General features: G+C 42.4%; 1 protein-coding gene across 1 annotated transcript; it reads left to right on the forward strand.

Annotated features, from left to right (window-relative positions):
• The first annotated feature begins 21,293 nt into the window (after positions 1-21,293).
• On the forward strand, positions 21,294-117,110 carry LOC124775431. The gene is made up of 8 exons (XM_047250263.1): positions 21,294-21,508; positions 59,589-59,875; positions 66,933-67,248; positions 76,340-76,552; positions 82,292-82,547; positions 107,530-108,101; positions 113,255-113,285; positions 116,643-117,110. The coding sequence occupies exons 1-8, from the start codon at positions 21,309-21,311 to the stop codon at positions 117,108-117,110; spliced, it is 2,343 nt and encodes a 780-aa protein (XP_047106219.1). The 5' UTR covers positions 21,294-21,308.
• Positions 117,111-144,179: the final 27,069 nt, after the last annotated feature.

The raw sequence follows: 144,179 nt of genomic DNA on the forward strand, positions 1-144,179 counted from the left end.
AGCGAGACGGAACAGTTAAAGTTCCTAGGCGTACGGATAGATAGTAAGCTGTTGTGGAAAGCCCATGTTCAGGATCTTGTTCAGAAACTAAATGCCGCTTTATTTACCATTAGAACAGTATCTGAAATAAGTGACATTTCAACACGAAAAGTAGTATACTTCGCATATTTTCATACGCTTATGTCATATGGTATTATTTTTTGGGGTAATTCTTCTGATTCAAAAAGGGTATTTTTGGCTCAAAAACGGGCTGTTCGAGCTATGTATGGTGTAAGTTCGAAAACCTCTTGTCGACCCCTATTCAATAGTCTGGGAATTTTGACATTGCCCTCACAGTATGTATTTTCTTTAATGTCGTTTGTTGTTAGCAATATTAGCTTATTCCCAAGAGTTAGCAGCTTTCACTCAGTTAATACTAGGCAGAAATCAAATCTGCATGTGGAATGCACTTCCTTGACTCTTGTGCAGAAAGGAGTGCAGTATTCTGCTGCATCCATTTTCAATAAGCTACCACAAGAACTCAAAAATCTTAGCAGTAGCCCAAACACTTTTAAGTCTAAACTGAAGAGTTTCCTCATGGCTCACTCCTTCTATTCTGTCGAGGAGCTCCTGGAAGAGCTAAAAAATTAAGCAAATTCCAGTGTTACATTCTTGATTTTCTTTATTTAAACTAACGACTTGTCGCCTGAATATGTTTCTTATATTTCATTTTATCTGTTTCTACAATCGTGTTATAATTTCATGTATTGACTCGTTCCATGACCATGGAGACTTCTCCTAAATGTGGTCCCACGGAACAATAAAAAAAAAAAAAAAATGGAAGTACGCGAAGCCATACAACTGAGTGCTATGCTATATACAGATGATGTAATCTTCATACAGAAAAAGGAATCAGACATACAATATTCGTTATATTGAAGTACATAAACTAGGAAGCTAATGTTACAACCTAAAAATAGCCACGACTAACACTCGTGACTCTTTATGGAAAACACCCACAACGACCAAAAATTGTTATTGAAGACAAGACACTGGAACAAATGTGCAGATTTAGTTATTTAGGTCGATACAAACTGAAATAACGATAACGATTTACGGAATAAAATCAATATATTCCAGCTCATGTTTGGAACTGTAAATAAAACCTTAAAGGACAAGACGAGAGAAGACACATAACTAAAGTTTATGGAAAAAGTTCAAGGCAATCGTAAAATGCGTTTTAGACAGGTACGTGCCGAGTAAAACTGTGAGGGACGGGAAAAACCCACCGTGGTACAACAACAAAGTTAGGAAACTACTGCGAAAGCAAAGAGAGCTCCACTCCAAGCTTAAACGCAGCCAAAACCTCTCAGACAAACAGAAGCTAAACGATGTCAAAGTTAGCGTAAGGAGGGCTATGCGTGAAGCGTTCATTGAATTCGAAAGTAAAATTCTATGTACCGACTTGACAGAAAATCCTAGGAAGTTCTGGTCTTACGTTAAATCAGTAAGTGGCTCGAAACAGCATATCCAGACACTACGGGATGATGATGGCATTGAAATAGAGGATGACACGCGTAAAGCTGAAATGCTAAACACCTTTTTCCAAAGCTGTTTCACAGAGGAAGACCGCACTGCAGTTCCTTCTCTAAATCCTCGCACAAACGAAAAAATGGCTGACATCGAAATAAGTGTCCAAGGAATAGAAAAGCAACTGGAATCACTCAATAGAGGAAAGTCCACTGGACCTGACGGGATACCAATTCGATTCTACACAGAGTACGCGAAAGAACTTGCCCCCCTTCTAACAGCCGTGTACCGCAAGTCTCTAGAGGAACGGAGGGTTCCAAATGATTGGAAAAGAGCACAGATAGTCCCAGTCTTCAAGAAGGATCGTCGAGCAGATGCGCAAAACTATAGACCTATATCTCTTACGTCGATCTCTTGTAGAATTTTAGAACATGTTTTTTGCTCGCGTATCATGTCATTTCTGGAAACCCAGAATCTACTATGTAGGAATCAACATGGATTCCGAAAACAGCGATCGTGTGAGACCCAACTCGCTTTATTTGTTCATGAGACCCAGAAAATATTAGATACAGGCTTGACTTCCGGAAGGCGTTCGATACAGTTCCGCACTGTCGCCTGATAAACAAAGTAAGAGCCTACGGAATATCAGACCAGCTGTGTGGCTGGATTGAAGAGTTTTTAGCAAACAGAACACAGCATGTTGTTATCAATGGAGAGACGTCTACAGACGTTAAAGTAACCTCTGGCGTGCCACAGGGGAGTGTTATGGGACCATTGCTTTTCACAATATATATAAATGACTTAGTAGATAGTGTCGGAAGTTCCATGCGGCTTTTCGCGGATGATGCTGTAGTATACAGAGAAGTTGCAGCATTAGAAAATTGTAGCGAAATGCAGGAAGATCTGCAGCGGATAGGCACTTGGTGCAGGGAGTGGCAACTGACCCTTAACATAGACAAATGTAATGTATTGCGAATACATAGAAAGAAGGATCCTTTATTGTATGATTATATGATAGCGGAACAAACACTGGTAGCAGTTACGTCTGTAAAATATCTGGGAGTATGCGTGCGGAACGATTTGAAGTGGAATGATCATATAAAATTAATTGTTGGTAAGGCGGGTACCAGGTTGAGATTCATTGGGAGAGTGCTTAGAAAATGTAGTCCATCAACAAAGGAGGTGGCTTACAAAACACTCGTTCGACCTATACTTGAGTATTGCTCATCAGTGTCGGATCCGTACCAGGTCGGGTTGACGGAGGAGATAGAGAAGATCCAAAGAAGAGCGGCGCGTTTCGTCACCGGGTTATTTGGTAACCGTGATAGCGTTACGGAGATGTTTAATAAACTCAAGTGGCAGACTCTGCAAGAGAGGCGCTCTGCATCGCGGTGTAGCTTGCTCGCCAGGTTTCGAGAGGGTGCGTTTCTGGATGAGGTATCGAATATATTGCTTCCCCCTACTTATACCTCCCGAGGAGATCACGAATGTAAAATTAGAGAGATTAGAGCGCGCACGGAGGCTTTCAGACAGTCGTTCTTCCCGCGAACCATACGCGACTGGAACAGGAAAGGGAGGTAATGACAGTGGCACGTAAAGTGCCCTCCGCCACACACCGTTGGGTGACTTGCGGAGTATCGATGTAGATGTAGATGAAAGTTTTACGAGGGAATGACTGTGCTTGTCTCTCTATGGCAGTGAAGCTTGGACCAAAAAAAAAAAAAAAAATAAAATAAAATAAAAATAAAGCAGTAAACAACCTCCCGAAATGAAATCTTTAAGGTATGTCATAGGCTGATCAAGAGGGGATCTTGTAAGAAATGAAAAAGTGTAATAATGCAAGGAGAAATTGAAGCAACGTCCTAACTGTACAGAAGAACACAGAATTCAAGTCTTTGTAAACAAGTGCAAACAGCGAGGAGAAAAGATAAATTGGAGGACCAAGAAAAATATGGTCTTAAAATTGTGAAGCTGGACCAGGCACATTACCTAAACACTGAAGTGAATCGTAATAATAGGAGGAGGACGCTGTTTCGTACTTTTCCTGATACAGTCTCAGTACATTGTCTGTTACCAGGCTTTGCAAAATGAAGTATTTTCAAGCAGAATATTACTTCAATGTTATGATGAAGCGTTTTGTCTTCCGGAGAAAACATAGTGCTTAAAGACTGTGGTTAGTCTGTTTCCTTTCTTCTCCTCAGAACTTCATACGTTGACTTAAGGCCTTTGTTCGTCTGACACACTGGCTTAGATTGTCGTTTAGGCGTTGTTGTTGTTGTTGTTGTGGTCTTCAGTCCTGAGACTGGTTTGATGCAGCTCTCCATGCTACTCTATCCTGTGCAAGCTTTTTCATCTCCCAGTACCTACTGCAACCTACATCCTTCTGAATCTGCTTAGTGTATTCATCTCTTGGTCTCCCTCTACGATTTTTACCCTCCACGCTGCCCTCCAATACTAAATTGGTGATCCCTTGATGCCTCAGAACATGTCCTACCAACCGATCCCTTCTTCTGGTCACGTTGTGCCACAAACTTCTCTTCTCCCCAATCCTATTCAATTCTTCCTCATTAGTTATGTGATCTACCCATCTAATCTTCAGCATTCTTCTGTAGCACCACATTTCGAAAGCTTCTATTCTCTTCTTGTCCAAACTATTTATCGTCCATGTTTCACTTCCATACATGGCTACACTCCATACGAATACTTTCAGAAATGACTTCCTGACACTTAAATCAATACTGGATGTTAACAAATTTCTCTTCTTCAGAAACGCTTTCCTTGCCATTGTCAGCCTACATTTTATATCCTCTCTACTTCGACCATCATCAGTTATTTTGCTCCCCAAATAGCAAAACTCCTTTACTACTTTAAGTGCCTCATTTCCTAATCTAATTTCCTCAGCATCACCCGACTTAATTCGACTACATTCCATTATCCTTGTTTTGCTTTTGTTGATGTTCATCTTATATCCTCCTTTCAAGACACTGTCCATTCCATTCAACTGCTCTTCCAAGTCCTTTGCTGTCTCTGACAGAATTACAATGTCATCGGCGAACCTCAAAGTTTTTATTCCTTCTCCATGAATTTTAATACCTACTCCGAATTTTTCTTTTGTTTCCTTTACTGCTTGCTCAATATACAGATTGAACAACATCGGGGAGAGGCTACAACCCTGTCTCACTCCTTTCCCAACCACTGCTTCCCTTTCATGCCCCTCGACTCTTATAACTGCCATCTGGTTTCTGTACAAATTGTAAATAGCCTTTCGCTCCCTGTATTTTACCCCTGCCACCTTTAGAATTTGAAAGAGAGTATTCCAGTCAACATTGTCAAAAGCTTTCTCTAAGTCTACAAATGCTAGAAACGTAGGTTTGCCTTTCCTTAATCTTTCTTCTAAGATAAGTCGTAAGGTCAGTATTGCCTCACGTGTTCCAGTGTTTCTACGTTTAGGCGTAAGGGTTGGAAATATCGCAGAAGTGATCCGTTCCCGGAAGCCATTTCTGTTCATATCAATATATTCCGTTATCTTGAATATTCTTGTATATTATCCCTTCACTTAACCCCTCATTGTGTGTGTGTGTGTGTGTGTGTGTGTGTGTGTGTGTGTGTGAGTGAGTGTGTTAATTCGGAGATGTGATATCAGATTTGACTAGTGCGTCTTTTACTATTCAATCTACGAAAATACCCCGTTAAATTTCAACCTTTTTTTCATATTGTTTATATAAATTTCTGTTCAGAACACTATCTCCTTTCTTCGATTTTTTTAATTTAGTTATTTTGTTTTCTCACAACTTTTCAGTGCATTCTCCTATAATTTTCTTTGTAGTTTATACTGGTAAGCTGTTGTGCTTCGTGTAACTCATTCGAATCCATGGAATGCACCTGGATTTTATTTATATACAGTCTTTAGGCTTTTTGATTCCGTCATACATCTTTTCCTATTTTGCACTTCGTCTCTACGTGCCTGCTCCATCCAATATCTTCTGCAATATGTTTTACATTTTCTAGTCTTTCTGTCTTTCTTCGTGTCTACAATTTTTCGCCTCTCCCATCCCATAATTACTATTGAATAATGATAAACTTTTAATTGGGAACATATAGATTTTGTTGCTGGAATTTTGTATCACATTTCCTTTTCTCTTTATCTCGCTGCGTTTATCATTTAGTCCGTCTCTTTGGTTATATTCTTCTTCTTATTTATATCTGTCAACTCACATGAGCGACCCATATAGTTCTAAAACCCGCTTTTCCACTGTGACTAAAATCACCGAATATCTGTAGTCTGTTTTCACCTGCAATGTAAGGCTTTTCGCAATTGCTTCTGGTTTCACTTTGTTTCAGAAAATTACGGCAATGTCATTGAGAGAAACGAGTCAGAAACCTGAAACCTTTCTTGTCCTTCTTACAGCTGAGTTCGCTTGATGTGCTTCTCTCGCATCATTTTTCTCATTCTTCTCTTGTACCTAGCACGAAATTAATGAGAGAGGGACCGTCACGTTGCAGAAAGTTTGTTGTATTTTGAACGATCCCGAAATTTCCCTTACAAGCTTCACTCTTTATATCATATTTACGAGGATGCTTTCTCTCATTTTGTATTGATATTTCTCGATCTTTATAACTTGGAGTTAAGTATGTAGTCGATCAATCTACGGAAACTTAGGCCATTCTTCAATTCAACAAAGTTGACATTCGTGTTGGTTTTTCCTGTTATTGTACGGGGTGGCTATAATTAAACTTCCTTTATTTGAGAGGACTGCCGTGAAAAACGAGTGATCGTAGGACAATGAAACGTTGTAGAAATATTTGTAATAGCATGTAGAAGACAAATAACGAATAAATCACTGAAGGAAACGCATTTTAATATCCACATCAGAGTTTAGCGTTTGTTAAGCGCTTACCATGCTTACTTTCCAGGCTACTAAAGTTGCTCTACATGACCACCAACTGCACCCTCAACAGCCTGTAACCGCCCAGAGATACCATTTCACAACTGTTGGCAGCTCTTTTCAAATAGTGGACCATGGAATGTTTGTTTAGCTGTCGTGACAAAACTTGTGTGCTCCTTGAAGATCGCACATTGCGCCTAGCATCGTCAGACATGGCAACAGTAACTTGTTCAACAATTCGCGGCATAACTAGCTGTCGAACTCTCACCATACCAAAATCGCCAGTTAAACGGAACTTCCGAACCGTGTTCTTCAACCGCGAAGCGAAAGTTGACCTCTTCGTATGCATTTAATGCGTCAATACTCGCAAAGATCAACAGCACTGTTGATATTGTTTTGATAAAACAGCTTTCGAATAAGGTCTATTTTACTTTTCTGGATTCATGTTGACTGTTTACAACTATAATGCACACTGATGGTTCAAATGGCTCTGAGCACTATGGGACTTAACTTCTGAGGTCATCAGTCCCCTAGAACGTAGAACAACTTAAACCTAACTAACCTAAACATCACACACATCCATGCCCGAGGTAGGATTCGAACCTGCGACCGTAGCGGTCGCGCGGTTCCAGACTGTAGCGCCTAGAACCGTTCGGCCACTCCGGCCGACTTCACACTGATGCTTGTGTTTCAACCAACGTCGCCATTTCGGTACCTGCACCTAATGGCAAGTCTTGTCACTAACACTACGAAAATAGCAAATCACGCAGCGCACAGTCATTCCTATAAAATTGGGTAACCAAACGTTAAATAGTTTGCCATGTACATTGGCTTAAGTGGCGAAAGTTTGATTAAAATCACGCTGAAAATCTCAGAGTCGTTTTTAGGTGGAAGATTACTTCCGGCGTCATCTACATTTTGTTTTTGTTTTTAAATGACAGGTAGGAAGGAGATGCCTCTCTGGTTGTTGGCGTCTATCTTGGAGTGAATGAGAGTTTCCAGACCCAGGCATCCCCGTATCTTTCTTTCTTCCAGAGTTATTCCATTACACTGCTGCCAGTTTACCGCCTAGTTTCCACATATGTCTTCTTCATCTAGTGCCTTGCATTTTCAGTATATCAACATAGTGTTGTGTTTCACTTGTAAAAAAAAGTCTCCATAATGTTTGTCGGTCAGTTCTAAGTTGGCTTTATCATTGATAAATTCGAAGTGTATATTTGTGGGTCTGAACCCTCTGTCCTCGTTACTGAAGACATTAGAAAGGTATTCTAATTATTCTTCTTGAATGTATTTTTTACCCTTTCCTTTGCTTGTACTTACGTTACTTCACTCTTAATATCGAAACATTTATTCCGTAGTCTTTATAAAACGGTTCTAATGCGTTTTAAGAGAGAATTCCATATCCATCAGGGTGACAGTCTATGTTATATCATTGCATTTCTTCATGTTCCATCTTCCTGCTTGTCAGCGGCTTTAGTTCTTTCGCCGATTTTACATATCTTTTGTGATCACATCCCAATACATCATTTCTATTCGAATATTGGAAACAAATATTGAAAGTTCACTGATAAACAGCATATGTCAGTTCAGTGATGCTTCTGATTTTTCCTTGATACTTTAGTGTAACCTTTAAAAAAATAATCCTAATCTCTATGTTGAAAGCAATTTCGACAATTACTACATTATTCCTCTTTGCTTTGGCTGCCTGTTTATAAATGATATAACTCATATGAATAAAAATATGTGCCGTATGTTATTATCTGTTCTTGGTAATTTCGGACAAGAATTCTCGTTATAGCTGGAAAATAATTCGGAATTGTTTTGTGTTTTACTTCTTTGTCTGTTTGTTCGCTTAAGTCCCCATCTGTTTCATACAGTATTGTAGTAACTTTATCACTCATGCTTCAACGTCTTTTGCAATATTGTCTCATTTGTTCGGACTGTTATTCTTGGCAATGTTGATGCAGGCTTGTGCATTGGCAGTATATATCCATAGTTTCCTTAACTAAATAAGAAAAAAGAGATCTTTTCTGATGGAGATGTAAAATCTGTAAGTGACTGTAAAATTTTATTTGATTATGGACGCAGTTACAAGTATTGTGGACTTTGTGTGTTTTTTATATCTAGATTCCTATAATAAATCTGTATTTCCGCATTAGATTGTATAACTGGTATCCTGTAACATCACTATGAGAAATATTCACCTTTTCAGTAAATTTGTCAGATGAATTAGTCTGAGATGTGTCGTGAGAACGATGAATTTTAGTGTTTCTGGTAAATGGATCTGCTTAAGGGTTATGTGCGAAACTCTAGGAACCTTCCATAGATGATATCCTATACTCTTCGTACTTAGTTGGCCTAGTTGTTCTACTTTTTTCAGTGGGGGAGAATTTTCTGCCTCACAGGCTTGAAGTTATTTGCGAAGGTGCTGTAATCTCTTTCTGTGATGTTACATTTGAGGCCAAATAATCTTACAGAGTTCGGCTACAGGACCGGACACGTTTGATAGCTGGGCATTATGATAACAGGCAGATTGTGTTATGCTGCTATTGTCTTCATTTAGACATTTCACGGTTCAGCGCTTTGATGTGTGTGACGTTAATGAATTAGATCCAGTGTAGTCCTTTTTTTAGTTCTGAGCCTTTTATCTTAAACGGCAATGAAGGTAAAAGGGAAACATCTGAAGCGGAATAGTAAACAAGAGAAGAATAAATGTTTTGAGACACAAGCAGTACTGTATCCATATAAATTAGGATTCGTGAGATACAGCCTACCTGACAGGAATCAGTTAAATGGTAAATTTGTATATCTATTCTATTTGTTCCATTCTGCGCGTCAATGATAATTCGGAAAATGCAGGACAGATTGCAATAAGTGAGAAGTCCACGCACTGACACTTTAACAAAATTATTTCCCATTCAATAATGAATTTTATTAACCAGAAGACCTATCACCAGTGAGATCCAAAGTTTCAGGAGCCTAAGCAAATATTTTTGGAAACCACATTTAACAAATCATTTTTACAAAAATAGTAGCAAAAGCATACAACATATTATATTGGTTCAGGTATACAGATGACATCCTTTGCTTACTAGTTGAACCACAAACAAAAATTGTAAAACTACAAACTGACATCAAGAAAATACATGAAAATATAAAATTCACAATGGAAAGAGAACAGAATACCAAATTAATTTTCTGGATATAACAATTAAAAAAACAAAAACAATACGCATATGTTTGAAATCAACCGTAAACCCACAGCAACGGACATTATCATTTCCCAATCCTCGAACCACCACAGTCACAAAAGCAAGTAGAATTTTGATAAAATCTCCACAGACTCAACACTGTGCCACTCGGCAAAGAAAGCTACCGAAAAGAACTGGACATAATAATACAGATAGCATGAAACAATGGTTACAATAGTGACACAATCACAAAGCTAAACAACAAAATGAAAGTAAAATAAAAGCAGAAAGCAACAAACCACAGAGAACAACACAACAGAACCAAACACAAACACTCAGTCCCATAACAACTACGCGGGATAGTCAGAAAAAGAGGAAAGAAAACACAAAATGGTACACAATGACACACACAAACTCACACATAAAGAAAGGGAATAAACGCAGCATATACAACAGACAATTCTATACAAAAATACACCCCAAACCTGACAAAAAACTGAGACATATGCCAGAAAGCCGGTACATAACAACTACAGTGTAACACTTGTGAAAGCAGATACATAGGACAAACAGATAGAACATTTGATTTCAGATACAAGGAACACGTGAGAGCCAGGAAATATGGGACAAACCACTCCACATTTGCACATTTGCAGAACAGCCAGGAGAACATGACCACAAACCAACCACTAGAGAAGAAGACATGAAAATAATTAGAATTAACAATAAAAAGCACCTCCTAACCCTGCAAGAAAATTACCACATACAGAAAACAAAAGCAGAAAGGAAAATCCTGTTGAATGATCAAGTACATATGCCAAACAATTCATTGTTTGCGCTAATAGGTAACATAATAGAATATCTCTCCCAAAGAGGATTAATATAATAATACCACCCAACATCTTCACATTCACTTATCCATGAACCACTCCACAAAACATTGAAACAAAAAGTCAGATCAGTGGCTTTCAACCACTGACTAACAGATTGTCTATTCATATTTCATACCCTACAACCCAAACCGCCCGCCAATTACCCTCCGCCCCCCCAGGGCGCGCGCACACACACACACACACACACACACACACACACACACAGACAAACAAAGAAATATACACATTCTTTAGCTCACTCTCTCTCTCTCATAAACACGCACTATGTAAACATCATTAAAGGAAGTTAGTTTTGAACACATATTTCGTTGCGTTGGCAACGTGTAGGCAAACACACCAAAGAGGAGGAAACACGTAATGAAGTTAAAATATTTACATTGTTAAAAGCACAGTATCCGAAGAAATAGTTATATCGAGTGGCAAAAGAATAATAGTATAGCACAAAAAGAAGGAGGAACATGGTGAACAGTGTGAAAAAGGTTGGAACTCAGAATTGTGCTTATACAGGCTGTTACAAAAAGGTACGGCCAAACTTTCAGGAAACATTCCTAACACACAAAGAAAGAAAATGTGTTATGTGGACATGTGTCCGGAAACGCTTACTTTCCATGTTAGAGCTCATTTTATTACTTCTCTTCAAATCACATTATCATGGAATGGAAACACACAGCAACAGAACGTACCAGCGTGACTTCAAACACTTTGTTACAGGAAATGTTCAAAATGTCCTCCGTTATCGAGGATACTTGCATCCACACTCCGTCGCATGGAATCCCTGATGCACTGATGCAGCCCTGGAGAATGGCGTATTGTATCGCAGCCGTCCACAATACGACCACGAAGAGTCTCTACATTTGGTACCAGGGTTGCGTAGACAAGAGCTTTCAAGTGCCCCCATAAATGAAAGTCAAGAGGGTTGAGGTCAGGAGAGCGTGGAGGCCATGGAATTGGTCCGCTTCTACCAATCCATCGGTCACCGAATCTGTTGTTGAGAAGCGTACTAACGCTTCGACTGAAATGTGTAGGAGCTCCATCGTTCATGAACCACATGTTGTGTCGTACTTGTAAAGGCACATGTTCTAGCAGCACAGGTAGAGTATCCCGTATGAAATCATGATAACGTGCTCCATTGAGCGTAGCTGGAAGAACATGAGGCCCAATCAAGAGATCACCAACAATGCCTGCCCAAACGTTCACAGAAAATCGTGTTGATGACGTAATTGCACAACTGCGTGCGGATTATCGTCAGCCCACACATGTTGATTGTGAAAATTTACAATCTGATCACGTTGGAATGAAGCCTCATCCGTAAAGAGAACATTTGCACTGAAATGAGGATTGACACATTGTTGGATGAACCATTCGCAGGAGTGTACCCGTGGGGGTCAATCAGCTGCTGATAGTGCCTGCGCACGCTGTATATGGTACGGAAACAACTGGTTCTCCCGTAGCACTACATCTAAATCTACATACAGTGACGTGGTCAACGTTACCTTGTTCAGCAGCAACTTCTCTGACGCCGACATTAGGGTTATCGTCAACTGCACGAAGAATTGCCTCGTCCATTGCAGGTGTCCTCGTCGTTCTAGGTCTTCCCCAGTCGCGAGTCATAGGCTGGAATGTTCCGTGCTCCCTAAGACGCCGATCAATTGCTTCGAACGTCTTCCTGTCGGGACACCTTCGTTCTGGACATCTGTCTCGATACAAACGTACCGCGCCACGGCTAGTGCCCCGTGCTAATCCATACATCAAATGGGCATCTGCCAACTCCGCATTTGTAAACATTGCACTGACTGCAAAACCACGTTCGTGATGAACACTAACTTGTTGATGCTATGTACTGATGTGCTTGATGCTAGTACTGTAGAGCAATGAGTCGCATGTCAACACAAGCACCGAAGTCAACATTACCTTCCTTCAATTGGGCAGTGAATCGAGGAAGTAAAGTACATACTGACGAAACTAAAATGAGCTCTAACATGGAAATTAAGCATTTCCGGACACATGTCCACATATAATCTTTTCTTTATTTGTGTGTGAGGAATGTTTCCTGAAAGTTTGGTCGTACCTTTTTGCAACACCTTGTACACCGGTAACAAAGTTGTAGTGCGACCTCCAGACCAGTTGAGAGGAAACGTAGATCACAGCAAATTGTAAGTAATTACTTTTTGCATAAAAAGCCACGACGTGAAAAATAACAAAACTGTATCGTTATAGATCCCACTGATGTCTTATAGCAGGAAAAAGGCGAAACGCTTCTGGGAAAAATAAATTAAGTGGCAGCAGGAAAATGCGGTTGTGTTTACAAAACAAGTATTTCTGTGCTGGCTGCAGGGGCTGACCACGCAAACAAACTTGCCACTCCTCGTCTTTTTTTCTCCTATCCTCAGCATAGCTATCTATAGTCACCTTGTAGGAGTGCAATAAAAACGCATTGCGTGATTAACTTCTCGGACCTGGAGACGCCTGCTATCCTCTCGCAGTCCGTCCGCTAAAATTCCTAGTAGTAGGTTTGGTGGCAATAGTTGTTAAGAAATCACTTTATGCAATCTGATTGATGATTAGTTGCGTATGAAACTGGCATTAAATATACAACATGCTTGGATACACACGAGGGGCATTCAATAAGTAAGGCAACACATTTTCTGAGAAAACATGTTGGTTTCATTCAGGATTCCAACACACCATATTATCCCCCACCCTTTCCCTTACAAAACCCTGTTTTTAAACATAATATGTATTTATTGCGACCGCCATACGCCACCTTATTGGAAGGGCCTGAATCCCGCATCTACATCTAAATCTACATATTTACATGGATACTCTGCAAATCACATTTAAATGCCTGGCAGAGGGTTCATCGAACCACATTCACAATTCTCTATTATTCCAATCTCGTACAGTGCGCGGAAAGAATGAACACCTATATCTTTCCGTACGAGCTCATATTCACCCCCCCCCCCCTATTTTTTTTATGACCATTCCTCCATATGTAGGTCGGAGTCAACAAAATATTTTCGCATTCGGAGGAGAAGTTTCCGTCGCAACGGAAAACGCCTTTCTTTTAATGATTTCCAACCGAAATCCTGTATCATTTCTGTGACACTCTCTCCCGTATTTCGCGATAATACAAAACGTGCTACCTTTCTTTGAACTTTTTCGATATACTCCGTCAGTCCTATCTGGTAAGGATCCCACACCGCGCAGCATTATTCTAAAAGAGAACGGACAAGCGTAGTGTAGGCAGTCTCCTTAGTAGGTCTGTTACATTTTCTAAGTGTCCTGCCAATAAAACGTAGTCTTTGGTTAGCCTTCTCCACAACATTTTCTATGTGTTCCTTCCAGTTTAAGTTGTTCGTAATTGTAATACCTACATATTTAGTTGAATTTACGGCTTTTAGGTTAGACTGATTTATAATGAAACCGAAGTTCCTCTTAGCACTCATGTGGATGGCCTCACACTTTTCGTTATTCAGGGTCAACTGCCACTTTCCGCACCATTCAGATATCTTTTCTGAATCGTTTTGCAGTTTGTTTTGATCTTCTGATGACTTTATTAGTCGATAAACGACAGCGTCATCTGCAAACAACCGAAGACGGCTGCTCAGATTGTCTCCAAATCGTTTATATAGATAAGGAACAGCAAAGGGCCTATAACACTACCTTGGAGAATGCCAGAAATCACTTCTGTTTCACACGATGACTTTCCGTCAATTACTACAAAATGTGACCTCTCTGACAGGAAATCACAAATCCAGTCACATAACTGAGACGATATTCCATAAGCACGCAATTTCAATACGAGCCGCTTGTGTGGTACAGTGTCAAAAGCTTTCCGGAAATCCAGAAATACAGAATCGATTTGAAATCCCTTGTCAACACTTCATGTGAATGAAGAGCTAGTTGTGTCTCACAGGAACTATGTTTTCTAAACCCATGTTGACTGTGTGTCAATAGACAGTTTTCTTCGAGGTAATTCATAGTGTTCGAACACAATGTATGTTCCAAAATCCTGCTACGTATCGACGTTAACGATATGGGCCTGTAATTTAGTGGATTACTCATACTACCTTTCTTGAATATTGGTGTGACCTGTGCAACTTTCCAGTCTTTGGGTACGGATCTTTCGTCGAGCGAACGGTTCTATATGATTGTTAAGTATGGAGCTAATGCATCAGCATACTCCGAAAGGAACCTAATTGGTATACAGTCTGGACCAGAAGACTTGCTTTTATTAAGTGATTTAAGTTGCTTCACTACTTAGAGGACATTTACTTCTACATTACTCATGTTGGCAGCTGTTCTTGATTCGAATTCTAGAATATTTACTTCGTTTTCTTTTGTGAAGGCATTTCGGAAAACTGTGTTTAGTAACTCTGCTTTGGCAGCATTGTCTTCGATAGTATCTCCATTGGTATCGCGCAGACATGGCATAGATTGTTTCTCGCCGCTAACATACTTCACATATGACCAGAATCTCTTTGGATTTTCTGCCAGGTTTCGAGACATAGTTTCGTTGTGGAAACTGTTATATGATCGCCCATTAAAGTCCGCGCTAAATTTCGAGCTTCTGTAAGAGATCGCCAATCTTCGGGATTTCGCGTCTGTTTAAATGTGGCATGTTTATTTCGTTGTTTCTGCAACAGTGTTCTAACCCGTTTTGTGTACCAAGGAGGATCAGCTCCGTCGTTTGTTAATTTATTTGGTATAAATGTCTCAATTGCTGCCGATACTATTACTCTGAATCTAAGCCACATCTGGTCTACACTTATATTATTAATTTGTAATGAGTGGAGATTGTCTCTCAGGAATGCGTCAAGTGAATTTTTATCTGCTTTTTTGAGTAAGTATATTTTTCGCTTATTTTTGGGGGGGTTTGGGGATTACAATATTCAATATCGCTACGACAACCCTGTGTTCACTAATCCCTGAATCGGTTTCCATGCTCGTTATTAACTCAGGATTATTTGTTGCTAAGAGGTCAAGTGTGTTTACACAACCGTTTACTATTCGCGTGTGCTCATGAACTAACTACTCGAAATAATGTTCGGAGTATGCGTTTAGCACAATTTCGGATGATATTTTATTCATACCTCCGGAATTAAACATGTATTTCGGCCAACATATCGCGGGTAAATTAAAGTCACCACCAACTATTATCGTATGAGTCGGGTACGTGTTTGAAATCAAACTCAAGTTTTCTTTGAACCTTTCAGCAACTGTAACATCTGAACTGGAAGGTCGGTAAAAGGATCCAATTATTATTTTATTCCGCTTGCCAACAATTACCTCTGCCCATGCTAACTCACAGGAAGTATCTACTTCAATTTCGCGACAAGTTAAACTACTTTTAACAGCAACAAACACGCCACCGCCAACCATGTTTAGCCTATCCTTTCGGAACACCGTTAGGTTCTTCGCAAAAATTTCGGCTGAGCTTATGTCCGGCTTTAGCCAGCTTTCAGTGCCTATAACGATTTGAACATCAGTGCTTTCTATTAGCGCTTGGAGCTCTGGTACATTCCCAACACAACTACGTCAATTTACAACTGTTATACCAATGGTTCATTTATCTAGGTTCTTTCTGTGTTCAGCCCTTTGTGACTGAAGCCCTTCTTTGGTTTTCCCGAGACCCTCTAACCTAAAAAAGCGCACGTCCACGCCACACAGCCCCTGCTACCCGTGTAGCCACCTCCTGCGAATAGTGGACATCTGACCTATCCAGCGGAACCCAAAACCCAACCACCGTTTGGCGCAAGTCGACGAATCTGTAGCCTACACGGTCGCAGAACCGTCTGACCCTCTGATTCAGACCCTACACCCGGCGCTGTACCAGAGGTCCGCAATCGGTCCTGTCGACTATGCTGCTTTTGGTCGGCTCTGCTTTCATCTTGCAAGCAAGACTGGCAGCCTTTACCACTTCTGTTAGCCGCTCGAAACCAGAGAGAATCTCTTCTGATCCAAAGTGACACACATCATTGGTACCGACGTGAGCAACCACCTGCAGTTGGCTGCACCCTGTGCTCTTCATGGCATCCGGGAGGACCCTTCCACATCTGGAATGACTCCACCCGGTATGTACACGGAGTGCACATTGGATTTCGTACCCTCCTTGTACCCTCCTTGTCGGCCAGGTTCCTAAGGGGCCCCACAACGCGCCTAACGTTGGAGCTCCCAACTACCGATAGTACCATTCCCCTTGTCGGCGGCGGTTCCAACATCCTGCTGCATGTGTAATCTCCCCATCATTCGTGTACTGCTTTCCCCGGAGCGCATCCTTCAATGGACCAAACATATGGCCGGGTGAACGTGCGATATCCGAGCTGTAGGGTGGATGAGGGGCTCCGCTCGGGTGCGCCGACTTGTGCGAGGGACTGCGTTGTCATGGAGAAGGAGAAGTTTTTATGCAACTTTGTGGCGGCGAACAAGCTGAAGTCGTTTCATCAATTTCCTTGGGGTAGCACAATACACTTCAATGCTGATCTTGGCACCACTAGAGAATACATCAAACAAAATTACCCCTTTCGACTCAGAAGACCGTCGCCATTACTGTACCGACTGAGGGTGTGGCTTTGAACTTTTGTTTTTTCGGAGGAGTGGCGGTGTGGCGCCTCTCCATGGATCGCCGTTTTGCTTTCGGTTCGAAGTTATGAACTCATGTTTCACCACCCGTGACGATGTTAGATTCAAAATTACCAACATCAGCCTCGCCACGTGCAAGCAATTCCGCATAGGCGAGGAATCCAGCGGGCACACACCTCTGAGCACCTTAACTGGTGGACGAGAGTGTCAGCACTACCAACAGAGGCGTCCAGTTGCGCAACTGGGTGTTTGATTGTCTTTCATCGTCACCTCGAATAAGAGTGTCCGCACGTTTCAACATTGTGCGGCCGGTCGGCAAGGGGGGGATCGGACATGTTTTCGCTACCTTGTTGCGATGATGACAGACGCCTCACCCAACGACTTACTGTGCTTTTGTTCACAGCCAAGTCTCTCTAGACATTCGGGAAGCACCTATGATTATCTGCGAGGTTCTGGTTTTCCGCCAGAAGAAACTCACTGACAGCTCTCTCCTTGGAACGTACTTCCGTTACAGACGCAGTTTTGAAAGCTACGTATAGCACCGCCACACATCGTAACTCCGTGAAACTATATGGACTGAATCAGATATACTACACGCTGTCACTCAACAAATTCCGAATTTTTTGAACCGAAACTGGCTGAGAAAGAAATGTGTTGCATTACTTATAGGACGCCCTTCGTAAATTAGGACTTCAGCCCAATCGTACAAAGTGGTTAACAGTAACACCGACTACATTCTGTACATCAGGAAAGATTACCCAGTGGCTTTCTCATTCCGAAATCGCTTATCAATATTGTCTTCGAGAGGTTCGTATTGTGTGTCGTACAAGGAGAAACGTCTTCCAGCGCACGTCGTAATTCGGCAGCTGCAAAGTCGTTGCCTATCGAGACAGCCGTTTACCGTTTCGAGACATTGCCATTCGCGTTCGTCGGATTACCACGAATGTCATGGGATACACAATCGGTGGCTACAGGAAAGGCTCCACTCAAAATCATACACGATCTTGAGAAAACAAATTTACTGTTCGCTCGGTCTAGCAAGATCGTACAGCTACGCCGTGTATCTTGAGTTAAGAGACGGGTAACTTTGCAGTAAGACATGTATCAATAGCTCGACTCAGTATGAAGCACCATGCATTGTCTCCACGGCTACGATTATTGGGGCTTCCGTTGACGCGGCAGTAGAGTGAGAAGCACCGACAATGGTGCGCTGAACGACAACGGTGCACACAGAGGTCGCACTGTTTGGCCTTTTGAGGCGAATCCAGATTCTGCGTAGAGCCTCGTAATGGAACGTACGAGTGCATGGAGCACGAAGGGGAATAAAGGTTGTCGAACTGCATTCGCCGTCATCATATGGGTCCACCATCTGGCTTGATAGTACGGCGTGCCATCTGGTACTCAAAACGATCATCTTTGTTTCGCATAGCCGGTGTTTCGGACAACAGGAGCTACATTTCTGACGGGTCAAGGACTGCGGCTGTGCCTTAAAAAAATGGCTCTGAGCACTATGGGACTTAACTACTGTGGTCATCAGTCCCCTAGATCTTAGAACTACTTAAACCTAACGACATCACACACATCCATGCCCGAGGCAGGATTCGAACCTGCGACCATAGCAGTCGCGCGGTTCTGGACTCCGCGCCTAGAACCGCTAGACCACCGTGGCCGGCGCTGTGCCTTATGTTCCGACAAAATAACTCCAGACCAGAAGTTATCCTTTGCAGTCCTCACCTGCCTCGATATAGAAGCTTTCCGACTGATGCCCTAACAAGCACGACCTCCAGCCTTTTCACAATATGAAAACATGTCGTTGTGGGTTGACTAAAATCTGTCACCCCGTCACTCACAAGTAATCGCGATGCATGAACTTTGGCGTAGAGATGAAGCAGCATGCAGTCCTACCGTTATTTATCATTCGAAATACGTTTCTGGCAGTGCTCAACCAGAGACCAGAGGTGTCTGCTATGTTTAGTACATTTCACACTCTGTACAGCCGCAAATCACGTACCAATTAAATCATCTACTCTTTCTACTATAATACACTGTCTGAACTACCCAGGCATTCCCGTGTAAGGCGGGAGATTGGAGGGAGTGAGGAGGGGGGGGGGGGAAGGGTCCGCCAGTTGTTAACAGAGAAGCAGCAACAGCAATTATATCGCTCATGGTAATTGTGTGACTTCGAACGTGGACTAGTCATTGGATGTCACATGAGTAACAAATCCATCAACGGCATTTCAACCCTTCGAAAGCAGCCCCGCTGGACTGTTGGTGGTGAGAATGTGAAGCGGAAAAGCGAAGGAAGAACCACAGCTAGACCAAGAACAGGTAGACCTCATGTAAGAACAGACGTACAAGGCACGCCGATCATTACTGAGGGTGGTTGTAAAAATATCACGCGAAATAAGCGGGAACAATCACTCGTGGGGTCCAAAGTGGCACCTGGAGCCCAGCAACCATAATAAATATGAAAAGGGACAAAATTTTGAAAAACACAGCCCTCTGTCGCGAACACAATTAATTTGTGACCTAGGTTTCGGTGTCACAAGGGATACCTTCTTCGGAGAAAATTAAAACTAAATGTTACAGCATGCTGCATGATATAAAATACAACTAATGAATGACTGGCTGTAGTACAAAAATTCCGGAATAAATGCATAAAGAAGACATATACGAAATAATCCATTAAATGACATTACTGCTTGCTACAATAGAAGCGTTATGAAAACCAAAAAAGGTTTTTTTATTTTACGTATATGAGCCGTAAAAATTAGAAAGAAAAGGTATCTTTGAATCTGCAAGAAGTAGTTGGTACATCACAGTGTTAGATCTCGTCAAGCAGTGGCATTTTACCATTGAAATAGCTTCTTCCGCGCAACTGCACCTGCTCGTTAAGAAAAAGTCCGTCATTCGAAAGGAAATGCTTGAAAATTTCCAGCTCTTCCAAAATATCAAGTTTAAACCCTTTTTTTTCAATATGCAAAATTTCCAACTTCTTAACCCCTTTAGGAGAGTGCCCTGTGATTAACAGGTGATATGCAAAAGAAGAATTAGGGGCACATGAACTGTTTTTCCTCAGAAAATGTTCTTTACAGCGAATTGAAAAGGCACGTCCTGTTTGACCAATATAATAGACACCGCAAGTGTCACATGAAATCTTATAGACACCAGAAATCTGCAGAGGGCTAGTATTTAACTTTAAATTATGGATGACATTTTTTCTCAAGTTGTTATTTGTAGAGAAGGCAATATTACATTTGTATTTAATCCGAAGCAACTTTTGAATCTGGTATGACACTGTACCCAAAAATGGTATTGAGAAGACATTTTTCTCCGATTCTTCTGGGACGCTGGTGAAAGAACCAAGTGTAGTACCATTCTTCCCAATCTTCTTTCTGAGGATATCATCTACCAACCGAGCTTCGTAACCATTATTGTACTACAGCCAGTCATTCATTAGTTGTATTTTATATCATGCAGCATCCCGCTACTGTAATTACTTCATGTACACCGTTCACGTGTTTGCTTATTTCCCTCTCTGCAGTTACGAGAAATGTTTATAAAATAGCTTGTCTTACCAATCAGCCACCAGATGGCGGTATTGTCTTGAAGTTGCCGTGACGCACAAGCCACATGATGTTTCAGTTTTGTGTTGACTCTAGCAGAGGACACATGGTAGCCCCTAGTGGCTTGGGCCTCTGTTGCATTTTATTTTAATTATATCTGACGCTGTTAGGTATGACCGCAGCTTTCGTATTTTTTTGGTACGTTATGCTGTAACATTCAGTTTTAATTTCATCCGAAGAAGGTGTCCCTTGTGACACCGAAACCTAAGTCACAGTTGTGTTCGCGACAGAGGGCTGTGTTTTTCAAAATTTTGTATTATACAACAGTCGCTGATTGACAGCCATGTTAAAAACCTTATGAAAAGGTAGTTGCAAAGAATGGGATACAATGGTTGAGCAGCTCCTCATAGGCCACATATTTCTGTAGTCAGTGCTAAAATAGATTGAGGTGATCTAAAGAGTGATGACACTGCACAGTGTATTCCACTAAAACTGATACTATGATGTGATTGCACAGCACTAGCATGTTACTTCTACGCCAAAGCTTTCAGTCACATTTAATATTCGTCGTCTTGCTAGTTGACAGAAGAGAAATTATTCAATTACCTGTTCTTCTTCTTCTTCTTTCAGATCGTGGACGGCAATGCGAAGACGGAGCTGAGTAACCGTAAGGATCCGGGCATGTTCTGCGGCGAGACGGAGCAGCCGCAGACGTTCATCTCGGAGACAAGCTTCGTCAAGGTGGTGTTCCACGTGGAAAACTTCACGGACCAGACCTACTTCAGCTTCGAATCCCGCGTGGAGCAGCAGCTGGAGGTGTACGCGCGCTACGGCCACCACCCCGAGCTCTACCCCAACAGGCGCGGCCAGGTTGTGCCAGGGTGAGGCGTTTTGCCACGCGGCCATCTGTAGTCTTTGGATGTGCAGTTGCTACCCGCTTACAACAGACGGTGTCCCCTGTTTTGAACTTCATAGCGTGCGTTAGAACTTCATTTCTGATACCTCTACCTGAGAATTTCATACAAAATTAATTGTTGGTAAGGCGGGTGCTGAGATTCATTGGGAGAGTCCTTAGAAAATGTAGTCCATCATCAAAGGAGGTGGCTTACAAAACACTCGTTCGACTTGTACTTGAGTATTGCTCATCAGTGTGGGATCCGTACCAGATCGGATTGACAGAGGAGATAGAGAAGATCCAAAGAAGAGCGGCGCGTTTCGTCACAGGGTTATTTGGTAACCGTGATAGCGTTACGGAGATGTTTAATAAACTCAAATGGCAGACTCTGCAAGAGAGGCGCTCTGCATCGCGGTGTAGACTGCTCGCCAGGTTTCGAGAGGGTCCGTTTCTGGATGAGATATCGAATATACTGCTTCCCCCTACTTATACCTCCCGAGGAGATCGAGCGCGCACAGAGGCTTTCCGACAGTCGTTCTTCCCGCGAACCACACGCGACTTGAACAGGAAAAGAAGGAGGTAATGACAGTGGCACATAATGTGCCCTCCGCCACACACCGCTGGGTGGCTTACGCAGTATAAATGTAGATATAAATGTAGATGTAGAAGATTTTAGCTCCCTTACAATGAATCGAAAAGTCGAGAGAAATAGGTAAAACATCTGAAACGCGAGTGCAGTATACATTTTGTATTCTATGTCGTTGATTAGGGACACTGATTAGTCAATAAAGAGAACGTGCAGTGACTCGGTCAGAAAGCTTCACAACTCTCGTCAACGGTACGTCAGATTACGGTTTCAGAGAGCTTGTATTCCCACAAATCTTCATCACGTAAAAATTCTTAAAATGTACGCTGTAACTCTAAAAATAAGTAGAACGATTCAACGGTCCCAATTCTAAGGAATACGCTGAGGAAAAGCCAATACTGAACTACCATTGGTTGGTTACTGAGTCATCATATTGGGAATTACGTATGGGCAAAAATACATAAAATTATGTCGATATGAAAATACCTAAAATGTATGATGAAAAATATCCAGTAGTCGCATTTTTGAAAACTATTAATTCATCATTGATGTCAAGATTGTATGATCTCTTTACTAGATGTAAGCAGAAACCATGTGACATATTATTGTCAAAGTAAGCTATGTGAAGGTTGTTTCGATTACTATGAGCATAGGACACACAGTTTTTGTTGGATTTGGTACGTAAACATGCCTTAAATGAGAGTTTAATGTACAGTGACTAATTGTAAATTCGCTTCTTTAAGTTACATAATTCTAACCCACAGACCCAAATATACTTTATTACGATGAATAAAATATTGCAACATGTGATATACACTGGATTGGGGCGTTCGGCTGGAGACGTTAATTGATCATATGCTCGGAAAACAATTAGGGAAAAAGGCGTCTAGTTGTACTGGATTTGAATCTGAGAAGGAGTTGGTCGTTAAGTCTCTCCTGATGACGCGAACTAACAATAGACGCGCGAACTACAGTCTGTAGCCCTTGTTTCAGTAGACACACTTTTTTTTGGGGGGGGGGGGGGGGGCGGGGGATATTGAAACTGAATTTTACTGAAGTTTTTCCCCATTCTCGGCCACCGAGACGTAGAGTTTCTCCTGAAGGATGAACCGCTGCAAGAACCTTTCCCTGCGCTATAGTTCTTCGCATTCTCTAGAGATTTCTTTCAGAGACAAGATCAGACAAGACTCTTTTCGGTATGAGGTACCGATCAGCTGCACTATTGGACAAGTAGTAGGCGGCATTAGCCGATCTGTTCATATTTCGTAGTGGCTAGTTGGGAATGTGTCAACGAAGTTCACGAGTAGCGATGCTAGCAAGACTGCAGATTTTATGTACAGGTTTTGACGTGGGATGGCCTGAAATTAGCGGGTTGGATAGTTTAGTTCACTTTCGTGGCTTTCAAAGAACTTTGTTACACTAGAATCGTGTATTCTACAGCAGATTACCAAAACAGAAGTTATCGCGCAAATCACTTACTTTTACGACTTAGTCACACGAATATAACATTGAACTGCTGTGTTGCGCCAATGCCTTTGGTTCACCAGTGTCAAAGTTGTTACATGGATGTGAAGGTACCTTTTTTTGGAACACAGTCCACAAACTAGGAGATCATCATATGAAATAAGAGGGCATGAATTAGCATCACTAATAGACGTCCAGCAAATTCTCTGATGTGAACGTGTAGAGATCAGTTAGCAATGGTAATAATAATCGGATGGACGCACGTGAAGAGTTTGTAGCCACACCGACCACAGACGAGGAATAACTGTAGATTGGGCAGTAAAGGTTTCCTGTTTCGTGCACATCGATTAGAGGTGCAGATTTTCGCTTTAGGATCACGTTTTTATTGTATAAATCTTCAGTAATTTACAATGTTAAACCACGGACCAACTGCACCACTCGCGAAGTGACCTCCAAGTGGTCGGCCGCAGATACTGCCTCCGAAGATGGCGCTTGGAGTATTTAACTTCACTGTGAAGCGATTTCTCTTTTCTTTTTCATGATTAACCTTAGGGCTAAATTCTCCACAGCCCCATCAACAACGGAATGCTTAAATGTAGCTGTAGTTGTAAGTTGCAAATATTCTGCATATATAGATAGTAGTTTTGCCGCGTTGGTGTAAAAGATAGATTTCAACATTTTTATCAACAAATAAGTCATTAGTGTTGGACTAAGAGCCTTCTTAAGTGAAGTATGGAAATGAATTGACCGTGTTCTATTTAAACAACCATTCTGGTAATGTACCGTTTTTATTTGGAATCGCCATGAGAATCGCAATCAGGGTGGCCGAACAGCGACCAAAATGTAGTTCCTTGTCTCTATTATAATGTTTTCAGATTTTTAAAGTGTACTTCTGGAATGCATTGTAGAAACCAATTTTTTCCATCGAGACTGCGGGCACAGGTTGAATTTTGGGTTTCTTGTAAGCACCTGTTTCGAGAGGCAATATATTTTGTAAAGTGTTATGGTGTTCAAAATGTTTCAGCTATCTCTTAAACGCAGCGGTAAGGTACTTCAGTTTCTACTTTCATGTTTTGTAATTGAAAATTAAGATAGGAGATCCACATCGTCGATGTGAGCAAGAATACAGGTATATGCATATGCGCCTCACTGTTTTGTATATGTCTTAACTGAGATCCTACCATACTGTCAGTGTTTTCCATATATAGCTTTCATCGTCGATTCTGCGGAGAACATCCTCGTTCCTTACGTTATCATTCCACCCAATTTTCAACATTCGTCTGGAGTACCACATCTCAAATGCTTCGAGGCCGGCCGTTGTGGCCGTGCGGTTCTAAGCGCTTCAGTCTGGAACCGCGTGACCGCTCCGGTCGCAGGTTCGAATCCTGCCTCGGGCATGGATGTGTGTGATGTCCTTAGGTTAGTTAGGTTTAATTAGTTCTAAGTTCTGGGCGACTGATGACCTCAGACGTTAAGTCGCATAGTGCTCAGAGCCATTTGAACCAAGCCAAATGCTTCGAATCTCTTCTTTACCAGTTTTCCAACAGTCCCTGGTTGACTACCATACAATTCTGTGCTCCAGGTTTACATTCCCAGGAATTTTTCTTTCTATGACTTCTTTTGGCCAGGAATACCCTTTCTACCAGTGCTAGTCGGCTCTTTATATTCTCCTTGCACCGTCCGTCATGGTTTATTTTTCTGCCTAGTTAGCAAAATTCCTTAACTTCATCTACTTTGTAACCACCAATCTTGATGTTTCTCGCTGTTCTCATTTCTACTTCTTCGATTTACTCGCAAGCCGTATTTTGTACTAATTAGACTGTACATTTCATTCAGCAGTTCCTTCTAATTGTTCTTCACTTTCACTGAGGACAGCAATTTCGTCAGCGAATCTTATCATTTATATTCTTTCACCATGAGGTTTAATTCCATTCATGAACCTTTATTTCCGTCATTCCTTCTTTGACATATAGCTTGTACAATATGGGAGAAAGAATACATCCCTATCTTACACTCCTTTTATTCCTTTTAATCTTCGTCTTCCAAGCTTATTATTCCCTCTTGGGTTTTTGTACATATTGTATATTACCCGTTTTCTCCTACAGCTTACCCCTATTTTTCTCAAAATCTCGAATATCTTGCACCATTTTACGGTGTTGAACGGTTTCTCCAAGTCGACGAATCCCATGACCCTGTCTTGATTTTTCTTTTGTCTTACTTCTATTACAAACTGCAACGTCGGAAATGCCTTTCTGGTGGTTCCACCTTTCCTAAAGCCAAACTGATCGTCATCTAACCTGTTCTCAATTTTCTTTTCCGTTCTTCTGTATATTATTCATGTCAGCAACTTTGATGCATAAGCTGTTAAGAAGATTGTGCAATAATTCTCTCAACTGTCGGCTCTTGCAATCTTCGGAATTGTCTAGCTCATGTCTCTCCGAAAGTCAGATGGAATATCGCCCGACTCAAACATTCTACACACCAACGTGAACAATCGTTTTGTTGCCACTTTCCTCAGTGATTGTAGAAATTCTGATGGAATGTTATCTATCACTTCAGCCCTATTTGATTTCAAGTCTTCCAAAGCTCTTCTAAACACGGACCTAATCTCTTCTATATCGAGTCCTGTTTCTTCTTCTATCACGTCATGGGATAAGTCCTCTCCGAGGCCATCAATGTACTCTTTCCACCTATCCGCTCTCTCGTTTGCATTTAACATTGGAATTCCCGTTGCATTCTTAATGTTATCGTCCTTGCTTTTAATTTCTCTTTTCTGTTTGCTGAGTCAGTCCTTCCGACCATAATTTTTTTTCTATTTCTTCACATTTCTTTTGCAGCCATCCTGCCGCAGCTTCCAGGCGCTTCCTGTTTATTTCATTCCGTAGTGACTTGTATTTCTGTATTCCTTAATTCCCCTAAACATTTTTGCATTTTCGTCTTTCATCGATCAACTGAAATGTTTCTTCTGGGCGCTACAGTCTAGAACTGCACGACCACTACGGTCGCAGGTTCGAATCCTGCCTCGGGCATGGATGTGTGTGATGTCCTTAGGTTGGTTAGGTTTAAGTAGTTCTAAGTTCTAGGGGACTTATGACCACAGCAGTTGAGTCCCGTAGTACTCAGAGCCATTTGAACCATTTTTTTGTTTCTTCTGTTACCCATGATTTCTCGGAAGCTAATCTCTTTGTACCTACGGCTTTCTCTCCAATTTCTGTGATGACCCTTTTCAGGAAAGTCCATTCCTTTGCAACTGAACTGCCTACTCAGCTATTCGCTATCGCAGTATCTATAGCCTCTTCAGCCTCAGAGAATTCAAGCGTACCTCTTCATTCCTTAGTACTTCCGTATCCAACTTCTTTGCACATTGATTCTTTCTGATTAGTTTCTTTATCTTCAGCCTACTCTTCACCATTAGTTAATTATGATCTGAGTCTACATCGGCTATATCTGCTTCAGAGTACCCCTTCAATCCAGTATCCGTTTTGGGAGTTTCTGCCTGACCATGATGTAATTTAACTGAAATCTTCCTGTATCTCCCGGCTTTGTCCATGTATACCTCCTCCTCTTGTGATTCTTGAACAGAGTATTCGCTATTAATAGCTGAAATTTACTGCAAAACTCAATTAATCTTTCTCCTCTCTCATTCCTAGTACCAAGGCATATTCTCCATTAACACTTCCTTCTATTGCTTCCCCTACAACCGCATTCCTATCTTCCATGACTATTTGATTTTCATCTCCGCTTACATACTGAATTACCCGTTTAACATCCTAATGTACTCCACCTATGTCTTCATCTTCGGCTTGTGAAGTCGGCGTATATATATCTGAACTATTGTTGATAGTGACGTTTTGCTGTCGATTCTGACGAGGATACTCCGTCGCTGAATTAACAGTAACTCTCTGCTCTACCTTTCTAATCATAACGAATCCTACTCGTGTTATGCCATTCCCGCTCATCTGGCCAGATATCCTTGTCTCCCTTGCACTGTACTCCACTGACCCTCACGACATCTTGACTGAGCCTTAGTGTTTCCCTTTTTAGATATTCAAACTTCCCTACCATGTTCAAAATTATGACATTCCACGCTCCTATTAAAACGGTTAAACGTAGCCTCTGAGCCACCGAGCTGCTTGTGTAGCAAACCCCCAGGCATTCTGTTAATTCAGTTTCCACACCAAAAGACAGTTTCCGGGTCCTCCTGAAAGAACACCTACAGTTTAAAATCTCCTTGTGTTTTAATAGCTGATGTAAGAGTATAATCGGTGCTGTGTGATGCATGTTGAATCCCTTTTGTCAAGACCAGTTTAATATAACTCTTCAGTCGATGTCGAGGTTTAACCTCGCCACTATTCGGCGAGAAATCGCTTTCAATCTATTCCTTCATGTTAGTCTTAATTACTGAAAGAGCATTCTGGATTGGAAAAAGTTGATGGGCGTCCAATAACATATGCAGAAAGTTAATTTTAACTTCTGCGTAAGTTAACCTTCCATCCAGAACGTCTACATCTGAAACAAAAATAGACACAAAATTGTGCTTTGTGCGTCCTTTTATGAAAATGTAACGCACTGTTTTTAATGAGCGCTCTTCCATTAGAGACGTGAAACTGGGTGTCTCCTGCGTCACAATGGAGGTATTTCCCCATTACCTTCGTCCTGTGGTCACTTGAATATTACGGGGATTCCGTAGCTTTTCCAAAAATAACTTAATGACAACGAAATTTGTCGACATCAAGTATTGTTTGCTCATTTCGTTTTAACGAAGCTGTTTGAAGGAACGTTTCTCTCAATTGTCTTCTTACGAGAGAAGTTCCGTAATTTCCAATGTGCTATTTCATGTTTACCCATTTAAGGTATCGGAAATTTCGTGCCGTATCCAGGTGGGTACAGCCAGCCATAGTAGACTTGTTAATTGTTTTCAACTCACTCTTTCACAAGGTGTGATACGATGTGCAAGACATTGGAATGGTCAATGGGGAAGGCAGTAAAATAATGCTTATACCTGTTGATCTGTCTTTTCATCACGATTTCGAAATTTAATGAGAAACACTTTGGCGTCAAGGAAGCCTGCAGCGTATTTTTCCACTTTTCCATTTTTACAAATGACCATGCTGTTCACAGACTGAGGGTCATGTTGCCACACTCCAGTTGTAACATATTTTTAAATTTTCAGTAACTTTCTTTTTAATCTGTGTCATATTTACTCAATGGTTAATAGCAGTGCCCTTTGTTGATTGCTTTGCGGCTCGTGCATGATCTTTCTACCTACGTTTCACTTTTTTTAAGGACTCTTAAATTTGGAAGCAAATATATACTTATTTTGGGTGTACCAGAAATACTACTACAAACTTTGGGGGGAGTATGCTAGTAGCGTTCAATAAGTAATGCAACACATTCTTTTCTCGACCGAATTCGTTTGAAACAATATGAAATTTGTTGTGAAACATCGTGAAATATTCCCGCTTCAGCCCCTATAGTTTCTAGAAGCTCCGACAGATGGCAGCGATTTACATAGCCTTCTGGCGTCTGTAAAGGTGGTCGCTTCCAAGCGGAGAGGTGTCATTGAATTTCTTTCGGCGGAAAACCAAGTGCATCGCAGATATACATAGGTGCTTGTAGTGTGTCTACGCAGATTTGGCACGGTCTATTAGTGGCCAGGTGTCTGCCATCATCGCAACAAGGTCGCGCAAACCTTCCCATCTCCTGCGTGCGGGCCGGCCGCGCACAGCTGTGTCTCCAGCAATGTAGGAACATGCGGACACTTATTCAAGGTACTCGGCGCACCTCGTTCCTCAAATGGACGTCTCTGTTAGTATTGTTGACACACTCGTCTATCTTTTTGGGGACTCAAATGTACACTCCTGGAAATGGAAAAAAGAACACATTGACACCGGTGTGTCAGACCCACCATACTTGCTCCGGACACTGCGAGAGGGCTGTACAAGCAATGATCACACGCACGTCACAGCGGACACACCAGGAACCGCGGTGTTGGCCGTCGAATGGCGCTAGCTGCGCAGCATTTGTGCACCGCCGCCGTCAGTGTCAGCCAGTTTGCCGTGGCATACGGAGCTCCATCGCAGTCTTTAACACTGGTAGCATGCCGCGACAGCGTGGACGTGAACCGTATGTGCAGTTGACGGACTTTCAGCGAGGGCGTATAGTGAGCATGCGGGAGGCCGGGTGGACGTACCGCCGAATTGCTCAACACGTGGGGCGTGAGGTCTCCACAGAACATCGATGTTGTCGCCAGTGGTCGGCGGAAGGTGCACGTGCCCGTCGACCTGGGACCGGACCGCAGCGACGCACGGATGCACGCCAAGACCGTAGGATCCTACGCAGTGCCGTAGGGGACCGCACCGCCACTTCCCAGCAAATTAGGGACACTGTTGCTCCTGGGGTATCGGCGAGGACCATTCGCAACCGTCTCCATGAAGCTGGGCTGCGGTCCCGCACACCGTTAGGCCGTCTTCCGCTCACGCCCCAACATCGTGCAGCCCGCCTCCAGTGGTGTCGCGACAGGCGTGAATGGAGGGACGAATGGAGACGTGTCGTCTTCAGCGATGAGAGTCGCTTCTGCCTTGGTGCCAATGATGGTCGTATGCGTGTTTGGTGCCGTGCAGGTGAGCGCCACAATCAGGACTGCATACGACCGAGGCACACAGGGCCAACACCCGGCATCATGGTGTGGAGAGCGATCTCCTACACTGGCCGTACACCACTGGTGGTCGTCGAGGGGACACTGAATAGTGCACGGTACATCCAAACCGTCATCGAACCCATCGTTCTACCATTCCTAGACCGGCAAGGGAACTTGCTGTTCCAACAGGACAATGCACGTCCGCGTGTATCCCGTGCCACCCAACGTGCTCTAGAAGGTGTAAGTCAACTACCCTGGCCAGCAAGATCTCCGGATCTGTCCCCCATTGAGCATGTTTGGGACTGGATGAAGCGTCGTCTCACGCGGTCTGCACGTCCAGCACGAACGCTGGTCCAACTGAGGCGCCAGGTGGAAATGGCATGGCAAGCCGTTCCACAGGACTACATCCAGCATCTCTACGATCGTCTCCATGGGAGAATAGCAGCCTGCATTGCTGCGAAAGGTGGATATACACTGTACTAGTGCCGACATTGTGCATGCTCTGTTGCCTGTGTCTATGTGCCTGTGGTTCTGTCAGTGTGATCATGTGATGTATCTGACCCCAGGAATGTGTCAATAAAGTTTCCCCTTCCTGGGACAATGAATTCGCGGTATTCTTATTTCAATTTCCAGGAGTGTATGTGCCCGCTGGGTTCCTGGCCTATGCGGAATTGCTAGCACGTGACGAAGCTGATGGTGACAGTTTTGTGTCGAACATCGTCACAGGCGATGAAGCCTTTAGCAACGTGTCCCGGGAGTCCACAGGACATTTTGATACCATCCGAGGGTATCTAAAATGGAATCACATTCTCCAATATGTCGACAGAATGCGTTGAGAGTCCAGCATAATGCTTTTAAATAATAACTCAAGATATGAAGGTATTCGCTACTGTCCACCACAGCTGTAGACAGTGATTAAAAGAATGTTACGAAGTGCAGTACGACTTGAAATTGATTATTGCTTGGCGGGAAAGAAAAGATAATTGTAACGTAGTACCCGTATAGTCGAAAGACCTGATACCTTTCAACTCTACCATCGACATGTAGTCACTGTAATGGGTCTTCTTTGACTCTTTGGGGAAAAAAACCCTCACATCACGTAAATCCAATTGTGTGAAAGGTAGATAACAGACAGAATATTATTAGAAGAACAATGAGAATAACTTCGTCGGTCTGGGAATGGTCCTAAATTTGTTAAACGGGTTAGTAAAAGAGAGATAGCGAGCAAGAGAAAAAGAGAGTTGCCGTGCAAGAGAGAGGTGAAGGAGAAACTTCAAACACAGCAGCGCGCTTTGTAACGGATTTGCTTACCCAATGCAGCACGAGTTAAGAACGTCATTACTTTCTCCGTCGTATTTTACGCAACCACTAATAAAGAATGAAATACAGAAGCACAAAAAAGGCTGTGACACACACCGTAGTTTCTGCCACACTTACGGTTGCTTGCGGAGTAAAGACGTAGATAATGGTTCAAATGGCTCTGAGCACTATGGGACTTAACATCTGAGGTCATTAGTCCCCTAGAACTTAGAACTAATTAAACCTAACTAACCTAAGGACATCACACACATCCATGCTCGAGGCAGGATTCGAACCTGCGACCGTAGCAGTCGCGCTGTTCCGGACTGAAGCGCCAGAACCATTCGGCCACCGCGGCCGGCAAAGACGTAGATACAAAACAGATTAAAGAACTTTTGTGTGCCAAATGTAGCCCCCACCACGATTGAGGTTTTACGTAAGAAACATATTCAAACAGCAACAGTTCGACGATTAACTGTTTACTAAGGCGATTCTTGAACAGTTTCATGAAAATACGTTCTAAATAAACATACATGTTTTACTCTCCAGGAAGAGCCTATAAATGGGTAAGCGGTAATAGTAATTGAACAGAGTTCGAATAAAGAAATGAAAAAAAAGACCTACGGAGCTGATTACAATATAGGCGGAATGCAAGCCTGTCTTGGGTTAGGCAAGGTTGCTTAATCGACTCTGCACATATGTCGAGAACTTGCTGCCGTTTACATCCAATGGTTTATTCTAACCACAGGAAGTTTAAATCCGGATGAGAGGGCACTTTCAATCCAGGAGTCTTGCCAGCGTTCCACCTCGCTTGTTGTACGGAGGCGAGAGTGGCATCCCTCTGTGTTATGTCATACGTCGCAGGTCAAAGCCAGGTAAATATACGTAACGCAACGCTTCACTCTCTACATGCGTTACGTTACTACTTGGCTGTAGATTCATCAAAATGTGATAAAATTAATTGTTCTCTGTCAACGAAGTTCTCAGATCGTCTTATGGAATGTAGACGTGCAAGTTCAAAACACTCTCTCCTTTGCAAAAATGTGTGTGCAGGAAATTTAGTTCCTTGTATCTCTTTTTAAATACGAAGGGTTCCTTGTGACTTACGAGAATACGTATTTACGTCTTAGCTACGTGATCCTGAACAACGTGGCGCAAGCCGCTGGATGGGGGTCAAGGAATCGCTTGCACCCGCAAATGTGTTCGTCTCGTTCGCGACAGGCTGTGGGCGCTCTCGTGAGGGAACCAGAAGTACACGTTTGCCAGCTACATTCATACAGTGAATGTAACTGCGATTTTAAAACATACAGGGGCATTACCAGTCAAGTCCTCATTCTTAGTGAGAGCCACACTTGAAATGCGCTACCCTTAGCTGTGACGGCGATATCACCAGAAAATTAGTCGTGTCTGTGGCTAATTGAGAGATAACTGTTGGATCAGAGCATCCGATGACTCGGACGACATAATATGAAATATCATGACCAGTAGGCAAGGTGCTTTGCGAAGGCGTCGCAGACTTATTTCGTGAGCTCTGGGGGTGACCCATCTTTTACCTCTGTCTTTCCAAAAGACTGCTCGAATGATTAGTTTACAAGGCTACTTCGAACATCCTTCCCCATCCCGATTACCACTGATCTTTCTTCCTATCTTAAATTATGTAAGTGTATACCATACGAGCGGTTCTAAGCTCTACAGTCTGTAACCGCGCGACCGCTACGGTCGCAGGTTCGAATCCTGCCTCGGGCATGGATGTGTGTGATGTCCTTAGGTTAGTTAGGTTTAAGTAGTTCTAAGTTCTAAGGGACTGATGACCACAGCAGTAAGTCCCATAGTGCTCAGAGCCATTTCAACCATTTTTTTTTTGTATACTATATACATACCAAACAACGCTACATCACATATTGGACAAGAAGGAGCAAAGTATTTAATAATGCTGTGAAAACGAAATTTAAACTGTATATAGTTCACCTAGAATACAATGGAAAGTACATATGATATGTTTCAAAAAAGATTAACAAAATGTATTTACCGTTATGGGCAGTGTAAATATGAAACTGTAGTGGAAGTTCTTACCAAGGAGGCTTTAAGGAAACGTAAATAGAATTGAAAAATTGGAACGGAGGCACAGAAAACTAATAAAAACAAAACAGATAGTCTGTAATAAATCTCTTAAAACAACGACAAATCAAGCTTATGCATCACTTTAGCAAAATCGGAATTTTGTCTAGAACACTGTATAAATTTGTGGGAGTCGTGGGACGGATTCGTTAGTAAATTAGACAGCCAATGGCATGTAATATAATAAAACATTTTAATCAAGTGGAAAGTGAAACATGCAAGCTACATTTTATGGCCATGGCTTACTCGGTTGAGTGTTATAAAAAGCTATGGTCTGATGGCAAAGTCCAAGAGGAAACAGAAGACAGAAGTGTAGATAATGTAACATATACAGAAATATAAAATGCATTTAACTCCATTGAAGACAGAAGAAATACCTGCTGAAGAAATTTATGTCAACCAAGGAGTATACCAGAGATGTAAAATACAGATAAAAATTTCCTGAAATCCGTGACACGCTGTACAAGACTAGATATATTTAAAAATGACAATGTTCAGAGAGAACAGAACATTTTTTTAACAGAAGGTGGAGTCAAAGAATGAAAAAAGTACTTCACACTTGATCAGGTTGCTAGAAAGATATTTGCCGTGCACAATGAATTCTAGAAGAGGCATTAGAAGCAACGCAGCATGCCATTATTAACAGAGATACATTTTCAGATGTAATGTTAACTTCGGGCAATTTTCGCAGTATATATAAATAACCTAACGGATAACGTCAGAAGTTCCATAAGGATTTCTGTGGATGGTGCTGTTGCTTGTAGAGAAGTGGCAATGCTAGAAAACTATAGCGAAATCCTGAAAGACCTGCAGACGGTTGACTCTCTGCGGATTGACAGTTGACCCTCAACATAAATGTTACACTTTACGCAGAAAGACACTTCACTCTAACATTACACATTTAAAGAACAATCACTGGAGGTAGTTAACTACTCTACTCCGACCGAACAGGCCTCGGAAGGCCCAACTGTACCTACCGACCACCGTGTCATCCTCATCGATAGGCGTCATTGAAAACGGATACGGAGGTGCATGTAATCAGCACACCGATCTCCCGGCCATTGTCAGTTTTCATCACCGCAGCCGCTACTTCTCAATCGAGTAACTCCTCAATTAGCCTCCCAAAGGCTGAGTGCACTCCGTTTGCCAACAGAGCTCGGCAGACCATGACAGTCAGTCACCCATTCAAGTGCTACCCAAGCCGAACCGGCGTTTCCACTGTGGTAAGGCCGATGCAGGAGGCAGTTATACCAATTAAATACCTAAGAGTGTGCTAAAGGAGAGGTTTAAAGTGCCAGGACTACACAAAACTAATCGCAGGCAAATGTCATTCGTTGTAAGAGTTCTCAGAAAGTATAGTGCTCCCGAAAGGAAACTATGAAACCCTCGTCCGAGTAACAATTGCTCTTCAATCTGGCGTCCGTATCACATAGCACTGAAGCAAGAAATTAAGAAGATCCAAAGAAGACTAGCTGGTTTCGTTACGGGTCCATCTACTAAACTCGAAACGGTGACGAAGATGCTGAGCCACCTACGCTGACAGAAGCTACAAGAGAGTTGTTTCTCATCAAGGCGTGATTTACTGTAAAAAAATTCAATTGCAATGTTCCCAGAAGAATAAAAAAAAAATATTATTTCTTCCTATGTGTACCTCGCGAGAAGACCTTATAGGTACAATTAGCTTAGCACAGGTTGCTTCGCTCTCATAGATTGTATGGTCTGAATTTCTTTTACTTTTCTTTAATCCAATTTGTAAGTTGTCACGCCCACTGAACATGTGTAAATCTACATACTGTCCAGTCTCCTAAAGAGTGTCATAGATTTCAGGAAATTTCTTTTCTGTATTTTGTAGTTCTGGTGTACTCCTTGGTTGACATAAATTTCTTCACTTGGTATGTTTTCTATCTTCAATGGACTTAAGCACATTTCATAATTCTGTAATTGTTATGTTATTAAATTTCTGTCTTCTGGTTCATCTAGGATTTTGTGGTCAACCCGTAGCTTTTTATATCGCTGGCATGGCCATAAAATGTAGCTTGAATGCTTCACTTTCAAATGTTCAAATGTGTGTGAGATCTTATGGGACTTAACTGCTAAGGTCATCAGTCCCTAAGCTTACACATTACTTAATCTAAATTATCCTAAGGACAAACACACACACCCATGCCCGTGGGAGGACTCGAACCTCCGCCGGGACCAGCCGCACAGTCTATGACTGCAGCGCCCTAGACCGCTCGGCTAATCCCGCGCGGCCGCTTCACTTCCCCTTGGTTACGATGTTCGATTATGTTATGTGTGATTATATTTCTATTTAAGGAGCATAGCTGTCCTATGACTCATTATACGCAATTCATATACTATTCCTTACAAAACTCCGCTTTGGCTAAAACTGTGTACCCCCTTCATTTGTCCTTGTTTGAAGATATTTATCACAGATTATATGTTGAGTTTTTATTATTTTTCTGTACCTGCATTGTAAAAGAGTTAGTGACCAGTTACTTGGCTGCTAGTCTCTGCGTAGCTAAAATGTTCAAGCGGGTTCGATTTAATTTCATACAGCAAATTAAAAGAAGAAAGAGACAAATCGGACAAGTGGTTCTACTATTATTACCGCCATTCTAAGCACCCAATACTAAATTCTCTCAACTCAATCGATAATTCCTGTATTTGGAATCGCATTTGAAGTTGGTATCTATTCTGTCATCCGTAATGGTTACTTTGCGGAGTAATTGCAACAAAAATGATTTTATAAGCATGTGTTAGGCCTACTGAAAAAGAAATGTATTAAGGTCCGTTTCTTTTTCTATGCAATTCTGACAAACATGGTGACTATTAAACAACTGTCTTTCATTTAGTGCATACATCACAACATGGTCTAAACCTTTCACGTTAATAAACGTTAAAGAAGCATGATCTTTTCCGAATATATTTCTGATCAAAAAGTGATTGTGCTTTCGGAATGAAATATTTTCATAAAATATTCCGTACCCTGTTTCACATTATTGTAGGTTGAATTTCCAAAAACACTAAAACACATATTTTTTATGTCTAACCAAGATGTCAAATACCAGTTCTCATAAAAAATGCTTTAGTAATTCTTTAACAATGATTATTTCCAAAAAAATTTCATCCCCCCTTTTTACCCCCTTATGGGCTGAATTTCCAAAACTGATGAAACACGTATTGTTTTGTTTCTGACGGAGAAACCATATACCAATTTTCATAGTTATACTTCAAAGTTGTCTCAATAGTGATGTATTAAAAAGAGATGAAAAAGAATTTCGTCCTCTAATTCACCCCCTCGGCGGTGGAGTTTAGAGCAACACCTTCCTAAACAATGCCTACAGTATAAGACCAACAACCTCTCTAAATTTCAAGTTACTATCCTCAGAGGTGTGGGCTCAGCGATGATGAGTCGTTGAATCAATCAGGAAATGTTCTTTCGTATAGTGTTGTCAGAAGCAGTCTGAAACCCAGAGACGGTGGCGCCAAACGTGGCCGGCCGGTGTGGCCGAGCGGTTCTAGGCGCTTCAGCCTGGAACCGCGCGACCGCAACGGTCGCAGGTTTGAATCCTGCCTCGGGCATGGATGTGCGTGATGTCCTTAGGTTAGTTAGGTTTAAGTAGTTCTAAGTTCAAGGGGACTGATGACCTCAGATGTTAAGTCCCATAGTGCCCAGAGCCATTTGGACCATTTTTGGCCAAACGTGTTTATGGTGTGGTTTCCTTAAACCGAACAAGAGGGTGGTACAAATATTGGACCCGGAAATGTAGTAAGGATCGAACCGGAGGCAAAAGCTGACCAGTCTCGTCCGCTGTCATCTACGCTGTGAAAACAACTGACATTAACTGCATCTGGCGGGCCTCTTGAATTCGTGCACAACGGCCTGGTTGGCTAACTTCAGCGCTAAATAACTCGGAAACGGCGCTAAGCATCGAATTTTTTTCTTAAGAATTAATTCTTAGTACAACTTATCGTGCAACATCCTTACAAACTTTTCAGACTGTTTCTAACCACCAAGAACGTGTACTTGTTGATTCACTTACTAATCATCACCTAGCCCAAACTGCATAGGATAGAAACTTTAAAACTGGAGAGAGTGTTGATCCTACAATGCAGATAAATTTGAAGTAATGGTCTTTTCAAAATTCCGTTCTCGAGGGGGTGAACGACTGATAACTACTCCCTCCAGGGCCTCAACTGGCTGTGTTTCTCTGATCGTCGAGACAGGATTCCAAGAAGTAGCATTTCTGTTGAATCGTTATAAATATCAGCGTCTTCCCACATCTCCTGTACCTCTCCTATAGATGGTAGCGACAGCTGGGACACCACACGTCAGCATGAAAGAGCCGTCGCGGCAGTGCGGATAACGGCACGCGGCCGGGCTTTATTTTAAAGCTGCGTGGGCAGGCCAAGTCTTGAGGGAATGGCAATCACCGTCGGAGCGGCGGCACCTGCCCCGCGCAGCGCGAGTAATCAATTCCGCGGCCGAGCCGAGGACGGCGGGTTGCCTACCGCCCGCCTCCTGCTGCCTGGGACCGGACCGCCTGCCCGTCATGCATAATGGATAGCGCGGCGCCTCGCGATAACGCAAACAACTGTAGCGCCAATCTGCGAACTTGTTGCTCGCCGCAAACTCCATCTGCCCGCTGCCGGTCGCGGCTCAGTTAGCGTGCAAAGAAGGCCAATTCTGCGTAATGCGCTTACAGCCGGGACTGCGCTCTGCGGCAGAACTCTCATGCGGCCAGAGAGATAAAAGAATGCTGGATCGTGGATTACTTTAATCCATACACAGGCATAAAATAACAGTTCCTCACTCGACGCTTTATTCAGAAACATCTGCAGACAGATTAAGCTCGTAAAGGAGGACGAGCAATGTGTGTTTACCGTAATCTTGCAAAGTGCAATTCGTTATTCTGCCCTTTCTTTTATTTACAGTTACTCGACTTGATTACTCACCACCTTTAGTATTCCTCGAGATAATCAGGTTACATGTTCGGTAATCCCCAGATTTAGAAGGGATTTTGGATCAATATGCCCATGTTTTAACTTGGTTTACGTAGCTATTGTATCCCTTTCGTATACGAAGATTACGGCCAGTTTCGTGAGACACAATAGATTTGAATGATCATAAAATATCAGGTCAAGTGTGAACAACTTCAGTCCCCAATTTACTGAAAAATACTGAAACATTGACTGGATGCGAATTTTCCAACTCTATTTGACGGAATGTGAAGTAGTACAAGAAATGAATTGAAGGAAGATGTTGTGACAATAAGAGGTCGTTCGTTGGTAGAAACAAATATTTCCATTATTTGTGTCTTCCTCAGGGTTCCATACTAGGGCCACTTCATTCCCTCATACACATAACGATTTTAACTGCAGCACCCAGTTTTCAAAGTTATTTTGTTTACTGATGGCAACGTTAAAATTGTTATAGGAGTCATATTCTGAAAGGTACAAATCCACTAGTTTCTGCAGGTGCTGTATGTCAATACCTGTGTAATTGCTACATACTCTACAACATATTGTTACTGCACGGGAACTTGTGTATTTTGAGTACCGTCATCTGTTGGTGTCATTAGAAGGAACTGTGGCAACTGATTTGTGCTAGAAGCGAGCCATGAAGGGCCTCTCTATCTCTCGCTCTCTCCCCTCGAACCGTCCTCGGAAGCTCCAACGGCACCGACCGACCGCGGTGTTATCCGCAGCTGTTAGGTGCCACTAGATACGTGTATGGTGGGGCATGTGCACAAGTGCTGAGTGAGGCCAACTGAGGAGCTACTTGTTCGAGAATTGGCGATTCCGGTCACGAAAACTGATAGCTGGAAGAGCGTTGTGCTCACCACGTGCCTCACCATATCACACACGCTGAGCAAGGGCACACGTGGTCTAAGCCGGCACTGTTGCTCAGCGTGTTCGGCCAGAATCTTAGCTGAGTTCTGTAATAAAAAAACTGACTTAATTGATCAACAATGAACTTGAACAAGCGTCATGGGACGTCTGCCCCGAATAACTCGAACGAGTAATAACAGACAAAGTGATATTAACAGAAAATGGGGGGGTAGTGTCTTTGAGTAGCAATCAACATGTCCTCGGTCACGGGTTCGAACCCCGTCACTACTTAGATTTTCATTAATAGTCAGCAGTGGTGGCTGAAGACTTCCTGCAAAAGAAGTCACTCTCATTCAGCCAACGGCCTTGTCAAAGACGACGGGGGAACGGACGGAGGTTCAGTCCACTCTCTTGTCCTTTGGGTGGGAAACTGCCCCTAACGCGCAAGAATCAACAATTCTCAACGACGTGAGGATGCAGAAGACAATGGAAACCATTGCATTAAAGACACACAATGTGTATCCACAGGACATGTAACTAAATAAGTGTAATGATGATCTCTCCATTGGAAAAAGATTTCGAAACAATCCCCCAATTGGATCTCTGGGTGGGACTGCCAAGGGGGATGTGACCATAAGAAAGAGTTTGAATGACGTTCTACGAGTCGGGGTGTAGAAGGTCAGGAGCTTGAACGTGGTAGGGAAGCTAGAAAATCTGAAAAGGGAACTGTAAATGCTCAATCTAGATATAGTAGGGGCCAGTGAAGTGAAGTGGAAAGAAGACAAGGATTTCGGGTCAGATGAGCATAGAGTAATATCAACAGCAACATCAAATGGTATAACAGGAGTAGGATTCGTTATGAATAGGAAGGTAGGGCAGAGTGTGTGTTACTGTGAACAGTTGAGTGATAGGGTTCTTTCTACCAGAGACGAGAGCAAACCAGTACCGGCAACGATAGTGCAGGTATACATGCCATGGTCGCAAGCTGAAGATGAAGAGATAGAGAAAGTATATGAGGATATTGAACGGATAATACAGTGCGTGAGGGGAGATGAAAATCCAATACTCATGGGGGATTGGAATGCAGTTGCAGGGGAAGGAGTAGAAAAGTTTGCAGGAGAATATCGGCTTGAGACAAGGAATGAGAGAGGAGAAGGACTAGTTGAGTTCTGTAATAAATTTCAGCTAGTAATAGCGAATACTCTGTTCTAGAATCACAAGAGGAGGAAATATACTGGGAAATGGCCGGGTGATACGAAAACATTTCAGTTAGATTACACCATTGTCAGGCAGAAATTCCGAAATAAAATACTTGATTGTAAGTCTTACCCAGGAGCAGATATACTTTCAGATCACATTGTAGTAGTCATGAAGAGTATGCTGAAGTTTAAGAGATTAGTCAGCAAAAATCAATAATCAAAGATGTGGGATACAGATGTACTAAGGACTGATGAGATACACTCGAAGTTCTCTGAGGCTGTATATACAGCTATAAGGAATAGCTCAGTACGCAGTACAGTTGAAGAAGAATAGACGTCTCTAAAAAGAGCAAAACAGAAGTTGGAAAGAAAAACCTTGATACAAAGAAGATTACTGCGAAGGAAACATGGGTAACACAAGAAATACTTCAGTTAATCGATAAAAGATGGAAGTACAAAAATGTTCAGGGATATTCAGGAATACAGAAATACAAGTCGCCGAGAAATGAAATAAACAGGAAGTGCCGAGTAGCTAGGATGTAATGGCTGCATGAAAAATGTGAAGAAACTGAAAGAGAAATGATGGTCGGCAGGACTAATCAGCATGTGCGAAAGTCAAAACAACCTTCGGTGAAATTCAAACCAAGGGTGGTAATGCAATGAGCGCAACGAGAATTCCGCTGGTAAATGCAGGGGAGAGGGCGGATAAACGGAAAGAGAACACTACAGGCCTCTATGAGGAGGAAGATGTGTCTCATGTGATAGAAGAAGAAACAGGAGTTGATTTAGAAGATATAGGGGATACAGTATTGGAATCAGAATTCAAGAGAGCTTTAGAGGAATTAAGATCAAATAAGGTGGGAGGGATAGATAGCATCCCAGGAGAATTTCTGAAATCATTAGGGGAAATGGCAACAAATGACTACTCACGTTGGTGTTTAATATGTATGAGTCTGGCGACATACCATCTGGTTTTCTGAAAAATATCATCCACACAATTCCGAAGACTGAAGAACTGACAAGTGCAAGAATTATCGCACAATCTGCTTAACAGCTCATGCATCCAAGTTACTTACAAAAATAATATACAGAAGAACAGGATAGAAATTTGAAGATGACTTGGATGACGATTAGTTCGGCTCTGAGAACGGTAAAGATACCGAAGATACAAATATGAAGTCGCGGTTGATAATGGTAGAAAGACTAAAGAAAAATCAAGACACGGTCATAGAATTTGTCGACCAGAAAAAGCATTCGACAGTGTAAAATGGTGCATGATATTCGAAACTCTGAGAAAAATAGGGGTATGCTTTATGGAGGGACGGGTAATATATAACATGTACAAGAGCCAGGGAGGAACGACCAAGAATGAAGTGCTCGGATTGAAAAGGAGTGTGAGACAGGGATGTAGTATTTAGCTCCAATTGTCCAACCTATACATCGCAGGAGCAGTGATGGAAATAAAAGAAAGGTTCAGGAGTGGGATTAAATTTCAAGGTGAAAGGATATCAGTAATACGATTCGCTGATGTCACTGTTATCCCAAGTGAAAATGAAGAAGAATTACGTGATCTGTTGAATGTAATTAACAGTATAATGAGTACAGAATGTGGACTGAGAGTAAATCGAAGAAAAACGAAAGTCATGAGAAGTAGCAGAAATGAGAACAGCGAGAAACTTGAAGGATTGATGGTCACGAAGTAGATGACGTTAAGGAATTCTGCTACCTAGGCTGCAAAATAACCAGTGATGGGCAGAGAAATGAGGACATCACAAGCAGACTAGCTGTGGCAAATAAAGCATTCCTGGCCGAGAGAAGTCAACTAATATCAAACATAGACCTTAATTTGAGGAAGAAATGTGTGTGAATGTATGTCTGGAGTACCGCATTGTGTGTTAGTGAAACATGATTTGGGGGAAACCCGGAACAGAAGAGAATCGAAGCGTTTGAAATGTGGTGCTGCGGACAGATGTTGAAAATTAGGTGGATTTATATGGTAAGGAATGACGATGTTCTGCGCAGAATCGGAGAGGAAATAAATATGTGCGAAACACTGACATGGAGAAGGGACAAGATGATAGGACATCTGTAAAGACATCAGGGAATTTCTTCGATGGTACTAGAGTGAGGTGCAGAGTGCAAAAACTGTTGAGGAAGACAGACATTGGTATACGTTCAGGAAATAATTGAGGACATAGGTTGCAAATACTACTGTGACATGAAGAGGATGGCACAGGAGTGGAATTGGCGTCGGGCTGCATGAAACCAGTCAGAAGACTGATGAATAAAAAAATAAAAATAAATAATTAAATAAAAGTGGGGACTGGGCCCCGTTTGCCAACAGCGCTTCGCACATCCGGACAGTAGCTCATCCAAACTGAAGCCAAGCCCGACAGCCTGTACCTTCAGTGTTCTGACGGGAACCGGCTTTACCACTGCGGAAACATGAAGGCTGTAAATAGTTTTCATTCAGGAATATCGTTTTTTATCTCTGTATGCTGCTTCTATTGGCTTTAAAACATCGATTGGTAGTTGCGCCTAGTTTAACATGATAACAGTTCGCTCCCGTAACAGGTTTCTTGCAGCACTTAAATACACACATCAAAAAAAGTTTTGCATCACCTCAGTTCCGAGAACTCCAAACCTGTACAGAAAATTGGAATAGAGATCAACATAAACATCATTTCCACCATTTTTATTGCTCATGAAAACCACACATTGCATGTTGTACCACCATACAGCGAGACCTTAAGAGGTGGTGATCCAGACTGCTTTACGCAATGGTACCTCTGATACCCAGTAGCACGTTCTCTTGCATTGATGCATGCCTGTATTCGTCATGGCATACTATCCATAAGTTCATCAAGGCACTGTTGGTCCAGAATTTCTCACTCCTCAACGGTGATTCGGCGTAGATCCCTCAGAGTGGTTCGTGGGTCACGTCATCCATAAGCAGCCCATTTCAATCTATCCCCAGCATGTTCGACAGGGTTCATGTCTGGACAACGTGCTGGCCACTCTAGTCGAGCGATGTCGTTACCTGAAGGAATTCATTCAAAAGACTTGCACGATGCAGGAGCGAATTTTCGTCCATGAAGACGAATGCATCGCCAAAATGTTGTCGAAATGGTTGCACTATCGGTCGGAGGATGACATTCACGTATCGTACAGCCTTTATGGCGTCTTCTTTGGCCACCAGCGGCGAACGTTGACCCCACATAATAGCACCCCAAAACAGTGGGAAACCTCCACCTTCCTGCACTCGCTGGACAGTGTGTCTAAAGCGTCCAGCCTGGCCGGGTTGCCTCCAAATACGTCTCCGACGATTGTCTGGTTGAAGGCATATGCGACACTCATCGGTGAAGAGAACGTGGTACCAATCCATGGTAGCGTTGCTGTCAGGGTTCCTCCGAGCCATAATCCGTAGGTAGCGGTCATCCACTGCAGTAGTAGCCCTTGGGCGGCCTGAGCGAGGCTTGTGACCGGCAGTTCCTGTCTCTCTGTATATCCTCCATATCCGAACAACATCTCCTTTGTTCACTCCGAGACGCCTGAACACATTCCTTCTGGAGAGCCCATCCTGGCGCAAAGTAACAATGCGGACACGATCGAACCGCGGTATTGACCGTCTAGGCATGGTTGAACTACAGAGAAAACGAGCTGTGTACCTCCTTCCTTGTGGAATGACTGGAACAGATCGGGTGTCGGACCCCCCTCCGTCTAATAGGAGCTGCTCATGCATGGTTGTTTACGTCGTTGAACGGGTTTAGTGACTTCTCTGAACAGTTCAAATGGTTCAAATGGCTCTGAGCACTATGGGACTTTACTGCTGAGGTCATCAGTCCCCTAGAACTTAGAACTACTTAAACCTAACTAACCTAAGGACATCACACACATCCATGCCCGAGGCAGGATTCGAACCTGCGACCGCAGCAGCAGCGCGGTTCCAGACTGTAGCGCCTATAACCGCTCGGCCACTCCGGCCGGCTCTCTGAACAGTCAAAGGGACTGTGTCTGTGATACAATATCCACAGTCAACGTTTATCTTCAGGAGTTCTGGGAACTTTTTTTGTTGTGTGTATGAGATTTATTATTGAAAGCCGGAGTTGGACGCGGCCAGTGACCCTAAATTTATATTTAAAGCATTTCGAAAATTAACCTGATGTGTAATTTAACGATTGCAGTGCAGTGTGACGTAGTCATATGATTCGAGGGATGCAATAACAAATGTTTTGTAACAATAAGCTCCTTCAGTTGTTCTGTAGGCCTACTGTAAATGTAATCTGCTTTCACATTAAACTCGAATGTTTCTAGTAACAGTTAACGAGTGATAGCACTGTTGAAATTATCCTAGGATAGCGATTTATAGATCTGTTATCTAAGTGAATTCACAGTCAGTTCAAAATAATGCAATTGTTTTAAGTCACAGATTGGAAAATCGATGCAGCTAATATGGATGTGCCAAAGTACATGACGGACGAGGACACCAAAATATATACACTAATAACAACTTACACCTATTCATTCAGTCTAGTATCAGTTTCCTTTACACATTAGGCGTTGTGACTGACCGCTTATATCGTGCGGTGTAGCAAATCATGATGGAAAGTTACATAGACAGCTGAGAGGACAACCACAGTCTGGGCGAGGAAGAAAGAAGCAGCCGCCAATGAGTCCGTAAGGTCACTGGTGCAAATTGAAATTATGTGAAATGTTAAATCGAAAGTTCTCGTCTGACCTGTCCATGGCTTTTTAAAGCCCTCAGTGCCGAGCTAGGCTTGAAATATACAGAATTTCAAGGATTTGTTTGTAATTACTGTGAGTCAATGGGAGGATTGATGACGGAGCATTTAAAAGATTAATTGAGTTAAATACACGTGGTGGGTAATTGAGAGATCAGTGATATTCTAATGGATTGGTATGATGATTTGTGTCTTAGTGTAAGGCCAGATTTGAGTCAACAGTCGTTACAAAGACGGAGGAATATTTTATGAATCTTGCATTGTATTTAATCTGTGAATGTGCGTTTTTCTGAGAAAGTGGCGATTATCATTCAAAAATAGTAATACTCTCGTACACACTCGCCAGTTTCTGACCAGTCAGACAAAGTTCCTAAGCCGATAACTCATACTTAGTGTACCTAAGTTCCTACGGGCCAGTTGATCGACAGACTACATCAGCTTAAGTACAGTAAGCTCCTAAACGATGTGAGTTCCGCCACAGCGTAAAACCAATATTATACTTTGATAATTGGATAATGGTCGATAGAGAGAATAAATGTAATATTTCAATTTTTGTGAAGTTTTGTGATGTTTCGTCAAAAAGAGTATAACTTTCATTCTTATTAACATGCCACACGGACACAACGACGCATTTCCAAAGTGACTAAAACAAGCACAAAAGTCAGTCTCCGATGATAACGAAGTTACTGGGACAGAGCGGAACAAATGGTGGCATTTCGCCGATTTCTCACATCCGAAGAGGATAAGATTTGTGTCCTTCTCGTGACCGTAAACACACAGCGAGGATAATATGAGACTATTACGATGCTTCTTAAAGCAAGCGCGACTGAAGCTCACGCATGAAACAGCGCATTTAAATCTCCAACATCGGCACTTCTCATGCTAGCGTCGCGAAAGTAGAAAAGGCACTGTACCTTTGAGCTAGGAGTCGTTATATCATTCTGAAATTATCTCTTATTCCTCGGCGCAGATCCAGTGACGTTGCAGATTTTCGATGAATAAATTATGATTTGCACTTTTATTATCGATATCCGCCTTCGAATCTGAGCCATGTGGACGACCTGTGACGGATTCCTGGCAGTGCCAGGGATTTTTTCTTGGTGGGAGGACATGAACATTGTGCCTGAGCCCCACCAGACCAACTGAACATTTATTTGAATGATATGTAGCAACTCCAAGGTCTGGAAAGCTTACAAAGGGCGGGACGACGCTTCTCCGTACCGCATTCAAATGACGTCATTCGTCAGAGGATGACACAGTGTGCTGTGGGCGTCGTGTGAAACTCTGTGTATGACGGCACAGTTACTTTTATCTTTATTTTTGTAGTGTACTGCTCTCAACAGATCGTGAGATTATCATAAATTGTACAGTCTAAGAAATTTTAATATTTCCTCCACACAGAAGAATTTATCCACATTTTTCGGATAAGATATCTGAAAATAAAAAAATACTTCATGCACCATAACAGAAATGAAATTGTTAATTTCTGAGCCCTAATTGGCTCAAAATGGCTCTGAGAACTAAGGGGCTTAACTTCTGAGGTCATCAGTCCCCTAGAACTTAGAACTACTTAAACCTAACTAACCTAAGGACATCACACACATCCATGCCCGAGGCAGGATTCGAACCTGCGACCGTAGCGGTCGCGCGGTTCCGGACTCTAGCGCCTAGAACCGCTCGGCCACCACGGCCGGCTGAGCCCTAACTATCAGTACACTTTTATTGATTTTGGATACAGCTTAGAAAATCCTAAATGCTGGTTTGGGTGAACAGGATAAAAGGGTGGAATCGATTGACTGAGTACAGGGTGAATTTTGGACACTTTATTGTTTAGTAATAACTTGTGTCAATATCAGTCGACATAAAAGTGGAATTGTACTTGAACAACAGACCTGTTATAATAACTGAAATTAAGCCGATGACAGCAAAACATTTTAAACACTCTGGCTGTATAAAGTTCTTCAGCATTTAGTAACACAAGAAATTAGAACAAGTACTTCCAATTTTTAATCAGTTTCAGAAATTAAATATTTGTAAAAATACTCTGTAATTGAATTCCTTAAAAGACATCTGCTAATGTGTTTTAAAACATGATAAAATTTTAATTTCACTGTATTTTAGGGAGATATATCGTCATTTAAACAATTTACAAACCGATCGGCACCATGTGGACAACAGTAATTTCCCTGGCATATTCTGATGGATCCCAAGCATTCATTCTGTCATAACGGCTACTTTGACATATCAGTGTCAGTGTATACCACTCCATACAAATATAAGGAAATGCCGCAAACTACCTTGAATACCTCAGCATTAGAAACGGGAAACCATGGCTTCTTAGAGCAGCGAAACAGTGTATTAGTAGCATCTACAGGTCCAACAGGTTGGTTGTGCATCAACAACGTGCATTCATACAAACTTGTCGCTAGAGAACAACATTAGTATGCAGTGAGAAATGAATAAAACAGTATAAAATAATGAGACAACTGCCTATTAACGATGTACGTTGATGTAAAGTCACTCCCTATACAGGCTCTGAGCACTATGGGAGTTAACATCTATGGTAATCAGTCCCCTAGAACTTAGAACTACTTAAACCTAACTAACCTAAGGACATCAGACACATCCATGCCCGAGGCAGGGTTCGAACCTGCGACCGTAGCGGTCGCGCGGATCCAGACTGAAGCGCCTAGAACCGATCGGCCAGCCCGGCCGGCGACAGATGGTAGTGTTGGGGAGTAGAGCTGCTGGACTGTACCCAGCATACCAAGTACTCATGCTCGCGCACCAAAAAAGAAACAATGTGTCTACTTTCCGTGGGCTCCGTTACTTGTCGACTGTTATTAACTTACTTGCTGGTAGTGCAGAAACTAACTTCAGTAGCAGACATAGTTTTGCCTTATGTGCGTAATATTGTTTTTGTAGTTGCTCGAAACAAAAATCACTGGTTATGGGACCCTCCTTCCCCTCCCGTCTCACCCTTGGGACCTGGCCCCTCCCAACTAGGCATGGCGGCTGTCGCAGAAACAACCGGTTTTTGGTTACATCGTTTCTTTTTTTTTTCAAACCAGTTTAACCCGCGTGTTAAACATCCCAATATAACCGATGTTTTGGAATTTATTCCTATTATTTTCCGTAATAAACGTAGAAACCGAGCAAAGATTGAAAAATTTTGACTCTCTCAGTTTAATGATACAGATGAAAATTTTCAATCAAATGAGCAAGTAAAAGAAAATATAGTCTGCCCACAATTCACTGCTTTTTTCGAAAAGTGATAAGTGATTAAATACTGTCAAAAATCTCACCAGTATTTTCCTATTGATTTCAGTTTTACGAAACTGTGCTCAAAAATCATGTTGTAATCGGGGATCGTACCACAGCTTGCGTATTACGAATAGTCAGAGATAAATCGTGAAAACTGAGATCGGAGATCTCTGTTTATCGTGTTAATTTGTCCGTTTCCAAGGATAAGTAGGTGAAGACGTATTATGTAGACACAGGCAGCAGATCAGTTACTTTCTGTTTTTATCGTATGCTATGAATGTTGTTAAGTTATTAGTTTACTAAAATTACCATAATTTTATTCCTCTTCTATTATTTTATAGAAATGGCAGACAAATCCTTAATCTTTTAAAGCAAATGAAGCATTGTATTTAAGTGCTACGTCACTTCTTAGAAATATTTCCAGACTAGCGTTGGTGCCGTTTTGCAATACAACGGATGTCTGGCGACGACATCGATAAATTGCCAGGGGGCGGGGGGCAAGCTTTGCACACTGCTCGTACATCCCCCCCTCCCCTCCCCTACGTACCTCAAGCCACGATACACAACAGGGACATTACTGTCTTAGTGCTCTACCAATTCACGTCTTGTGTTTGTTGCTCATTTCCATCGGCACTGTTATTAAAATAGCACCTATCGCTTTTCCGGTTTTCATATTGCGAACTACAGTAAATATTAATATACATTTAAAAAACGAGAACTTGTAGCATTGCAGCTACGGCTAATTGATATTTCGTTTTTTTACCCTGTTATTAACGAAAAATGAGAGCAAAGAAGTGCCGAAACTTACCATAATTTGGAAATAAAATACTGATATCGGGTTTAACTGGCCAGCTTTTCCCATCCCTACTCCCAGCCTCTGCAGGCCTCGTCATCTGGCTATGCTGTGTGACTTTTTCCCACCGAACAGGCAGCGCAGTGAGTACGTGGAGCCCAAGAAACAGCTGCGATTGGCTGACGCCAGGCCACTACCACGCGGCTCACTGAAACATCAATCACAAGGTCATTCTAATCCGAGTACAGTTGTAGACTGTTGCACTCCCAAAGTAATTTTGACCGGAGTATAGTCGTAGGATTCGCAATCTTGCTCCATCTTATTTTGCGCGGGATTAGCCGAGCGGTCTGAGGCGCTGCAGTCATGGACTGTGCGGCTGGTCCCGGCGGAGGTTCAAGTCCTCCCTCGGGCATAGGTGTGTGTGTTTGTCCTTAGGATAATTTAGGTTAAGTAGTGTGTATGCTTACGAACTGATGACCTTTGCTGTTAAGTCCCATAAGATTTCACACACATTTTTTTCCCATCTTATTTTATTTGAACACAGAAAGTCCAGAGTCGAATTGTACTGTGTAATGCACTCGAGTAACAGTATAATCTTTGCATTCTGCTCTAATGTTTGACGTAATTTACAAGTCTTCCACTTGGAAATGTCATATACAGACTATAATTCCCGAGAAGCTTAATTACAACACACTCATTCAGTATTGTGAACTTTATTACAACTCGATGCACTGTAGAACTCGTTTCCGTAGCTTTCTCATTCATTTAATAACGTGGAATTTATACCGACCTCTTCATAACAAAGATCGCAGCAGACTCCCCGACAGAGAACAATAGCAGCACTCGCACCCCCTGCCACCATCTATTCACTCTACGGCTCATTAATTAAAGGAAAAAAATTCGATAGCGCGTTTGCACCTTGGTCTGAAACACTCTTTCTCATCCCATGTTCAGGAACGTTCGTTGAAATATTACTTCTATTTGCATACGTATTCTCGTAGGTCACGGAGGGCGCATTACATTTCGTAAACGAAGCAAGATAACGAAACTAAGCTCCCCGCACATAATTTTATGTAAAGACGAAAGTACTCTGAGCTATTAGTAACGTTCAAGTATTATCAGTAGGACGCCCTGAGTATTAAATTCACAGCGGCAACACTAATATTCCTCAGATGTTGATGAACCTGTAGCCAAATGGTAACGAATGTCGAGAGAGAAAGCGAGGTGTTTTTATGTTCATCTGTCCTCAAACGCCCACGCATGACGTAGCACCAACAGAAGGATGTCGTTGTCGACTCATTTACACTCTCGTCACACTTCACCAGCCAAGATGGAACACTAGGAAGAATACTGGACAAAGTTCACTCTCCGTCCTCGCATCCACATTTTAAACTCCCGTTGACAGAGTAAATATTTAATACAAACGGTCATGGTTTTCGAAATATGTCCAGACGTGATTTCCTTCCCTGTCCTTGTCCAAGACAAGCTGACGTTCCGTCTATACTGTTTTCAGCTCAATGGTAAATTTCCTTTGTTCTCACTAAGAGGACTAAAATGGACAGTAACGGTTTCCCTTTGAATTTGCGGGTGATTCGACAAAGAGCTTGGAAGATTAGTTGAACGGAATGCGTAGTATTTTGAAAAGAGGTTATAAGATGCTCATCAATAGAAGTAATAGCCGAGGTAAATCAGGTGACGCCGAGGGAGTTAGATTAGGAGACAAGAAACTAAAAACTTTAGACGATTAATTTTATCCATTTCTGTTGGCGTTACTTCCGTGACAGTATTACTTTCGTAAAATAAAGAACAGCTCCCTGTAGGCCAAGCCATGATTTCATTTCAATGCACAATACATCTCGAGTCCTGAGTGCTCAATTCAGGAGCTTTGACAGTCTACGTTGATTAATTTTCCGAATTTATTTTCATTCTGGTCCTAGTAAAGTTGCAATGGCATATTGTAAACATAAGTTAAAAATACTAACACAAATCGATAATTAACTTACTAATCCCACTGGTGGATACATGGTTTTTGAAACAATGTATGAGTAAACGTGTTTATGTGCATATACACACTTTTTTGTTCTTCAGCAAATTTGTATGCACAAGCCAAGGAATTTCAAACGCAAATATACTGCATTTCTACAAATGCACTAGTGATATTATTTCAAAGGAGATACAAAGCCGGTATATTATTAGTTATACAGCATGTCATTTACAAAACAAAGGTTTGCGAATATGTAAAATGTGGATTATGTTATCAAATGGTAGCATTGTTTAATGTAACTATCTTTAGGAAAAAATAAACTTCTAAAATTACTGAAAATCTGTGGCTGCAAAAATCTGATCATTCAACATGTTTTTCAAAGGTATTATTTTGTTTAACATTATTTCTAATTTTTATATTTGATCAAGTTTTTCACCACGTTTTTCTGTGGGGTGTACAGTTACTCTTTTGTGAATGTCAGGTAGACTGTGTCTCTTAAGGTACTTGGGGTTGGCCACTGTGGATTTGTCGAAGGGATTAAATCTAAAAGCCTCAGTGTGTGCTTTGTATTACATATGGATAGTTCTTCCTGCTTTGCCTATGTAAAATGCAGGCAGCTGTTACATCGTATTTTATATATTCCTCTATGTTCAGTTGTTGGAGTGTTGCTGTTTACTGTGTGAAGAAAGTGATGTGCAAGATTGTGGTTTGTGGAGAATGATATTTTAATATTGATGTTTCTAAATAAGTTAGCAATTTTTGTGATGCCTTGCTTAAATAGGGAATGCTTGTGAAGAAGTGTGTTGTGTCAGTTGTTATTCACGCTTCTGTTATTCACTTAGATTGGCCTGTATTTTCTTAGATAATTAGTCAACTGGTTTTTCTGTATTCTCATTATTTACTGTAGTTGCTTTTGTCGTGTATTCTGGGGCACTGGAGTATAATGTTACTTCCAAAACACAGAATTTCTCTGGGAGGGTTATAAATAAAACCAACATTACTTTCGCAAATACAGAACCAATCTATTGATCAAATGTGTTAAACACAATATCAGACTAGTGCTTGATCACCATACCCTACAAAACTAATTAGTAAATACTAAGAAAGCTGTTGACATGGCCAGCCTTAAAAACAATGGAAAGATTTTCCTAGCACATAATATTAATGAAATTATTCAACAAGAAGAGGAAAAAGTAAAACAACGCTTCAATACAATCTTTGAAGAAAACTAAGAGTTAGAACAGTTGCAACATAAACTAAATGGTCATGACACTACACTTGTTAAGGTGGATAAAGGAAACTCCACTCTTGTCATTTACAAATATGATTACATTAGCAAAATTCTTAATTTTTTCTCAGAAAAAACATTACTGAATTGGACCATGACCCAACCACTAAATTGCAGTAAAAATTAAAGAAAATGATTAACCAATGTAAATTCCTGCTGTCTGATAAACAAGTAAAATTTAGCGCATTAATTATCTTTGCACACAACTAAATATCCACTAAACTAACACTCCAATTGGATCAACTCTTAACTCCAATGATAAACCAGCATACAAACTTTCCCAAGTATTAAAGAACACACTCAGGAAGTTTTACACATCCGAAACAATATACTCAATAAAAATATAAATACTTTAACTACACTCATCAAAGATGTTGTAATCCCCAGTGCAGTTACATTTGCCTCATTTGACACTGTTAATTTATTCACAAATGTACCTGTCAAAGACGCAATTGAAAGTACAACAGAAAACCTTATAAAACACAAAAACTAACCATACCAGACTATTAGAGTTAGTTGATCTGTTCAAACTTGTAATATTAAACCTAACACCAGGAAGAAACCTTAGTTACGGCTATTAACGTGTCAAGCCTCCTGAACATAAATTTCTTGAACAGAAGAATATACTTCCTGAAAAAATTCAGTATTACAGAAGTTATGCGGATGACAATCCACTCCTACTTGGTGGCACAAAATATGAGCTTCATGAGACTCTTACACAATTAAGTTCAATCCACAATAAAATAACACTGACAGTAAAACGTGAAAGAAATCAATCCATAAATTTCTTAGACCTTACAATTGTTAACGAACAACACGAACATAATTTTTACATTGCAGGGAATCAACTAACACTGACATCACAAAACGTGAATTATCATACTATCCTAGCACACACAAGTATTTTATGCTGAATAGGGCAAACACATTATCTTTGAAACTTGGAACATTGATACAAAAACTGATATGATCAACGCAATTTCAGTAAACAACGAGAGTTCAGAAAAATCAATTGATAAGCTATCCAACAAAATACAGGCCAACAGAAGCATTAATAACAACTGACTCAACACACTTCTCCACAAGGTTTCCCTATTTAGACACAGCATCACAAAGAATTACTAACTTATTTAGAAACACCAATATTAGAATATCATTCTCCACAAACCACAATCTTGGACATCACTTACTTCACACAGGAAACAGAAACACCAGAATAACAGAACATAGAGGAATATATAAATTACTATGTAACAGCTGTCCCCAATTTTACATAAGCAAAACAGGAAGAAATTTCCACACACAATACAAAGAACACACTGATGCTTTTAAAATTAACGACTTTGATAGACCCTCGATAGCCAACCACAAGTACCTTAACAGACACACATAAACTGACATTCACAACAGCATAACTGTACTCCACACAGAGAAACATGCTGAAATACTTGAACTACTAGAACAATCAGAGGTGATGTTAAACAAAGTAAAATTCCTGAAAAACGTATGAATGAACAGAATTTAGGAGTAACAGGTTTTTCAGTTACTTTAGAAGTTTATTTTTTGCTAAAGGTAAAAATATTTAATAGTGCCTCCATTTGATAACATAATCCATGTTTTACATATTCACAAATATTGGTTTTTTAAGTGATATGTTGTATAACTAATAATATAATGGCTTTTTATCTCCTTTGAAATAATAGAACTAGTGTATTTGTAGAAATGCTGCTTATTTACATTTGAAATTCCTTGGCTTACGCATTCAGAATGTGCTGTATAACAAAAAATGTATATATGTACATAAACACGTTTACTCGTACTATGCTTCAAAATCCATGCATCCACCATTGGAAACAGTAAGTTAATTGTCAGTTTGTATAAGTTTTGTAAACTTATATTTAGAATATGACCATTTTGTAATATACCTTTGTAATCTTACCAGAACCAGAATGAATCTAAACCTGGAGAAATAATCGATGAAGACTGCACAGCACTTGAAGTGGAACACCCATGACTTGAAATGCGTCGTGCAATGAAATAAACTCACGAATGTGACTGAGGGCGAATGTTCTTAATTTTCCGAGTTGTAGATGAGTTTTGAAATCTGGGCAGAAAAATAACTGATGATGGCCGAGGTAGAGAGGATCTGCAGACTGGCAGTAGCAAGGAAAGCGTTTCTGAAAAAGGGAAATTTGAGTGTTAGGAAGTCTTTTCTGAAGGTTTTTGTCTTGAGAATACAAAAGTGGAAGATAAGCAGTTCAGACAATAAGAAATAGAAGATTTTAAAATGAGGTGGTGCAGAAGAATGCTGAAGATTAAATGAGTCGACCAAATAGCTACTGTTACGGTACTAAATTGAAGTGGGGAAAAAGTCTTTCCGCATCACGGAAGAGACAGTCTGGCTGTCAACGAAAGTGTAGGGATAAAAACTGTAGAGGGAGAGCCAAACATGAATTCACAAAGCAGTTTCAGATGAATGCAGTTATTCAGAGATGAAGGGGCTTGCACAGGTTAGATGAGCATAGAGATCTGTCTCAAACCGGTCTTTGGACTCAAGAGTAGTACAACAACGCTAAGTAAATGGGAGTCTAATCTTAAATTACCTATTTTCTTCTGTTGCCACTATCTTTATTTTTCTATAGATGCCACCAACAAGAGTGTAAGATTCCTGAGCCAACAGTTCACAGTTCACAGTTGAATATCCTTCTCTCCTGCTGTAAAAAGCCTGTAACCTCTACCTTCGTCGTAGGTTCATTCTATTTCGACTTCTCATTTGATATTATCTGAACTACATTTATGATTAGTGTCACTAGAGAATTTTTGAACGACTATTTTATTCCTTCCTGTTACCCCTATTTATACTATTACCACTGCTATTACTGCAACGAGATGATGGTAGAAGTCGTAGTGGTGGTAGTAATAGTAGTAGTGGAATTCTAATACTACTATAGTCTGTAAACTGAAAGTTAACTACAAGCAAACGTGATCCAAAACAATGAACGTTTTTATATATAGAAGAAAAGAAATACAACCAGCCACATTTTTAAATTAATTATTTATTTCGCCGTAACCAGTTTTGGGGCTGAGACAATCGTAAGGCGACAGCCAGGGCTTCTTGTACAAATATCACGGTTTTGTTCTATAATGTAACACAATATTCATAATTTTCTTGTTTACAAAAGCTTTTATGTTATACACAAAACCTTTTAAATGTCAATTACTTGAGGAAAACGTTTCCCTACATATTACAACAGAGGGCTCGGGTCATTACAGCAAGTTGAACACGAACTTACCAAAGCAAGATGGTGAACACATGTGTATACACCTGACGACACGTCATCTAGTTATCTGATTGGCTGCATCAAAGAAAAAAATGGTGCAGTATTCATTTCTACAGCTATAATGTATATTGCTGTAAATATTCTGTTTCTTCGTGTCTGGGCTCAGATCCGAGATTAGCGAAATAAGTCATTTGCTAAAAATGAGTGGCTGGTTCCAGCTTTTGTTCAGCTTTATTTTTGCGAAAACAGTTGCAGTGTTCCAAAACCATCGTGAGTAAAATAGTGAACGTTATGTGATTACCTACATATAATCAGCAATTGCTTGAAATCAGCAATTGCATTAATTCTTTTGCCAAAAGAATGTATTTCAAACATATAAAACTTAAGCAGTTTACAAAACATCGGGCGTTGTTTTAAACTTCGAAAATGTGCCTCAGCAGGGAGAAGGACTACTTCTGAACAGATTTTGTTACTGTTGCAATACATTCAGTCCTTAAAAATATACTTTACAATGTTAACGGTATAGCTCTGTTATGCGATACTGAAATACCAAACGAAATTCGTTTATTATTTCTTGAGTACTACATCAAGAAGCATTAACTCGAGATTTTATCTCGCAATCATAAACTCATCAATTGCATTACGTTGTGTTCAAAATCCTGTCGAAATATATTTGTCCGTTTAGAAGGAGATACTGGGAGTACAAGCATTTTTGCCGGAAGATATTCCTGAAACGTCCCCTTGGAAAAATGTATGAATTACTGTGCTGATACACCTCTTACGTTATTTGATTTTCAAACAGCTGAGCAGAACTGAACGTACTCAGACATTTCGCTCTTTACATTCTGAACAGCACTAAACTGACACACAATATTTTTAGGGCAACGCAGTCTGACTTTCAGTAATCCCTACAAAAGATGGCCCTGACTAACAATAACGTATACCTTTCATGAATCACTTACATCACAAAAATCTTCGTTACTCGAACTACTGCAATACAGCGAGTGCCGATACTGGCAGCTAAGTAAAAAATTCTAACTACTGAACGCACTAACTACTGATAGGCATAGTTAGCAAACGGAAGGTTTTGATAGAGAACAAACAATGTATTTACCTTAATAATATTCAAAAGTCATCACATGCATATCAGTTCATGATATACCGTATTACAAATTTACTATTTTTGATGGACACACGTCCAGATCGTCCACTCTCAAAATTCTGCCATCTCTCTCCCGACATCCACCACTGCTGGCGGTTCACCTCCAACTGCGCAACGCTACGCGCTGTTCACATCCAACTGCCCAACATTACAATGCCGAATATTCCAAAAATGCCAACCAGCCACAGACTGCACACAGCACAGCCAGTGATTTTCAAGCAGAGCGCTACGTGGCGCTACCAACATAAAAACCTATACAGCCTACTTACAGCTTCCTTACATTACGCTCCACGTTTTTGGTGTATGCATAAACCCTATCTACTCTTATGACACTCGTTCATACGGTAATATAATGTACCCTACATTGCTGTGGGAGATTGCTGTCTCATTCTCTATTTCATACAGTGGTAACGCAGTAAGAATAATATTATAATAATAATAATGTAATAATAATATAATAAACGGAGTCTCTGTATTGTGTGGTCGCTGTCGAGAAGACTGTATAACTAAAAGAAACAGCCTACAGGAACACCTACTGAAGTAGTTAAGAAAGAACAAAGACTCATTTGCTTGCCTTTCAGTCTATAGAAGACTTCACTACCCTCGTGGACATAAATAAGCGATAATACTTCTGTTAACCTCACAAGAGTATAGTTTATTTTGTGGTTCATATCTTTTAACCCTAACAACATGGTAAAGAAGGAAATTGTTTTGTCTCATTAACGCCGTTCTCTCGCGCGCCCAGAACAATTCCTTACCTGGCACTGGATTGGGCTCCCGTAACGTCACAGCCTACTATCTAAGGACGGCAGCACCAACCACACTTGTGTCTCCATTTGACAATGGCAGTGGAGTACTCGGTAGAAATCTCGTAGATTTTAAACTACATGACGCGGCTGAAAGCCAGAGAGAATTTAATCGATATATATCGCCGCGAAACTGTACGTTCGTAAATTTCTCTTATCAGTTTTGCAATAATCCATCATAATTTTAATAATGATAAGGTGCTATATTTCTCAAGAATAGGCACTGCATTGTCCACTTGTAAATAATTTTAAGAGGAGCGTTGGCAGACTCACTGATTTTAAGCCAAACGTTACCTGTGATGTATTTTACACAAAATCAGTAATCCGATCAGTGGGTGGTTTGTTTTAGAACATCGCTGAGGATGCCTCTGCTAATACTAGAAGTGCCCTCTGTCACTGCAGACAACACAGGAATGACAGACGTAAGGCTTAAACTGGTCCGACAGAAATGGGATGCAACTTTAGCTATTTGGAAATCAGAAAGAAGAGCACGGGAGATGACAATTACCCTTCCCAGGTCATCGTCTATTACAGCAGGTATAGTGCCACGTTGTCCCAAATAGGTAATAAGAGTAACTTTAGAATAATAATATCAGCCTCGATTCCTTAGGGAAAAAAATAGCGCCTAGCGGCTGTATTTATTTCAGGACGTTCAGAGTACAGCAGTCACTCGCAACGATATGTATTGCAGATCTGGATTTCGGTCACCATGTGGCCGTCTTCAGAGCAGTAAATGTAAGTTAAGACATTAAAGACACTTGTGTATGCACACAATCCCATTTAGACTATTCACTTCAGACGTTGACACAGTGTGAACTCACCATTTGACATGAAAGGTCCAGTTGGGACTACGTGCATATACAAGTGTTCAAATGGTTCAAATGGCTTTGAGCACTATGGTACTTAACATCTGAGGTCATCAGTCCCCTAGAACTTAGAATTACTTAAACTTAACTAAACCAAGGACATCACACACATCCATGCCCGAAGCAGGATTCGAATCTGCGACCGTAGCGGTCACGCGGTTCCAGGCTGTAGCGCTTAGAACCGCTCGGCCACTCCTGCCGGCTATAATGCTAGCAGACAAAAATCGTAATACTGGCGCTGTCCTCTAACTTTTGACCAGAAAGAAATTATGACTGTTCATGTCCGTTGATGTAACTGTAGTTTTTGCGCCTCAGCTCAGGCTTTCGTCCGCAAAATGGATATATCAGAGGACATGTGGATCTGCCCTGGCTTCTGACTATAGGGTTTCACTCTAGTTTTCTGACCACGTCTTCTAGAATTCGTACCTTTGCTGAACTGCTAATTACATCGCTATTATTAGCAGAAAATTGTCGATAGAATGTTAATTTATAATTTTTCACCACACTACCGCAGCACGTATCGCATCGACATAGATACGAACCGCGGTCGTCAACGCCTCACAATGCTGTCAGCAGCAGGTACTGGGTAGAACTAGGTCACAGCAGTGTTACGCGCGGTGTGTTCCCGTGTTTAGGGCGCTCGCCTGTACAGAGGAGAGGAAACTGCCCGCGGCAGCGATAAAAGCGGGCGGTAACGTCTTCTGCCCCGGCATGAGCGGACGTCCTGTTGTGTTCGCAGGTCCTACTGCGAGCGCGTGTTCCGCGACTGCCGCCTGCAGACGTGCTACGTGCAGTCTCCCGCCTACCCAGGCGTCTACCCCAGGGGGCTGCACTGCCGCTACCACCTCAACACCAGGCTGCCCTTCATCAAGCTCTACATCGAGAACGAGGTCTTCAACATCGACGGCCAGCGCTGCGAGAACATCATGACCTGTCCCATGAGGCCCATCTCGTCGGGCGCCGAGAACTGCCCGTACGACTACATTAAGGTGTACGACGGGAAGAACGAGAGCGCACCAGTCATCGGTGAGTGCCGCTGCACCTGTAGTCTGCACTTAATCTGCACTTTCATCACGGTATTAAAAACAAAACAGTCATCATCGTTTCAGAAAACCAGTCGTGCGAAACTTAATATATTCTTTTCAAGGATGGTATCTTGCAAATAGTAGACGAAGATGAGCAATAAATTTCAATATTTCTATATCTGTGAAAGATGTTACATTCGGTGTCACAGTATCAACTTACAACGAAGAGAGGAATTTGGTTCAAAAATGGCTCTGAGCACTATGGGACTTAACTTCTGTGGTCATCAGTCCCCTAGAACCTAGAACTACTTAAAGCTAACTAACCTAAGGACACTACACACACCCATGCTCGAGGCAGGATTCGAACCTGCGACCGTAGCGGTCGCGCGGTTCCGAACTGTAGCGCCTAGAGCCGCTCGGCCACCAGCGGCCGGCACAGGAATTTGTTTTAACTCTTTGTTGTAAGTCCAGATTCACCTGTATGTACATGTTTGGTACCAATAGGTGAACATTGTTGTTGTTGTCGTTGTTCTTGTCTGCTGTCTGAACACTGATTTGATAGTAACTCTTCACACTAGTCTATCCTGTAAAAGACCCTGCTTCCCTGCGCAAATCACCTGCCTCCATTTGAAACTGCTTACTTTTTCGATGAATTCTATTTTTCTTGTTTTCGATTGAGTACCTGTTCGTTAGTTATTCGGTCCATATATCTAATCTGTAGCACCATGTGACAACTACTTCTTTTCTCTTCTTGTCTGAGCTGCTTATCGCCCAGACTTCACTTACGCACATTCTAGACAAATACTTTTAGAAAAGACTTCATTATTCGATTTTTAACAAATAACTACTTTAAACAAACCCTTTTCTTGCTAATACCACTCAGAATTTTTATCCCCTCTTCTTTGGAATCGTCAGTTATTTTGCTGCACAAATAGCAGAACTCATGTACTAGTTTAAGGGATTCATTTCCCAGTCTAATTCCGTTAGCGTTCCCTGCTTTAGTTGAAGAACATTCCATTACCGATTTCGATGCTCAACTAAGAGCCTCATATCAAAACACTATTTATTCAGATCAAATGCTCTTTCTAGTCCTTTGTCGTCTTTCAAGGAGTTACTATGTCGTCTGTAGACGTTGAAGTTTTTCTTTTCCTTTTCCTGAACTTGAACGATCTTTCCAAATTCCTCCTTGGTTTCCCTTACTACTCGCTCAGTGCACTGATTAGATAAAATGGGGGGGGGGGGATGTTACAATCCTATCTCATCCTCTCAACTACTGTCCCTCAGCTTATTACTGCAGCCTGGGTTTTGTACCAATTTTACTAACTTTTCACTCCATGTATTTTATTCCTGTTAGTTTCACATTTTTGTATAGTTTGTTCGAATCAGCTTGATCAAAAGCTTTCTCTAAATCAACAAATGTAAATTTAGCGCATTACTGTCTATTTATTCTCACCCGTATGTTTCGCACATTGTCGACTTGCACATAAGAGACTTCTCGTAGTCGCGAGCATACTATTGAACAAATAGTGTGCCAAGCTATCTAAACTTCCATAAATATTGAGTTCTGGTCTTAAACAAAACGCGAAACAGAAATCTGTTGATCTTCGGATCGATCAATCAGGCTTTAGACTTCATTACATATTTCCTGGTAGCTTTCTCTTACAGAGTATGTGAGGGGAAGGGAAGGCGTGTTTGCTATGCACACTGTAGTGAAATTTAACAGCATAGCAGCATGAAGGACATTTATTCACAGAGGGGGATGCACTCCTGAACTGTATTTAACATGGACTACATACAAAATTCCTTACAAGCAAACTGTAATTGCGTAAAGATCATCATTATTCAGCAAGAACTGGGTGGACTGAGTACAGCAACATGGAGGCGCGTCCAATAGTTTCAAACTCACAGAACAACTGAAAGCAAAATTCACCGTTTTTCAATAAAGACTGAACCGTCAAAGCCTACCTCTAACGCGCAGCGAAAAGAATCATGAAAGTTAACTGGGTAGTCGATGAATAAAATGAATCGTAACCGATTAAGGAACAAATTCCAGATGAATCTGTGCAAAACGCCAGCAAAATTAATACCCACTTCTCCTAACGAATTAATTCAATTGTTAATGCAGTATCATAACTCAAAACTGAAGTAACGCCCATTCAAAATCACCGTCAAGGATGCACAGAAGTAGCACTACTTAATTTCTTGATCGTGGAACAGCGACAGGCTAACTCTGGATAAAATCGAACCCGCCTCCCTCCGTGCAGAAAGAATGAACAAACTTGGAGAGACCTAAGTGATCATCAGCAAGACGAAATTTCCAGTGGAGCAGACGTCTCCTCCAGTCAGAACACAGGAGAGTCAATTCCCGGTTCCCTCGCCTCAGAATTTTCCACTCATTGAACTTCCCAGTTTCGAAGCTAGTTTCCCTTGTTAGTGAGTCCGGAGCAATTAATCACGTTATGGTACGTGTAAAGCGTTTGGGCAGACGAGTGTCCCAACTGACTGGAGCCACGGGCCAGATTCGAAGATTGCATTCAAACGCCTTTCTCAGGCTTCACCCGCAAAGGTACACCAAGAACTTCCATCTGAATTCACCTAGTCGCATGCGTTGTAATTACACCCACAGTCACGCAATGCAGCGATTATCTATTTTTAGGACACGTAGTTACAGGAACATTGTTTGCTGAATATCTAATGTCGTGAAAATGAGAATAAAACAATCTCACTGTTGGATCCGTGCGTGGTTTTCCTTCCGGGCATTTAAAATATAGGAAACCATAGAAAGTGCGAACTGTTCAACCGATTTTATCAAATCATGAAATTACAAAACTACAGAATTATATGAAATGTACATATATTTCCGCATTTCAATATGATTTCATCAATGAAATATCCGTGTAACGAGGAGAGGTAGAAGACGACAAGAAGCTATGCCTAAATTGTTGATAGTCTACAGCCTAAATAGTAAAATCATAGTGACGGAAAATGTGGAGATCTTATATACAAGGCATACGCAAGGCATGTTTAACATAATGGAGGTATTAGCATGAGCCTACGCGGCTCAGCTGATATATCAAGCCTATTAGCAACTGGAAAACGAAAACAAAACAGAAATTTACGTAGTTCTATAAACGCAATTTTTGCAGAAGTGAACGATTTAGATGAGCAGAAGTGTGTTTTTCTTACGAGAAAACTGACGATTAGAGATTGTAAAATATGAAGCACATGTTAAGAATTATTTCTTGAGTTTGCAATGTTTAAACTGCATTATTACCGTAGTTATATGACAAGAGGAACAAACAGAATTCTGTGAGAATACATAATTCGGGTTACGCCACGAAAACGGTGGTCGTCTCTTTCTAAGAGCCGCGACGTAAGACGAACTCCCTTCTTTTTATAGTGAGGCTTTCTGTCGATAGAAAGCTCCGACTTTGCCTTACTGCGTGGTGGAGCGTAATGTATCAGTGACAGGGCGATGGGGCGGAAACCTCCACGGCTTCCTCTAAAAGTGCCATATTTCTGACGTCGACGGCAAGAAGCTGCTCTAAGGCGACGAATTTTCCGCGGCATTACCAATATAGCACGCCGCTTATGTCGACTATCGCTGAAGAAGCTTAAAATAAATTACTGGTTATGCTGTAGAGGTCCAATTTGAAATAGAGAGTCACGAGGTCATAATCCGTTAAGACTAACATGTCTTTAACTATTCTCGGCATAATCATTTCCTAACGACACTATTACTTAACCCCATGAAAAAATGTACCATTTCTTAACAAGTCTACATAAGGCTGCTTCGACTTACTGTCGTATGTGCACTATAGACAATTATTGTAGACATTGTTCAATAAAATAAGAAACATGAAAATAAATCCTAGTAGTGGGAAACAAACAATTAGTATCTGTTAAGACGTCACAGAGCTCCCATAGCTGCAAGAAATGATGTAGCATTGGAAACGGAGAGAAACTGAGGGTCACACAGTGGAGGATGCAGAAAACCTGCACTGATCATGAGAACGCTGGGTCCACACGAACTGCATTTGATTGGCGAAAAGTCTGTAGTTTCGAGTATTACACGGGGTCAGCAAACACAGTGGACGCGCCTGATCAGCGGCATTAATTACAATTCATGTATCTAAATTCTACGAAGTCGTATTTGTAGTCTGTCGTCGTTGAATTGTTCTTCCAAATAACTTCCCAACTCGATAGACTTAACTATGTGATCAAAGAAAGATTTTAAGGCCACTTCGAGATGGCACGAGCTCACTAATTTACACCTGGACTCTTGTATTCGTCGATTAGACATTCCGATCTCACAACATAAATTAGGACCAACGACGCTGTGACCATCAAGAAATTTCATTACAAGCTTGACAACTACCAAGGCTCTCCTCCAGTGTTTTAGAGGATCACAGAACCTGCAGAATGAATGGAGAAATTTAATGGTTAGTGATAGGAAGTGACTGGTCTGTAGTATCAGTGGGATTTAAGCGACTTGGCACGTCAAATAAGAGAGCACAATTTGTGTGGTGTCTACGAATAATTGAAAATGGATATTAAAGTTTCACTTTAAGGTGAATGGAGCCCCAAAGAAAACAATTTTATTTTTGATCTGACTGCTCTCAGCTATAATTCATCACAGACATACGTACTTCGCACAACGGATATTATGTGGCATCTGAAATGATTTGCTGTTGATCAGTTAACTTTCTCATTAATGAACCTAACATTAGATGTCATAAATAACCTCTAGATTTAACCTAATCATCAGGGTACAAATATCAAATCATGCGTTCAGTTATAAATTTATAACGCTTGGTTGTTGTGAGCTGGTAACGTAAAGTTACCGTAAAACATTGCAGAACGGCGAAGTAACAGTTGCTCTGAAATTCTCAAGGCAATCTTACCTTGCGTGATATGAACATAACTGACTAAAGTAGCAAAAAGCCTTGCTGGGTCGCACAGTGCATACGATATGAAAAATGGTTATCTTCAAACTAATGAGTGAATTGAAGGCATAAAACGGCATCTTTTGTTATTCATATACAAGGCAGTAGTGAAAATCTTCATGGTTACTCAATACAGGGTGTCCATAAATTATCTCTACAACTTAATATTTTATTAACTTTAAAACTGTACTAGATGTTTAAAATGGTTTTCGAAATCTGATAACATATTATAAGCCTTTTTACCTTCCAGATAACACAGCTTTGACGCAAAACTGAACTTGAGAAATCCCAGGAAAGTTTCCGGATAGGTGACTTGGATGAGATGGTCCAATTTGATGGCACCTTCCCCCCCCCCCCCCCCCCCCCCCACTCCACCAACTCACCAACTCCCAGCACTCTAGAGTGCTGAACCCAGGTTAGAGATCTGCGCAAAACTTGTAGGCACACATTCACAAGTCTTTTCAACGTGTCGCCGTTGAGATCTTCAATTATACGTGGAGACAAATGGAATTGCGACCAGGCATTATCCGTGCCGCTAAATGTGCGAACACTGATGTGTATGAATGAGGAAACAAAACTTTGTGAGTTATCACATATTTATAACCATTTGTTAATATCTACTATGGTTTTAAAGATATAAAAGTCTTAAATTAAGGATAATTTACAGATAGCCTGTACTGTCATCTTGAAACGTAATAATTCATTTAAAGAAATCGGTGAAAGGAACGAAACAGAAATAAGAATACGTGATTTTCTTTAACCTTATTATTATTATTATTATCATTATTATCAGATCCCGAGAATACAATTTTACCAGAGAAATAAGACTAATTTTACATGAGCCATGTGGCATAGTCATACAATGACCAGCTACACAACGTAGATTTGGAAAACATAAAAGGTACAAAAACATTTCGGTGTATGAAATACCAGCCTCTTAAATCCGATCACAAATCAGATACAGTAGGTAAAGACAAGGGAATCTGCCCCGCATTAATCGTAGCCGCAAACAGCACTCCGCTGTACATTCGACCTCAGTGCTTAAGAAAGCTGTGTTCCAAGATGGCTCGACAAAAAAATAGTTTTAGGAAAACATTTCTTTGTGTTTCAGAGTAGACACATGAAAACAGATGTATGTAAATTATGATTGTAGCTTCAAAAATAGATACCCATTGCTGTTTTCATATATAGTTCTATCACTTTCTCAGGACAATGCAATTTAATCACGTTGATTAACATACCATGTCACACGTAGACGAAGGCACACATTCACTAAAGAACAGTCTCGAACAGAGTAGAACTAAAGAAGAACACTTCGTTTCCATTAAACATTTGCCAGGCATGAAGATTGTCTCATCCTACTCGCTTTTCATGGATCAAGACCGTACTAGCCCCAGCCCGAGTTCTTCCGAGGCTTCCAGTAACATATCTATAAGTGTAAGATGGAAGTTATTCGCTTGGAACTTGCCTTAAGTCCTTTTATTTTAAATGCATTTTTTATTTATTCGTGTTTTTCAAGTGCTGTGTTTTATTTTTATATTAATATTACCAGTGGTTGCTGATAACATGATTTACTATTATATTCATAATATCAAACATTGTCCTTCATCATCATTATTGAATACTTACAACCTGTTTAGAGTTTCCAGATAACAGGTCTAAAATTCGGAGCAATAAATGGAACTGAACTGAACTGACTCCCTACCGAAACTGAAGACACAATCGCCGCTTCACGCCTGCTCCTTCGGCAAGCCCTCTGACGCATTTGTACCGCGCGGAGCCTATAAGCTCCCTGGATCAGAGAAAACGAATACACAAAAGTGAGATCAGAACACCAATATGCAAACCTTCCTTGTACGCAGAATGAAGATGGCGTTACTGCTACATAAATTGTGTGATTGCGTCGAAATGCTAATCAGTTGCATGCCCGCGTCGGTAATATACTTCATGCTGGTTTGAGTTTGTTGCTTGCTTCCTTCATTGCGTTGGAATTTTAATGACCGGTATTGCAGAAAGAAACGAAAACAAAATAAAAAGCTCACGAATTAAGATGCTACTGGCTGGCGTATGCTGTTTTAGTCCACTGTGGTTACTCTGCTTTTTACACTGCAGGCGTCTTCTGCGGGATGGGACACTTCCCATATTCGATCATCGGCACTTCGGAAGACCTGCTGGTGGAGTTCTCGAGCTCTCCGGCGGGCCCGCTGCTCAATACTGGCTTCCACTTCAACGTGGGCAGCTGGCCGGGCCACGGGAAGCTGGCGGGAGTGCGCAACGGCACGTGCGACTGGCTGCTTACCGGCGACGACCTGGGGTCCGACCAGGAGGGCATCTTCCAGAGCGTCGCCCACTGGTACCCGCCCCACTCCTCCTGCACCTACCTGCTGCAGGGCCGGCCCGGACAGGTCGTGCGCCTCTACTTCCCCAGGTACCAGGCTGCCTCACTGTAACACGACAATGTGTGGGAAGGAAGAGGGAATGCACTGTACACTAACACGCGTCTAAGCCTAACAATTGCATATATCTCAAATAATCTCATGTAATATTACCGAGGAGGAACGACAATTTAACAAGGAATTTGATCATCACGTAGGGTGGTGGTGGTAAGCAGAAATGGCCATGTTTCTCCTTCAAGATGGTTTTGACAGTCGTGTGATTGTAACTGAGGTTGGAGAGATGTAAAAGTTGGTATCTGTAAAGTCGCAGGACAGTCCCAACAAACGTTACAACAATAGCGACAGTAGTAGTAGTAGTAGTAGTAGTAGTAGTGGTGGTGGTGTTGGTGGCGGTGGTGTTGGTGGAAACGGTATTTGCAGTGCAGGTGGTGTTGATGGTATAAAGAGGACAGCCCAGACGTCCTAAGTAGGTTCTAGGACCATTACTTGTAGTCATCCGATGCCTGTGTGTCGCTTCCTATACAGGTGTTTCAGTTTTCGCATCAAACGTCTAGGAGTGATAAATGACTCCATATGGGTGTTCTGCATCTGCACACAACTAACCGCACTAAAATGATACAGTGATTTCCAACAAGAAGAGCGTAGCGTTCCAAAGGATTGGAAAAGGGCACAGGTCATCCCCGTTTTCAAGAAGGGACGTCGAACAGATGTGCAGAACTATAGACCTATATCTCTAACGTCGATCGGTTGTAGAATTTTGGAACACGTATTATGTTCGAGTATAATGACTTTTCTGGAGACTAGAAATCTACTCTGTAGGAGTCAGCATGGGTTTCGAAAAATACGGTCGTGTGAAACCCAGCTCGCGCTATTCGTCCACGAGACTCAGAGAGCCAAAGACACGGGTTCACAGGTAGATGCCATGTTTCTTGACTTCCCCAAGGCGTTCGATACAGTTCCCCACAGTCGTTTAATGAACAAAGTAATAGCATATGGACTATCAGACCAATTGTGTGATTGGATTGAGGGGTTCCTAGATAACAGAACGCAGCATGTCATTCTCAATGGAGAGAAGTCTTCCGAAGTAAGAGTGATTTCAGGTGTGCCGCAGGGGAGTGTCATAGGACCGTTGCTATTCACAATATACATAAATGACCTGGTGGATGACATCGGGAGTTCACTGAGGCTTTTTGCAGATGATGCTGTGGTGTATCGAGAGGTTGTAACGATGGAAAATTGTACTGAAATGCAGGAGGATCTGCAGCGAATTGACGCATGGTGCAGGGAATGGCAATTGAATCTCAATGTAGACAAGTGTAATGTGCTGCGAATACATAGAAAGATAGATCCCTTATCGTTTAGCTACAAAATAGCAGGTCAGCAACTGGAAGCAGTGAATTCCATAAATTATCTGGGAGTACGCATTAGGAGTAATTTAAAATGAAATGATCATATAAAGTTGATCGTCGGTAAAGCAGATGCCAGACTGAGATTCATTGGAAGAATCCTAAGGAAATGCAATCCGAAAACAAAGGAAGTAGCTCGGTACGGGTTTTTGTTGAAGTTTCGAGAACATACCTTCACGAGGAGTCAAGTAGTTTATTGCTCCCTCCTACGTATATCTCGCGAAGAGACCATGAGGATAAAATCAGAGAGATTAGAGCCCACACAGAAGCATACCAACAATCCTTCTTTCCACGAACAATACGAGACTGGAATAGAAGGGAGAACCGATAGAGGTACTCAGGGTACCTTCCGCCACACACCGTCAGGTGGCTTGCGGAGTATGGATGTAGATGTAGAAGAAAACCTTAAGAATGATATTTTATAAACGAATGACTGTATTAAAGGAAACACATTGCATAGGCACACCGAAGAGTGCCTATCCCCTGCCCCCGCATAATTTACGCCGCATAAACAACGATAAAAGACGCCTAGTGTGGCCGGGACGCGCGAGAAAACATTTTGTCTCTTACGACAGTTGTTCTCCATGACGTGATCTGTCATCATTAGGCATCTGATGCTAAGATTTTGAAACATCCTATAGATATAGTCTCTGAACCTTGAGAGATTTATATTTTAAACTTTATTGAACAGAGTATATTTGTAAACGGCGATTTACGAATAAATAGGAAGCATTATTTATTTGTTCCATATTGAATAAGGGTATACAGAAAGGTGTTTCCAAACCAATTTGGGGTAGAGCTTTTTCCCATATAAAAAATACTGAGCGAATCATACTCTCTCATGCGTTATACAGTCCTCAACACTACTACACTCTAAACTAGTCGACAGATGCTCATCACGCGCATGAATAGCCACAGTAATTTTTGAAGAGAAAAGGACTATTATGTAGCTATGTGGCAAATTTAAGTTGATCAATGGTTTTTTTTTTGTTTTTTTTTTGGGTGCGGTGTGCCTATACCGCATCCACATGACGCCACAAGGCACAGGACGACACGGTGGGCGATTGACAGTCTTTGGGCTTTCCCGACCTGACGAGGAGCATGTTTTAATGGGCGTTTTTAAGTAGGAACACAGAATCAGAGTTGGCAATAATATTAAGTTGTCTCGAATCGCAGAAGTGCTTCCATTACTTCCCTCTAATCACCTTTTCTGAACGCGACGCAGTGGATAAAAATTTGTCAGATAAAATTGTCTACCAAATACGCAGTCTTTTGTGAATCTAGCAGTGAATTACCATTACTGATAATGCAGGAAACTGTCAAAATACGTACATGTCCGGAAGGCATTGCAGTAAGTGATACTGAAGTATACTAACTAATTTTCATAAAGTGTTAGAAATGTACCGGTCTCATGACTTATTGTCTAAATATAAAGCGATTAGAATACTTTAAGTCAGGACAGCGGAACACTATTGCCACTTTATGGCAATTAATGACGAAGACTGTTGGTGAAAATTCTGTGTCACCTGAAGATGTTCATTCACAGCGAAACCGGTTGTGACGCAAGAAACATACCAGAAATAAAGCTGTGGTGGTTTTTATTAACATTTACAATGTTCGTCTGTGGAGCATGTTCGATGTAGGATATTATTTACGTAATACAATCGCAGTGGCTTTCTCTCATCGATTTTACTCACAAAATAAAGAAAGCATAATTTTTCTTTCTTTTCCTTTGAAATCAATATAGTGTTGTCGAAGCCATAATAAGTGGTAAAGTGCTCAAGGCTGGTCCACAGAGAAGACACTGGGTATCTTGCAGACATGGAGTTACTGGTAAACTAAATTGGAAGCTGGAAATGAGCAATCAGCATATAAGGGTACAAAGAGGAAAATCATGAGAAATCATTAATTTTTAACAAATATTCTTACAGAAATCCAGGGTTAATAGGTTTAAGCATTTGCGCAGATTCAATATGAACTATATTTGTATAAAATATCGACCTATCTTTTCCTGGGCTGTGTAATCACCTCTTCTTCTAGCCGGTGCCAGTAAATTTTAACATTACAGCATGAGTGTAGTACATGGACGGTATAGCATGTAAAGTGTACCAGATCAGATACGGATAAATTTTCTTAACATTTCTTTCAGCTTTGTTTGGATAGCAGAAGTTTGATGCTATTTACCACGTACTGCTCTTTACCAATCTGCCTACCTGCTCGTCCCCCGTCGTACTCCAGTCAACGAAAGAAAATTAGGGAAAAATCATGTAGTACTAAATTATTGTACAGTTGTTGAAGGGAGTATCATGAACTACATATTAAAAGCCCCACCGGGTGTTTGTGTAAGGGGGAAAGGAGGGTTGGGGAGGTTGGGGGTTTAACGGTTTTATTTATGTTTTTCTTACATAACAGTTACAAAGTGGCTTCTAGCGAACATGTTTTTCAGTAGAAAATTAGGCTACGTTAAATATCCTACAAAAAGTTCCTATTCATTTTCTTTCTAGGATTAACAGTTTCTAAGTCGTAAAAGATGAAAAAATCGCTGATTATTAAAAACAGTATTTTAGAGGCATAAAATTATTATTTACTGTTGAGTGATGTGGGTTAAGAACGAGTATTAAATGTGTGTATTTCATCTAAATGCAGCAGAACTTCATTAAGGGATGTATTGTGTTCTGGGAGAGAAATACGGCGAAGGGTGAGGGGGCTGATGGATATAAATGTGAGGGAAAGTATTTCGCTGGGTTGAGATCATGCAGTTCCTTCCTCATACGTTTTCAAAACTGACGTGCGACCAGGTGATTCCCCACTACACCTTCCGTTAGTCACATGAAGCAACTGCAGGGTTTTTCATCAAGTTACATTGACTTTTCCGCAGCTCGTCTTATGAATAACTGACATTTGTGCAGACATACCGAAGGGGAGGGAGTGTTCATTTCACACAAAATTTATTAACACTACATAAAATATAGATACGAGTTACTAGTAATACTAACGCAAGAAACGCTTATGCATAAAATCTACGTTAGTCGATGCTCACTGTTGAGCCTCGGGCATCCTGTACTGCAGCTGTGGCGTTGCTGCGAGCAATGCAACATCGACCACGACGAGCGCTGCTAGCTTTGCGTTTTGCAAACAAATCATACCTCTCCAGCATATCCTGTCCAGTTCTCTCGTGTGGGTGGACAAAGTAACTTCACTGAGTTCCTGTTTATAATGTGGAGGTATTTTCAGTTTATTAAATTAGTACTCATTTGCAGTTGTTAAGCGAGCTTGAATGTAAAATACGTTCCCATGAACAATGGCTGAGAAGGATAGTGTAAAGTTGTCAGTGACCGTTGGTGGGAAAATAATTGAATTGGTAAATGTAGCACTTTGCTGCTCTCTGTCGTTAACTACATATTGTAAAGTCGAGTAACTGAAGTCATTAGATGGCGAATTAATGGATAATTTGAAAGTTATTGCACTTCATTCACTATTAATTGTGTTACTGGTAGTTGCTAAAAGGTTTCAGATAGATTATATAATGGTAAGACAGAGATTTAGGAGCCAGATTTTAAATTGTAAGACATTTCCAGGGGCAGATGTGGACTCTGACCACAGTCTATTGATTATGAACTGTAGATTAAAACTGAAGAAACTGCAAAAAGGTGGGAATTTAAGGAGATGGGACCTGGATAAACTGAAAGAACCAGAGGTTGCACAGAGTTTCAGGGAGAGCATAAGGGAAAAATTGACAGGAATGGGGGAAAGAAACACAGTACAAGAAGAATGGGTAGCTTTGAGGAATGAAATAGTGAAGGCAGCAGAGGATCAAGTAGGTAAAAAGACGAGGGCTAGTAGAAATCCTTGGGTAACAGAAGAAATAATGAATTTAATTGATGAAAGGAGAAAATATAAAAATGCAGTAAGTGAAGCAGGCAAAAAGGAATACAAACGTCTCAAAAATGAAGTCGACAGGAAGTGCAAAATGGCTAAGCAGGGATGGCTAGAGGACAAATGTAAGGATGTAGAGGTTTATCTCACGAGGAGTAAGATAGATACTGCCTACAGGAAAATTAAAGAGACATTTGGAGAAAAGAGAACCACTTGCATGAATATCAAGAGCTCAGATGGAAACCCAGTTCTAAGCAAAGGAGGGAAAGCAGAAAGGTGGAGTGAGTATATAGAGGGTCTATACAAGGGCGATGTACTTGAGGACAATATTATGGAAATGGAAGAGGAGGTAGATGAAGATGAAATGGGAGATATGATACTGCGTGAAGAGTTTGACAGAGCACTGAAAGACCTAAGTCGAAACAAGGCCCCGGGAGTAGACAACATTCCATTAGAACTACTGACAGCCTTGGGATATCCAGGTCTAACAAAACTCTACCGTCTGCTGAGCAAGATGTTTGAGACAAGCGAAATTCCCTCAGACTTCAAGAAGAATATAGTAATTCCAATCCCAAAGAAAGCAGGTGTTGACAGATGTGAAAATTACCGAAATATCAGTTTAATAAGTCACAGCTGCAAAATACTAACGCGAATTCTTTACAGACGAATGGAAAAACTGGTAGAAGCTGACCTCGGGGAGTATCAGTTTGGATTCCGTAGAAATATTGGAACACGGGATGCAATACTGACCCTACGACTTATCTTAGAAGAAAGATTAAGGAAAGGCCAGTCTACGTTTCTAGCATTTGTAGACTTAGAGAAAGCTTTTGACAATGTTGACTGGAATACTCTCTTTCAAATTCTGAAGGTGGCAGGGGTAAAATACAGGGAGCGAAAGGGTATTTACAATTTGTACAGAAACCAGATGGCAGTTATAAGAGTCGAAGGACATGAAAAGGAAGCAGTGGTTGGGAAGGGAGTGAGACTGGGTTGTAGCCTCTCCCCGATGCTATTCAATCTGTATATTGAGCAAGCAGTAAAGGAAACAAAAGAAAAGTTCGGAGTAGGTATTAAAATCCATGGAGACGAAATAAATACTTTGAGGATTGCCGATGAGACAGCAAAGGACTTGGAAGAGCAGTTGAACGGAATGAACAGTGTCTTGAAAGGAAGGTATAAGATTAACATCAACAAAAGCAAAACGAGGATAATGGAATGTATTCGAATTAAATCGGGTGATGCTGATGGAATTATATTAGGAAATGAGACACTTAAATTAGTAAGGGAGGTTTGCTATTTGGGGAGCAAAATAACTGATGATGGTCGAAGTAGAGAGGATACAAAATGTAGACTGGCAATGGCAAGGAAAGCGTTTCTGAAGAAGAGAAATTTGTTAACATCGAGTATTGATTTAAGTGTCAGGAAGTCGTTTCTGAAAGTATTTGTATGGGGTGTAGCCATGTATGGAAGTCAAACATGGACGATAAATAGTTTAGACAGGAAGAGAATAGAAGCTTTCGAAATGTGGTGCTACAGAAGAATGCTGAAGATTAGATGGGTAGATCACATAACTAATGAGGAGGTATTAAATAGTATTGGGGAGAAGAGGAGTTTGTGGCACAACTTGACCAGAAGAAGGGATCGGTTGGTAGGACATGTTCTGAGGCATCAAGGGATCACCAATTTGGTACTGTAGGGCAGCGTGGAGGGTAAAAATCGTAGAGGGAGACCAAGAGATGAATACACTAAGCAGATTCAGAAGGATGTAGGCTGCAGTAGGTACTGGGAGATGGAGAAGCTTGCACAGGATAGAGTAGCATGGAGAGCTGCATCAAACCAGTCGCAGGACTGAAGACCACAACAACATCAACAACTTGTAGTCTGCATAAATCTCTTCCGTTGCGCTTGTGCTTGTAGAATTGGCTACTGTAATGCCTTGCTGGATCTCTTCCGTTCCGCTTGCGCTTGCGGAATTGGCTACTGTAATTCCTTGCTGGATTTATGTTGAGGTATCTGAAGTTCCATAATACCTATGTGACCTACTTATGATGCAGACGAAGCAAATTTAAGCTTCTGGACCTCTTCAGATGTTGGAAAAGCTAAAACATGATACGCCTCAAGCTGTGAAAAGTATCGTAGCCAGTCGTAGTGGAGACAATGAAATTAAAACACGCTTGGGACCGGTTCTTCAGCTGTTGAACTTTTCTTGCATAATACACTGATGAGCCAAAGAAACTGGTACACCTGCCTAATATCGTGCAGCGCCCCCGCGAGCACGCAGAAGTGCTGCAACACGATGGAGCTTGGACACGACTACTGTCTGGAGTAGTGCTGGAGGGAACTGAAACGATAAATCTTACAGGGCTGTACACAAATCCGTAAGAGTAAGAGGGGGTGGAGATTTCTTTTGAACCTTGCAACCATCCCAGACATGCTCTATAATGTTCGTGTCTGGGCGTTTGGTGGCCAGTGGAAGTGTTGAAACTCAGAAGAGTCACTCTGTAGCAATTCTGAACGTGTGGGGTGTCGCATAGTCGTGCTGGAATTGCCCAAGTCCGTCGGAATGCACAATGGACTTGAATGGAAGCAGGCGATCAGACAGGATGCTTACGTACGTGTCATCTGTCAGAGTCGTTTCTAGACGTATCAGGGGTCCCACATCACTTCAACTGCACACGCCCTACACCATTGCAGAGCCTCCACCAGCTTGAACAATCTGCTGCTGATATGCATGGATTCATGAGGTTGTCTCCATACCCGTACACGTTCATCCGCTCTATACAATTCGAAACGAGACTCTTCCGACTAGACAATATGTTGCAGTCATCAATAATCCAATGTCAGTGTTGACGGCCTCAGCGAGGCATAAAGATTTGTGCTACTACTACTACTACTATTGCTACTACCAATTCTAAAGCAATACAGTTCCCCCAAGAACGTTTCATTACTCTTCACATATGTCACTAACGTTTCAATTTCTTTTATGAACGGCATGGAGCCACCAAAAGTTGCGAAATATGTATTTTTAACAGAGAACGAGCTTGGTTCAAACGAACATCTTAACGTGACCCACATATGCATAATAATGTATGAGTACAGTACATAGCTAAAATAGATACGTTGAACCACTGTGTGTAACAGCTCCCACGAATTTACGTTATACCAGGTAAGAAGAACGTTCTACCGTGTGTCATCTAGGTCTTCCAGAACATGCGTATTATTCGTGTAAACCTCAACATATAATGCTCAACGAGTAAGAATAGGCGATCATTGCTGCCAGGAAACCTTATGTCCTTTGCTAACTATCCTCTCCTCACCTCAGTAACTCGTGCCGAGACTACGTTTGAGAAGTGTGCTGCTGCTCTATCTTATTTCCCACTGTTTTAGATTACGTTGTCATCAAATGTCTGTGGACACTTATTGACTTAATTTCATTTTCGCTATCCTTTATAAAATGCTAATATGACTTTGGCGCGTTGAGCACAATAATTAGGTCAACGCGTTGCTCGCAGTGACTTTTTATGTTGCCCACTTTCCTGCTCATGGTGATACGAACTGTTGTATCTTTCTCGGATGCTGTTATAACTTTCATACAGCCGCGTATCCTCTTTTCATCGCACTTCTTTGATCCCTAAAAATTTAACCAGATCTACCAACGTTTGGGCCACGCTGCAACTGTCAAAGTCCTTCCGTAATGTCGGAGCCTGAGACTTTAGCCTTATTCGTCATCTGCATGATGGAGCCAAACCTGCTTATTAATTTGTGTAATACACTGTCCATGTTTTTATGTCCTTTGTGATTTCGTCATGACTGTGGTAAGAAGGCAGTGTGTTGTCCGCAGCTTTCGAATCAACACGATAGAGGCGCCCATCCAGCCCTATGACGGGGACTGCGGCGAGTCTCTGACGCTGTACGACGCGTCGTGGGCGGACGACGCGCGAATTATTAAAACCTTCTGCGACACCTTCTCCAGGGCCATGGAGAAGCACGACTTCGTATCCAGCGGCAGCTCCATGTTCGTCCGCTTTGAAAGCAAGACTGGTAGCTACTCAGGGTGAGTTCATTGCTAATCCTGTGCTCTTCTGCCAATGACCTTCCGTGACGAAATTTGTTTGAATACTCCGCTTTGTTTACTGAGGAAGAGACAATATAAGACCATTCACCTACTTGTTATCGGATACCTGATAAAGATTACTAATAGCAGAATTGTATTCAGGGCATAAGCGAAGACGGTAGCAATCATCCATAAACCATTAAACGTAGCCCATTAAAGTTTGAAGCTAAGGTATTACGCAAGGCGTCAATTATTTTAGGGCATCATTAGGAATTATAACATTTTTTACTTGCCATTCACTCTTTGTTACACTGCAACGTATATTTCTTTTAATGATCTTAGGCTTCCGCCGGAATAAATGGTACAAAACATATCCGGGAAAAAATAGAAATGTGATTTCTAAGTCAGTCAGTGAGGTGAATTTACAAATTTGTTCAGGCTTAAGCAGATTCAAACCGACATGAGAAACAGTAAACGGCCAGGAGAAATTATTGTAACGAAAGTATTATTTATGCACTTCGTTTCCGTTCTTTAGGACTCGGATTTAGCGATTTACAAGAGCGTTAGCCTTAATCGCTTCGGCTCTCCAAGCACGCTTCACGTACACGCTAATTCCTAACTTGTCGCTCACTATAGTGGTACCGTTCCCAGGCCATTGTCTTTATTGCTCACAGTCTCACTCTGATTTCCGCAAGAACTGGAAGACTGCATCTATACTGAATGTTCATTTCCTGAAAAAATATGTAACTTTACACCAATTAATGATCACTGAGTGCGTATGCTTCTTCGTTCAACCCCTTGCGGGAATCAGTGTGAGGCTGCAAGCAATGAGGGTAACGGACAGGAAACGCAACGTCTACAGAGTGCGACAAGTTGGGAATTAGGGTTGGATGAGAAGCGTGCTCGGATAACCGAAGCAGTTACGGAAACCTCTCGTACAAAGTGAGAACTGTGAGTTCGTGTCCCAGTCTGGCACAAATTCTCACTTGTCGCCGCTGAATTACTTCAATGCCTGATTCCGGCTAAGACCGGAATTACAATTTCGTCATGTCTATTGTTATTATCCGTAGATGATGATACCGATCCAGGCTGGAGGTGGAACCAGAGAATGACGATTCCTTATACCCTGTCATATGGTATTACTGTAACAGCGCTAGACACAGAAGAAAGTGTTGCTTCAAAGTAATTGATTGATTCGACTAAATACCTACGAATTCAATTACGATCACTATAAGGTAGAACGATCACATAGATAAGTTAGTGGGAAAGCAAATCAACGACTGCATTTTATTGGCATAACACTTAGGAGATTAAAAGATCTACTAAAGAGACTGCCTACTGTACGCGTGCTGGTACTCTACTAGAATACTGCTGTGCTGTACGGAATCCTTAACAGATAGGATTGACGGCGGACGCTGGAAAAATTCAAAGAAGGGTGGATGGTGCTGTATTATTGCGAAATAGCGGAGACAGTACCATAAGCGAATTGGGATTGCAATCATTGAGACAAAAGTTTCAATCTTCGACTTTCTCCTCTGAATGTGAAAATATTTTACTGTCGCCACCCTACATCGGAAAAATAATCATCATAATAAAATAAGAGAAATCAGAGCTCGTACAGAAAGAATTAAGCGTTAATTTTTCCAAGCGCTGTTGGAGAGTGCCACGGTAGAGAAGTTCGAAGAAAACTCTTCCTGGCCCTTGTATGAATTGCAGAGTAGTCACGTAGATGCATTGCTGAACGAATGTGGAGAATTAAAAGGGAGACCTCAACTGAGAGAGCATCTAGATTGAGTTGATGGAGCCGATCTTTGTTAGTAGATGCTGGCTGACATTATCAAGGCGACGAAGACAGTCCTCCAGCAAGAACCGTGAAGCCAACGTAATCCGTGCACGGCTGGGCTGCCTGCTGGAAGTGCCGTAGCACCGAGATTGCTAGAGAAGTTCACGCTGACATAACTACTGTCATGCTGTTTGCCATGGAGTACTTGCACAGGCGTCTTGCGAGCTGAAACTGGTCAAAGCGAGGCGATTCATGCTGTTAAAATAGTCCAGATAAAAATAATTACATACTGTTCTCTCTGTTTACAACTGTATTAAAATGTGAGAAATAATTTAACGTGTATAGAATGCTGTTACAATAGAGGGAATAAAACAATACCACACTATTCTCTTTGTTTGGAATGGTACCACAATGTGAGAAAAACTTACACGTATCTTTCCTGACGCAACTGATACTCTGAAAATTAATGTCATCTTATGCCCCGCTCTCAAGTGCAAAATGTTTATACTACATTTCATATCAATGCACTTATAATGTTGCTATGTACAGTGTGGCCTGGTGTCCAGCATATGAATGAAGTCGTAAATAAGTCGTAAATCATACCAAAAAATAATTTATAAGTTTTTAGGCGCCCACGAACAGTATCAATAGCTACGTCCTTTTGGGTATCAGACCTCAGCATTATGAAACACTAAGGACAACTATAAACCTCAGTGGTCTCTTGCATGGCGGAGATGGTATGTTAGGTTTTGTGGCATTGCAGGGATTTCAGGTAAGTACTGACGCTATCTTTGAATGGTGACAGGCTCTACAGATGGATTCCCACAGTAGATATACCTCATTTTCGAGTGACATAGTAAAGTTTTGAAGAACATCTAATGATAGGATGGGATGTCCCGAAATGGACAGTGTGAAATAAAACAATAGATCAGAACAGTGCAGTCTTAGGAGTCAAATAAGTCAGGCGCTATGAAATGGCGTCTGCTTGCCCCTCAACACCATAGCGAAAGTTGGAAGGGCCTACACCATTACTACCCTCGTACGCTGAGAGTACAGTTTACAATGGTTGTACGATGCATTGTTTTCTGAGCACTGCTGCTGGTGACCAGAGTATTAAGTAAATCTTTCGTAGATGTTACGAGTGGCAGTGGTTAAGGCCAGTAGCGGAAAGCAGGGAAAACTGCAGGGGATCGATGCTTAGTGCGGGGATTGGCACAACATAAAGAAATGTAACGTATCGCACATAAATAGGCAGAAAGGTCCGTAGTCACACGATTGTAGAGTCGTCACGCGAATGAGTCATGTGTACAAATTATCTAGGGGTATGCATACGGGGCGATGTGCAGTGGAATGACCACATAAACTAATAGTAAAAGGGCAGGTGCCACACGGAGATTTATTGGAAACATCCTCAGGAAGTGCAGTCCACTTTCACAGAAGGTAGCATACAGAAACTTCGTCGGCCAACACTTGAACACCGATCGTCGGTGTGGGATCCGTACCAGGCATTATTGACAGAGCAAATAAAGAATGTTCGAGTAAGAGCACCACCTTTAGTTACAGGTTCATTTAGTAAGCGCATCAGCATCTCAGTGGTGCTCAGATAACTCCATTAGCACACGCTTTGGTTTACTAGGAATGTTTCGACATCTTATGCTCCTAGAAAAGTCAAGCAACATATTGCTTCCTCTTACGAATTTCTCACGGAAAGGCCGTGAGGGTAAAATTCTGGATGTTCGAATTCACACGGAGGTTTAGCATCAATCGTTGTCCTGGCAAACTATGCGCGATTGGAACAGGACGAGGGGGAAATGTCAGTGCTACGCGTAGTATCCTCAGCCACACGCCATAAGGTGACTTGGGAACTGTACAGGGTAATTCTTATTAACGTTTAAAAAATTCATAGTGATTTAGATTTGGCTGAGACAGGTAATTTAATACAAGACACATGCGGGCGGAATGTCTGGAAATGCCCCAGAAGTGGAAGACAAATAAATTTCCTTTATTTTACGTCTATGGTCAAAACCTTTTTGTCAACAGATTACCGGTTCCGGTCTATAATGACCATCATCAGATCTGTAGCAAAAGAATGGGAAAAACATAAATACACTCGCAGATTGTCTACAGCTTAAAAACAATAAATAGACCGTAATGAAAAGTGCATCATATGCGCGAGTCATGTTGTCAGTCGTACTACCGTTCAAAACAAGCTGCCGTACAGTAGCCACAAGATGTTTGTGTTTTAAGTTCACCAGATGTCACTAACGTTGGCATACACTTGTTTTCAATGATTAATTTAACAGCGTAAAATAAAGGGGGCTACAATAGTTGAAGTCTTATGACGTATAAAAGGCATAACACTAATAAAAAGCGATGAAATAGAACACGACAAAAGTCAGATTGTTAAGACAGGGAAGAGTTAAGGGACAGTAGTTGGCATATGCTCAGGTGCCAATATTCTAGATAATGACATAAGTAATAAACACCTTTGAAAGTGCACAGAATAATATGAAAAAACTCTAAAAATCGCTAAAGAAGTCGCAATGAAAGAAAACGTAGTGCTGCACATAATCAGCGCCCTCTGTTAGAGCTAACGCCAGAATTACGCATAGGCGAGAAGTGGTTTGGGGAAAGTGGCCGCCAGAGGGCCCCTTGTACCCTGTAAACGAGCAAAAACCGTTCTTTTTTCCTATTTTTGTTTACGTGTCTTATAAAGTAAAGCAGCCATAGACTGGTAATGATGCAGTTCGGAAGCTTATACTCATTTGCTTGTGACGCATTGCGGTCACGTTCCTTCAACCACTTCTCGCCTATGCGTAATTCTGGCGTTAGCTCTAACAGAGGGCGCTGATTATGTGCAACACTATGTTTTCTTTCATTGTGGCTTCTTTAGCGATTTTTAGAGGTTTTTGATATCATTCTGTGCACTATCCAAGGTGTTTATTACTTATGCCATTATCTAGAATATTGGCACATGAGCATATGTCAGCTACTGTCCCGTATCTCTTCCACTTTTTAACAATCTGACTTTTGTCGTATTCTGTTTCATCGCTTTTTATTACTGTAATGCCTTTTATACGTTATAAGCTCATTACAGACTTCAACTATTATAGCCCCCTTTATTTTACGCTGTTGTGTTGTACCGTAATTTGCAATAAACTAGCGGAGACCGTGTGCCCGTTAAGTAAATTAATAGCTCAGTGTAAACATATAACCGTCTCACGCAATTAAAAAGATATTTCCAGCCAGACTCATGACTCTAACTATGAGACCCACGCGCTAAAGTCGCGCCTGTGACCTTAATACTTGACTTGAGTTGGGATGATGAGGTGCGACAGACAGGCTTAACCGCTGCGAGGTAAGTCATCTGGTGACTTCAGATGCTCAAAATTTGCCATCCACTTTTGGGATATTTTGCAACACTAGCAGCGAATTTTATATTAAATTGCTTGTTTCAGAGTGACGTCTATCAGTTCGAAGATTTTTAAACGTCAATGAGAATCGTTGTATGGTAGTGAGACATGGACTGTGAGAAAACCGGAACAGAGGAAAACAGAAACGTATGGGATATGGTGCTACAGAATAATGTTGAAAATTGGGTAGGCTGATGACATAAGTAGTGAGGCGGTTCTCCATAGGATCGGCGAGGAAAGGAATGTATGGAAAACTCTGGCAAGAAGAAGGGACAGGATGGTAGGACATCTGTTAAGACATCTGAGAGTACCTTCCGTAGTACTAGAGTGAGCTGTAGAGAGTAAAACCTGTAGAGGGAGACACAGACTAGAATACATCCAGCAAATAATTGAGGATGTAGGGTGGAAATGCTATTCTGAGCTGAAGCTGTATGTATAGGAGAAGAATGTGAGGCGGGCCATATCAAACCAGTCATAAGACTGATGACGCACAAAAAAAGAAAAGAAATCGGTTAATTCTTGAGCGACGCTGTTTCTGCGCAGGTCTTCGCTGTACTACTGGGCGCACTACGACTTCTTCAACGCGAGCCGCAGCGGCGACCCGGTGGCAGGCAGCGCCTGCGACGAGGTGTTCGTGGCTTGGAGGAGCGCCTCAGGGTACCTTCGCTCGCCGCTCAACACGCTGGTCTACAAGCGGCACGCCGACCCGCACCACAGCGTGCGCTGCCAGTACCGCTTCATCTCCGACCGGAGGCTCTTCGCCAGGGTCATCCTCACCATAGAGTCCATGGCTTTCAAGGTCAGTACTGTGGTGCAATGTGTCAGTGGAATGACAGAAAATGTTCTGGCGATGACATGAGTTGGAATTTACTGGTAGGTTAAAACTGCATTGGTCCGGGACTCGAACTCAGAATCTTGTCTTTCTTGGACATTTTTCATACCGTCTGAGCTATGCTGGAAATACTCACTAACTGTCTTCATAGCTACAATTTAGCTACCGAACGAGATGGAGTAGCGCTAATTGTCATCCAGATTTATATGTTGAGTGATTATCACTTAAGATGAATAATGGGGTGGTTCCTTAGAAAAAGCTGGCCCATTTCCTTTACTATCCTTCTCCAATACGAACTTGTGCTTCGTATCTACAACTACATCTACATTTTGCAAGCCACCTGACGGTGTGTGGCGCAGGGAACTTTACGTGCCACTGTCATTACCTCCCTCTCCTGTTCCAGTCGCGTATGGTTCGCGGGAAGAACGACTACCGGAAAGCCTCTGTGCGCGCTCGAATATCTCTAATTTTACATTCGTGATCTCCTCGGGAGGTATAAGTGGGGGGAAGCAATATATTCGATACCTCATCCAGAAACGCACCCTCTCGAAACCTGGACAGTAAGCTACACCGCGATGCAGAGTGCCTCTCTTGCAGAGTCTGCAACTTGAGTCTGCTAAACATCTTCGTAACGCTATAACGCTTACCTAATAACCCTGTGACGAAACGCGCCGCTCTTCTTTGGATCTTCTCTATCTCCTGTGTCAACCCGACTTGGTATGGATCCCACACTGATGAGCAATACTGAAGTATAGGTCGAACGAGTGTTTTGTAAGCCACCTCCTTTGTTGATGGACTACGTTTTCTAAGGACTCTCCCAATGAATCTCAACCTGGCATTCGCCTTACCAACAACTAATTTTATATGATCATTCCACTTCAGATTGTTCCGTATCCATACTACCAGATATTTTACAGAAGTAACTGCTACCACTGTTTGTTCTGCTATCATATAATCATACAATAAAGGACCCTTCTTTCTATGTATTCGCAATACATTACATTTGTCTATGTTAAGGGTCAGTTGCCACTCCCTGCACCAAGTGCCTATCCGCTGCAGATCTTCCTGCATTTCGCTACAATTTTCTAATGCTGCAACTACTCTGTATACTACAGCATCATCCGCGAAAAGCCGCATGGAACTTCCGACACTATCTACTAGGTCATTTATACATATTGTGAAAAGCAATGGTACCATAACACTCCCCTGTGGCACGCCAGAGGTCACTTTAACGTCTGTAGACGTCTCTCCATTGAGAACAACAAGCTGTGTTCCGTTTGCTGAAAGCTCTTCAATCCAGCCACACAGCTGGTCTGATATTCTGTAGGCTCTCACTTTATTTATCAAGCGACAGTGCGGAACTGCATCGAACACCTTCCGGAAGTCAACGAAAATGGCATCTACCTGGGAGCCTGTATCTAATATTTTCTGGGTCTCATGAACAAATAAAGCGAGTTGGGTCTCACATGATCGCTGTTCCGGGAATCCATGTTGATTCCTACAGAGCGGATTCTGGGTTTCCAGAAATGACATGATACGCAAGCGAAAAATATGTTCTAAAATTCTACAACAGATCGATGTCAGAGATATAGGCCTATAGTTTTGCGCATCTACTCGACGACCCTCCTTGAAACCTAGGGCTACCTGTGCTCTTTTACCATCATTTGTAACCTTCCGTTCCTCTAGAGACTTGCGGTACACGGCTGTTAGAAGGGGGGCAAGCTCTTTCGCGTACTCTGTGTAGTAGAATCGAATTGGTATCCCGTCAGGTCCAATGGACTTTCCTCTGTTGAGTGATTTCAGTTGCTTTTCTATTCCTTGGACACTTATTTCGATGTCAGCCATTTTTTCGTTCGTGCGAGGATTTAGAGAAGGAACTGCAGTGCAGTCTTCCTCTGAGAAACAGCTTTGGAAAAAGGTGTTTAGTATTTCAGCTTTACGCGTGTTATCCCCTGTTTCAAAGCCGTTATCATCCCAGATCCTGTTTCGATCCACTTACTGATTTAACGTAAGACCAGAATTTCCTAGGACAGGTATCTGACGATCTCATCACCTTTTCAATTCTTCCAGTATCGGGCTCCTGCTTAGTTGGTAACAAAACTATTCGCGTAAAGCAGCGTTTTTCATTCTACTGTCGGTGCGGCACACACTGCTAGTAAGTTTCAAATCTGTCCCTCTCCGTTGCAAAGTGAAAAATTCTTTACGATTGAACAGTTATTTGAGAGTAATAGTTCTTTGGCGAAGGAAATGATAGGTTACTACGAGAGTTGTGTATAGCTGTCTTGCGAAGGACACCTATAGCTTGGTAAACAATGCGGTAGGTTACGAGGCAGATCAGCACTCTACGAACCTACCCCTACTTGCTTGGTAAATCGGCCAGTTTGAATTGGATTTTTAGACGGTTTTACATTCTCGTGAAGGCTTATGCAAGGTAATACCACCATCTCTATCTCACGAAAACAGTAACACACAGAACAACGTTTCTAGCAGTCACAGACATATGATGAACACGACTAGCTTACCTTACAGGAACTGACTATTGCGAAGGTAGAAAGACAACCCAGCTACAGAGTTAAAATACACTCATACGCAACTAAGTTGGAGATAACTTGTTTTTCTGCAGAATAAGCGCTTGTGTCATCGCTGCGAATGAAATGTACTGCGTAACGAAATTAAAGGACTAATTTTTCGAAAACCAGTATTTGCCTTCCATTGCGACACGTAAGTTTAGAATTTGGCTCAAAGGTGCCTACAAACTTTCCTTGTACAAAATCGTTGCGCCCTGCGACGTCACCCTCGGGCTCGGTGACGTGTCAAACAGCAAGGTGTCGACACACGCAAGAAATAGGCGACAGATCAGAATTCCATGTGAGCTGTATGGTGGGATAATGATGTCACATTGACACCAAATTTCAGCACAATCCTGCCCAAACATTTTACACACCACCGCTAAGAATCGACTGGAAAATTCCTCAGGGAGAGGCATAAAGTGGGTCAATAAAATAACTCCTTCCCTTGGAGCGTTGATTCCCACAAATTTCGCGATGGAAAACGACAGAACGACAGTTCGCAGAGCGCTGAGCCATAGGAAGATGTTCAGACATCATTTGACACTGCTGATATCTACCGGGCGTTCAACCCTTCTCTAAGGACATTGTAGGGCTGCATTCCAACTGAATGTGATCTCAGTGTCGAAGATCGTCAAATTTACGCTGAAGCGCCAAAGAAACTGATATAGGCATGCCTATTCAAATACAGAGATATCTAAACAGGCAGAATACTGTGCTGAGGTTGACGAAGCCTATATATGGCAACAAGTGTCTGGCGCAGTTGTTCTATTGGTCACTGCTGCTCCAATGGCAGGTTATCAAGATTTAAGTGAGTTTGAACGTGGTGTTATAGACGGCGCACGAGCGATGGAGCACAGCATCTCCGAGGAAGCAATGAAGTGGAGATTTTCCCGCACGACAGTTTCACGAGTGTACCGTGAATATCAGGAATCCGGTAAAACATCACATCTCTGGTATCGCTGCGGCCCGAAAAAGATCCTGCAAGAACGGCACCGACGACGGCTGAAGAGAATCGTTCAAACTTGACAGAAGTGCAACCCTTTCGCAAATTGCTGCGTATTTCATTGCTGGGCCGTCAACAAGTGTTGGCGAGCGAACCATTCAACCAAACAGCATCGATGTGGGCTGTAGGACCCGAAGGCCCACTTGTGTTCTTGATGACTATACGACACAAACCTTGACGCCTCACCTCGGCCCGTTAACTCCGACATTGGACTGTTGATAACTGGAAACATGTTGCCTGGTGGGATGCGACTCGTTTCAAATTGTATCCAGTGGATGGAAGTGCACGGGTATGGAGACAACCTCATGACTCCATGGACCCTGCATGTTAGGAGGAACTGTTCAAGCTGATGTAAGCTCTGTAATGGTGTGAGGCGTGTGCAGTTGGAGTGTTACGGGACCCCTGATACGTCTAGATACGACTCTGACCTGTTACACATCCTGTCTGATCACCTGCATCCATTCATGTCCATTGTGCATTCCGAAGGACTTGGGCAATTCCAGCAGGACAATGCGACACTCCACACGTCCAGAATTGCTACAGAGTGTCTCCAGGAACACTCTACTGAGCATAAACACTTCCGCTGGCCACCAAACTCCCCAGACATGAACATTATTGAGCATATCAGGGATGTCTTACAAAGTGCTGTTCAGGAGAGATCTCCACCCCCTCGTACTCTTAAGCATTTATGGACAGCCCTGTAGGATTCAGGGCGTCTGTTCCCTCCAGCACTATTTCAGACATTAGTCGAGTCCATGCCACGTCATGTTTGCGGCACTTCTATGAGCTCGCAGTGGCCCTACACGATATTAGGCATGTGAACTAGTTTCTTTGCCTCTTCACTGTATGTCTCTATTGCTCATCGCACCGCGAACCATGGTTTTCGATCTCGAAAAGAGAAGTGGATTCTTTGATACCCCTCAGACCTTTTCGTGTCGATTCTGAGCGGCGGTGTGTCTGTTATGATTTCCTCGGCTATTCAGAAATAACCTGCATGATTTCGACGATGGGAATCGCATTTCTGACCTCCTTCGCACAGACGTCAAAAGACTGTGAAATGTGGGTAAGAGGTTAAATAATGACCTTCCCATCGTCTGCCACGTTCGAGGTGGCTGTAGGCAGAACTGTGGTGAAATTTGGTGCAAATGTGACGTCAGCCCGTCTCACAGCTACATGAAATTCCGTGGTGTGGTCTTTTCCCCGCATGTGTCGGCACCTTGCTATTTGGAGCGTCACCTAGTCCGAATGTGACATCTCAGGACGCCACACCTTTGCACCATTACAGAGAAAGTTTTTCGGTACCTTTGATCCAAATTTCAAACATCTGCGTCGCCATGGCAGGCAGTTACTGGTATTCGGAGAAATGATCCCTTTAATTCTTTTGCACATTGTAGTAGGACATTTTACATACGTGAGACGTCGTTAGATCTTTACTTGGCATCTAGCTGCTGCTTTTTCTTTGTAAAAGAGTTGGTCTATATTGTCAATAGCATCTTCTAGTGCAAAGATAATTTGAAAGATTTTTCTAACAAGTGAACTTGAATATTTTACTCACTTTCCCGAGAGGTCTCCTGACCTATACTTCGGCTACAACTGATTATAGCATCCACTATTTCATAGCAACCTAAACGCATAAGCAGAATTGGAGAACTCACTACTGCATGCATAGTCATCCTGGACTGAAGCAACACATTTAGTGAAAGAACATGGGTTGACTAAAACAACCACCCTGGTAGAAACAGATTTTCATATGAAACTTTTATTCACTCTTAACAGAACATATAGTTCTGATTACTGGCCTAGACCGGTAGACAACGATATTGAGGTTTAGGTAGTTACACCATATAATTTGTCTCAAGTAGTGTATGTATTTACTATGTCACTTAGATAGGGCTTAAAACAGAAATACAGTCTTTGTCCTTTACAGATGAATTCCAAGAAGCAAGGAATGAAATAAAAGGAAGGTACAGATGTCCTTTACAGATGAATTCCAAGAAGCAAGGAATGAAATAAAAGGAAGGTACAGAAAAATCTGTGGTGAAGGGATTATCAGTGATAAGATTCGTTGACAACATTGCTATGCTCTGTGAAAGTGAGAAGAACAGTCTAATGAACACAGAATACGAATTTATAGTATGCTAACGAATGATGAAGTAATTAAGAAGCTTCAACAGTCAGCAGCAGTATACAGACTTAGCATAATTTTTTCGTCCCAAATTTTTGTGCTGTCTTGGAAGCAAAATAACGGATGACCAATATGTATGTAGCTGACTAGGAGAGAATTCCTCGCTATAGAAGTCTATCAGAATCTAACATAGGTCTTATGCTGCGAAAAAGAGTTCTGAGAATGTGCGGCTAGCACACGGCATTGTATGTAAATCAATTATGTACTGTGGGAAAACCGTAAAAGAGTTGAAATGTTTGAGATGTGGCGCTAAAGAACGACAGAGATGCTGAAATTTAAGTGAACTGATAACGACGGTTTTCACAGAATTGGTGAAGGAAGGGATATAAGGAAAAAAAGAAGGGAAAGTATTGTAGGACATGTGATAAGAGATAGGGAAAAATTCCCATGATATTATAGGGAGCCTTGGCGGAAAAACTTGTAGAACAAGACCGAAATTGGAATTTATTATCCAACTAGTAACGGAGGACGTCGGACGTATGTTCTACTCTCAGGTAAAGAGCTTGGCACAAGAGAAGAAAGAATGATGGGCCTCACAAAATAAATCGCTACATTGTAATCTCTCTCATGGTACCAGAAGTGCTTCTTCGAAAATCTCGTTGCGTAACATTCCAGCTTTACATACATCGATCCTCTGGAGAAATCAGTCTATTTTAAATGCCTAAAATATCTGTGCAAATTATTACGGTCGTATTCACATAGCCTTCGTATAGAGTCTGGCAAATCAACCTTAATCAACATATAAATTCATGACACTAAAATTGATGTCTTAGAAATACCCAGGAAGTCAAATGAAACTTAGTAATCGTATACGTTAAGTCAACGTGGTCTGCAGTCGAACTGACTGCTGCTAAAATATACAGGGTGTTACAAAAAGGTACGGCCAAACTTTCAGGAAACATTCCTCACACACAAACACAGAAAAGATGTTATGTGGACATGTGTCCGGAAACGCTTAATTTCCATGTTAGAGTTCATTTTAGTTTCGTCAGTATGTACTGTACTTCCTCGATTCGCCGCCATGATTTCATACGGGATACTCTACCTTTGCTGCTAGAACATGTGCCTTTACAAGTACGACACAACATGTGGTTCATGCACGATGGAGCTCCTGCACATTTCAATCGAAGTGTTCGTACGCTTCTCAGCAACAGATTCGGTGACTGATGGATTGGTAGAGACGGACCATTCCATGGCCGCCACGCTCTCCTGACCTCAACCTTCTTGACTTTCATTGAAAGCTCTTGTCTACGCAACCCCGGTACCAAATGTAATGGATGGCTGTGATACAATACGCCATTCGCCAGGGCTGCATCAGCGCATCAGGGTGGATGCATGTATCGCCGCTAACGGACGACATTTTGAACATTTCCTATAACAAAGTGTTTGAAGTCACGCTGGTACGTTCTGTTGCTGTGTGTTTCCCTTCCATGATTATAATGTGATTTGAAGAGAAGTAATAAAATGAGCTCTAACATGGAAAGGAAGCGTTTCCGGACACATGTCCACACAACATATTTTCTTTCTTCGTGTGTGAGGAATGTTTCCTGAAAGTTTGGCCGTACCTTTTTGTAACACCCTGTATAGTATGTGCGATCAGTAATAGAACGCTGCAAAACTGTGTGCAGTCCATATCCGGTTGAGGGCGTACGTAAAGAAAGGCAATGGAGTTAGTATGCCCGTTTGAATGGCGTTAGAGAGTACTCTGCATAAAGATACAATATGGCGAGAAAGTCTTGTATCTTATGAAAACTAGCCACAAAGTTCCGAGAGATAGCCTCAAAGTAGACTCACAAAGTTCGGGAACAATGATGTGATTCATTGTCTGCAAGACGACACAGGTACCCTAGGTGAAGAAGGGGGTGCACATGATCGGGCGGTAGGTTTCTCAGTATTTGGTCTATGAGAAAGGATAACAGGAGTATCATGGACTGCATTTCATCCGACCTCTCTCTATGCTCACAAGATTACTTCACTTGCACGCGTTATTCTGTAAGAGGCCAGATAATATTATGGATGTAGGTGACAAGTAACTGGTATTTGTATTACTTGAAAATGGCCGCAGTGACGAATATTACACCCACCTGGAAAAATTCAGTCTAGGTGTAAGACAAAATGGTTTTGTCTTTTACAAAAATTTAGGAAATTATGTAGTGGAAAGAAATTACTTCAGTTGTTTATCAGTGCAACCGTGATTAACGTGCTCCCTCCGAATCACTCCTTAGCGACTTGAACATCTTGCACAGAAGCATGAAAGCAGTCAATGTCCACACTGTCAATACTGAATGGAAGAAGCATTGCATACAATGCAGCTACACTGAAGAGACAAAGAAACTAGTACACTTACTCGTGTAGGACCCAAGCGAGCACGCAGAAGTACCGCAGAACGACGTGGCATGGACACGGCTAATGTCTGACGTAGTGCTGCAGGGAACTAACATCATGAACCCTATAGGGCTGCCCATAAATCCGTAAGAGTACGAGGGGATGGAGAGAACTTCTGAATATCACATTGCAAGGCAGTCCAGATATGTTCAATAACGTTCATTTATGGGAAGTTTGGTGGCCAACTCAGAAGAGTGTTCCTGGAGCCACTCAGTAGCAATTCTGGACGTGTGGTGTGTCGCATTGCCCGACTGCAATTTCCCAAGTCCATCGGAGTGCACAATGGACATGGATACACGTGATCAGATAGGACGCTTACGTACCTGTCACCTGTCATAGTAGTATCTAGACATACTAGGGGCCCCATATCACTCCAATTCCCCCCCACCGACACCATTACAGAGCATCCACCAGCTTAAACAGTCCCCTGCTGACATGCAGGGTCTATGGATTCATGAGGTTGTTTCCATATCCGTACATGTCCATCCTCTCGATACAATTTGAAACGAGACTCGCCGACCAGGCAACATGTTTCCAGTCATCAACAGTCCAATGTCGGAGTTGACGGGCCCAGGCGAGGCGTAAAGATTTGTTTCGTGCAGTCATAAAAGGTACGTGAGTGGGTCTTCGGCTCCGAACCCCATATCGATGATGTTTTGTTGAGTAGTTCTAACGCTGACAATTTTTGATGGCCCAGCCCTGAAATCTGGAGCAATCTGCGGAAGGGTTGCACTTTTGTCAAGTTGAACAATTCTCTTCAGTCGTCGTTGGTCCCGTTCTTGCAGGATATTTCTCCGGCAGCAGCGATGTCGGAGATGTGATGTTTTACCGGATTGCTGTTATTCACGGTACACTCGTGAAAATGGTCGTACGGGAAAATCCCCACTTCATCGATACCTCGGCGATGCTGTGTCCCATTACTTGTACGCTGACTAATAACACTTCGTTCAAACTCTCCTAGATCTTCATAGCCTGCCACTGCAGCAGCAGTAACCGATCTAACAACTGCGCCAGACACTTGTGGTCTTGTATAGGTGTTGGCAACCGCAGTACAGTATTCTGTCTGTTTTGATATCTCTATATTTGAATACGCATGCCAATAACATTGTATTTGGCGTTTCCATTTAAATATGTTACCTTTTAAAAGTCTATAGAATGTAGATGGCTGCAATGCGTCCATCGCAGGACGAAATTATATTCATTATCTCTGCTACACTCTGGCTTTATCTAAGGGATATATCGATGAAAAAAAGGTACATCATCCACGTAACTGGTCTTTTCAACGTAAGCGGTTTAGACCTAAGTCCACAGCCTGACTGCAGCGTACATCTGCTCTAATATTACAGTAATGAAAATGCTCAGTTCGTTCTTTTCGAGACAGAGTTACCATTCGCTCTACGTGGATCGCTGTAATCCGTTTTAATTTAGGAAAAGAGCGCTTTGTCTAAATGAGAGAATTTCATTAATGTAATGTAGCAAGAGGCGTAAGCTGACACTTGGACTATCACAGAACTGAAATAGTTGATTTCTTATTGTTGATGTAATTTGCTATTATTCATTCGAAAGTGACTTTCCCAGAAGCGTTGGTAAACTTAGTATTATAACCAAGAAAGAGCGTGTGAAAGAAACAAATGCTATTGAAAAAGTAAACTTTACCTTTTTGTCAGCTGGCAATCGTTGAGAAGAACTTTATGGGGATTTCCCTCTCAGATAATGTGCTGTTTTGGGTTGAATCCCCTTGCCTTCGATCATCTTCCAGATATTTCTGAAACATGGAGGAGAGTTGTGGATGGGTATCTATAAAATTGTCCGTGAAAGCATATTACTTTGAAACTGAGGATTCTCTCCTTACACAGAACTCTCCAAAAATGATGACTGTGGAAATTCACGGTTTTAAGATCACCGCTGCTACGATTTAGCATGTAGGGTGAAACATGTGACATTCTTCGCAGCTGAAGTTTATACAAGCGGAACAAAATGCAGTTTCCTTCCTATGAAAATTCCCCGAATAAAAGAGAACTGCTACTAATACGTCTTACAATTTACGATGGCGGAAAATGAAACATCAGTAAAAAAAACTGGTCTGGTATTAATGACGCATTTTGAAAAAAAGTTTCATGAAAATGTAAGCGTTATACACTCTATACATTGATAACCGAGAAGCGAATTTACTCTTGTTGGAACCGTGTTACAATCTCTGTATTTGAATTGAAACACCAGTTACAATTCGGTACAGCTTGAGAGTTTGCTGCACAACACAAACTTCTGGTTGGCTGCTGTTACGCAAAAAACGCACTCTGTGAAATACCGCCAGCCTGTGAATGAATCCAAGTCTCTCATACTGATATACAAGATCCAGCGAAACATAGTTCACGCTCACAGCGTAGATCGGCAACAAGAGTGTGGCCGGCACACGTGTTGTAATCATGTATACTGAAGAACACACTGGTCTGCTGTCGCTGTGAAGAGCAGCGTTACTCCTCTCAGGAGTAAGTGGCGGTCATAATATTCTGGCTGCTGAGTGTGTGTGGTGTCCATTCTTTCACACATGTCCAAAAAACAGAAGCTTGTGAATTCCATTCTGTACACAGGACAACTACTGGAGGCATTGGGTAATAGCCTGCAATTAGAATCACAGTCCTGGGAGGAATATACCGGGTGATCAAAAAGTCAGTATAAATGTGAAAACTGTATAAACCACGGAATAATGTAGACAGAGAGGTAAAAATTGACACACATTCTTGGAATGACATGGGGTTTTATTACAACCACCCCATATTGCTATGCGTGTGAAAGAACTCTTGCGCGCGTCGTTTGGTGGTAATTGTGTGCTCAGCCGCCACTCCCAGGTCCCCAGACGTCAGTCCGTGCGATTATTGGCTTTGGGGTTACCTTTAGTCGCAAGTGTATCGTGATCGACTGACATCTCTAGGTTGCTGAAAGACAACATCCGACGCCAATGCTTCACCATAGCTCCGGACATGCTTCACAGTGCATTATTCTTCGACTACAGCTATTGTTGAGGAATGATGCTGGACATATTGAGCATTTCCTGTAAAGAACATCATCTTTGCTTTGTCTTACTTTGTTATGCTAATTATTGCTATTTTTATCAGATGAAGCGCCATCTGTCGGACATTTTTAGAAATTGTGTATTTTTTTGTTTCTAATAAAACCCCATGTCATTCCAAGGGTGTGTGTCAATTTGTACCTTTCTATCTACATTATTCAGTGATTTATTCAGTTTTCAAATTTATACTGACTTTTTGATCACCTGGTATGTTAACGTACCTTACCTCACAGTGGGCTCCTGAATATATACTGTATTCTATTAATTATCGGATGATGGACTATTTCCAGGATTTTTTCAGCAACATATTAATTTCGCATTGTTTTGACTTACAGTACCTTCAAGACAGTGTACATTAAAGGCAATTCTGGTTAATAACGGTGGTGCCAAAATTAATTCTCCTATATGCTAAAATTAAAACCATAAATTTATTATTGAAGTATAAGTTTGAAACTGCGTATGTGCCACCTATATATAATTTATATAAAATTTTTCTGATTAATCTGCAAGTGCAGAACACAATTGTTTCCTCTTGATTAGTAGGTTCTTTAACTTAAGCGTTAGACTGTCTGTTTGATAACGGTAGACGAGGTTGGATCCTAGTTCTGCTATGCGATTTCCATCATCATCTTAGGGCTGTTTGAAGAATATTTTTCCTTCCAGCTTAAACTGTCCCAAATTGATACCTACACTGTCACAATAACTGTACCAAGAGGGTGGGTTTCGTGCTATTTGTTTAGCTTTCATTGTTTAACTTTCTTTTTTTTATGGAACGTTCGTGCTACTGTGTGCTGTGTAAAGCCATGGCCCATTTGCTCTTAGAGCACTATATACGGATGGGAGCGTTGATGGACCCACACTCGGCTTTTTTATGTCCCTTTTTCCACACTTAGCCCATATAATCTCAGTGTTGTTTTTCATTGCGTGCTCCTACATCACAAGAATTGTAGCACTGGGCTAAAATGTTGTAATTTAGGACTGCGCGCCGTCGGTACTTAATGAAGCCTTTGCCTTTTTGTGAGACGACATTTCTCAGAGTTGGGCTGACTTCAAGGATGTTGTACGAGAAGCCTCTACCCTTCGGTTCTGACTTAAATCGAATTTTCATCTCTGAGTAGGTCCTGACGTACATTAAGGTGACAGAGACCTTCACGAAATTCTTCATTGCTGTGTATGTCCTACGTTGGTAAACTGCCAGTAGTGTCTTGCTTCTTCGTAGTCCCTCAGATTTGATTACCGTTGTTGTGTTTGGTTCTTCGATTAGTTTCTGACAGTCTGCTTGGAGCCTGTTTCGACAATCACTACCGACTTTATTGTCTGTTGTTGTGACAGAATTAATACGCAACTCTTCTTTAGTTGGGCTGATTTGGCTGGTTAATATGTGCCTGAGTGATTTGAATCATTGTTGCAAGTTGTCTTTATAAAGACAGTACTCGACTCTTTTGAAATTTTTCCTTATTATTACTGTTCGTATCTTCATTAGTCACTGTCGCATAAATTCATGAGCGACTTATCAGCTTTCTGTGTGGGCCTTAGGTTTTCGCCTCTAAAGGCGAGATCTGATGTTTCAGTGCTTCTGTCTATGCATGCATTGCTGGGTCATCCATCTGTGCAAGTTAATGAGCAATTCTGGAGTTTTTCTCCAGTACATCGATTCTATCTTCCACTCTGATGACAAAGGGAGGCCACGACGTTCGGATCAAGGATTTACTCCAAATTTTGTACGCCTTTAGTAGGCCATTAAAACAACGTAATGTGCAAGTAATAAGGTTCACTACTCTGGCAATTCCGAGAAAATCGCAAGAGACGTTTTACGCGTCTACTATGTATCTGAGGTAGCTGCGAAGGTGCCGACAATACGAAGTCAGTCTGGTCAAATGGATAGCGTTCACGCTTGGCAAGAGGGTCGTGGACGAGGTGACCGTGTGAATCGTTATGACATTCGTTATCTGCAGTAGTTGAAGAACGAGCAGTCACATTCATTTTTGTAGTACAAGCGTAAATTCTGTGACATTCAAAAGATTTGCACCTAATCTATTCGTTCTTTGCTGCATTAGAAACGTCTCACGGATACGCAGGTTAATTGCCAAATGGGGCCTGCCTCAGTGTCTGCAGCTGGAAGCTTTGAGGTGCTAAGTAGTCCTGGCTATCTTACCAGACTGCATGTATAAAGGATTTCGCAAATCGCGACAGGCATACATTTTCAGGAAAAGTCTATGCGTTTCGTCGTTTGCTTGTCGATGGTTAGAAATGTGTTTGTGCTAATAATTAAATTTGATTCAAAGTAGTAAGCAGTCATCGTAAAAGTCACTAAAACTTCATGCGAATACACGTGACTTTCTAAATCATATTACCTCTCAGGTATCATATAGATTAAATTACATGAACAGTGATGAAAAAATATAGATTAAACATTATATCTGAGCGGGTGTGGAACCGTAGCCTCATACGAGTATACGTTACTTTTACAAAGCTCGAACGCTAGTCACTTAATCAGCATGAACTCTAACCTTCGACAGCCACACAAGTCCAGAGTGCTGTCAAATAAACATCGAACAGCAGATCCACCGCAGCGTAGCACTTCCGAGTTATGGAGTGCAACATAGCACGATGAGAACTGGCTTGTAGATGTCAGTAGCGGCGTTAAATAATGCTCCAAGGTTATTAGAGCCGGCGGCTGGAATCGCTGTATATTCTGGGTGGACAATCGCTGAGTGTTATGGGTGGGCAATAGCTGTGTTTTAAAGAGCGCGAGCGCGAAGGCACACTGCGAAGTTAGCAGTGGGCCGCCTACAGACGAGTGCTGCCAACGACGCCTTTCTCGGACGCGCGTACTGGAGTGCTTCGCTGCCCGGTGGGGAGATTTAACAGTGGTAGATACCACAAGTACGTAATTGAGTTTACTACTGGTGGTATAGTCGTTATTATTAATAACTCGATTTGCCTTTTCAGGTTTATATATTTTAATCCGAGCTCTTGCAGTAGGAAAAGTAGGGTTCATTATCTTTGCATTTCCCTAATGGGTCAAACAGAAGCTTGAGGTATTAATTTTTATTTTCACTTCGGTTTGATACATATTGAGTGGATCTTTACTAGTTTCGTTTATGCCATTTTGTTCGAAATACTGTAATGTTTTGTCTATGCAATCTTTTTCATATAATAACATTGCTTTTACCCTCATCAGATTTTATCACTAAAGCTCCTGCATCTAGCAATTTTTTATTTAAGGTTTTTACTGTCGTAAGTTCCGGTACATTGTTAAGTATCTGCATGTAGTGCATTATGCAGGGCTTTTCTCGTCTGTAAAGAAACTTTTGTTTCTTAATTTTTGTTTAATTTTGTATAAATACAAGCTACTTTTACCTCAGAAATTATTTCTTTAATTTTGTTTTTGATTAATTGTGCTTCAAGTTATGCTGACGCCCTTTCTCTAATAAATGTGTCTTACATTTGTTTATCTGTACATTTGTTAAATTGACGTGCATATCGTAGATTTTAAGTTGTGTTTCTTAGTCAGTTATGATACCATCTGTTGCGAACTGTGACATGTTATAAAGTTTCTTACAGGGAATAGCACTACATTTTTGTGCGTCGTAAAATGGAATGCCGGTTATCGATGTAGTTTTAGGTATAAACTGCTGTCCTAGGGTGGCTGTTAACTGCGGGCGGGGGATACGGACTTGTATGAACCGCGTACAAAATGGCACGTGATAATCCTGGTGTCTGCACGGCCCTCCACAATCTAAATAGCACTGAGTCTCTTCAACAAAGAAACTTCCTCCTAATTCAAGAAACAGCCAAAGTCTCTTGTTCAGCAAAAGGTAAATGTTAACAGCAGTCCGAAGATGCTGGCTCGAAAATGGAGACAGCCCTATTTAGTTTAAGCAAATAGCACCATTGGCCGTAGCTGGTTGTTATATCTAAAAAAAAAAAAAAAAAAATGATTGGTTCAAATGGTTCTGAGCACTATGGGTCATAACTTCTGAGGTCATCAGTCCCCGAGAACTTAAAACTCCTTAAAACCTAATAAACCTAAGGACATCACACACATCCATGCCCGTGGCAGGACTCAAACCTGCGACCGTAGCGGTCGCGCGGTTCCAGAGTGTAGCGCCTAGAACCGCTCGGCCACACCGGCCAGCGTTGTATCTACAAAGATCAGCCAGAAAGTAGTGCTTTTTACGTCATTATTTTATGAGAAAAGTAAATAACAAGTACCCAGGATAGCACTTACAACATTTTTGTTCTTTTCAATATAATCACCATCTTTCCTCACAGTTTCCCTGAGACAAGAGTTTATATCTGTGTAGTAAAAATCACAGTCTTACTTCCTCAGCCACTGGTGCACAGAATTTTTAATTGTCTGTGCATTTTCAGGGTGAAGCCTCCGATGAGCTTCTTTGATTGTGGCGAACACGTGGAAGTCTGGTGGATGATTTGATCGACACGCGGGATGTTGTACGGAGTCACCGCAGCATTAGCCCACTGTGTCTGCCCTTCAGTTCGGTGTCTCACCTCCTGCAGTAACGAATTCAGTCGTGGATCCCTGTCTTATCCATACGTCTTGCTAGGCCATTTTCTAAACTTGCGCAGTGTTGCTGTCTGCTGATGTGGGACGCTGTTATTGGAGTGGGCTACAGAAGAACATTAAAAGAAGTAAACCAAATTCGTGATTAGTGCATTGTCAACTTGAGAATAATAAGCACTGCCATTCCGGTGGGAGACGGTTCATTAGTTTTGACCGACTGCCGCGTCATCCACTGCAAATGGTGTCATTTGGATGTGGTATGAAAGTGTAAGGGTCAGTACATCGCACTTCCGACCATTGTCGGTGTAGCAGACCCTAGTGCTGCTTCTAGTTGGTCAAGTAGCTCATCAGTTGACACTATGGGGCTGAGTGTACCACGTTCCTGACCTCTGACCAAGGAAAATTCCCTGGTAGAAAAGGGAATCGAACTCGAGTAGACTGCATGAAAGTCAGCTACCCTGGCCTCTCAGCTAAGGAGGCGGACACATTATAGAACTTAATGAAGTAGAAAATAATTATTTAACTAAACATTTCGTAATATAACACGTTTGTAAAACAAACTAAAAAGTGTAAAATATTTTCTCCTAGCCTTATACAGATTCCTAGCCCCATACAGTCCTGAAAGTTTGTGCTTGTGAAATTGTAATAGTGATGAAAGTACTTGTAGAATTAAAAGCCAGAAGCGTGGGGCGCATGCAACAGACAATAATAAGGACTTGAAACATTCATAAATCAGTTATGTTTTGGAGGCACCCCACGTTCGTCGTTTCAATTGTACAAGTATTTTGATAGCTCTATCAAAATGTTACAAGCACAAATTTGCAGGACTGTTTGTATGGAGTTCGCAATCGTTATGGGGCTAGGAGAAATTATTTTATAGTTTTTAGTCCATTTAGAAACATGCTATATTAAATAGTTTGTTTAAATAATTATTTTATGCTTTTTAGTGGTGTGTGACCATCGATTTCAAACATTTTAGTGAGACTGCAACAAAGACACATGATAAATTTCAGGATTATTTCGGTTACTCTTCACCTGTGTCAACCAATTAATTGCTTCCTCATCTGATGATGTCACAAAAGACTTCCAAGGTAAAAATCAGACTCGAGCTCACATACGGACTTACCAGCAACCAGTCTTGCCTCGAAATTTTTGCGACTAGAAGAGGAAAAAGGGAAAGCAGCAGTGGTACGAAAAGTACCCTCCGCCACACACCAGACACGAATGCAAGTTAATATTGCATTGTCATCCAGTTATGAGCTATGTTGAAAGTTTCAAGTCTCTAGCTCACTGGGAAATGACAGCGGTAAGCAAACTACTCTCCGCCGCTCACCAGACAAGAAAGTTAGTTCGTACTGCATTATAATCCAGTTCTGAGATATAAGAGTTTCAAGTGTCTACCTCATTGGGAAATGGTAGTGGTAAATAAAGTACCCTCCGCCACATACATGGCAAGGAAGCGAATTAATGTTACACACTAAAAATCCACTCCAGTTGCTAATAATTTTCTTAATTTATTCCATGACCGGTTTCGAAGCTTAAACGTTCATCTTTAGGTGCCACAAAATAATTACGAGAGGATAAATGTGTGGCGTTCGGACCAGTCAGTCATGGGGAACCACACTTACTTCATATCAAAGCATGGGAGAGTAGGACAAGCAACCACAGTGTCCGCCTGGACAGCACGACACGAAATACAGTTAACATTCTATCATCATCTCGTTTTAAGCTATGTTGATTGTTGCAAGTCTCAATCTGATTAGGAAATAAAGGCGGTAAACAAAGTACTCTCCGCAACACATCAGAGTGGAAAGCGCATTAGTATTGCATCAACATTCAGTTCTGAGCTATGTAGAAAGTTTCAGGTCTGTAGCTCATCGGAAAGTCAGATTAAAATCAATTTAAAAATGGACAAGAAAGCGATCCTATAAAAAAGTGTAAAAACAGGAGGCATTACTTTCCGGTTGTTCTTCTTTCATTTTTTTTAAAGAATCTTTATTGATACAACAACATTATAACACGATTGAAAAAAAAACAATTATTGTGATACAGATGATTCATAACAACAAAACATTGTATTATACACACTAACCCACCACCTTATATAATTAGTGGGTCTAATTATTATACTTAACAAGCAGCTTATACTAACTGATTAATGGCACTTGCTATAGATAGGGTTAATCTAACTACTTGACTACTCTGGTTATTCTGAGACTAACTACCCTGCAGCGTTACAGGTGTGCCAGATGATATACGAACCTACTAATAAGGCCTGCTCACTGACCTAATCCTAGTGAGCGTGCCCCTGGCACTGGGCTGGCCAACTACTTTTGAAATCGCTGCAGTCCCTACCTATGTTAGTAATGTTAGTGTTCTAATTTTACATTATTCTAGTTCGGCGGCAATTGCAGGTGTACCTGTGTCTTCACCGGGTTATTTTTTGGTCTCTAACCATGTTGGTTTCTAATAAAATCCCTCAATATCTTTTTGGATATTTCGTTAACCAAATTGTTGAGGACATTGAAGGTCTCGCCACGTCGTAGTAATGTGTATGTGTCTCTGTTTGGTAATTGGTTTCTGAGTTCGAGCGCCACATCGTCATATAACGTGCAGTCATATATGACATGATCGGGTGTTCCATCCGGAGCACCACAGTCACACGCTGGTGTTGCCCATTTTCCAAATCGACATAAATATGTCGGATATGGCCCATGACCTGTAAGAAAGTGCAGCAGACCTCTGCTCGGCTCAAAGTGGCTCATTTGAAGCCTTTCTCTGATATTTGTCAGTAGCTGGAAAACCCTTCTTCCCGTTTCCACGATTTCCCATTGCTGTTGCAACTCTTCGCCCCTTCTCTTTATTGCATATTTATCCCCAACTTGAACCCCCATGATTTCCCTGGTCTTATCTATTTTTCCTTTGGAGACCCAGTACCACGCTCCCCGTTCTCTAATTTTTATGTCTAGTGGACATAATCCTATTATTATCAGTAAGGCCGCCCCAGGTGTTGTTCGGTATGCCTCGACAGAACGCAAAAGCATGTTCCGCTGCTCCCTTCTCACGGTCATTGCGGGCACCACCCTCGTAAGCCTGTGCGCCCAAACCCCTCTCGCATATCCTACTAAGGACGTTAGGATACTATTGTGGTATAGTTTGATCAAGTTGGGAGGTAGGTGGAATCTTCTATGGCCTATAATGATGAGATTATTTAAAACTTCTAGTGCTCGCTGCGTTATGTTTTCTATGTGTGTATTATAGTTCCATTTTTCGTCTATTGTGACTCCTAGGTATCTGGCCTCACGACGCCGAAGAACTGGAGTTCCTTCAATTCTGACAGTTGGATTTCTGACTAGACTGCCTTTCATTAACAGATATGTGGATTTGTGTGGTGCTATTTTCATTTTTGCTTCTTGGCACCATTTCTGAAGCACTATCATTGCTTGATCTACCTTAGGCTCGAGATCCTCTCGGCTGCGACCGCCTACCAGCAGGAGGAGGTCGTCAGCATAGGCTATCACGTCTAGCACGTCCTCACTTAGTTGTAGTTTCTCTAGGAGGGGTTCTGTGTTTATATCCCAAAAGAGTGGCCCCAGAACCGATCCCTAGGGGCACCCTTTCGTGATGTTGTTACTTGTTCTTCCGCTAGGCAACGATAGCCAAACCTCCCTGTCCATGCAATAGCTCCTTAGACAGCCATAGAGGGGCCCTGGGCACTCCTTCTCACGCAAGCGGGAGAAGAGCGAGGGCCACCACAGGTGTCAAAGGCGCCACTGATGTCCACCATGATGCCTACCACATACTTGTGCGGGGTTGAGCTGCAGACCTCAGCCGCCAGGGCGATTGCGTCGGACGCCGATCGCCCCGGCCTAAAGCCGAACTGCCTGTCGCTCATCCCGCGCAGTATCCTGTGCGCTGTCAGTTTGTCAGCCAATAGCTTCTCCAGCAGTTTTCCTAGGTTGTCTAGGAGGCAGATTGGCCTGTAAGATTTGGGTTCTGTGGGGTCCTTATCCTTCCCTTTTTGAATAATTATTACATTAGCCCTTTTCCAGATTTTAGGGAATCTGCCAGTTCTGAGACATTCGTTGAACAGTCCCGTGAGAGACGCTATTAGCTGAGGGGCAAGGAACTGCACCACCTCCGCGACTATGCAGTCTGGCCCCGGTGCATTGCCCTTTTTCAATGATTTGATTTGTGCAGCCACTTCTTCTTCTGAAAAGGGGTACACCATGGCGTTGTTGGTGTATTCATTTAGATCCTCCCTGCGAATTTGTTGTTGGAGTTCATTCTCCTCAGTCTCCTCGTCATCCGGCAGCAGAGTGCACAGGAGAACTTCAGCGGTTTCCTGCCACGACTCTGTCATTCTGCCTCCGTCTCTGATTGTCGAGAGGACCGCAGGGGACCTGATTTTTTCCCTGACCAGTTTGTACGGTATTCCCCAAGGATCAGTGGCTAGCTGGTTCAGCACATACCTCTCCCAACTTTTAATTCGTACTTCCTTTAATTCCTCTTGGAATATTTCTTTTTCCTCTCTGTACTGCTGCATCCAGAACTGCTTTTCTTGCCAGATAGCACTTCGCTGGTAGTACCTCCTTGCCCGCCCGTCTCACAGACTGACGCATACGTTCAACGTCGGCAGACCATGGCGATGGGGAAGCCGCCACGGCTCTCCTCCTGGTTGGCACAGCAGCCTTGACCGCGCTGACTATTGACCCTACCAGCTCTTCGGCGTACCTATCTATGTCCAGGTCACCTTCCGGCAATGGCGGAATGTCACACTCCCGAGCCAGGCAGTCCCAATCGGTTTTGTTGTAATTAAGTTGGATTTCCCATCCTAGGTCCCAGCGGCACCCTTCTTCTCTGAGGCAGAAGGTAATTAAGTTGTGATCACTTGTAGTGGCGTGTTCAATAACCTTCCAACCTTCAATGATGCTGATGGCGTTAGCAGTTCCCGGGGTGACATCAATGTTTGTCCCCTGTCCTCCGCCTCCTCTGTAGGTGGGAGGATTTCCAGGTTTATTTGCCACTACAAGCTGGGAAGCCATGATTAGTTCTTCAGCCTTCTCACCATTAGCATCCCTTGTGCCGCTGTACCACATGGGGGACTTGGCATTGATGTCTGCCGTGACAATAACCCTACGCCCGCGTAGCACCGTGATGGCTCTCGCAAGGTGGTCCGAGAAATCTTCAAAATTTCCTCCATATTGGAAGTACATGTTAACAAGGTGTATTAATCCTACTGGTGTTTGTAGTTCTACTACATTGCAGTGACTGTTGGATAGCTGTGTTAGTGTAGTGGCCCTTAGGGCCTTGTTTGTGACTATTAGGACTGCCTTCGGCTCTTCTCCGGTAGAAATTGTCTGCTAAGTGGTAGACATGAAGGAGATCTGCCCCGCCCGGGAGTATGGCTCCTGCAGACAGACTACATCCAGTCTCCTCTCCTCCACTACCCTCCGAAGCTCCTGCATGACCAGCCAACTGTTATGAGTTTTTATTTGTCCTATTACAACTTCAGATGTTATGGGAAGTAAGTGTGGAAATTGCAATCAGGCCATGGTTTGTTGTAATCTGAAGCAATTCGGCCATTTGCAAGGACAGATTGCACGTAGATCTCTTGCATGTTGAATTCCTCTCCTCTTCTCTTGAAAACCCTTCTGAGCAAGTCACACAGGGCTCCGAAATCTGTGGGAAGATTCATTGGCTTTAGCTGTATCCTGTCCACAGCCTCCATTGTTGAGAAGGTGACCTTCCTACCATATTTATACCCTATATGTACGACGTGCCTGAGCGCCGTGGTGAGGACAGCCGGCTGCTCCAAGCGTGAAAGTTGCATAGCAAGCTCCAAGTTCGGGTAGATCCTTCTAGGATCCGGATTTGGAGCTCTTGGAATTACTTGCAACTGCACTGTGCTCGTGATTGTGTTGTCTTGTACAACAGTTTGGAGAGATCCTTTTTGAACCGGGACAATGCTATTACTCTCTGCCGGTCGCAGACTGTCTTCTGTTTCCTCTTCTGGTTCCGTCTGTATGCATAGGTCAACCATGATTGTCTGTTGCGGGCTTGTTTTTTCTTGCTTTGTGACGAAGCTTTCTGCCTCCGGGTTGAGTGTTGAGTTGACACTCAGATGAACCAGAGTCTTAGGCTCTGTCAAATTGCCTGGGTCAGCCTTTTCTTCTATTTCTTCAATCTCTATTTCTGGTTCAGTTTGGATGCTTGAATCAACCATGATTGTCTCCTCTTTCTTTGTCTCCTGGAGAGATTTCAAAAATTCTTTGAATTTCTCTGCTCTCTCCGCATCCCTTCTCTTCTTGCTTGGAGACTTTCTTTTCTTGGTTGATCCGGTTTTGTTGTTGCCTTCAGCCATAATCTGTTCTAGAGATCAGGCGTTGTTCGAGTAGTTTGTATGTTGGGCAGTTCCTTCCGGTTGTGCCACAGGTCCTTTTGCCCCTTCGTGTACATGGTATGCATACAGCGGATTTCCTACAGTCCTTCCTTACATGGTCTTCCTCTCCGCACCTGGAGCAAGCCGGCTTCCTACTGCAGTATTTATGAATATGGTCAATGTCCCCACAATTGTGGCAACGGGGTACGATCAGGTAGTCCTTCGCGTTTATGGCGTGAAAACCTATGTACACCCTGCCCTTAGCTGTCAATTTCCTCCATAATCCCCCTGTAACTTCAGCAACATGATGAACTACATCTCTGTCCCTAGGTCCCGTCTTAAATCTGAGTCTAAAATCTTTTAAGAATGTTTCCATGCTTATATCTTAATCCTCAAGGTTTTGTTGGTATAGGGTCTCGCATAGGTCCTCGTCCGTCATTGATTTTGGAACGCCATACAGGATGACAAGTGGATTTCGCTTACGAGGGGGTTCACATTTAACTGACTTGCACAATTTTTGGTTTCCTAAGAGCTTGTTTTTGTCGTCTTCCGAAGCTACATCTACAATAGCTACGTTTTTATTTACTTTTACTTTGTTAATCTTAATCTTTTCTCTTACGGAGTTTACAGTGGTGGCAAACACTTCCTGTACCTTTTTAATGTCCTGGCCGGGTAATGGTCTTAAGAAGACTGCAGTGTCCGGTCGTTTAGAGACTTTAGTAATGGTTTCTTTTGTTGTTTGGGCCTTTGGTGCAGCCTGTGCTGCGACGCCGGTCCATGTCTTTCCTGGTTGTTTCCTAAGTCGTTCGTTTTCTTTCTCTAGCTCTTCAATCCTCCCTTCTAGCTTGGCATTGGCGATCGCCCATGCCGCCAGTTCATTTTTAATGGCCTGCACTGCAGCCTGACTGATTTTGCCATTTTTGACGTTTTGGTCTAAAAACTGGGTAATTCTCATGTGTCTTTCTAGGTTGCTCTCCTCCGTTGTCTGACCCAGGCCGTCCTGTGCGAGGGATCAGCTAGCATCGAAGCCCTTATGGGCGCACTCAGGTCGCTTGTCTCTTCGTAAGCCATCTTCTTTCATTTTATACGAATTAACGTGGTATTCAAGACTCGAGACTCGCGAAGACAGTCCACGGCGCGTACGTCACAGCACGTGACGCATCAACTCTTACGTCAACAGCCGTCTCTGGCTGGAAGCGAGGAACTACTCGTTTTCTAGACCAGTTCCATAATTCTAATCTGCGCGTTTAATTGCATGCAAGCTCTCGGTAGGATACGACAAAGTTAAAACCTTTAGCTGGTACCTTTTCATTGATATACTAACTCCCCGTGGGTCCTGCATGGAACCAAGCATTCTCTAATTATGGTGGATAAGGCTGCTCGGGGCCAACGAGATACACAGGTTCCGCAACAAATTTGTGACGTCACAGTAGTTGGCTTGCCCACCACACGCAGAAGGCCGCAACACGGCGTGGCATGGACTCCACTAATGTCTGAAGTTGTGCTGGAGGGAACTGACACCACGAATCCTGCAGGGCTGCCCATAAATCCGTACAACTACGACGGGGTCGTGATCTCTTCTGAACAGCAAGTTGCAAGGCATCCCAGATATGCTCAATAATGTTCATGTCTCGGGATTTAAAGGACAGCGGAAGTGTTTAAACTCAGAAGAGTGTTCCTGGAGAAACTTAGTAGCAATCCTGGACGTGTGGTGAGTCGCATTGTCCTGCTGTAACTGCCTAAGTCCGTCGGAATGCACAATGGGCATGAATAGATGCAGGTGGACAGACAGGATGCTTGCGTACGTGTCACGTGTCAGAGTGGTATTTAGCCGTATTAGGGGTACCGTATCACCCCAACTGCTCGCGCCCCATACCGTTACAGAGCCACCACCAGTTTGAGCAGTCCCCTGCTGACATGCAGGGTACATGGATTAATGAGGTTGTCTCGATACCAATACGCGTCTATCCGCTAGGTACAGTTTGAAAAGAGACTCGTCCGACCAGGCAACATGTTACGAACGATGCAATATCAGTGTTGACGAGCCCAGAACAGGCGTAAAGCTTTGTGTCGTGCAGTGATCACGGGTACACGAATGGGCTTTTCCTCCGAAAGCCCATATCGATGATGTTTCGTTGAATGGTACGCACGCTGACTTATATCGACGGTCCAGCATCGAAATCTGCAACTTTTTTACGGGAGGGTTGCACTCATGTCACACTGAACGATTCTCTTCAGTTGTTGTTGATCCCGTCCTGTTTCCGGACGCAGCAATATGCGAGATTTGATGTTTTACCGAATTCCTGCTATTCACGTTACACTCGTAAAATGTCACACGGAAAAATCCCCACTTCATTGCTACCTCGGAGATGCTGTGCTCTATCGCTCATGCGCCGGCTATAACACCACGTTCAAACTCACTTAAATCTTGATAACCTGCCATTTTAGCAGCAGCAAGCGATCTAACAACTGCGTTAGGCACTTGTTGCCTTCTATAGGCTTTGCCGACCGCTGCGCCGTATTCTACATGTTCACACATCTCATGTGCATGACTATACCAGTTTCTATGGCGCTTGAGTGTAATTTGAAAGGTATTCGCTAAGGATCTTAATTTTGTCGTGTGCTACTGAGAAATTGTTTGGTTTTAAACAAACAGAATACTTACGGAGCTCGTCTGAAATAACTACACGCTCCCAATCGGAGACGGCTGCTGGCACTCGTAAGACCTGCACGATCTGCTGTGGGACGACACAAGTTCGTTGCAGAGGCTATATCGCTCGTGGGGTCAGATCGAGATTCTAAACTGACTGACGACGGTGTGTGCAGGACAACCCGTACAGCGTGGGCCGGTGCGGCGACTGCCTGCGCGACCGCGCGGACAAGCTGGTGGTGCTGGAGCCGGCGAGCAACGCGTCGTCGCCCGTGTCGGCGGTGCTGTCAGCGTGCCTGTGCCACGGGGGCGCGCAGCTGCCGCCGCTGTCGGTGGTGTCGCGCGGCGAGCGCCTCACGCTGGAGCTGCGCGTCGACGCAGCGCACGCCGCCTCCAGCTACTTCAAGCACGCGCCGCCGCTGTTCGAGGCGCGCTACCGCTTCGTGCACGCGCCGCTGTGCGGGCCGCCGCTGCTGCCGCTCGCCACCGACGGCGAGCTGCGCTTCCCCAACTTCGAGGCGCTGCTGGGCTTCGCGGAGCCGCCGCGCTCGCTGCACTGCATCTGGCGGCTGGCGGTGCGGCCGGAGCGCCACCTCTGGCTGCACTTCGAGGACGCGCGGCTGGCGTCACGCGACTGCCGGCTGTCGGTGTCGCTGCCCGCTCGGCCCGCGCCGCTGCTCTTCGCGTGCGGCGTCAACGCCAGTGCCTTGCAGGAGCTGCCCGTCATCGCGGCCGCCGACCTGCTCCCGCCGGACGCCGCCGCCGGCGACGACTCTCCGCACGTCACCGTCGAGTTCGTCTCGTCTGCCTGGAGCGCCGCCGACTACTTCAGGATGGTGTGGACAGAGCTGACCAGGGTCGAGGTCGTTCAGGCACGTAAATCTCATAGCGTGATTTCCAGTAGGGTTCTCACAATGAAAATCGTCATATACTAATTCGAGTAAAGCGAGTGTGACGTTGGGTAGCATTAACGTCACAACGATCCTTTCGGCCGTTCTTCACATTCCGTGGCGTGGTGCAAACTCACATTCGCGGGCGATGTGTCAATCCCCGTACTCTTGTCGTTGGGTGGCGCGGGCGACAAGTTGCGCGATGTAGTAGTGGACTGCGAATTTAAGTGGAAATTTTTATTGGCGGACCCGGATCAATCGTCAGCTGCAGCCGGCGGGCAAAGTCAAAATAATAATGGCCACCAGCCTCGCTTTCACCAGCTATTCAAGATTATACTTGTAACCATTCCGAAGTCGATATCGAAAGGCCTCTACCTATCTCAGTACTGTTGAGGAAGATTCCTACATTCGGCCAGTGGACAGGAACAGGTTCACCTTTCATTGCACACACTTCGCTTCCACCTAGTGCCGAACAACTCCCTTCGTCAATTTTCACAACACGAAGTCAGCTATATACTTCAAAATCAATAGGAAAGGAATCACACAAAAACATCACACTGCAATTTCCATGGTACAAGAAATAAGATTTTTTGAAACGAATTAACGTTAACCAAGTCCGTCAATTTTAACCTACACAACCTCCAGCTAGCTAATGACTCAACGCTGTCCTCTAAACTAAAAAACTAAACTCCTCCCGAACAGACCATGAAGGCCCAATGGTATGACCGGCCGCCGTGTCATCCTCTCAGCCCACAGGCGTCAGGGGATGCGGATATGGAGGGCCATGAGGTCAGCACACCGCTCTCCCGGGAGAATGTCAGTTTCCGAGACTGGAGCCGCTACTCCCCAATCAAGTAGCTGCTCAGTTTGCCTCACGAGAGCGTAGTGCACCCCGCTTGCCAACAGCGCTCGGCAGACCAGATGGTCACCCATCCAAGTGTTAACCCAACCCGACAGCGCTTAACTTTCGTGATATGACAGGAACCGGTGTAACCACTGCGGCAATGCTGTTGGCCACGCTCTCCTCTAATGTCTCACTATTTACCGCGTAAGTCCACGATCACTAGCCCGCAAAATTCGTTGAGACAACCAGGAAAATGCTAAACAGAACTCTATGTGCATCCTTGGGAAGGCACATCAGATTGATTACAAAGGATTACCCACTCCCTAATCCTGATATACTCAATGAAAATTCCACCCCCGCCCAGAAGGCACAAAGCTTTTCCACCCAAGTGCTGCCAGTCGACTCCTCGACTTCACATAACTGTAGGCCTTTCAGCCAGTCAGAATCAAGAGCAGAATATAGGAATACTCATGGCCCATTTCCCTCTCCTGATTACTGCGCTTCTGTAAGGTGCTGCCTGCTGGCAGGATATTTAGAACGTACGCTGCAAACACCGCCAATCGTGCGGAAATTACTCTTCATGTAAGCCCGCCAAATACTCTTCGGTCAAAACTCATTTAGCAGGAAGAAGGTAAGGACTACATCGTCAGCTCTGGACTGAAAAAATCCCCCTTCCCCCTGCGGGTGCTTACTGGCCCAGACAACAACGTTACCGAACGGAGCTAGCACGTATCTACATCTACATCTACATCTACATACATACTCCGCAAGCCGCCTGACGGTGTCAGTCGAAGGGTACCTTGAGTACCTCTATCGGTACTTCCTTCTGTTCCAGTCTCGTATTGTTCATGGAAAGAAAGATTGTCGGTATGCCTCTGTGTGGGCTCTAATCTCTCTGATATTATCCTCATGGTCTCTTCGCGAAACACGTAGGAGGGAGCAATAAACTGCTTGACTCCTCGGTGAAGGTATGTTCTCGAAACTTCAACAAAAGCCCGTACCGAGCTACTGAGCGTCTCTCTTGCAGAGTCTTCCACTGGAGTTTACCTATCATCTCCGTAACGCTTTCGCGATTACTAAATGATCATGTAACTAAGCGCGCTGCTCTCCGTTGGGTTTTCTCTTTCTCTTCCATCAACCCTATCTGGTACGGATCCCACACCGGTGAGCAGTGTTCAAGCAGTGGGCGAACAAGTGTACTGTAACCTACTTCCTTTGTTTAAGGACTGCATTTCCTTAGGATTCTTCCAATGAATCTCAGTCTGGCATCTGCTTTACCGACGATTAATTTTATATGGTAATTCCATTTTAAATCACTTCTAATGCCCACACCCAGATAATTTATGGAATTAACTGCTTCCAGTTGCTGACCTGCGATATTGTAGCTAAATGATAAAGGATCTTTCTTTCTATGTTTTCGCAACACATTACACTTGTGTGCATTGAGATTCAACTGCCATTCCCTGCATCATGCGTCAGTTCGTTGCAGATCCTCATGCATTTCAGTGCAATTTTACATTGTTACAACCTCTCTATATACTACAGCATCATCCGCAAAAAGCCTCAGTGAACTTCCTATGTTATCCACGAGGTCATTTATATATATTGTGAATAGCAACGGTCCTACGACACTCCCCTGCGGCACACCTGATATCACTCTTACTTCGGAAGACTTCTCTCCATTGAGAATGACATGCTGCATTCTGTTATCTAGGAACTCTTCAATCCAATCACACAATTGGTCTGATAGTCCATATGCTCTTCCTTCGTTCGTTAAACGGCTGTGGGAAACTGTATCGAACGCCTTGCGGAAGTCAAGAAATACGGCATCTACCTGGGAACCCTTGTCTATGGCCCTCTGAGTCTCGTGGACGAATAGCGGCTATGAAGAACCTGGGAACGTGCTGTGTCTTGTTCCCTGCCATTGTCACAGGAGATGCGTGTCAGCCTCCTGGTATCAATTTGCAACAGTCCTCTAACACCTAGTACCCAACATTGCTGATTACAAGTTGATGATTCGAGTTACGCTGGTTAAAACTATTTCATTTGGGGAGGCAAGGTGATGTTTGTCCTTGAACCAACTTCCTCAAGTAGTTAGGCAGTCTCCTACGTGATCCGTGTTGCAGTTCTTTTGAATGCGTTCCCTGGGCGGTAGCGTTGTCGTTCTATAAACTTATAATGTGTAGCTACTGATAGGGTTGTAAATACTTATCGTGAACTTATACAACAACGTATGTATGTTCGTGTGTGTGTGTGTGTGTGTGTGTGTGTGTGTGTGTGTGTGTGTGTATTTTCGTCATAACCATCTGATCGATTTCAACCAAATTTGGTACAGTTATTACTTATTACCTGGGAAGAAGTATTTCTAGGGTTTGAACCACATAGGTATTCTTCATGTGCTATCACTTTAAGCCTTTCATTCCTCATCTTTTCTGTTTTTCTTGCATCTATCCGAGTTCTCAAAAACTTCATCTCATTTTCACGACCCTACTTTCTAGTCTGTCTTTCATGAGTCAGGTACTGCAGCGGAGTACTGTATAGGTGTGTAATACGTTTGCCATATTAACTTCTACTTTTATGTGCGACTTGTTTGTCCCACATCACTCTGCGCCATCTCCAGTCGTCATTACTAGAGAAAACGTGCTGGTGAGGGTGGTATGTAGCAGTCACACGGTCGTTGCAGGTGGACGTGTGCACTTAGATAAAAGTCGATAATGATCTATGACCTGTGCAGTAGCCCCGTGTCTCCGTGGATGTGTCCCTCACGGAGATTACACCGCACAGCGATCGGCCCGTTGATAGCACTCACCTTGACTGCAATGCGGATCGCTACAAGTAATGAAAAGGCTGCTTGCTTGTTGACAATGAACATTCATATTTAAGGACAGCAACACACTTTTTTATGATTGTAACTACCCTTGTGGAACATATCACACCCACTCTGGATAAACATCACACGAAACTGAAATAAAATGTAATTAAAATCACTAATATTTATAGCGCAATCCCACACCATATGCAGTATGTTCACCCACAGACTGACTTATCTATCCCCTCGCGCTGGGCTGTCCTGAAGTCACCACTCTCGAGTTATAGGCTGTCAGAGGCCGGAACGAGCAACGCTGCCTTATGAGATCGTGCTCTGGACAGCCAGTGAGAGACGAGAAGCGTTCTTCTCAGTCGTTTCGCGTGTTCGACCACGCATTCAGTGTATCACAATATAAAATTTTCTTTTTGCAGAGAACCAGATTTCTGGATAGCTGGAGTCCACAGAAACTGTATTGTATTGAGAATAATTTCTGTCGAAATTACCGATTTCAGGTGGCGTCGGCGACCCTCAGAACTACAAAATAAATAAGCAGATTTTTTAGTAACTGAAGCAAATTAATTTATATTCTGTTCCATTTCGAACTTTGTTATAAGTTGTCTTTAGTGTGAATACTGTTTATTTAACTACCTGTTGTAACTCCAAGTGGTGCGTCAACATTAGGCCCACATAGCGTAGTGGTGTCGTCGACATTTGTTCTGTAGTAAATGACGTTATCTACTATATCTCTATTCTTTTTAATGATTCCTTTTATAAGTGGTACCTTTTATTCGGAATGAAATTTTAAAGGATGTGAACTATTTTTGTTACAGATGCATCACATCTGTGACATAAAATACGGCAATTGCAGTGTTTGTAATGCAGTTTTATACATGTTATTGGCTAATAAACTAATGTATGTTGTGTTAAATTTTATACTGGAAAACTTTTTGTAGGAATGTGTCAATGGAAAATGAATAATTAGCTTTTATGTGAAACATTCTTCGCCTGTATATTTGGAAATGTTAAAATGTGTGTGAATTCCTAAGGGACCAAACTACTGAGGTTATCGGTCCATAGACTTACACATTACTTAAACTAACTCATCCTAAGAACAACATACACACACATGCCCGAGGGAGGACTCGAATCTCTGGCGGAGGGGGCCTCGCAATCCGTGACATCGCGCCTCTAACAACGCGGCCACTCCGCGGGGCTATTCGGAAATAGCGTATTGTCGGCAGTGGTGCCACTGAACCACGACCTTTAATTTTCCACATGACATTACTTTATTTCATTATATTATGCAACTTTAACCGCGTAAATTTTCCATAATTTTTTTAAACAAATTTGCCTTTTAGATATGTAGATGGCCGGTGCTGGCCGAAGACGGTAATTTTGTTAAAAATAAGTGTCACTAGCGGGATGATTGAATTACTGACATAGTAGTTTCCACATGCAGCGTTATTTAGCTGGAATGACTGTTTTCCAGTGGACTGATATCATGTTCCAATAAGTCTGTAGACTTTTGTGGCTGTTGTCATTGAAGGTAAAATCTTCTAAGATATCAGGAGGCTTTATTTACCTCTACTGCTTCTTAATCACGGTCGGCGTTTCGGCCCCACTGCTAGCATCTTCTGGTGAAAACTGCTAACCGTGTTTAGCTAACCGTGAATACCAGAAGGTACTGAAGAAAATCCCAATCAGGGCGGGGGGGGGGGGGGGGGTATGTCTCAGGGTGAGGGCAGTTATTCAATACTACTCTAACAAATAAAAATTAAAAGTAAAAAGAACCGATGCACCAGGGCGGCAATATCTGAATGGGACGGAAATCAGTAGATCTGATGTACACTTAGAGACAAACCAATTGTAACAATTTTAGAAAAATTGATGATATATTTAAAAGAAAGAGCTTCACAAATTGAGGAAATCAGTAACGCGTTGGTCTACCTCTGGCCCTTCTGTAAGGAAACTGGACGCTTAGTATCGACTACATATCAATGCGCAGCAAGGAATCGGCAGATGACATGCCAGCAAGGTCGTCGGATCTCTCCCCATGAAATGAAATTACACCCCAGACCATTACTCTTGGTTGTTGGGCCTGGAATCTCATTGACCGGAGTACAGTTGTTGTCATTGATGGCTCCCGCTTCGAAGTGAACCCACATTAAAAGCGAAGACGTGTCTGGAGATGTCCGAGGCACTGGTGGGATACCGACATGACTGTCGCCCAGCATACAGCCCGACAACCGGGAACGATGCTGTGGGGTGCCATTTCCTTTCACAGCAGAGCCCCATTCGTTGTCATCCGCGCCACCCTTCGAGCACAGCAGTTCGTCGACGATATTGTACGTCCCATTTTGTTGCCCGTTCTGAGCGAACTATACTGCGCTTACATTGCACTAATTTCTACTGCACGTCTTTGTGCTTGCCGAGCCCTATCTTGGCCAGCAAGGTCGTCGGGTCTCTCCCCAACTGAGATCGTTTGGAGCGTTATGGACAGAGCCGTCCAGGCATCTCGGGATTTTGATGATCTAAAGGGTCAATTGGACAGAATTCCGTTCGACATCGCTCAATTGGACATCCAACAATAGCTTCTTCGGTAAGGGCTACAGGTGGACGAATGTGCTATTGGCTTGCTGAATTTGTGAAGAGAGTTATCTTCAATTGCACTACTGGCCATTAAAATCGCTACACCAAGAAGAAATGCAGATGATAAACGGGTATTCATTGGACAAATATATTATACTAGAACTTACATGTGGTTACTTTTTCACGCAATTTGAGTGCACAGATCCTGAGTAATCAGTACCCAGAACAACCACCTCTGGCAGTAATAACGTCCTTGATACGCCTGGGCATTGAGTAAAACAGAGCTTGGATGACGTGTACACGTACAGCTTGGATGGCGTGTACACGTACAGCTGCCCATGCAGCTTCAACACGATACCACAGTTCATCAACAGTAGTGACTGGCGTATTGCGACGAGCCAATTGCTCGGCCATCTTTGACCAAACGTTTTCAATTGGTGAGAGGTCTGGAGAATGTGCTGGCCAGGGCAGCAGTCGAATATTTTCTGTATCCAGTGAGGCCCTTACAGGACCTGTAACATGCGGTCGTGCATTAGCCTGCTGACATGTAGGGTTTCGCAGGGATCGAATGAAGGGTAGAACCACGGGTCGCAACACACCTGAAATGTAACGTACACTGTTCAAAGTGCCGTCAATGCGAACAAGAGGTGACTGAGACGTGTAACCAATGGCACCCCATACCATCACGCCGGGTGATACACCAGTATGGCGATGACGAATACACTCTTCCAATGTGGCCGGCCGAAGTGGCCGCGCGGTTCTGGCGCTGCAGTCTGGAACCGCGAGACCGCTACGGTCGCAGGTTCGGATCCTGCCTCGGGCATGGATGTGTGTGATGTCCGTAGGTTAGTTAGGTTTAACTAGTTCTAAGTTCTAGGGAACTAATGACCTCAGCAGTTGAGTCCCATCGTGCTCAGAGCCATTTCTTACAATGTGCGTTTACCGCAATGTCGTCAAACACGAATGCGACCATCATGATGCTGTAAACAGAATCTGGATGCGACCATCATGGTGCTGTAAACAGAATCTGGATGCATCCGAAAAAATGACGTTTTGCCATTTGTACACTCAGGTTCGTCGTTGAGTACACCATCGCAGGCGCTCCTGTCTGTGAAGCAGCGTCAAGGGTAACCGCAGCCATGGTCTCCGAGCAGATAGTCCATGCTGCTGCAAACGTCGTCGAACTGTTCGTGCAGATGGTTGTTGTCTTGCAAAGCTCTTCATCTGTTGACTCAGGGATCGAGACGTGGCTGCAGGATCCGTTACAGCCATGGGGATAAGATGCCTGTCATCTCGACGGCTAGTGATACGAGGCCGTTGGGATCCAGCACGGCCTTCCGTATTACCCTCCTGAACCCACCTATTCCATATTCTGCTAATAGTCATTGGATCTCGACCAACGCTAGCAGAAATGTCGCGATACGATAAACCGCAGTAGCGATAGGCTGCAATCTGACCTTTATCAAAGTCGGAAACGTGATGGTACGCATTTCTCCACCTTACACAAGGCATCACAACAACGTTTGACCAGGCAAAGCCGGTCAACTGCTGTTTGTGTATGAGAAATCGGTTGGAAACTTCCCTCATGTAAGCACGTTGTAGGTGTTGCCACTGGCGCTAACTTTGTGTGAATGCTCTGAAACGCTAATAATTTGCATATCACAGCATCTACTTCATGTCGGTTAAATTTCGCGTCTGTAGTACGTCATCTTTGTGGTGTAGCAATTTTAATGGCCAGTAGTGTAATCATCCAATTTTTCTGAAATTGCGATCATTTGTTTGATTGTACGTGTACTTCACATCTACCGATTTCCGTCCCAATGGTATGGTCCGTTCACGGTGCGGTTGAATTGTGTTACGGTTCGCCTCTAGCCGGCCGGGGTGGCCGAGCGGTTCTAGGCGCTACAGTCTGGAACCGCTCGACCGCTACGGTCGCAGGTTCGAATCCTGCATCGGGCATGGATGTGTGTGATGTCCTTAGGTTAGTTAGGTTTAAGTAGTTCTAAGTTCTAGGGGACTGATGTCCTCAGAAGTTAAGTCCCATAGTGCTCAGAGGCATTTGAACCGTTTTTGAACAGTTCGCTTCTCGCTTGTAAGTTCTCAGTTTGCGTTGCCTGTTCAGTTAGCTGGTGTACACGTGAACAAATCAATCGGCAGGATTCCGGGTCGGCACCGTCGTCGAGCGAGGCCGGCGAGGACGGGGAGGAGGCGTCGGCGCCCTCTTCCTACTACGTGACGCGCGCCGACGCGGCCGACGACTGCGAGTTCCCGTGCCCGGGCGACGCGGGCTACTGCATCCCGGCGCGGCTCGTCTGCAACGGCGTCGCCAACTGCCCGGCCAACGCGACGCTGGCGGCGGCCCAGGGCGACGAGGGCAGCGCGCTCTGCACGCGCCCTGACGCCGCCGACGTTAACTGGCTGGCCGTCGCGCTGTCCGCCGGCGCCGCCGCGCTGCTCGCGATCGCCGCCTGCGTCGCCATCGTCTGCCGCTCCTGCTGCGCCGGCAGCGCTGATGCCGACAAGGCCGTCGCCGGGGACGTCGCGGCGGGAGGAGGCGTCGGCGTCGGCGGCGGCGGCGGGGGCGGCATAGACGACGAGCGCGCCTACGACGGCTACCGGCGATGACTGCGGCGCGGCGGCGGCCGGCCTCGCAAGCCGCCCCCGGCCGGCACTGCCGCCGCCCCCGCTCCCGCCGCCCACGCGCCGCCGGACAGGCTGCTGCCGCCCCGGCAGCCGTCGCACAAGGCGCCAAGGCTGCCGGCCACGGCGCGCTACCGGCCGCCGCCGTTCCCCAGCCAGGAACTCTATTACTGAGCTGTCAGCTGCCGCCGGCGCCACCTGCTGGCGGCAACTCGGGCGCCTCAGGAAAAGTGATAGCGTGTTGCGTGGTCCAAGCGTTTCTCGGAAGCTACATATTCGTCATTCACCGGGACACCTTGGTATCCCCTTTCAGGAAGTAGCTTCGTCAGGCCCTCGGAAAAATAGTGGGGCAGAGTAATGCAGCTAGAATATGATCGCTAGAGATGTACGAAACAGTTATCGTTTTATATCCCTGTCGCTAGTTCCAAAGAATTCTTACAAAGAGCTCAAACAGTACAGAGTACACGCGCCTTGTGATTCCGTACTGGGCAAGGCTGCAAGTTTTCAACCCGAAGTTGTCAAATTCTCGACTTCCGAGAATTTCGCTAAGTTATTTGCTTAATTCGTTCGTGAAACACTTGCTAGATGGTGCCTTTTTACCGGATTCTAGTACTCTCTAGTTAGACATTGGCGTATCTTACCTGCAGTGGGAAGGTCTGGCAATCCACAAACAATAAAGTAACTCTAACAGTTCAAAACAGTAATATTAAGTGTCGATATATGACGCGACAGAACACAACAGCACAAGGATACAGACAGGGATTCCAGAGATAAGGTTCAGGCTTTTTGCTGATTAACTTTCGTTGTAGGCAGAAGATCCTGAGAATCTCGTGGATGTTGGTACGACTCCTTTAGGATTAGCCAGCTGAGCCTTCATAACGCCGTAGAGCTCTTCTAACTGGAGGTGATCGGCATTTCAAGGCCCAACCTTAAGACTAGCTACTTCCTGTTTGAAAACCATAGCTCGATATCTACAATTGTAATGCAATTCGTCAGGTAAGGATGGAGTTCCGCGTTCCAGCACAAGACGGACCACTCAGGCCTGGCTGACCACGTGTCATCGTCCGCCAAAGGCGTCATGAGACGCCTTATGGAAGGACATGTGGTCACCACAACGCTCTCCCCCTCGTCATCCTGCTTCTTGACCTTGTAACCGTTACTAGTCGGTCGAGTGGCTCCTCAGTTAACCCATGTCAAGGAAAAAACATCCGTAGCTGTATCGGGAAAGGAACCCGGATTCTCTGCATGGCTGTCACCCACGCTGACAACTCAGCTTCGGACGCGGACAGTTGAGTTTGTAACAGTATTTAAATTTCCGAAATGATTTCTGGTAATTTAAATTCTGTAATACATTATTCAGAAATCTACATTAATATGTTTTTTTTTTTTTTCGGGCGACTCCACCTCAGAGCCTATACCTTCGAATGGGCACTTCATCTGGGTGTCCATAAAGCCTCTTTTCAACTTCAAAATTTATTACACGAGCAGTTGAAAAGACAGTTATGTGAAACAGTTCTTCCCAATGAACGACTGGTAGAACAACCGTTAGTAGTATTTCTAAAGGCAGACAGTTTATGTTGCGGGACCACCATTATTTTTATTGATGCAAAGTTTACGGTGCATCAAAATTTTCTGATGATATCCCCACAAGGGCGAAACTCATCAATAAATATATTGTTTACCCTGCTACGAAGACGGTTTTTATTTCGAAATATATGTGAATTTTATTACAAAGTGAAATACATGCATTGAAACGTATTGCTTAAATTAACAGACCTCTAAAAGATCACCGTTAATTGCACAAACCTTATTAAGATGGTACTAGATTTCTTGTCATGTTCACCGTAGGAGACCATCGTCAGCGGTAATAATTGCATCAATAATCTTCACTTGAGATCAGAGATGCCCCGCACTCTTGTTTGATACATAATGTCTTTAACTTGTATGTCTGCAGGCTTTCGTGGCCTTGTCATTAAGTCTGAAATCTTCTGAACTGTTAGTCTACGTCATAATACTCCTCAGACTGGTAAAATATCTGACATTTCGAACCTTCTGCTGGGGTCTTCTTCAGGATTCTTTTGTGTTCCCAGACGGCTGAACAATGTGGGAAACCAGAGTTGCCTCCACTTATAAAATTTTTGTTTCCCACGCTTTTAAGAAGTGGAGTTTCAGTTTCAGTTGAGTTGACAGTTACAGGCTTCCCGACTTTGTGACTTCCCGCAAAGAAACATCACGAAGCCACTTCGATGCACGGCAATAATATTTTGACAATATATTCTCAGGAGGTGCCTCACAGCTAACATGTGTTTGAAAAATGTCATGATTGTCGCCTCGAGCCGGCCGAGTGGCCGAGCGGTTCTAGGCGCTCCAGTCTGGAACCGCGCGTCCGCTACGGTCACAGGTTCGAATCCTGCCTCGGGCATGGATGTGTGTGATGTCCTTAGGTTAGTTAGGTTCAAATACTTCTAAGTTCTAGGGGACTGATGACGTCAGAAGTTAAGTCCCATAGTGCTCAGAGCCATTTGAACCAATCCTGAAAATGATCGCGGAAGAGGGCTGGAAACGTCGGGTAATCTAGTCTGCAGTGGAATATGAAGCGGCTTAACACCTCCATGTATTTTAATATCAATCTTGAATATATCCTGAAGGAAAAGAGGCGAGTGGAGTAATATCTGCTGAACGAAATACGCAGGAAACATGTTACCCATGCCAATGCACAGATCTGCAAATTTGTCATCTAACAAGACACTAACGTACGGTCACCAAGGGGGTGGTGATCCATCTTGCTGAAAAATGCTGGTTGGTTGAAGGTCGTGTAGTTGAAGTGCACGAATTCCGTCAAAATGACTAAGTGCACATATGGAATTATTATTGTCTCGCCGAATAATAACTGACAAATGGTGCCATTAATCATCATGTCAGGTCATATATTCACCTTCGGACTATCTTCCTGAAGCTACCTAGTCATGTAGAGGTCTTCTGACCTCCAGCTTCTCATACAATGTTTGTTACTTCCTTGAAAGACGAAACGTTGCCGTACACTGAATCAAACTCGTGTGAGGAATTTTTCATCGCCAAACATTTGTACCAGCATTTAACTATTAAATCGTTTTGTTCTGGTTTACCATTTGGGTCCATTTCTTATAACAATTACTCTTTAACTGTGTAGAATCGCAAATTTAATTTACGGCTTTGTGTTCTGTTGAAAGTGGTAGATGTGACTGTCTGGAAGCAGAAGGGAGGCTTTCTGGGATTCCAATCACAGGCTTGTGTCCCATGATCGATGAATTCCTCAGATTTTCTTTGTCGTCATTCCTCTCTTTATCGAAGAGTACACATTCCTCTATAAATTTCTTTTGCTTTGCAGGAATTGGTGTACGTGACGTTGGATCTCTTCCATACTTATACATTCTGCTATTTCACTGAGTCTGCATGTCCGAGTTTGTTTCAGTAAACCATGAGACACACTGTCTTCTCTTGATAAGTAGCCTGTTAGTATGGACTCTGGTTGACAGTGTCTTATCCATTAACAGGCAGGTGAGACATAGTAAAGTAATACGATTAAAAACCTCAATAATCACTAAGTAGATGGTACATGTCCTATGAAGATACCTTACCCATTACCTTTGTAATAAATTATTGAAATTGTAAAGACATTTTGTGGGCACCCTGTACAAGGGATTATTGACTGAAATGCCTGGAAATATCGTAACTATTTCATACACGAGAGCAGCTTTTCACTGGCCTCAGTAACAGACTGGATGGAACGTTTAATTGGTTGTCTCTACTACATCAACAGAACAACACATAGTACCTAAGGGACATGCAAAAAGTTTGATGGAGTCCAGTATGGATGAATACATGCTGAAACAAATACAGTTCGGATGTTTGCAAAGTAGTATTACAATATAATTTAGGAAGTGGCTCTGATCATTGAGAAACTGTATATACCGAGTGAACATTGTTACGTATAAAATGTATTACGGTGATCAGTGTTAAAGGAAGATGAAATGTATTACAGTATCGTTTTGGACGCCATAGAAGTTTATTGATTACATCTCCATTACAGAAATAGAATAGATGCCTCAGAAGTATCTGTACCGAAAACGCAACTTCCCTGAAGCCAGAAATACCATTCCAGCAGGTACCACAAAATGAAACGAATTGATTGAGGAAAAGAGTTAGCAATGGAAACGAATCAGCTGACACTAGTTGCAGTGATTCGAAATTTTCACTTAATTATTTCGGATCATAGCTTAGATAAATTAAACTCCTGTCACTAATCGTTTTATGGACTCTGTGATACTGAGTATAGTACACAAATACAGCTTTATGTACCTCAGGTGACCTCTCACGTATAATCAGTAAAATAATACATTTTTTCGTTCATCCTACATACAATGTGACACTAAAAGACAAGAAAGGAAACCACTCGGTTGCGTTCGTTCTCTCACAGTTGGACTGTTTTACATGATTCTGTAAAGGGACCACAATTTTACAGAGAAGTGGTCTATTGGATCGATATTTATTCCTAAAAAGATTAACTACACGGTAAGGAACGCCGATGAAAATGTATTTTGACCTAAAAATCTTGTAGTGCTCATTAATGGTGATTCAACGCTAACTGTTGTGATACAAGCTAATCGACTACAATACACATTCATGAACAAGTGATTAGTGAGTGTGTGTGGATCAGAAGATTAGCTAATATGGACAGAAAATAAATATTTCTGCATAATCATCAGCTTTAACACATTCTTCAAGAGCATACTCTGTGCGGTTAATTTGAAGTTACCTTCATAAGCAAAGATTTGTACGCCCATTTATTTGAATTCGAGCGTATTCTTAGAGTTTGTCATGTGTCTGTTTTTAACGGTGTTATGTTGAATTTTGTGATCGTGATATCCGGTTATTTGACGATGAAGGTACGACTACACAGTTCCCTGCTTTGGAGTAAGATAGCCCCGAATGATCGACCTCAGTACACCTACTACGGAAAAGACAACGAATAACTCAGATCGGCTTCATTTTTTTCTTTCTCTCTCCACGAGAGCGTTGTATCGCTATAAAGTGTTTTGAAACGGAGAATTTTATCTGAGTCATTAGTAAATATTTACTAAAAGACACTGTGTTATGTTCTCCGTGACTGCTGAGAACTGGAAAATCGACAGAATTGGTCTTACGTTATGACCCATAGTCAATAATGAACTTCTGTTATTTCGACAGTGGAAATATCTATCCTTTACTAGCAGGGTGCTTACAAAGTTGTGAATACATCTTATTCCATAAAGGCTCTTTCTCATTTCTCTTATCCCCGTGAGTGTATTCTACAAATGGAGTTCTCAGCGTTATCTCGACTGATTTCGGCAGTCGCTGCTGGGTAGAGCAATTTTAATTTTCTTCCTCTTGGTTAGTTTACTTACATGATGTAATAAAACTGTACATTGGAAACTAGCATGACATTTTTATAACTTAAATTTCAAGAATTTGTGAATGTCAGTGCATTGGATTTAATTATTTTTAAAACTCACCAGATTCTCTCATAACGGTCTCCTAAATGATGGTAAGCTCAATGGATTATAAAGTAATACATACCGTCAAGAGACAAATGCTGACTTCAGAGACAGTGGATTTTTGATAACATTACTGTACTGTGTTATCTCTGTTTGTAAATGTTGTTTCTTAGGATTCAAAAGTTTATACGGCAACTAACTTTGTGGCTGTTGAAGGAAAATTTGAAGTGATAGGTATCGGTTACAGAATTATTGCTACAGATATTACTGTGAGCTGCTCGGGATGAAAGCTGGATTAAAGTATTTGATGTAATCTTTGAGATAATCAAGTCTGCGTAGGGTGTATTGGTGGTGCACAAATTATTCAATATATAGCTCTTGTACGTGTTGTTGACTACAAAGATGTATATTTTTGTATAATAAATGTCTTTTTATTTTGTGTATATGCGAAATTGTATTTGTGACGTTTTTAGTTTTTGACAATATCAAATAAAATTGTTGTTGAATATGGATATTGTAAATAAAACTAGTCTTTAAAAAGTGTTTACATACTCTTTCTTTCCTCCCCGTATATATTCCAATAGTTTTCTGAACTATGCAAATCACAGTGCGAAACCGCAAGTGCATAGGCGTCGACAGGGTGCTGGGAAATACATAATGACATTCTTCAAATCGTATTAGCGTCTGCTGCCGTGCACAGTCAACAACGTAAAAATTTCAAAATAAAAAAGACAATACACTATTAACAGAATGCTTTTCCTTTTCTCTTACTTAATTAGTGTATTTACTTTGTAATTTTATACGGGATTTCAGTGAAGTTCGTCGTGATAGTATCCTATTCATTCAAGATTCAAATTGAAACTAAGAGTGGGGTTTTTGATTTCTCTGAACGCTACTCGTAAGAGCCTCCCTGTCAGGTATCATGTTGCTCAGATAACGCAAATTTGGAAACACACTTCTTGTGAAGGTTTAATCGGTAGTAGCGCTTGTCGCGGAGTGCTTTTTCCAAATACCGGTTGAGTCTCCTACTTTCTCTGGCATGATAGGAACGTCACACAGTTTGCTCGACCTCTGCACTTTCTATTCCATACAAAATTCTGTAGTTCATTTGCAGATAAAAGTCTTCCAAATTTTCGTGTTTACGTTTGCTTCAAAAGGATTAGACATGCAGAGGAGAAGGCAGCATGGTCTCAAGGCGATGTAAACTAATAATTTTTTTCGGTCTTTCAGCCGCGTCGAGTAATAAAATATTCACGAGCTTCCAGGCAGCTGCTCATCAGGCATTGTTATGTCTTGACATCGACCGGGGAGAATTTATATGCTCAACGATGTGTAACGACTTGACGCGTTTGGAGGCACAAGAAAATATTGTTACGAAGAGAAGATTTAAAAATGCGCTAATATCTTTTGAACGCTTGGCAACAGAACGTTCAAATTCACAGTGCTGAATTCCGTATAAAGTTGGCTTGGTGTTACGTAAGATTTTAGTCATTAAAGCGGATGAGACCGATTGAATTCCATAAACACTGTGTATCACGATGCCTATTACAGACTTACAGGGATTGTAGATGGCACTTATAGGTAAAATCTTGGCAAGGAGACCATGTCTCAGAATCGTTTGGATTGAAAACAAATTTGAAGATCGGATCGCTTCAGAATCTCCCGCTCCACGATACGCACACAGCAGACGCAAAGACCTCTGCATGTGTGATGTGCGGAGGATGTTTCACGTAACGACGATGCTGTTCGTTCGATAAGCTGTATCTGTGACGCAAGCTTTCACACACAGGGTCCTCAAAATCTAGTGCAAGTACTTGGAGGGCCACGGTCAACCCAATTTGACACAAACGTACCAGCCACTTTATAGCAGCCGTCGTTGTAGCCGGGCGGAAATGGTATGTGATGGACTACGGCAGGCCAGAAAACGTTCTCGATACATGCGTTGAGCAGCACTTCCGTTTGATACTGTACTGTCAAGCATGAGTTTTGGAAGGTGATCTGTTCTTCAAAATTTCTTTGTATCCGAAGGACGCATTTCTCGACATTGGTGCCTTATCAGAACTCTGTTTACAAAGTTCTCTCTACATACCCTGTAAGCTTGTAATAGGAATATTGGACACTCTGAGTATTGGAAATATTAGTTTTGAAGAGCAGATACAATTATTCCGGCGCTGATAATCTCAGTGCTGAGCGCTCCTAAACTCTACACATACACATTACAATTATTCTATTCAGCAGCTCTAAAGCTAATTGTGTGTAACAAGAAAATGTTTAGTTTCAACAATTTAGAGAAACTGTCACTCACTTGACCTTTATTTGGACATAATTGCGTTTCATGGTACCGGCGTATAGGAGCATGGGTTCTGATGTTGCACTGTATACAGGGACAGCTGGCATCTAACTCAGAAACAAATATATATATATATATATATATATATATATATATATATATATATATATATATAGTTAAGCTATTTAATGACACCTCGTACAATTCATCGGTGTTAAAAAACTCAACTCCAGCGCTTCCAGCGGGGCTTCTTGACAGCTTCCAGTAACTACGCCAAGGTATCTCTCCAGTAAGTTTCTATGATGATTTTCCCCTTAGCAGCATAATCCATTCGTAATTAATCATGATAGCATCAAAGAACACTCAGCTAGCCGGATGATGGTCATGTCTTCACTCTTTTGAGTGGTAGTAGGTCTACAGGTCTCAGGTTCTTGCTTTGTCCTGGGACCATAGCAGTACCACCATCGCTCGTCCATGCTGATTACGTGGTTCAAGTCACCTGAATTGGCCTGACACCGCTACGACATTTCCGCTGCTGTGTCGGTTCGGCGGGATATTTGAATGGATGTGAGCAATTGCTGATCCCAGCGGGAGGTGAAACCTTTCCATGTTCAGAATGTCGTGCAAGATGTTGAAGAATGTCCCATGATTGATTTTCAATTTTTCCGCTATCACCTCGTTTTTGATACTTCGGCCTTCGAGCTCGAGGGCCTCAACTTCTCTTAAGATCTTCTTTCACAGGGAGTTGTTAGTCTGCCAGATCGTTCATCAGACTTATTTCATAACTCTGGACGCGTCTACTCTACCTAGCGGTTGTGGCGTATGATGACGCACTATTGACGTACACTTCTAATAACTCTGACTGGCTTGTCCTCAGATGCAAATAATGAACTGCTGCATGGTGCTCCACTGTATCACCTGGCTGCGCTAGCGGGCTGCTACGGTACTGTGGCTCTGCGATATCAGCCTGTGCCAGGACTTCTGACATGTAGCAGCAAATCAACAAGATATAGTTAAGCTTTATGATCACGCCTTGTACTACTGGTCGGTCTTATAAAACCACAGGTGTGACACCATGACCACCATTGGTGCTATGGGACTGCGGGAAATATTGTGGAGACAGCAAACTTGCATCGGGACCCTCGTTACTGGCAAAATTCTCTGGTGAGTTACTCGTGGTAAGTCACTCGTTCACCAGGAGAAACTGCCATTTTCTGGTTCATATTCCGCAGGCTACAATTTGTAAGCTGCCCATCTGTAGTTCATATTCTGCAGGCAACAATTTGTAACTTCATGGATGCTAGAACAACCAAGCACTAGAACGAGTGACAGACCGATATTTACTGTTCTGCATCCGAATGAGTGAGACCGCATCTTCTGTGATAAGAAATACTTAGACCTAAAAATCAATTATAGTTAAAGAATAAAAATTATAATTACGTGCGTATTATTTTGATATTGCACTAGTAACGTCAATACGGAGTTGATTGTTCCAAGCAGCCACACAACAAATACAAAAAGGTATCATTTGTATGTATATGAGCTGCTTATGAAGAAAATGTTGTAAAGGTGCTAGTAACAAACTACCGGCAAAGAGCCAGACGCCTAAGAAACACAGCCGGCCCTGGTGGCCGAGCGGTTTTAGGCGCTTCAGTCCGGAACCGCGCGACTGCTACGGTCGTAGGTTCGAATCCTGCCTTGGGCATGGTTGTGTGTGATGTCTTTAGGTTAGTTAGGTTTGAGTAGCTCTTAAGTTCTAGGGGACTGATGACCTCAGATGTTAAGTCCCATAGTGCTCAGAGCCATCCTAAGAAACACCTCCCATGCATCTCTGAGGTTATGCCTCGATCGTTAACATGATACAAATCTCGTATGAACGAGCAGTCATATCTTGTAGAAAGAATGCTTTGGCTGCTGCTCTAACGGCAGGATATACATATTCAAGGATGTCATCTACATTGCCTTTAGTTGTTCCCTTCAGCAAACAATACCGTTCCGTATAGACGTACGAATTTCCTTCCGAAGTGTCACTATTTATAATTCACCATAATTAAGGCGTGAGGAGATAGTTCCTCCAACGACCTTCAGTCGCCTGCTCATGGTCTACAGCCAACGGCAACGCGCACGTCGTTTGGCGCTCATCATATCTACCAGGTATGTGAAGCTGTGAGAAGCATTCTGGGACGAGTGTTCGCTGATATGATCTCGTGCAGTCCTCAGCATGGAGCAGGGCCCTAGGTGCTTCCGTGCTCCTATTCGATAACGTGACAGCACATATCGGTAATCTGAAGCACCACCAATAATTAAAACGTTTTTGGTCACAACAACAGTAAAAAAATCTACTTTTTTCCTCCAGGTCAGATCTGACGAATTATGAGATAAATTACAGCTGTCAATTACTGTCAATCATATGTCTTTTGATAAATCATTCATCGACACTGTAGGTCCACTTTGTCTCTCGCAAGTCTCAGCGCCGCAGACCGCTCTGCCCTTAAACACTTCATTGCTCTATGTGGATGCCGCTTGTTAATACACGGTAAATCCGCACAGCGCTTTTGTGGTAACAGCGTGCTTAGCTTTTGCGTCAATTGCTTATTTTTGCAGAGTGATTGCTGTTTTCGAGGTTTACACACAACTGCAGAGATAGGATCACTTTTTTTGTCCTGTCACTCTCATTCAGTGCACCCACACATTCAAAACCTTCCACACAAGCTGTAGAGTTGTTAATGTAATATTTGAATAATTAAAATGGAATGAGAGCAATCGAACAAAAGCTAAAATAATGAGTCAGGATTTTATTCAAAATAAACGAATAGCACAGCTACCGTGAAAAAGAGTTAAAATGCTCTCCCTAGCAATTTGACAATAATAATAACTGGTCTGGCTTTACAAATAGTGACGAATTCTGTCCGTTTCATACACTGCCTCTCGCTAATGGTACTGTCTCACTCTGAAGCACGGACGTTTTTAACTTGTCACGCACATAGACCTTCGTGTTGTAATACGCGTCTGTATGTTTTAAGAAACCTCTGCAACAAATTTTGTAATTGCTGTGAATTTTGATTGTCATTATGAGCAAGAGAATGATATTATAGACAACTTATAAATCCGTGGTCTGTTTGAATACAGAACATATGCCATTCTGAACAGGAGAGAAACAGTTAGGTACTTTGGTGTACGATAAAAATCGAAAACTTACCATGGCTTGCTGAGGTCGATAGATTAAAGCAGGAAGAGACGTGGAACGAGGCAGAGTAGACGTACATAAAACCTGCCTGGTATTCATCCATTTCATACACAAACTATAGAGGTATAACATTTTTTCAAGGTTCCAACCACCTCAATTTATAGTGTGAAGGCGATTTTTCGAAATGCTGTGTTTCATTGTCCAAGTATTCTACTTGCATTTGAATCAGCGACGATGGGCTTCGAACTCTGTAACGTCTACTAAAAAGGGATTTGACCTCCGCAAATTCAACCAACGCACCGTTCTTCAGCTCTGGCTCATCATTAAATAAGAATATCAATACGGTATCGAAACTACCGAAAATGCCGTAAGATTAATAACTCAGATCTGTTCAAGCCTTTGGGGATTCAAACGATGCTTCGTGAGTACGTCTACACTATGTAATCAAAAGTATACGGACACCCCCAAACACATACTCTTTTCATATTAGATGTATTGTGCTTTCACCTACTGCCAGGTATTCCATATCAGCGACCTCAGTAGTCATTAGACATCGTGAGAGAGCAGAATGGGGCGCTCCAAGAAACTCACGGACTTCGAACGTGATAAGGTGATTGGGTGCCCCTTGTGTCATACATCCGTACGGCAGATTTCCACATTCCTAAAAATCCCAAGGTCCACTGTTCCCGATGTGATAATGAACTACAGCACAAAAGCGTACAGGCCGACCTCGTCTGTTGACTGACAGAGACCACCGACGGTTGAAGAGAGTCGTAATGTGTAGTAGGCAGACATCTATCCAGACCATCACACAGGAATTTCAAACTGCATCAGGATCCACTGCAAGTACTATGACAGTTACGTTGGAGGTGAGAAAACTTGGAATTTCATGGTCGAGCGGCTACTCATAAGCCACACATCACACCGGTAAATGGCAGACGAAGCCTCGCTTGGTCTAAGGAGCGTAAACAATGGACGATTGACCAGTGGAAAAACGTTGTGTTGAGGTACACAATGTGGCGATCCGATGGGAGGGAATGGGTATGGCGAATGCTCGGACAACGTCATCTGCCAGCGTGTGTAGTGCCAACAGTAAAATTCGGAGCCGATGGTGTTACGGTTGGTCCTGTTTTTCATGGAGGGAGCTTGCACGCCTTGTTGTTTTGCGTGGCACGACCACAGCACAGATCTACATTGATGTTTTAAGCACCTTCTTGCTTCCCACTGTTGAAGAGCAATTCGGGGATGGCGATTGCGTCTTTCAACACGATCGAGCACCTGTTCATAAAGCACTGTCTGTGGCGGAGTGGTTACATGACAGTAACATCCCTGTAATGGACTGGACTGCACAGAGTCTTGACCTTAATCCTATAGAACACCTTTGTGATGTTTTGGAACGCCGGCTTCGTGCCAGGCCTCACCGACCGACATCGATACCACTCCTCAGTGCAGCACACCGTGAAGAATGGGCTGTCATTCCCCAAGAAACCTTCCAGCACCTGATTGAACGTATGCCTGCGAGAGTGGAAGATGTCATCAAGGCTAAGGGTGGGCCAACACCATATTGAAATCCAGCATTACCGATGCCACGAACTTGCAAGTCATTTTCAGCCAGCTGTCCGGATACTTTTGATCACATAGTGTACCAATAAATTAAGCAAAAAGTAATTTTTGAGAACATTTCTCGTGGAAGAACCGCCGTATGGCTAAAAGACCTTTAAAAATGGACACAAATAGTCTCGAACGCAAATACATTTATTTTGATTGCAACCAGTCTCGTTCAGATTTTGACCATCCTCAGAGCCTTTTGTCATGGCGGTAGGCGGCGGCGGTGAATGGCTGGAGTGTTGTAACTCCACGAACGTCAACTGCTGCCCGGGGCGGCAATCTGATATATGTGTCTGAACAGAGAAGTCGGGTTATTGAGACAGCTGCTTCGATCTGAAGATGATCCAGAATCAACGAAACATTCAATCTATTTAAAAAAATTTGCAGCTGACACCGAACAATAAATGAGAATTATCGTAAAAATTGATTTGCGAAAGAGGCTGTTTGTGCCCGTTTTTCATTTAAGGCTTCTGATATCGTTCCAAACAAGAGGTTTTTAATAAGACCGCGTCCTTATTGATTATCGTCTCAGTTGTGTGTCTGGATTCATAATTTTCCGTCAGTTGGTAGTAACTGATTCGAAGTCATCGAGTGAAAAATAAGTGAATCTTGCGTTCTCCAGGGAAGTGTTATAGGCCCTTTGCTGTTTCTAATCTATACAAATGATGTAGGAGACAATCTGAGCAGCTATCTTAGAGTGTTTGCAGATGATACGGTCATTTTCCCTTTTATAAAGTCATCAGCTGGTCGAAACAACTTGGAAAACGATTTAGACAAGTTATTTAGGTAGTGCGAAAAGTTTCAATTATCTCCAAATAGTGAACGGTGTGAAGTCATACACATGAGTACTAACAGAAAACTGGTAAAATTTGATTACACGATAAACCACACAAATCCAAAGGCCGCTGTTTTAACTACATGCCTATGAATTACAACCACGAACAATTGGAATGACAATGTAGTTATTGTTGTGGTTAGGTCAAAGATTGGGTTTAATGGGAGAACACTTAAGAGATGCAAGAAGTCTACTAAAGAGACTGCATAGCCTAAGCTTGTCCATCCCTGGTAGAATACTGCTATGCCGTACGGGATCCTTACCAGACAGGATTGACGGAGGACATCGAAAAATTTCTAAGAAAAGTAGCTCATTTTGTATTATCGCGAATCAGGGAAGGGAGCATCATGGATGTGATAGGCAAGTTAGAGTGCAAGGCTTTAAAACAACTACATTATTCGTTAAGGCGAGAACTCTTCACGAATTTTCAGTCTGTATGTTTCTCCTCAGAATGAGAAAATATTTGGTTGATACCCACCTACATACGTTGACATGATCATTGTAAAAAAATAAGGGAAATCAGACCTGGCACAGAAAGATTTTGGGTTCGTTTCCCCCGCACGCTCTTAGAGAGTGGAACGGTAGAGAAATAGAGTGAAAATGATTCGATGAACCCTTTGCCAGGCAGGTAAGTGTGCACTGCCGAGTATTCATGTAGATGTATTTTTAAATATGGGAGGAGAGATTATACTTCCTGAAGCGTTGCTACCGCTGTATGGATTGACGCTATTAGTCTCCCGAGATGATTTGTTACATCAAGTGCCGAGAAATGCTTCAGATGCACACATCCAACAGTTACTGACACTTATTGCTTACCATGAAAAGGAATCATACAGTGTGTTTACAGTACGCACAGAAGAGATTAAAGGTTTTCCATACCGCTCTACTTGTTACAATGAGCGCCGGGATGTAGTTCCATTATACAGTTGTTACTGAAATGTTCGTGGAGGCTCTTTGCACGGGCAATGACTGCGAAAAACAGTTACTTTCTGCATTCTTAAAACAAAGGAATAAGTAATATACTGCAGTAGAAATTCAGTTAACGTTATTTGTATATTTTAATAGTGTGCTGCAACTCATCTCGTCAATGAAATATGTCAGGTATTGAGCATATCTTTGAGGCCGTTGAGACTCTAAATATAGATTTAGGGGACAAGAAATGAGCCTGCTGCTCGGTGAAGCTAGAAACTTTGAATGAAACGAGACGATGTAGTATTAACTTTACTAATCCCAATTTCTTGGTTTTCAACTCTGCAGGTGGACATTTGCATAGCTATGAGATTACATAGGTAAAGGAATGATCCGACATAAAATATTAATAACCGAAATGAATGTCCTTTGTGATTTAGCGACCGTAATGAATATTTTGCAATATCGCCTGAATCGTTCATTAACAATTCTTTCTTTACTTATAAAGACTTTGGTTGCTGCTGTCATTAGATATCTGCAAATTAAGATGAAAGGGGCAGAAAAAGAGACTGGCGCTTGTTATACAAGCTAACAAAAGATAATAAATTAAAAGGTTAAAAATTTTTTTTAAAAGTGCCCTCACCAAAGCTATTACAACTTAGGGAAAAAAACATTATGTGTCAGTAGTAAAATCTATGTTTAATTTTAAAATCTATGCGCAATTTTATTCTTTTTCTTTTTACCTCTTCATACTTACAAAACGATTGATCGTCTATAAAATAAAAATATTCATAGTCAAACTATAAATGACGATTTAAAAGCGTATACATCCATACATGTCAAATCAGTTATTCAGATATCGCTAATTAGCCCATCTGGAGTACTCTAAACTAAAAAGACGCATTCATTAAATTCTACGAAGTAATATATAGTGAAAAAGCACATTAAAATCGATAAACGTATAAAGCATGTTATAAAGAATGAACCAGTTTAGTTATTAAATTAAAATTTTTGGATGGCATCTCCATCTTGCGGAATCAGGAGCAATTTGTTTCTCAAAACAGGTAGTTTGGCGCACACCAGCTGCATTACCGCCGGCAAACCGAGGCCAGGTGTGATCCAGTCAACAGCGAGAGAGCGCGCCGGTGATCATACGTCACACTATTAAATTTCGAAAAACGTAAAAACAAACTAGTAACGGCTAAACTCACTCTGTTCATTCGTAATAAATTTTAAAGTTCTGTTTTTGGTGTTAAAAATTTCTATGCCTTCCAATTTATTTAAACCACGTCCCTTTGGGTCTCTGTGAAATACTTCCACGTTTTCACTTATCTGGCCTAACTCGGGCCTTTGAGTTTTTCAGTGCGTCGTCAGTGCGCTACAGTTCGTTTCGTAGGAGTGTTCCTTAAACCCTGTCTTGCGCTTACGGTTTGTAGTACATAAAACTTATTGCAATCATTGCAGCTTATTTCATACACGTCTAAGTCACTATATTGGTCGCACCTGTTTCCTGCTTTGTGGCGCAACCTATTTACTACGCTCCCTCTCGTTTGAAAACCTATAATGACATTAGTACTCTCGTGCTGCGAGCAATGCTTTCTGGAAGCAAACCACTAAATGTTAACGCTGCATGTCTTTCATTAACCTGTTGCCTCTCTGACGAGTAGTTTTACTGTACTTATTTTGCTCGTATAATTTGATGATGTTACTGTGATGTCTTACTAAATATTTTAATTTAATAACTAGACAGTTTTATTGTTCATAATATGTTTCGTAAATTTACAGATTATAGTGTATATTTTTGGGCACAAATTACTTTGGCTAATTAGCGGCATCTGAATAACTAATTCGACAAGTATGGAATTACAAGCATGTAAATAGTATTTTATAAGTTGACTTAAAAGATAATTTGGCTTTGAACGTTTATATTTTAAAGACGATCTGTTATTTTATAAGTATGAAAAAGCAAAAAGCATGTAAATAATGAAATGGAACAGAATTTGAAGGCGTTCCAAACACTAGTGCCATCTGTCAGCTGAAACTTACATCTTTACAGTCCGCCTCCGTAGCGCAGCGGTAGAGTTACCGCCTACCACACGACCACGCGAGAAGGCCAGGGTTCGATTACCGGCAGCGAACTGGGTATTGTGTGTCCTTCATCATCATTGACACGCAAGTAGAAGTGGCGTCACCTAAATAGACTTGCAATACGGCGGCCGAACCCCGAAGGGGATATTCCGGCCAATAAATGCCATACGATCATTTCATTTTTTGAACGAAGCTCACAGATGAAGCCCCAATCGGACATACGTTTTAGTACTAACAAAGAATTCTGTTTTAGAATTACTGATCTTTATCGTAAGAGCACATTTGTCTTCTGAATGGTTTGATAAAGCCCGCTATAAATTTCTCTCCTGTAGCAACCTTTTCATCTCAGAGTAGCGACTGCAACCTATGTCCTCAGTTATTTGCTGGACGCATTCCAGTCTCTGGCGAAGATACTACAATCTTCGATACTTCATCACATTTCCTAGCCTCTGGTGGTGGCTGGGACAATCCTTCTAGAACAATTTGGTCTCGCTTCCGCCTGCCGGACCGAGCGAGGTGGCCCAGTGGTTAGCACCCTGGACTCGCATTCGGGAGGACGACGGTTAAATCCTGCGTCCGGCCATCCTGATTTAGGTTTTCCGCGATTTACCTAAATCACTTCAGGCAAATGCCATGATGGTTCCTTTCATAGGGAACGGCCGACTTCCTTCCCCATCCTTCCCTAATCCGACGAGACCGATGGTCTCACTGTTTGGTCTCTTCCACAAAATCAATCCAATCCAATCCACCTGTCGGCCGAACTACAAGTTCTTAGGATCACAGAACACGTCAACAAGGGATTTACTTCCACCATGTCAACCCTATCTGTTTCCTTAGACCTGCAGAACGCCTACGACAGGATTTGGCAGGACAAACTCGTGTCCAAAATGCTGACGCAGACGACCATCCCGGATATTTATATCAAGATCGTAGATGATTTCCTCTGCGATAAAGCCTACTTGGTTACTCAGCAAGGTCGACGCTCGAGCATACGTCACGTGTTGTCTCCCATCCTCTTAACATTTATGTTAATGATATGCCAGTTATCCCACAATGCCATCTGGCGCGATACGCCGACTATACGGCGCTCTACACGACCGGCTCCAACATCGACCAGCTCATTGCTCGTCTCAAGAAGTAGAAGTACGCAACACTCACTTTCTGTCGTACAAACAAGATTTCCTTCCGTGCCACCAAACTTGGTTCAAATGGCTCTGAGCACTATAGGACTTAACATCTTAGGTCATCAGTCCCCTATAACTACTTAAACCTAACTAACCTAAGGACATCACACACATCCATGCCCGAGGCGGGATTCGAACCTGCGACCGTGGCAGTCCCGCGGTTCCGGACTGTAGCTCCTAGAACCGCACGGCCACCACGGCCGGCGCCATCAAACTACGGCATTCTATTTCACCAAACGGCGCCCTATCCTCCGCCACGACATCGCTATTTCAGGCGTCCGGGTCTCCTAGTCCCCGGATACTAAATATCTAGGTGTCCAGATGGATAATAAACTGCTCTTCTACCGATGTGCAGAATATGTCACCCGAAGGGGCCGGATCTCTTGCTGTATCGTATGATTGTTCACTTTTCCCTCACCTAGAAAGAATAAGGTGCTTTGGTGGAGCCTGCATGCCTATACACTCACGAGGATTGTTACGCTGTACGAGAATATGAACGTGGTCCATCTAAAGACGTCCATTCGAGGGAAGGCAAGGCAGCTCTACGACAAAGTTGACGCCCTTCGTGAGTTGGTCAATATATTGCAACACATTGGCACCATGACTCCTCAGCACTGGGACCACCAACCTGGTCCTCTTACAATCCTCGAGAACTCGGATTCGGAACATGACTAACGATACTTCTGGAACGGCCACTATTAACATGTCAGTTTCGATACGACCACTCATTATATGAAATACATAGTACGAGCATCTCTATAACTACCTATGTAGTTGTGTCACCTCTTACAAGCAACACTGTACTGCCACCAACTGAGGATGGTACGTGACTTCAAGCCCCACTGCCACACCTTCAACATGCGATACAATGGTGTCATTGCGATGATGTCATAGTAAGATTGGAAAATTTTATTGCTACCCAAGGCAGGTGACGCTGTGCCGCAACCTATCATAAAAAAAGAAAAGTAAGCCATCTCTTTCTTGTTCTACACTGTTTACCCTTTACAGTTCCTTCTAGTACCATGGGAGTTATTCCGTGGTGTCTTAACAAATGTGCTATCACCTTATCCCTTTTTCTCATCGGTGTTTTCCGCATGTTCCTTTCCTTGCTGATTCTGCAGAGAACCTCCTCATTCCTCACGTTATCAGTACACCTAATTTTCAATATTCGTCTTTAGTACCATATCTCAAATGCTTCCATTCACGCGCTGCTCAGATAAGAGAAAAAATTCCTTAATTTCGTATAATTCATGATCCCCAATTTTGATGTTAAGATTCTCGCTGTTATCATTTCACCTACTTCTCATTATTTTTGTCTTTCTCCGATTTACTTCCAGTCGTGTACTGTACTCATTAGAATGATCATTCCATTCACCAGATCCTGTAATTCTTCTTCAGTTTCACGGAGGATGTCATTGTCATCAGCGCGTTTTATCACTGGAGTCCTTTCCCCTTGAATTTCAATCCCACTAAATAATTTTCTTTCTATTTCGCTCATTCCTTCTTATATGTAAAGAATAATCAGTGGAGGCAAAAGATCGCGTCTCTGTCTTACACCCTTCTTCATACAAGCACTTCGTTCTTGCTCTTCCAGCGCTATTTTTCCCTCTTGGTTCTTGACACATTGTATATAGCCTGTCTTAACCTACAGCTTAACTATACTTTTATTGTAATTTTAATATCCTGTACGATTTTACATCGTCGGAAGCTTTTTCCAGGTTGACATATCCTATGAACGTTTCTTGATTCTTCTTCATTCTTGTTTTCATTATTAACCGTAACGTCAGAAGTGATTTCCGGCGTCTGCTCGCGACGTCGGCATGTATCTCTGAACTATTGTTGTCGGTGTTGTCCGATGTCGATTCTGATGCGAACAATCCTTTTCAGATTCTCTTGCTTCCATACTGCGTTCAGACTTCTGGCCGGCCGTGGTGACCGAGCGGTTCTAGGCGCTACAGTCTGGAACCGCGCGACCGCTACGGTCGCAGGCTCGAATCCTGCCTCGGGCATGGATGTGTGTGATGTCCTTAGGTTAGTTAGGTTTAAGTAGTCTAAGTTCTAGGGGACTGATGACCTGAGAAGTTAAGTTCCATAGTGCTCAGAGCCATTTGAACCATTTTCTTCCCTGTCACTCCTGTTTCTCCTCCCATCTTGTCACCAGACAAGTCCTCCCACTCAAACAGGCCTTCTGTGTACTCCAGCTATCTGCTCTGCATTTAACAGCAGTGTTACCATGGTGTAGCCCATTCTTTTAATTTCGCGAAAGGTTGTTTTTACTTTTCTATATGCTGTGTCAGTCCTTCGGACAATCATCACTTTTTCCATTTCTACACATTTTTCAAGCAGCCATTTCGCCTTAGGTTCCCTCCAATTCTTGTTTCTTTCATTCCTAAGTTAGTTGTATTTTTATATTCTAGAATGTCCCTAACATTTCTCTACTGCCTTCTTTCCTCTATAGTGTTTATTCTGTTATCCATGTTTTCTTCACAGTCACTTCCCTTGTACCAATGATTTTCTTTCCGACTTCTGTGACTGCCCTTTTTAGAGATATCCATTCCTGAACTGGCTTCAGAGCCATTCATTATCGTAGTATCTATAGCCTCAGAGAACTTCAAACGTACCTCTTCAGTCCTTAATGCTTTTGCACCCACTTTTTGCGCGTTGATTCTTCCTGACTAATCTCTTAAACTTCAATCTACTCGTCATCATTGCTAACTTATGATCTGGATCTACATCTGCACCTGCGTAAGCCTTGCAATCCATCGTCTGATTTCGGAATCTCTGCCTAACTAGCACGTAATCGAACAGGCCTTTTCCAAGTACACCTCCTCTTCTTGTGATTCTTGAACAGAGTATTCGCTATTACTAGCCGAAATTTATTGAAAAACTCTCGCCTCCCTCGTTCCCATAGCAAGCCAATATTCTCCCGTAACCCTTTATTTTAATCCTTCCCTTACAACCGAATTGCAGTCCCCCATAGCTATTAGATTTTCATTATCCTTTACGTATTGTATTACCCTTTCAATACTCTCATGTACCATCGTCTGCTCGCGACGTCGGCATATATGCCTGAACTATTGTTGTCGGTGTTGTCCGATGTCGATTCTGATGAGAACAATCCTTTTCAGATTCTCTTGCTTCCATACTGCGTTCAGGCTTCTGGCCGGCCTTGGTGACCGAGTGGTTCTAGGCGCTACAGTCTGGAACCGCGCGACCGCTACGGTTGCAGGTTCGAATCCTGCCTCGGTCATGGATGTGTGTGATGTCCTTAGGTTGGTTAGGTTTGAGTAGTTCTCAGTTCTAGGGGACTGATGACCTCAGAAGTTAAGTCCCATAGTGCTCAGAGCCATTTGAACAATTTTTTGTAGACTTCTGATATTCCACGCCCCGAGTCATGAAAAATTACACTTTCATTGGTTGCTCAGTCTTTTTCTCATGGTCACCTCCCCCTTGGCGATCCCCTCCCGGAGATCCGAATGGGGAACGTTTAGCCAATAGAGATATCTTGATGATACTTTTTCAGTTATATGCTACATGTGCTGTCGATACACAGAGTACGTCACTTTAATACAATTGTTTCCATCACCTTCTGCATCCTCATGCTTTGATCATTGCTGATACTTCCGTCTTTTAAGGGCAGTTTCCACACCAAGGGCAAGAGAATGCCCTGAACATCTGTCAGCTTCTCCTCCACGTTTGACAAGGCCGTTAGCAGGTGGAGGGTGATTTCTTTTTGCTGGAAGTTTTCAGTTGCCATTTTGATTATTTTTGTGCGAAATGTAAGCGCGACGTGGTTCGAAACCGGGACGTAGGACGTATTAATTGTTAGTCAAAGACTCTAACCTATACAAGGGCATTTAACCGCTTGTCAATTACCGTCTAGCACTTAGCTTGTACCGTTAAGCATCTAGTGTTTACCGTTTAGCGTTTACTTTTAAGCGTTTAGAGTAGACGTTTACTGGAGGAGGTGTGGGTGTTAAACACGCAATTGGTCTACTTTCACAAACTTGATTTTGTTTGTAAAGAGCTATAATTGGGGAGAGCAGGGTAGTGAGGCTATAATGCACACAATTGGCTTGTCTAAATACTGGTATTTGACATTATTTTGCACGACGATATTATTGACACGAAGGGAGGAGTGGGGTAGAGGTATAAATCAAACAACTGGTCCGTAAGCAAATAATGCAATTTCATACCACTTTTTATGTTGCTGCTATTGAATATCTCTGACTTTCAAGGAAATAATGAGGCCTTCAAGTAAAGGTTAAGTAATTTTCACTGAATGTCTGACGCAATTTTTAATACTACGCTGTGAATGGTCGAAGATAAGTAGGAGAGGACGAGGATGTGTTCTTCGGAAATAATGTTAACTGACACCGTTGTTACAAATCTTTTAAATACTGCATTTTGATTAGCTGAAAGGACGAGGATATAACAAAGCACACCATTGGTCTGTTTCCATCATCTTGATCGACTTGGAGAAAAGGAGGGGGAAACGAGGCAATGCCATTGACTGGACTGTACACTGGAAATTATATAATTTGACGCCATTATTACACTATGTTTGACTAGTTTTTTTTAATTTGTCGTTAACACGGTTGGAACTGCAGTCCAAATTTAGGATGTCCAATACTGCTCTCTGATTGGCTGGAGGATGAGGAGAGGAATTTCAATTTCGCAAGCTATTTTGTAACACTACACTCTGGTCGGAAAGCGGGGGAGAGACGGTGGGGCATTAAACACACAATTGTTCTGCGTCCAATAAGATGGCTGAAGGAGGAGAGAATGGGAGAGGATTTTCAGTTTCCCAGGCTATTTTCTACTAGAATATGAGTCATACCGTGTCGATTGGTCGTGGTACGTCTTACGCATGCCATCTTTGCGTCTAGCGGAGGGCGTGCCGTTTCGACGTAAGCAAGTGGTAGTGTTAGGAGTGAGTCGGATGGCGAAAGGCGGCAGAGCAGGAAGGGCTCTCCAGGCACGGGCGTGTTGTCATTTGGGCCGTTCGATTTCTCTGTCGGGCTACTGGACTTCGGTATTCCGCTTGGGGTCACGTGGCTCTGCTGCGGAAATCCTTTGTTGCGGCGCTTTGGTTAAGAGGGAAGCGTGCCGTCTTAGAACTAAGGTGAGATACCTTACTTCTGTTGAGTGAATTTGGGGCCAGCGTGAGATTCGCAAAATGTCCCTTTCTACTGTCTTTTACAGTGCGTTACCGTCTGCTTAGGCGCCTTACCGCCCCTTCACGCCTATTGGAACTCTAACAATATCAGTTCACTTCTCCTGCTTGCTTAAGCCCCGCTCAAGGAAATATTGAGTCGCGTTCAATAGACCTACTCGTGTTTGTACGAACTACTTATTATACCAGCGTAAATATGTGATTCTCTGTAGTTAAGGCATATTGTGTTTTTACCTTCTAGTGTATGATAGCATTGTGGACTTTGATTTAAATTACCCCATGCATTGCTGTGAGTGGCTTTGAGGCTTGCTAGTTAACTTGTTAATTTTGGGAGAAAAAGATTCATGCCGGTTTCTTAATATTTAAGGTACTGTCTTCTAATGTAACTGAAGTTCGTTTGCCAACCGTATACATCCATTCAAATCTTATTAAATTTCTTTCCCGCGTGGTGGCCCCTTGCTACCGTTACGCCGTTAGACGCTATTTTGAAACTGAATCTTCTAGCATTGAGATTTTGCTGCGTGTTCAGTAATAAATCATTAACTTTTTTTTTCTTTGTTGATACTGGAGAGCTCGGTTTCTGCTCCTCTACTGATATGTGGTGTGTAATTGCGCTTGTAGCCATACTGTCTTCAGTTCAAAATCATTTATGATTTGATTACTTGTTGAACTTAAAGATCCTCCTTCTTACCAGGTAACACTAGCAGTTACTAGTGTCATGAACTGTCTCGATTATCCGGGAGGTGTCCATATCTCATTTACGCTAACTACGATGCAGCCTGTTCGATTCTGAGGTCGCGCGTTGCACTGCCCCTTGACCAACAGTGGCCTAAAGAATTGCTTGACGCGACACTGTACCTGTCCTCGTTTTTTTTCTAATTACATGTATTATTTGAGATATGCGTTTGTGTACTTTTGAGGAACTGAAAGTAAATTTTAAGGTAATTGTTTTGGTAAGTTATCATTCCTTTGGTCAATAGTGTTGTGGAACTTTCTGTGAAAGCAAGCAATTGGAAATCAGTAAACAAGCTGTCAGAAAATACGACAAGGTGAACTGCCTAATTGTTTGACATAATTTCTTCTTGTTTTAGCTGTCGTTTTGAAGCATAGATACAGTATTAAATGTTTGCATCGTTTTTCCGTCACATAAGCTTGTATTAAAATTTTTTCTGTGTCCTAATGATTATATTGTATCTCATTATACGAATTGAAACTTAGTGATACGTGATTAAGTCTCAAGGAACTGTAACAAATTCCGTTGCATCTGTGATGTGGGTTGTTGAAAGTATTTGCTTCGATAACAGTGATAGTTAAGTTGTTGTATTTTAATGTAGATATTTTCATAACCATATGCAACATTTTCAGTTTCCTATGTTTTTAACAGTAGAATGTTGGTGAGTGTGACAGAGTATTAAAGTCTTACTTCAAGTTTACCAAGTAAACACTGCAGCATATGTTCGGGGATAAGCACATTTATGAAATTTCATCACCTTTGAGACTTGTTGTTATTGATCTTAATGTGTTTTTAATTAATTGTTGAAAGTAAAATTTTCTTAATTGGTTTGACTTATCTTTTAAGCATACGTTGTTCAATAAATATTTTGGTTTCGAATGATGTTCAACCTTTACTTGGGCCTAGTCCCCCCTCCTAGAAAACGCCTGCAGTAACTGTGTACTACTATACTCCAATTGGTTGGAAAGAGAAGAGGGAGGGGGCTGTATAAAATATATAATTGATCTGTTTCCTTACAAGTAGTGGAGGGTTTTAAATTTTCAATATGTTTGGCTGAGGATAAGGAGTACTTCACTGTGATCGGTTGGAGATAGGTGGAGGAGGAAGTAGCTTTTAGTTTCTCATTAACACTTTTGAATTATTTCTGCTATCTGGAATATTTCTTTAATACTTCATTGTAATTGGGTGGAGATATGGAGAGGTGGGCTAAAGGGAAAGGGCTGTGGCTTCCCACTGATAAGAATTCGAAAATGAGGTGGCTGACGTCGCTGACGTCAATTATGCCGTCACTAATTATATCATCGCTCCTGCTCCTGCATGTAGGCAACTTCAGTGTGAACGTAAAAAGAATTAGAATGGCTATAGCCTTACTATTTACTACAATCGAAAATTTAAATTGAATCAGAGGCCCCGGACCAATTATGGAAAAGCAAGCAACTATCGAGTGCGAGCACGCATCGAACCCGAGATAATTGGCCAGTTGTATTGACAACAAATGCTAAGCGGTTCTCTGTTCTGTGAACATTTCCATAACTGTAGACCAGATTCTGGACGTCTGCTTAGTGCAGATGCAAGTCAAAATCGAAGAATTGTGCCAACAGCGGTGCCGACCGAACTTTATCAAAAGACGAAATCGAAGCACATTTTGCACTTGCTATAACATGAGTGGCCATTTGTGAATCGTCTGCCTTCAGCAGGATTAAAACCATGTGTGCCTCTGGCCAGGCTAACACCGCGTATCATGGCTACCCAGGTGTAGCGTAAGAATTCTTTCGGGTTGTATGGCCATGGTCCATGGAACTCTTCGTCCAAAGTTACGTTGGACATCTTCGGAGGTGCTCCTGGTTATGCTGAGTCTTGCCGACTGACGAGTAGGACGTCGAAGAACGGCCTAAATACCGTGATAGCAGAGATAAACCTTGTCAAGGATAAAATATAACTATCGATCGTAGTTCATCAAAGATAAAAACTTCTCATCGATTCTATAACGCCACTGCCCATATATCGCTGAGTTTCATTGCTTCTTCTTTTCTATTAAAATTATCCCCATCTTTATATACTTCGATGGCTTCTCTATATAGCCGTTAATTTTTTTGATGAAGGGTAGAGAAACCGTGTTCCTCCATCGCTGTGTCCTATCGTTGTTCTTAGGACTCCTGTTATTCGGTCGCAAAACTGTTTATTTCCTTAAAAGAGTACTAATTCTTCTCAAAAGCCTGCTTTAGATGCTTTAACTCGGCGTCCAGGTATTATAGCGCACAAATCCTTTTAGCTCTGTCCACTAGACTTTTAATTACTGCTCTTTTCTGTTGTGGATTACGATTGGAGGCCTTAAGCAAGTGTCTGTCGGTATGTGTAACTTTCCGAAAGGCTTTACGTTTCAAGCTGCCATCAGTCTGTCTCATAACGAAGACATCCAAGAAGGATACTGCATTGTCTTTCTCCATTTCCGTGGTAAACTGGATTTTAGGATTTATACTATTTAAATAACAAAAGAATTCCTCTAAAGCTTTTTTACCATGTGACCAAACCAGAAATGTATCACTGACGTATCGATACCAGCGACATGGTTTCTTATTCGCTTCTTCCAGAGCTAATTGTTCGAATTTTTCCATGTAAAAATTGGCGATCGTGGGACTCAATGGGTTACCCATGGCCACACCATGAACCTGCCCATAAAACTCGTCCTCCCACTGGAACTGACTTGAGGTGAGCCAGTGTCTGAAAAGAGCAGTCAAATCTGCTGGGAAAACATTTGCTGTGCGAACCGTAACTTCGTTAAGCGCAATGATCGTAAATAAGGACACTATGTCAAAACTGACAACAATAGCCTCAGAAGCCAAAGTTAATCCTTTCAGTTTCTCAATGAAATGACATGTCTCTCTTACATAAGGATGAGTTCGGCCAATATGTGGTTGTGAACAAGATGCCAGATGTTCTTGCTATTTGGAATGTTGGGGAATGAATAGCAATGACAGTGGGTTGGTTCAAATGGCTCTGAGCACTATGGGACTCAACTGCTGAGGTCATTAGTCCCCTAGAACTTAGAACTAGTTAAACCTAACTAACCTAAGCACATCACAAACATCCATGCCCGAGGCAGGATTCGAACCTGCGACCGTAGCGGTCTTGCGGTTCCAGACTGGAGCGCCTTTAACCGCACGGCCACTTCGGCCGGCAATGACAGTGGGTCTCAGAGGAAGGTTAATATTATGAACTTTAGGTAGGCCATGAAGTATGGGACACATTGCTTCACTCCTCAACAAACCTTTCGTCTCCTCCTTTTGAATTGAAGTAGATGACTTTATCAGCGTACTTGTTTTCCTCAATATGCTAGCTATAGGGTCTTTCTTAAGTTTATTATATTGTCCTGACGTGAAAAGATCCAAAATCTTACTTCTATAAGCCTCTTTATTCACAACAACAGTAGCATTGCCTTTGTCAGAAGGAAGAACCACTATCCCTTCGTCTGCATTTAAATCTCCGAGTGACCTTCCCTCATCTTTTGTTGGGTTACTTTCCAAAGGTTTA

This window comes from Schistocerca piceifrons, chromosome 2 (genome assembly GCF_021461385.2).
Source record: "Schistocerca piceifrons isolate TAMUIC-IGC-003096 chromosome 2, iqSchPice1.1, whole genome shotgun sequence".
Classification (NCBI taxonomy): domain Eukaryota; kingdom Metazoa; phylum Arthropoda; class Insecta; order Orthoptera; family Acrididae; genus Schistocerca; species Schistocerca piceifrons.

Excerpts from the sequence above, each read along its gene's own strand:
- LOC124775431 (XM_047250263.1), top strand. The coding sequence starts at position 21,309 with ATGTTCTGCGGCGAGACGGAGCAGCCGCAGACGTTCATCTCGGAGACA. Across the intron at positions 67,249-76,339 it reads GTGCGCCTCTACTTCCCCAG|CTTTCGAATCAACACGATAG; the intron begins GTACCAGGCTGC and ends TGTTGTCCGCAG. Across the intron at positions 108,102-113,254 it reads GCGGCCGCCGACCTGCTCCC|ATATGTAGATGGCCGGTGCT; the intron begins GCCGGACGCCGC and ends TTTGCCTTTTAG.